We start from the raw sequence: 144,179 nt of genomic DNA, 5'->3' as shown, positions 1-144,179 counted from the left end.
AATTGGCTTTTCCCCAATTGAGAACTTTTATTCCTGGTCTATCCTTGTCCTTTTTCATAACTATCCTAAATCTAACTGAATTATGATCACTAGCACTAAAATGCTCTCCCACTGATACCCCTTCCACCTGCCCCTCTTCATTCCCTAAAACTAAGTCCAGAACCGCTCTCTCCCTTGTTGGGCTTGTTGCATACTGGCTAAAAAAGTTCTCCTGCATGCATTTTAGGAATTCTGCACCCTCTAAAACTTTCACATTAATTCTATCCCAGTTAATATTAGGGTAGTTGAAATCCCCTACTATTACTGCCCGATAGTTTTGACACTTCTCAGAAATGTGCCTACATATTTGCTCTTCCATCTCCCTCTGACTGTTTGGGGGTCTATAGTACACTCCCAGCAGTGTGATCACCCCTTTTTTGTTCTTCAATTCAACCCATATGGCCTCATTTGATGATCCTTCTAACATATCATCCCTCCTCACAGCTGTAATAGTTTCTTTAATCAATACTGCGACCCCCCCCTCCTTTTTTACCCCCCCCCGCCTATCCCATCTGAAAACCCTGTAACCAGGAATGTTGAGCTGCCATACCTGCCCCTCTTTCAGCCATGTCTCAGTAATAGCTATACTATCGTACTCCTAAGTGGCTATCTGTACTCTTAGCTCATCTGCCTTATTCCCACGACTTTTTGCATTGAAGCATAGAAACATAGAAAATAGGTGCAGGAATAGGCCATTCGGCCCTTCGAGCCTGCACCACCCTTCAATATGATCATGGCTGATCATGCCACTTTAGTACCCCATTCCTACTTTCTCTCCATACCCCTTGATCCCTTTAGCCGTAAGGGCCACATCCAACTCTCTTTTGAATATATCTAACGAACTGGCCTCAACAACTTTCTGTGATAGAGAATTCCACAGGTTCACAACTCTGAGTGAAGAAGTTTCTCCTCACCCATTTGGCATTGCCAAACTCCCTTGTTGGTCACCTGGGTGATACATCGGTGGACGGCCAACTGCAAGATCCTGGAAGTGTCTGTTGCAGATCCCTGGAAGGATCCTTAAGTGAAGATGTTGAGGGCGGTGGTCCCTTTGACAGCCACTGGCATGGATTGTCCACCAGGACCTCTGGGTAGCAAGTCTTGTTCTGCGATGACCTGGCGCGATAGCCTGAGCCTCCTGACACTCTGCTGCTCAATCATGCTGAGGAAGCTCAGGAGCCTTTCCCTAAGTCAACTGATGAGGTTGTGCCGAGACTTGACTTCTCCAATGCACTCTTGGTTGGCCTCCCACATTCTACCCTATGTAAACTAGAGGTGATCCAAAACTCGGCTGCCCCGTGTCCTAACTCGCACCAAGTCCCGCTCACCCATCACCCCCTGTGCTCGCTGACCTACGTTGGCTCCCGGTTAAGCAACGCCTCGATTTCAAAATTCTCATCCTTATTTTCAAATCCCTCCATGGCCTCGTCCCTCCCTATCTCTGTAATCTCCTCCAGCCTCACAACCCCCCTGCACCCCCCCCCGTCCCTCCACGAGATATCTGCGCTCCTTTAAATCTGTCCTCTTGAGCATCCCTCATTATAACTGCTCCACCATCGGTGGCCGTACCTTCAGCTGTCTGGGCCCCAAGCTCTGGAATTCCCTCCCTAAACCTCTCCATCTCTCTTTCCTCCTTTAAGACGCTCTTTAAAACCTACCTCTTTAACCAAGCACCTGCGCTAATTTCTACTTATGCGGCTTGGTGTCAAATTTTTATCTCGTCATACCCCTGTGAAGCGCCTTGGGACGTTTCACGACGTTAAAGGCGCTATATAAATGCCACTTTTGTTGTTGTTGAGGTGTAAGGTGTGTGTAGTTGTCTGGTTTTCCCAGCTGTCAATGAATGCCCTTGCGCCATGACCGCCCCTTCACAGGGCGAGGCTCCCAAGCTGTGTGCTCATGCCGTTAAATTCAGAAGCTGCGGTTAAAAACCCTGCTCAGAGTCTGAAAACGAGGATTTATGGAGTTGAGTTCGGCCGCCCGCCTCTCCTGTTCGGGTCGCGGCTGCGCTGGCAAGCGTGCCCGAGTTAAAAGCGCCAGGAGGCGGCATGACAGCGGGTTCCCGACGCGTTGCCCGTTTCCGCAATGTTTACCGCCGACCTGCCTCCAAACCCGCACGCATGGCAACGGCACAATTCCGGCCACGGTGTGTCTTGCCATACCATGTCTGTGATTTGAGATGTGGTGACTTTTGGTTATTTTAGCACAAAAGTACTGTTTGTTGACCTCTTGTTAGTTTCATGTCGGTCACCGGCAATAATATTTCTAATTGTGCCACTCAAATAAATAAATAAATAAATAGAATTAACAACCCACAGCAGTGGAATATTAACAAGCTAGTGGCATCAAGAAAAGAAAGCAAGACTTGCATTTCTATAGCGCCTTTCACGACCACCGGACGTCTCAAAGCGCTTTACAGCCAATAAAGTACTTTTGGAGTGTAGTCACTGTTGTAATGTGGGACAAACCACATAACCGATTGAGAATTCCTTGTATTTATGTTAGAATGAATAATGGTGTACTTGGAAGTGATTACAAATTTGTAATCTCATATCAGTAGGGTACATTAAAAACCTAGTTTTATTCTTCACATTAAGGTATCCGTTACCCTTCAGGAAATCATTTATGAGTTACCTGTTACTCTGTATAATCAATCCCAGGTATACATTAATACAACAGCAAAATACTGCGGATGCTGGAAATCTGAAGTATAAACAGAAAATGCTGGAAATACTCAGCAGGTCAGGCAGCATCTGTGGAGACAAAAACAGAGTTAACGTTTCAGGTCGATGACTCTGTCAGAGCTCTCTCTCTCTCTCTCTCTACAGATGCTGCCTGACCTGCTGAGTATTTCCCGCATTTTCTGTTTTTATTTCAGGAATACATTACTGTCTATATACTCACTTCCAGGTATCTGTTACTCTCTGTATAATCAACCCCAGGTATACATTACTCATCATCATCAAAGCCAGTCCCTCGGAGTCGAGGAAGAGTTACTTCCACTCTAAAAGTGAGTTCTCAGGTGACTGAACAGTCCAATATGGGAATTACAGTTCCTGTCACAGGTGGGACAGACAGTGGTTGAGGGAAAGGGTGGGTGAGGAGTCTGGTTTGACGCACGCTCCTTCCGCTGCCTGCGCTTGATTTCTGCATGCTCTCGGCGATCGACGAGACTCGAGGTGCTCAGCGCCCTCCCAGATGCTCTTCCTCCACTTTGGGCGTTCTTGGGCCAGAGATTCACAGGTGTCAGTGGGGATGCTGCACTTTGTCAAGGAGGTTTTGAGGGTGTCCTTGAAGCGTTTCCTCTGCCCACCTGGGGCTCGCTTGACGTGTCGAAGCTCCGCGCAGCGCGCTTGCTTTGGGAGTCTCATGTCGGGCATATGGACGATGTGGCCTGCCCAATGGAGCTAATCGAGTGTGGTCAGTGCTTCGATGGTGGGGATGTTGGCCTGAGCGAGAACACTGACGTTGGTGCGTCTGTCCTGCTAATAGATTTGCAGGATCTTGCGGAAGCAGCGCTGGTGGTATTTCTCCAGCATTTTGAGGTGCCTGCTGTATATCATCCACGTCTCTGTCATCGAACTACAGTACGTGGACGACGCTTGCGTCTGCGCATACTCGGAGGCCGAACTCCAAGCCATCGTCAACACCTTCATCAAGGTGCACGAGAGCATGGGCCTTACACTAAACATCCGTAAGACAAAGGTCCTCTACCAACCTGACCCCACCACACAGCACTGCCCCACCAGTTATCAAAATCCACGACGAGACCTTGGACAACGTGGACCATTTTCAATACTTCGGGAGCCTACTATCAGCAAGGGCAGACATTGACGACGAGGTCCAACACCGCCTCCAGTGTGTCAGTGCAGCCTTTGGCCGCCTGAGGAAGAGAGTGTTCGAAGACCAGGATTTCAAACCCGGCACCAAGCTCATGGTCTACAGAGCAGTAGTGATACCCGCCCTCCTGTATGGCTTAGAGATGTGGACTATATGCATTACTGTCTATGTACTCACTCCCAGGTATCTGTTGTTCTCTGTATGATCAATCCCAGGTATACATTACTGTTTATATACTCACTCCCAGGTATCTGTTGTTCTCTGTATGATCAATCCCAGGTATACATTACTGTTTATATACTCACTCCCAGGTATCTGTTGTTCTCTGTATAAGCAACCTGTGTTCACAAATCTACGCAGACATTTTCCCATCGAAGAACGACCACACGGGACCTAGATTTGCAAAATGCAGCACATTCCTATCCCTTTCATTCCCCAAACTAAAGTCTGAGCACGCGCCTTGCCGACACGTGCAGAAACAACTGGGGCAACAGTTCTCCGGTCACTGCTGGTGATGTCATCACCCCCACTGAAAATAACATGCTCTATATTTTGACAGCGTTTAAAGAGCCACAATTGGCTCGTGTTAACTGATAAATTCGAACACTGAAAAATTGCTTCGAATCTCTTCACGATGTAAGCACAAACCCTCGGGACTCCTGACAGGGGCCTTTTTTTCTTCCTAAAGTATGTCATTCCTGTCTCACCTTAGGCTATTTGTTCTTTCATATGGTCTTCCCAAGAGAAAGAAATGGCACTGCATAATCACTCAAGGAAATAGTGGGCAAGAATCCTTCAACATAACAATAAGACATGTAGGATGGAGGCCAGACAGCCGGCAGACTTACAAGGCAATAACTGACTCCGAGGGTATAAGCCATAGGAGTGCAACTTAAGGACAATCTCGGGAGAGTACAATACTCCCACTGTCTCTTTAAAACATTTTTTAGCAAGAGTATCCTTTGATATTTATAAAACCATTTTAAATTTCATACCCTTTTAAGTTTCCTTGCAACCAAACAATGCCATTGATATCATTGACGGCAAGGAAATGCAAGCATCTCAGAAAGGTTCCACTTATGTTAACAGGGGCCACGACTTTACATAAGAACATAAGAAATAGGAGCAGGAGTAGACCATACGGCCCCTCGAGCCTGCTCCGCCATTCAATACGATCATGGCCGATCCGATCATGGACTCAGCTCCACTTCCCTGCCCACTCCCCATAACCCCTTATTCCCTTATCGCTTAAGAAACTGTCTATTTCTGTCTTAAATTTATTCAATGACCCAGCTTCCACAGCTCTCTGAGGCAGTGAATTCCACAGATTTACAACCGTCAGGGAGAAGAAATTCCTCCTCGTCTCAGTTTTAAATGGGCAGCCCCTTATTCTAAGATCGTGTCCTCTAGTTCTAGTCTCCCCTATCAGTGGAAACATCCTCTCTGCATCCACCTCGTCAAGCCTCCTCATAATCTGATACGTTTCGATAAGATCAGCTCTCATTCTTACTTTGGACTTGGAGCCAATCTAGAGCTGTCTAATATATAAACAGAAAATGCTAGAAATACTCAGCAGGTCAGGCAACATCTGTGGAAAGAGAAACAGTTCATGTTTTCAGGTCGATGACCCTTCAGGTCGACCTGAAACATGAACTCTGTTTCTGCCTGACCTGCTGAGTATTTCATAAGAACATAAGAAATAGGAGCAGGAGAAGGCCATTCGGAGTAGGCTATTTGGCCCCTTGAGCCTGCTCCGCCATTCAAGGCTGATCTGATCATGGACTCAGCTCCACTTCCCTGCCCGCTCCCCATAACCCTTTACTCCCTTGTAATTCAAAAATCTGTCGATCTCCGCCTTGAATACATTCAATGACCCAGCCTCCACAGCACTCTTGGGTAGAGAATTCCATAGATTTACGTCCCTCTGGGAGAAGAAATTCCTCCTCATCTCAGTTTTAAATGGGTGACCCCTTATTCTGAAACTATGCCCCCTAGTTCTGGATTCCCCCACGAGGGGAAACATCCTCCCTGTCAAGCCCCCTCAGAATCTTATACGTTTCAATAAGATCACCTCTCAGTCTTCTAAACTCCAATGGGTACAGGCCCAACCTGCTCAACCTTTCCTCATAAGACAACCCCTTCATCCAGCATTTCCTGTTTTAGAACATAGAAGAACATAGAAATTTACAGCGCAGAAGGAGGCCATTTCGGCCCCAAGTGTCCGCGCCGGCCGACAAAGAGCCGCACGGCCCTTGGTCAGCAGCCCTAAAGGTTACATATAAACCTATGAACAATGAACAATGGCGGAAAGGTAAAGAGCACCCGGCCCAACCAGACACCCCTTACACTGAAACATTCTACACTCCACCCCATCAGAGTTGTATCAGAGTTGTTTAATGCTGGATGAACAAACTGGTGGTGGAGTACGCTACATACTCAGTTGGTGGCATGCGTTCCATGGGGAATGGGCAGCTGTAGCGAGGCTGTCAGGCCAGTCCAAAGTGACAGTCCCTGTTAAAATGAAGAGGGCAATTCTGGAATGGATGCGGCTCCTCCCTGTAAGTGACCTCACCAGAGCAGCCTGGCGGCAAGGAGATCTGAGATGGCAATGAGGATAATTTGCTCACATGTCGGGTGAATGCCAACACAGACTGGTTGGGTTGAATGACCTGTTTCCATGTTGTAATTCTATCTATTTCTATGCAAGTGTCTCTCATCTTCCGGCCGTTAACTCTTGGGATGGACCTGGAGCACTTCTTGAGGACCTTGAGAAGGTGGGGGTGAGCCAACTAAATGGCTTGCTTGACCACTTCAGAGGGGCAGATAAGTGTGGGTCTGGAGTCACATATAGGCCAGACCAGGTAAGGATGGCAGATTTCCTTCCCTAAAGGACATTAGTGAACCAGTTGGGTTTTATTGAGTTACATGGGCAGCCTTAGCCCTGCCTTCTCTCTGCAACATGTGCAGACATAGGAGGGGGTTGGTGGGAGGGTGTACAATTGCTGCTTTCCTGAGAGACAACAACATAATCCGTGCTCACTCCTGCCACGCCACTACCACGGACACCAGCTCTGCATGGCCAGAAAGCAGACCTAATGGTACCAATGAGATCAGGGAAGTCCTATATCAAGGTTGTCTGTATGCCAGTCCCAATCACTTGGAGACTGGTGTAGACAGCAACAAGTGGAAAATCTAGGCTGAAGTTTCTGGAGGAGGGCTTCATAATGTGGTCCCTTAAAGTACGATAGGAAGCATTTAAAAAGGAAATTTGCGTTATTATTGAGGCCAACATTCACTTGAAATGTTTTTGAACGTGAGCTGATGTTTTTCTCCCAGAATGAATTGGTAAGCCTCTTACAACTGTAACGTGCTTTTAGATGCTGAATAATGTGTGTGTGAATAACTAATTATCCAGACTCAACTATTCCAATGCTCTCCTTGATTTCAAATCCCTCCTTGGCCTCACCCCTCCCTATCTCTAGAACCTCCTCCAGACCTACAATCCTCTGAGATGTCTGCGCCTCTTGCACATCCCTGATTTTATTCACTCCTTGTAGAAAAAAATTAAGTAGAGGGAACCTAATTAATCAAAGGGGACCTAATTAAGTAAAGTTAGATGAGGTCCTTACTACTAGGGGGATCAAGGGGTATGGCGAGAAAGCAGGAATGGGGTACTGAAGTTGAATGTTCAGCCATGAACTCATTGAATGGCGGTGCAGGCTCGAAGGGCCGAATGGCCTACTCCTGCACCTATTTTCTATGTTTCTATGTTTCTAAAAGCAAAGGCTGCAAGAAAAAAAAGAAATACGTGCTATGAAACACAGGGAAATTGTTAAAACTACAACTCTCAGGAAGATAAATCACCTTATCACAGTATAAACCAGACAGTTGGGCCAAGGCTAGGTCACATGGGGTGGTAAGAGATTACAGGAAACAACGGAGGATTGAGAAAAATCTCAACTGGTTGTGAGCCGATCAGCCAAGAGGAGAAGAGTTCACAGACTTGTAGCACGTAACTTATCAGATAAAAGGCACACAGGGGAGGTAATGAAGCTTGCTGTCAATATAATTGTATTAACCAATTCATATTTGTAATCATAATAGTTAGGCGAAACTTTGACGCGGCAGGGAAACAACAAATGGAAAGCTTCCGCGCGGAACTTCATGATTATGTATGTATTCTGACTGTATAAAAATAGCAGCCCCGAAGTTGCTCGGGGAGAATGGCTGGTTTGGGTCACCAAGTTACTGAACTCGTGTAGAAGCTATCTCTCCCTCGATCGAGTACAATAAACGATTCTTTTCTCCAAAACAGACTTGTGTTGAGTATCTTTGTAATACTCCACAACACTCCTCAATTGGCGGATGCGCCTTCAGTTGCCTGGGCCCTAAGCTCTGAAATTCCCTCCCTAAACCTCTCCGCCTCTCCACCTCTCCTCCTTTAAGGTGCTCCTTAAAACCGACCTCTTTGACCAAATTTTTGGTCACCTGTCCTAATTTCACCTTATGTGGCTCGGTGGCAAATTTTGTTTGATAACGCTCCTGTGAAGCGCCTTGGGTCGTTTATTGTGTTAAAGGTGCTATATAAATGCAAGTTGTCGTTGTTGAGCTTACAGTTCAGGATTTAACTTTTTTTTACAGAAGGAAGTGTCCACGTGAAGTGCTAAATTTAATTAGTGCAACTGTGTTCTCCATCATTGACTCGCTGAACTCTTTTCTCCCCACTGTGACCCACGAAGTGACCTTCATGCACAATATTCCGAAGCAGTTGCGGTTTGCAAAAACATGGAGTAATTTAAAAATACCAACAGATCTCACGTGGCATTGAACACAGTGAGTTGGAGGATTTGCTGTTTTTAAACAATTAGGGTGTTTATACCATGTAAAGCGATAAAATCAAGGTCACTGTGTTACAGTGACTGAATAAATCAAATTCTGTTTTTATTCAACGGTGTGCTGGGATTTTTACGGGTGCTTTGGGGATTGCATTCCACAACGCTGCTCATTATTCTGTGAAATCATAAACGATCTTTAATAACATAAAGATATTTGTATATGTACAAGGTCAGAAATGTTCCAGGAATGTTGTTTTAAAACAAACCCAGCAAGACCATTAATCCTTCATTCCAAAATTATGAATCTCCTGTCGTGTGGTATTGCTGTGATTTTCGATTGTACCAGAAAACCTAATCCACACTCTGATAGAAAACCATTCTTCTATGACTTGTTCCCCACGTTTGTCCCTTCCTCTCATGTCGAGAACCAGAGGACACAGATTTAAGGTGATTGGCAAAGAACCAAAGGTGACATGAGGTAAAATCTTTTTACGCAGCGAGTGGTGAGTGTTATGTATGTAACCCTAGGCAACCTGCATCATACCGCCACCAGAGGACCTACCTGTTGGAGTCCGAAGGGATCCCAGCATCCCTTGGGAGCACTGTATATAAGCAGGCCTCCTATGCTGTACTCTAGAGTTTGAATAAAAGAGCTAAGGTCACACTTACTGACTGTTCACAGTACTCAGTTGCATTACTTTATTATGAGCATAACAACTGGCGATGAGATAACGAACAACCGCGCGAAAATGCAAAGAACTGTTGGTATCCTGGAGAAATTCTCAGAAGGTGATAATTGGGAGGCCTTCGTGGAGCGACTCGACCAATACTTCGTGGCCAACGAGCTGGAAGGGGATGAGAATGCTGCCAAACGAAGGGCGATCCTCCTCACCGTCTGTGGGGCAACAACCTATGACCTCATGAAGAATCTTCTAGCTCCGGTGAAACCAACAACCAAATCCTATGAAGAACTGTGTACGCTGGTCCGGGAGCACCTAAATCCGAAGGGAAGCGTTTTGGTGTCAAGGTATCGATTCTACACGTGTCAACAGTCTGAAGGCCAGTAAGTGGCGAGCTACATCGCCGAACTGAGGCGCCTTGCAGGACATTGCGAATTCAATGGATTCCTTCAGCAAATGCTAAGAGACTTCTTTGTGCTTGGCATTGCCATCCTTAGCAAACTATTGACTGTTGAAACACCGAATCTGAGCAAAGCCATAACGATAGCCCAGACATTTATGTCCACCAGCGATAATACCAAATAAATTTCGCAGCATGAAGATGTTTCAGCTAGTACTGTGCACAAAGTAACGTCGTTTTCAGGCAGGAATGCATATGGCAGAATGTACACGCTGGCAGCTGCATGACCTCAGATGACTCAGAGTCCGCCATCAATCGTTAATGGGAGGCAGTTAACACCTTGTTGGCGCTGCGGAGGTGATCATCAAGCCCATCAATGCCGCTTCAAACACTATGCGTGCAAAGGCTGTGGAACAATGGGATACCTCCAGCGAATGTGCAGATGAGCTACAAACCCTGTAAACCACCACGTTGCAGAGAAAGATCGATCCATAGTGGATCAGGCTCAAACCGAGGAGACAGAAGTGTATGGGGTACACACCTTCACCACGGAATGTCCACCAATCATCTTAAAAGTTGAACTGAACAGAATTCCAGTATCCATGGAATTGGACACGGGTCAGTCTATCATGAGCAAAAAGGCCTTCGATAGGCTGTGGTGCCACAAGGCACACAGGCCCAAGCTTAGCCCCATTCATACCAAGCTAACAACTTACACTAAAGAGCTGATCCCTGTTATTGGCAGCGCACAAGTGAAAGTCTCCTATGATGGAGCAGTGCACGAACTCCCACTATGGATTGTACCAGGAGATGGCCCCACAGTGTTCGGCAGAAGCTGGCTGGGAAAAATCCGCTGGAACTGGACGACATCCGAGTGCTCTCATCCGTCGACAACACCATGTGCCCAGGTTCTGAGCCCAGGTTCACGTCGTGGTTTGAGCCAGGCATTGGAAGTTTCTCTGGGGCGAAGGTGCAGATCCACTTGGTTCCCGGTACACGACCCATCCACCACAAGGCACGGGCGGTGCCATATATGATGTGAGAGAAAGTGGAAATTGAACTGGACAGGCTGCAGCGAGAGGGCATCATTGCACTGGTGGAATTCAACGAGTGGGCCAGTCCGATTGTTCCGGTTCTCAAAGGCAATGGCACGGTCAGAATTTGTGGGGACTATAAAGTAACGATTAAACGTTTTTCGCTACAGGACCAGTACCCGCTACCCAAGGCAGACGACCTATTTGCGACGCTGGCTGGAGGAAAGACATTCACCAAGTTGGACGTGACCTCGTCCTACATGATGCAGGAGCTGGCGGAATCTTCGAAAGGCCTCACCTGCATCAACACACACAAAGGTCTGTTCATCTACAATAGATGCCCGTTTGGGATTTGATCGGCCGCGGCAATTTTCCAAAGGAACACGGAGAGCCTGCTAAAGTCGGTTCACGCATCATGGTTTTCCAGGACGACATACTGGTCACAGGTCGGGACACCATCGAACATTTGAAGAACCCGGAAGAGGTTCTAAATCAGCTCGATCGCGTGGGACTCAGGTTGAAACCCCTGAAGTGTGTTTTCCTGGCGCCAGAGGTCGAGTTCTTAGGGAGAAGAATCGCGGCAGATGGCATCAGACCCACCGACACCAAGACGGAGGCCATCAAGTACGCATCGAGACCACAGAATGTGACGGAGCTGCGGTCGTTCCTGGGACTACTCAACTATTTCGGTAATTTCCTACCCGGGTTAAGCACCTTGCTAGAATCCCTACATGTGCTGCTACGCAAGGGAGATGACTGGGTGTGGGGGCAATCACAAGAGGCTGCTTTTGAGAAAGCCAGAAATCTGTTATGTTCCAACAAACTGCTTGTTCGGTATAACCCATGTAAACGTTTAGTGCTAGCTTGCGATGCATCTTCATATGGGGTCGGATGTGTGTTACAACAAGCTAACGAATCGGGAACATTGCAACCGGTCGCCTATGTGTCCAGGAGTTTGTCCAAGGCCGAAAAGGCCTACAGCATGATTGAAAAAGAAGCTCTGGCATGCATTTACAGGGTATAAAAAAAGCACCAGTATCTGTTTGGTCTCAAGTTTAAGCTAGAAACTGACCATAAGCCACTCATATTGCTATTGTCAGAGAGCAAAGGGATTAACACCAATGCCTCTGCCCGCATCCAAAGATGGGCGCTCACGCTGTCTGCATACAACTATGTAATCCGCCACAGGCCAGGCACAGAGAACTGCGCTGATGCTCTCAGTCGGCTACCATTGCCCACCACCGGGGTGGAAATGGCACAGCCTGCAGATTTACTCTTGATGATGGATGCATTCGAAAATGAAAAGTCACCCGTTACGGCCCGCCAGATCAGGACCTGGACCAGCCAGGATCCTTTACTGTCCCTTGTAAAAAAAACTGTGTCCTCCATGGGAGCTGATCCAGCGTCCCAGTGGAGATGCATGAAGAGATCAAGCCGTTCCAGCGGCGCAAAGACGAAATGTCCATACAGGCAGACTGTCTTTTGTGGGATAATCGCGTGGTTTTGCCTAAGAAAGGCAGGGAAACGTTCATACGCGATCTACACTGTACCCACCCAGGCATAGTAATGATGAAAGCTATAGCCAGATCCCATGTGTGATAGCCCAGCATCGACTCAGACTTAGAGTCATGCGTACGCCAATGCAACACTTGCTCTCAACTGAGCAATGCACCCAGAGAGGCACCACTAAGTTTGTGGTCATGGCCCTCCAAACCGTGGTCTAGGATCCACGTTGACTTTGCAGACCCATTTCTAGGCAAAATATTTTTGGTTGATGTGGATGCTTATTCAAAATGGATTGAATGTGTAATAATGTCTGTAAGCACGTCCACTGCCACCATCGAAAGCCTACGAGCCATGTTTGCCACGCACGGCTTACCTGATGTCCTTGTCAACGATAATGGGCCGTGCTTCACCAGTGCTGAATTCAAAGAATTCATGACCCGCAATGGGATCAAGCACGTTGCATCTGCCCCGTTCAAGCCCGCATCCAACGGCCAGGCAGAACGGGGCAGTCCAAGCCATCAAGCAAAGCTTGAAACGTGAGTCGGAAGGCTCCCTGCAGACCCGCCTGTCCCGAGTCCTGCTCAGCTACCGCACCAGACCCCACTCGCTCACCGGGGTTCCCCCAGCCGAGCTGCTCATGAAAAGGGCGCTCAAAACAAGGCTCTCTCTTGTTCACCCTGATCTCCATAATCACGTCGAGGGCAGGCGGCATCAACAAAGCATGTATCATGATCGCGCAAACTTGTCACGCAATATTGAAGTCAATGACCCTGTATTTGTACTTAACTATGGACGTGGTTCCAAATGGCTTGCTGGCACTGTCAGAAGGGAGTAGGGTGTTTCAGGTCAAACTTGCCAATGGATTAACTTGCAGAAAGCATTTGGACCAAACCAAACTGCGATTCACAAATAGCCACGAGCAACCTGAAGAGGACACCACCAACTTCGACCCTCCAACACATACACAAGTGGCAACCGACATCACGGTTGACCATGAAGCTGAACTCACCATCCCCAGCAGCCTGGCAAGACCGGCTGCCCAGCAGCCCAGCAAAGAACAAACCAACTCACCCACATCCGGATGTGTACCGAGACGATCGACTAGGGAGTGAGAAGCCCCAGATCGTCTCACCCTGTAAATAAGTGTACTATTGACTTTGGGAGGGAAGGGAGTGATGTTATGTATGTAACTCCAGGCAACCTGTATCATACCACCACCAGAGGGCCTACCTGTTGGAGTCCCAAGGGATCCCAGCATCCCTTGGGAGCATTGTATATAAGCAGGCATCCCATGCTGTACCAGCATTCTGGAGTTTGAATAAAGGAGCTAAGGTCACACTTACTCATTGTCTACAGTACTCAGTTGCATTACTTTATTATGAGCAAAGCAGTTAGGATCTGGAATGCACTGCCTGAGAGAGTGTCTCCAGATCCCGGTCTGCGCACGTCCCCACGTGCATGCGCTACAACGCGCAGTCACCTCTCGGAAGTTACAACGCCAGGCTCGGAAGTTCCAACGGGCGCAGCAGCAACAGGTAAGTACGCATCTTTTTTCTCTTTTTCTGTCGTTTGCCAGCGGGAAGAGCTCGACCGGAATTTCAGGCCAGACGACTGAAAGCTTGGTCAAAGAGGTCGGTTTTAAAGAGCGTCTTAAAGAATGAAAAAGAGTTGGAGAAGTTTAGATAGGGAATTCCAGAGCTTAGAGCCGAGACAGCTGAAGGCACGGCCACCAGTGGTGGAGCGATGGAAATCGGGGATGCTCACGAGGCCAGAATTAGAAGAGTGCCGAGATCGCGAAGGGTTGTATAGGTTGGAGGAGGTTACAGAGATAGGGAGGGGTGTAGGGTTGGAGGAGGTTACAGAGATAGAGAGGGGTGTAGGGGCTGGAGGAGGTTACAGAGATAGGGAGGGGTGTAGGCGCTGGAGGAGGTTACAGAGATAGGGAGGGGTGTAGGGCTGGAGGTGGTTACAGAGATAGGGAGAGGTGTAGGGGCTGGAGGAGATTACAGAGATCGGGAGGGGTGTAGGGGCTGGAGGAGGGTACAGAGATAGGGAGGGTTGTAGAGCTGGAGGAGGTTACAGAGATAGGGAGGGTTGTAGGTGCTGGAGGAGGTTCCAGAGATAAGGAGGGGTGTAGAGCTGGAGGTGGTTACAGAGATAGGGAGGGGTGTAGGGGCTGGAGGAGGTTAAGAGATAGGGAGGGTTGGAGTGTTGGAGGAGGTTACAGTGATAGGGAGGGGTGTAAAGGCTGGAGGAGGTTACAGAGATAGGGAGAGGTGTAGGGGCTGGAGGAGATTACAGAGATCGGGAGGGGTGTAGGGGCTGGAGGAGGTTACAGAGATAGGGAGGGTTGTAGAGCTGGAGGAGGTTACAGAGATAGGGAGGGGTGTAGAGCTGGAGAAGGTTACAGAGATAGCGAGGGTTGTAGGGGCTGTTAGATGTTACCGAGATAGTGAGGATTGTAGAACTGGAGGAGGTTACAGAGATAGGGAGAGGTGTAGAGTTGGAGGAGGTTGCAGAGATAATGAGGGCTGTACGGACTGGAGGAGGTTATAGAGATAGGGAGGGGTGTAGGACTGGAGGAGTGTACAAAGATAATGAGGGCTGTACGGCTGGAGGAGGTTGCAGAGATAGGGAGGTTGTGAGGCTTAAGGGTATTACAGAGATAGGGAGGGTCGAGGCTGTGAAGTGATTTGAACACCAGGAAGAGGATTTTAAAATTGAGGTTTTACCAGACCAGGAGTTAATGTAGCTGAGCGAGCATCGAACATTTTGGTCGGTTATTGACATTTTTAGTCCGGAATTATGCAAAGCAAATTGTCCATCCCCCCTCCCCCCACCACAAGTCCTAAAACTCAAAGCTGACTAAAGATGATCCGTATAAAATATAAAACAAAAAGCAAAATAATGCGGATCCTGGAATCTGAAATATAAACAGAAAATGCTGGAAATACTCAGCGGGTCAGGCAGCATCTGTGGAGAGAGAAACAGTTAACGTTTTCAGGTGGATGACCTTTTTATATTCATTCGTGGCATTTAGGCGTCGCTGGCAAGGCCACCCCTAATTGCCCTTGAGAAGGTGGTGGTGAGCCGCCTTCTTGAACCGCTGCAGTCCGTGTGGTGAAGGTGCTCCCACAGTGCTGTTAGGGAGGGAGTTCCAGGATTGTGACCCAGCGACGATGAAGGAACGGCAAAATATCTCCTTTTTCTAGTTCTGACTCAGGGTCATCTACCTGAAACGTCAACTCTATTTCTCTCTGCACAGATTCTGCCTGACCTGCTGAATGTTTCCGACATTTAAAAAACATTTCCATTGTATTATAACGTTGGGTAAACTGTGGAATGAGTAAAGTTCGAGGAGTGCATTAAAGCCCCCTCCTTCTTACTTCAGTTTTTGCTGATGACTTACCTCAACCCATTTCATTGCCTGAGCAAGCTGAATAAGTAAACATAGAAACATCAAAAATAGGTGCAGGGGTAGGCCATTCGGCCCTTTGAGCCTGCACCGCCATTCAATGAGTTCATGGCTGAACATGCAACTTCAGTACCCCATTCCCGCTTTCTCGCCATACCCCTTGATCCCCCTAGTAGTAAGGACTACATCTAACTCCTTTTTGAATATATTTAGTGAATTGGCCTCAACAACTTTCTGTGGTAGAGAATTCCACAGGTTCATCACTCTCTGAGTGAAGAAGTTTCTCCTTATCTCGGTCCTAAATGGTTTACCCCTTATCCTTAGACTGTGTCCCCTGGTTCTGGACTTCCCCAACATTGGGAACATTCTTCCTGTATCTAACCTGTCTAAACCTGTCAGAATTTTAAACGTTTCTATGAGATCCCCTCTCATTCTTCTGAACTCCAGTGAATACAAGCCCAGTTGATCCAGTCTTTCTTGATATAGGTCAGTCTCGCCATCCCGGAAATCAGTCTGGTGAACCTTCGCTGCACTCCCTCAATAGCAAGAATGTCCTTCCAGATCAAACTGTTGAGAAGAAGAGAAAGCTCTTGTGAAATGACTCCACAACACCTGAAAGCGATCAGATAAAACCTGTCGGATATTAATTCATAGCATAGAGTGAGGCTATTCCACTCACCGTGCCTCTTTCTAAGAGCTGTCCAATTAGTCCCACTCCCTTTGCTCTTCCCCCACAGCCCTGCCAAATATTTGCTTTTCAAGTATTCCCCCCTTTTTGAAAGTTACTGTTGAATCTGCTTCCACCGCCCTTTCAAGCAATGAATTCCAGATCGTTAGCAACTGGCTGCGTAAAAATAATTCTCCTCATCTTTCCCCTGCTTCTTTTGCCAAATATCTTAAAATCTGACATTGCAATCAATACTTAACGCTGAGAGGGATTGGAGATATTTCTCCGCTGATGATGATGATCATCATAGGCGGTCCCTCGAAGCGAGGATGACTTGCTTCCACGCCAAAAAGGGATGAGTTTCAATGAAGGACCTAATATTCCAGTCCCGAACTACATCCTGAAGGATGGAAGATGCCTGTGCGTGGATTTTTTTTAACGTGGGGTGACCGTTGCACACCAGCCACCACACGGACTTGACAGAGCTAGGTTAACCAGGACGACTGGAGACCTGCTCTGCTGCACGGACCTAGTGCGCGCACATATCGCAGTGTGGGCTGGCCCGTCCTGCCCCTGGGCCCTCGCCTCTCCTGGGCCCGATGAACATATCAGTGGACAGGTCACGTGACTTGATGCGGCTGATCTGTCGTGAATGTCTATGGTTACTGTTTGGAGTGCCTATTGCTGTCCAAGTGCCACAATTGAAAAGGTCCTGCAGGGAATGACAAATGCCAGTATCTGAGCGATCACAAATCACTTGCTCTACCAATGATTCTTTGTGTCATCTTCGACATTGTCTTGAAAACCCTTTTATCTGAGATGAAGGGTGAGATACTTGAGATCTTTGTGGCCCCATAATGGGCACCACTTGGTATAGATATTATTGCAGGAGCAGTCTCAGCTGTTACAGCCTCCTGTCTTGACAGGTAGATGCAGGGAGGATGTTTCTCCTGGCTGGGGAGTCTAGAACCAGGGGTCACAGTCTCAGAAAAATGGGTTGGCCATTTAGGACTGAGAGGAGGAGAAACTTCTTCACTCAGAGAGTGGTGAATCTTTGGAATTCTCTACCCCAGAGGGCTGTGGAGGCTCAGTCGTTGAGTATATTCAAGACAGAGATCGATAGATTTTTGGATATTAAGGGTATCAAGGGATATGGGGACAGTGCGGGAAGGTGGAGTTGAGGGAGAAGATCAGCCATGATCTTATTGAATGGTGGAGCAGGCTCGAGGGGCCGAATGGCCTCCTCCTGCTCCTAATTCTTATGTTCTCATGTCTCCGTAAAACAAGTTTCATGTTTAATGAAAATGAGAGCACAGATGGACCACAATGGAGCAATATTATGTAGGCACTCACATACACGGACACTCGTAGAAGGCTAAAAGAGCTGAAGGTCTTCTACCTTTCAGAGATGTTTAATTGATTGATTCCTGCTGTGATGCTCACAAGTTTGTCATGTTATCAGCTGGGTTATGCTGCTCCACGGGAAATGCAACGTTCAGTCAAATCGGTTGTCCCAGATTGGTTTTATTGCAGGCTGAGACTATCATGAAGGGTAAAACATGGTATTCAAAAATATCAATGACCCCTTGATCAAATAATATTTGACCCATTATTACTTCCTTGCGGAGACAAGGATTCTATTAAGGTAAAGTGGCTGATTTATGGCCCTCATTTAAAGCACACATTTGGCACAGCTTTATGGTGTTTCACAATGTCATTGCCTCGAGAGCTGATGACATTAGATTTTTTATTTTTAATTGCAAAATCTACTTGAAAGGCCATGACCCTCATGTAAGATGCCATCTGGGTTGAAAAGTGTAGGAAAGAAGAGACGGTAAATCAAGAATTCGATACTAGGTGAAGCCAAGTTTAAGTTTTCAAAGCTCTTAGATTGTGGAGGAAGACAAGACTATGGGCATTGAGCAATTTCATCGTTTTGAGACTCTGCAAAGGAATGAGGGGTGTAATAGGTGAGCATTGATTTCAATGTAATCAGGATGCAGGGCAGAGGAAGTAGATGTAGGGCAGCCTATTTTCAGTTTGGGAAGAACAAAAGAGGAACGACCAGAGGGATAGAGGGATCAGAGGGCGAGCAGCGGCCTGGGAGCAGCACGAGCTGCGACGGCAGCGAAGAGTGACGTCATCAAGGTCCAGCTCGGTGATTGGAGCGTGGGCAGATACAGCAGGAGCGGCGAGTGACTGTGGAGGGACGTGATCGGGGCACTGGGGAGGCGTGAGTTCGGGGCCAGGGGCCCAGGGGCAGCACGGGCCCAGCCCACACTGCGATATGTGTGCGCACTAGGTCCATGCAGCAGAGCCGGTCTCCAGTCGTCCTGGTTAACCCTTGCCACTGGACCAAGACCTAGCTCTGTCAAGCCCTGTCGAAATCGCGACCTCCGATAAATGACTCCGACACCTTCAGCTCCGGCAGAAGTTTCTTTAATTTACTTGCTAGCAAGGGAAAGGTCACACTCAGTCAATGGCTAAGTGAACACCTCCGAAATGGTACAGTTTCACAAGATATTTATACAGTAAAATCCAAGTTATGGCCTCTCCCTGTGTATTGGCTCTGTCTCGCAGTCAGTGAATACAGATAAAGAGTTAATTACTACATCCTTGTCCTGACATGGTTTCCAGATATTTCCTTTTGTCAGGGTTATTAGTTGGCCAGCCGGCCATTACTCCATGAGAGTGTGGTAATGATCTATTACCTGCCTTGCATTGTGTCAGGATTGTCCAGTTTCCTGGTCAGTTATCTTTTTGCATCAAATGGATGAGGTCTCTACAAGAGATAATGACTGGTGGTTTGAGTACTTCGAAAAGGGTGGGGTGGCATGGAACTGGTCTCGTATAGACAATAGGAGAGCACCATGGAGGGGGGGGGGGGGTTAACTTGTCGCAGCAGGACTTGTCTCCTAGCTGTCTGGTGGCTATCAGCCATTTCAAGCCAGGTTTAGCTGTTTATGCAAGCCGACTGCTTTATGCAGAAATTTCTGGAAGGACCAGGACTCCATTTTGTTATATATTAAAAAGGGCACAAAAATACCGTGTGGTATCAGCTTAGATAAAAATACATTTCCACAGCCCGTGTGGTGGCTGGTGTGCAACGGCCACCCCACGTTAAATAAATCCATGCACAGGCATCTTCCATCCTTCAGGATGTAGTTCAGGACCTGAAATTTTAGGTCCTTCATTGCAACACCTGTGAACTTATCCTTTTTTCGCGTGGAAGCAAGTCATCCTCATTTCGAGGGACTGCCTATGATGATGATGAGTGATCATTGTGGTATACGGACCGCATATCCTCTCCACCACCAAGATCGCCTACTTCCACCTCTGTAGCATTGCCTGTCTCCGCCCCTGCCTCAGCTTATCTGCTGCTGAAACCCTCATGCAGGCCTTCATTTCCTCCCAATCCCACTAATCCTCCTGCTCTCCTAGCCCGCTTCCTAACTGCACTCTCCCTAAACTTGAGCTCTTCTGAAACTCGGCTACCCATGTCCTAACTCGCGCTAAGTCCTGTTCACCCATCACCTCTGTACACCTTGACCTGCATTGGCTCCCGGTCCGGCAACACCTTGATTTTAAAATTTGCATCCCTGTTTTCAAATCCCTCCATGGCCTCGCCCCTCCCTATCTCTATAACCTCCTCCAGCCCCACAACCCCTCGAGATCTCTGCCCTCCTCCAATTCTGCCCTCTTGAGCATCCCCGATTTTAATCGCTCCACCATTGGCGGCTGTAGCTTCAGCTGCCTGGGCCCCAAGCTCTGGAACACCGTCCTGAAATGTCTCCGCCTCTCCATCTCTTTTTCCTCCTTTAAGACGCTCCTTAAAACCTACATCTTTGACCAAGCTTTTGGTCATCTGTCCTAATATCTCCTTATGTAGCTCAGTACCAAATTTTGTTTGATAAAGCCCCTGTGAAGTGCCTTGGGTTGTTTTACTACATTAAAGGCGCTATATAAATGCATGTTGTTGTTCTGTGAGCAATTGCACAGACTCTGGCAGCTCAAAAATGCTCCTGTGGTCCCCTCCGCAGACTTCACACCACTGCCCTCCGAGGCCTAATGAGCTGTGCATGCAGCCAGGGTTCAAAAGACACAAAATAAATAGAAGTACATTGGAGGATGCATTTCCCTCATTTGCGTAGATTTAGCATCTGCCCAGTCTACAGTTTCCATCTCTGGTTAGACGTATTCCTGGAGGTTTCATCACATAACCTCTCACCCCCAACCACCTCGCACAATCAAACAAGCCGCTTTTCCCCATCTCCAATATTTTTTATCGAATCATAGAATGGTTACAGCACAGATGGAGGCCATTCGGCCCGTCGAGCCCGTGCCGGCTCTCTGCAAGAGCACTTCAGCTAGTCCCACTCACCCGCCCTTTCCCCGTAGCCCTGCAATTGTTTTTCCTTCAGGTTCTTAACCAATTCCCATTTGAAAGCCACAATCAAGTCTGCCTCCACCACCCTCTCAGGCCGTGCATTCCAGATCATAACCACTCGCTGCATAAAAAAAGTTTTTCCTCATGTCATCTTTGGTTCTTCTGCCAATCACCTTAAATCTGTGTCCTCTGGTTCTCGACCCTTCCACCAATGGGAACAGTTTCTCTCTATCTACTCTGTCCAGACCCCTCATGGTTTTGAACACCTCGATCAAATCTCCTCTCAACCTTTTCTGCTCCAAGGAGAACAACCCCAACTTCATAGAACCCTGCAAGTTATGGCACTTCAAGTGCACATCCAAGTACTTTTTAAATGTGGTGAGGGTTTCTGCCTCTACCACCCTTTCAGGCAGTGAGTTCCAGACCCCCACCCACCTCTGGGTGAAGAAATCTCCCCTCAAATCCCCTCTAAACCTTCTACCAATTACTTTAAATGTATGCCCCCTGGTTGTTGACCCCTCTGCTAAGGAAAATAGGCCTTTTCTATCCATAATATCTAGGCCCCTCATAATTTTATACACCTCAATGAGGTCTCCCCTCAGCCTCCTCTGTTCCAAGGAAAACAAACCCAACCTATCCAATCTGTCCTCATAGTTAAGATTCTCCACTCCCGGCAACATCCTCGTAAATCTCCTCTGCATCCTCTCCAGTGCAATCACGTCCTTCCTGTAATGCGGTGACCAGAACTGTACGCAGCATTCCAGCTGTGGCCTAACTAGTATTTTATACAGTTCAAGCGTAACCCCCCTGCTCTTATATTCTATGCCTCGGCTAATAAAGGCAAGCATTTTGTATGCCTTCTTATCCACCTTATCTACCTGGGCTGCTACCTTCAGGGATCTGTGGACATGCACTCCAAGATTCCTATGTTCCTCTACACTTCTCAATGTCCTACCATTTAATGTGTATTCCCTTTTTCTTGTTAGCCCTCCCCAAATGCATTACGTCACACTTCTCCAGATTGAATTCCATTTGCCACTGTTCTGTCCACCTGACCAGTTGATTGATATCTTCCTGCAGTCCGCAGCTTTCTTCTTCATTATAGGATAATCCTGGAGGGTTGGTAACCCAATCCCCTCACATATTGGTATGATGTCTTCCTCACCATCGGGCCTGACCACCAGGAAATGTTCAGCGAGCGCGCTTGGTGGTGGCGCGGAAGTCGGGACAATGGCGGAGCATATTCCTGAGCAATATTTCACCCCTGATCTGTTGACAAATCTTGGTTCCTGTACATATTATCCGGATGTATGGCTCCTGTATGGCTCAGAGACATGTACCATGTACAGTAGACACCTCAAGTCGCTGGAGAGATACCACCAACAATGTCTCTGCAAGATCCTGCAAATCCCCTGGGAGGACAGACGCACCAACATCAGCATCATCGACCAGGCCAAAATCCCCAGCATTGAAGCATTGACCATACTCGACCAGCTCCATTGGGCAGGCCACATTGTTCGCATGCCAGGCACGAGACTCCCAAAGCAAGCGCTCTACTCGGAACTCATTCACGGTAAATGAGCCAAAGGTGGGCAGAGGAAACGTTTCAAGGACACCCTCAAAGCCTCCCTGATAAACTGCAACATCCCCACTGACACCTGGGAGTCTCTGGCCAAAGACCGCCCTAAGTGGAGGAAGAGCATCTGGGAGGGTGCTGAACACATCGAGTCTCATCGCCGAGAGCGTGCAGAAATCAAGCACAGGCAGCGAAAAGAGCGTGCGGCAAACCAGTCCCACCCACCCTTACCCTCAACAACTATCTGTTCCACCTATGACAGGGACTGCGGCTCTCGTATTGGACTGTTCAGCCACCTAAGGACTCATTTTTAGAGTGGAAGCAAGTCTTCCTCGATTCCGAGGGACTGCCTATGATGATGATGATATACAGAAGAACAGACCCTATAGGGAACAACTTCAAGTATCATTTTTAAGGAATTGTGTGTTGCAATTACGTCTAATGGGACTATTACAATTTCCGAGCATGCTATAAACAGGTGGACCTTCTGCGTACCTACCAACTCTCCAGCAGAGTTCAGCAATGATGGATAATGACAATCATTTGGCCCAAACTGTGATTCTACTTCACGTGGGCAATTGGGACGTCTCACATGATTTGTATTGTTGCAGGCTTGTGGCCAATGCAGTCCTTGCACGCTCCTCCTGAATATATTTTTTCTTCCCAGATACAAATGGAACACAACATACCAGCTGCAAAATATTTTTCTAACGCTCCAGAGACAGGAGGAACGGTTCCACTGCTGTGACTCATTATATAGGATGTCGTGCAAATCAGGATGGTGAATCTAATTAAACACAGTGGGCCAGCTGGAGAAGGAAGAGGCAGCTGTCTTTGAAGCTTTCTTACCTTCTTTTATAAACGTTTTTTTGTGTGTGTGCATTCGACGCTCATCAAGGCAAGGGATATTACTGCCAGGGGTACTGTCCTGTTTCAAGCACCCATTGTCAGCATCAAGCATTTTCAGGTCAGGTATAACAGGGTTAGATACATAGAATCATAGAATGGTTACCGCACAGAAGGAGGCCATTCGGCACCTCAGCCAGCCCCGCTCCCCCCGCCCTTTCCCCCCAGCCCTGCAATTGTTTCCCTTCAGGTACTTATCCAATTCCCTTTTGAAAGCCACGATTGAGTCTGCCTCCACCACCCTCTCAGGCCGTGCATTCCAGATCCGAACCACTCGCTGCGTAAAAAACATTTTCCCTCATGTGGCCTTTGGTTCTTCTGCCAATCGCCTTAAATCTGTGTCCCCTGGTTCTCGACCCTTCCACCAATGGGAACAGTTTCTCTCTCTATCTACTCTGTCCAGACCCCTCATGATTTTGAACACCTCGATCAAATCTCCTCTCAACCTTCTCTGCTCCAAGGAGAACAACCCCAGCTTCTCCAGTCTATCCCACGTAACTGAAGCCCCTCCTCCCTGGAACCGTTCTCGTAAATCTTTTCTGCTCCCTCTCTAAGGCCTTCACATCCTTCCTAAAGTGCGGTGCCCGGAATTGGATACAGTACTCCAGTTGAGGCCGAGCCAGCGTTTTATAACGGCTCATCGTAACTTCCACACTTTTGTACTCTATGGGGCCGAAATTGGCCTCCGTCCGAAATGGGGTGCACGCACCCTGTTTCTACTGTTATTACCGCCACGGTGGTTGAGGTGGCCTCTTGAGCGATATTATGCTCTTTGGCCTTTTTTTTCAGCAGGATCGGAAGTCGGTTATATTGGGGGCGGAAGTGGGGCGGTGAGCGCACTAGAGGGGCGGAAGTTGGGGGGTTGTGGAGTGTTCGCCGCTGTCACTCATCAGCGTAGCGCTGATGATGTCATCACAGCGCTGCGTCACCATGGCTCTGCCTTTCACTTAAAGGGGAGAGCCTGCGAGATTTTTTCAGGTTTTGGCATCGCCTGGTGGGCCGAAGATTTTCACGGCGGAATTTCGCCATCTGGTGGGGGGGGGGGGGTAACATCGGCAGTGTGCGCTCTGATGACGCACTTAGGATGGATTGGCAGCAGCTGAGTGGTGGGGTGGGGGGGGGGGCGCGGGTCACCCCTGGGATACCGCAGGAGCGGCTGTTACACGAAAAGTCGCCGGCCATTGCACTCCGCAGCGTGGCGTCGATTTCAGGTGTTAACAGGCCTTCAGGAAAGGGGCAATTTCGGCCCATGTGCCTCTATTTATGAATGCCCAGGATCCCGTATGCTTTTTTAAACGCTTGCTCAACCTGCCACCTTCAAAAAAAATTCCCCCTACTCTTCCCCAACAATCTGCCTCAGTCCTAAGCTAAGAAGAGGCAAGACTGACAGACAGATAGATTGAGAGATAGATCGATCAATTTTGCATTTATACAATGCATTTCACAAACTCAGGACGTCCCAAAGCACTTTGCAGCCAATGAAGTACTTTTGAAGTGTAGTCACTGTTGTAATGTAGTGTGACATTTTTCCACTCCCCAAACCAACCATCCAGAGAGAGATTGGCAATTAGTGTTGAATGGGAGTCAGTTGCTGGGCCTTGCCCAGTCCGAACTGGATTGGCAGTGCCCATATAGGACCTTCACAGTTAACAGACAGAGGAGACTTCAATACCTTAGGGTTCCTGGTGCTTCTCAAGTTTCTCAAGAATTTTTGTCTTTCATTTAATATTTTGTGCTATTTACTTTGCATTAGTATTTCCTTAAATTCCTGCAGCATTATTTATCCATTGGAAAGTGAAAATTCTCTCATTCCTTAAAATCTCAGAACCAGCTCAATATCTGGTCTACTCACCAAATGCTGCAAACAGACACATGCAGTAATTCATTCCTTAAAGGTGCCTAGAACTCTCATTTCATCTCTTAATAAGTACGTCTTCCTCAATAGGATCTTGGTTCTGTAGCAAAAACTGGAATCCAATGCCTGACAGTGAAGGAATTGCTGTTAATTCGCAGGAGATGTTATGCAGATGGGACTTGAATCACTTCTTTCAAAAGCAACAAAAGTGCATGTCTTCAGGGCAGATTCCAGGAACACGTAGAGCAGAGTCAATTGGGAGCAGGGAGATGTGGAATTTGTTCTGCGATTGACAAAGACCTCATACCTTGAAATCACCAGTGATTTATCTTGCATCGAGCCAATTCTACATTCCTGCGTTGTCCACAGAGTGCTCCTTCTTTGCAGCATATGATTAATGTTCAAAAAAATATCTCTCAGGTGTAGCTATCATGTGAACTATGGAGGTCCTGTTTTAAAAATAACGCAGTTTGGCTGTGGAGTTTAATCAACATGCACCATATTTCCTGTGTTTTTGTTGTCAAGAAAATGATTCCTGGTGTCCATGGTGTAGAACTGTTCCGAAGCCACCAGAAATGGCAGTGCACTATTATCCGATGACCCATCACAGAATGGCGCAGCAATGTAATGTGCATCATAGGAATACATCGGATATACAGCACAGAAACAGGCCATTTGGCTCAACCAGTCCATGCCGGCATTTATGCTCCACTCGAGCCTCCTCCCGTCTTTCCTCATCTAAATCTATCAGCATAACCCTCTATTCCCTTCTCCCTCATATACTTGTCCAGCCTCTCCTCAAATCCATCGATACTATTCGCTTCAACCACTCCCTGTGGCAGCGAGTTCCACATTCTCACCACTCTCTGGGTAAAGAAGTTTCTTCTGAATTCCCCGTTTGATTTCTTGGTGACGATGTTATATTGATGGCCTCTAGTTTTGCTCTTCCCTACAAGTAGAAACATTCTCTCTGTATCCACTCTATCAAAACCTTTCATAATTTTAAAGACCTCTATTAGATCACCCCTCAGCCTTTTTTCAAGAGAAAAGAGACCCAGCCTGTTCATCCTTTCCTGATAGGTGTACCCTCGCATTTCTGGTATCATCCTTGTAAATCTTCTCTGCACCCTCTCCAGTGCCTCTGTATCCTTTTTATAATATGACGACCAGAAATGTATGCAGTACTCCAAGTGCGGTCTAACTAAGGTTCGATACAGGTTTACCAGAACTTCCCTACTTTTCTATTCTATACCTCTAGAAATAAACCCTAGTTCTTGTTTTGCATTTTTTATGGCCTCGCTAACCTGTGTCGCTACTTTTGGTGATGTGTGTATTTGGTACTCCGAGATCCCTTTGTTCCTCTACCCCACCCAGACTCAGACCCTCCAAGTAATAAGTATCCTCCCTATTCTTCTTACCAAAATGTAATACCTCACATTTATGTGTGTTGAACTTCATTTGCCAATTATATGCCCATTCTGCAAGTTCATTAATGTCCTCCTGTAATTTGTTGCAGTCCTGCTCAGTATTGACTATCGCCCCCCCCGCCCGCCCCCGATTTTGCATCATCCACAAATTTAGAAATCGTGTGATTCCAAAGTCTAAATCGTTAATGTAAATTGTGAACAGCAGTGGTCCCAGCACTGATCCTGTGGAACACCACGATCCAACTTCTGCCACTGTGAATCATCCATGTAGAGTTGCATTTTAATGCGGAAGCACTGCGGTTCATTACTATAAGGATAGAATTGAAAAGTAGAGAAGTTGTGTTAAATTTATATCGAACCTTAGTTAGGCCACACTTGGAGTATTGTGAACAATTCTGGTCTCCATGTTATAAAAGGTATATAGAGGCACTGGAGAAGATGCAGTTCGATAGGGTAGATGTAGAGAAGATGTTTCCACTTGTGGGGCAGTTCAAAACTAGGGGCCATAAATATAAGATAGTCACTAATAAATTCAGTTAGGAAATTCAGGAGAAACTTGTTTATCCAGAGAGTGGTGAGAATGTGGAACGTGCTACCACAGGGAATGGTTGAGGTGAATAGTATAGATGCATTTAAGGGGAAGTCGATAAACACATGAGGGAGAAAGGAGTAGAAGGATACCCTCGGGACCTTGCCTGTTCTGGATAAGGGATTTTTCTGGACAAGGGGTTAAATTGGATGGTACAGGTATTGAGCAAGATGATATCGGGGCTGGCTGGCTTGGGGCTGGGAGTGTGGCAGAGAGAACATAGCCCCCCCCCATAATCTCTCTGGGGGGGGCGGGGGGGGAGCGGTGGATCGCGGGGTCAGGCCAGCGATTGTGGGAATCGGCAGCGAGGAAGGACTTCAATTTGTTCAATTTATTCATGTCGGAATTCTGCGCATGCGCCACCTGGTGGTCGGGAATGGTTCCGGACGAGGGGTGGTTCTGGATAAGGGAGTTCTGGATAAGGGGGGTTCAACCTGTATTTGTTAGGGTGAGATGAAGTAAGGTTGGAGGAGGTCCATGTGGAGCATAAACACTAGCACGGACCTGTTGGACTGATTGGCCTGTTTCTGTGCTGTAAATACTATGTAATACTTTGTAACTACGCAAGTGGCTGTACTGACCTTTGTTTGGCACTTGCTCTTGGAAGCCATGTTGAGAATGGTATCTTGCCCTGAGGAGAATCATGGATCCAAACCATGTCCGACAACAAGTGAGATGCCCAACTTGATGTGCTACATTCTCTCTGGGTGCTTGTTTTAATTTGGTCCAAGAATTATCCTCAGTGGCTTTCAGGTGCCTCATCTGCACTGTGGCTGTTCGCAAAGACACAGCCCAATAACCACACAACACTGTTGTTGGCCAATCCTCCCACTTTTGCCTGCTGCAAGGTGATTGGAGTGTTGGGTGGGAGCTTGCACTGAATGGGCCTCCAGGAACAGGCCTCCAGTTCCAGGCGAGCATCACTCAGGCACAGGAACAATGGGCCGAATGGCCTCCTTCAGTCCTGTATGATTCTACACTGATATGACCTCATCTTTAGCACCATTACTTTCTGAGTGTCTGAAAAACTGTGAAATTCCAGGACTGCAGCGATTGGCTTGCAGACGGAGAACAAGGGTGACGGAGGTTGGGGATCGAGGTTGTTTCTGTAAATCTCGAGGCTCTTTGAAGTTACGCTGTAAGACATTAGCGTCTGAATGGGTTTTTAAACTGAGTAACGCCTCTGTTACAATTACGTTCTTAAGGGTTTTGTACAAACACGTTAACCGGTCCGACACTGGTCCTGCACAGTGTGATTTCAAGGCCTATGAATTGTTTTAAAAATTCACACTCTTACTTGATGTACAGAATTAATTTGATGTTTTCAAAGAAGTCATTTTGCCATTTCCTGTCTGTGTGTAACTACATTATTCTTCAGACTGGAAGGAAGGGTGAAATGGCCTGAGGTATAAATTGATGTGATTAGCTGGAGTCTTTGCTCCAATTGTGTTCTAAGGACATAAAATAATACAGTATAGCAACCTCCCGCCGCCCCCCTCCCACCTGAGAAAAAGTTAGTTTAGTGCAAAAAAGAACAAAGTCATTCAATTGCACTTATTTCCATTTGCTTCCTTCAGAATTTGATAAAGGATAATTGATCTCTGGAGCAGAATCCTAGGACACTGTATCCCAGTATTTCCCAGCCTGTGATACTCTATCCCAGTATTTCCCAGCCTGTGATACTCTATCCCAGTATTTCCCAGCCTGTGATATTCTATCCCAGTATTTCCCAGCCTGTGATACTCTATCCCAGTATTTCCCAGCCTGTGATACTCTATCCCAGTATATCCCAGCCTGTGATATTCTATCCCAGTATTTCCCAGCCTGTGATATTCTATCCCAGTATATCCCAGCCTGTGATACTCTAGCTGAGCACCTCGAGTCTCATCGCCGAGAACATGCAGAAACCAAGCCCAGGCAGCGGAAAGAGCGTGCGGCAAACCTGTCCCACCCACCCCTTCCCTCAACGACTATCTGTCCCACCTGTGACAGGGATTGTGGTTCTCGAATTGGACTGTTCAGCCACCTAAGGACTCATTTTAAGAGTAGAAGCAAGTCTTCCTCGATCCCAAGAGACTGCCTATGATGATGATCCCTGTAAAGTCCATACTCTACAGTATGAAACCACATGAGGCACATTCTGGGGATAAGGTCACTCTGTGACCTTAACTCTTTATTCACAGGATTCCCAAGACGATGACCCTGCGTGGGACCTCCCTTTTTATACCTGTGTGATCAGGTAAGGAGTGTCTCCCACAAGTTCACCCCTTGTGGTCAAGGTGTGCATCTAGGTTGAGTGTATACAGTAATACAGTGGTGTTCCATTGTGGTTACATACATGACATCACCTACCCACCCCCCAAAGTCTTATTGGGATCATAGGTTTAGTCTTTCAGGTGGTCTACGCTCCCTCGTGGAGCGCCGCAGTTGGAGCTCTGGTTGTTAGACACTCACGTCAGTGTCTGTCACCTGTAGTGATTCCGGCCTGTCCGGGCTGACCGCAGGGACTGTGCATTCTTCTGATTGCTCTTGTTGCACGTTTACTGGCGGTAGTGTGAGCTCCATCTCATGGTCTTCTTCAGGTTCCTCCGTGTCGATGCTGAACCTTTTTTTTTTTTACTTGGTCCAGATGCTTACGGCATATCTGACCATTGTTGAGTTTAACCACGATGACCCTATTCCCCTCTTTGTCAATTACAGTGCCCTCAAGCCATTTGGGCCCCACGGCGTGATTGAGGACGAATACAGGATCATTTATTTCTATACATCTCCCCCTCGAATTACGGTCATGGTACTCGTTTTGTGACTTGCGCTTGCCCTCAACTATGTCGGTCAGGACTGGGTGAATGAGGGACAACCGAGTTTTGAGTGTCCGTTTCATTAGTAGCTCTGCGGGTGGGACCCCCGTGAGCAAGTGCGGTCGGGATCTATAGGCCAGCAGGAGACGCGATAGGCGGCATTGTAGGGAGGGTCCTTGAATCCTGAGCATACCTTGCTGAATGATTTGGTTTGCATGTTCCGCCTGGCCATTGGAGGCCGGCTTGAACGGCGCAGTCCTGACGTGGTTGATGCCATTGCCCAACATAAACTCTCGGAATTCGTATCTTGTGAAACATGGGCCATTATCACTAACCAGGATGTCCGGCAAGACATGGGTTGCAAAGATCGCACGTAGGCTTTCCACGGTGGTGGATGACATGCATGAATTCAGAATGATGCACTCGATCCATTTCGAGTACGCATCTACCACAATAAGGAACATCTTATCCATGAACGGGCCCGCGTAGTCAACATGAATGCGTGACCATGGCCTGGTGGGCCAGGGCCACGTGCTGAGTGGGGCCTCCCTGGGGGCATTACCCAGCTGGGCACACGTCGTGCACCTGCGAACACAGTGTTCCAGGTCTGAATCAATTCCAGGTCACCAAACGTGTGACCGGGCAATGGCCTTCATCAGCACAATGCCTGGGTGCTCGCTGTGGAGTTCCCGGATGAATGCCTCCCTGCCCTTTGGGGGCATAACTACCCAGCTGCCCCATAGTAGGCAGTCGGCTTGGATGGAGAGCTCATCCATCCGTCTGTGGAACGGTCTGACCTCCTCAGGGCATGCTCCGTGTGCGGGCGCCCAATCCCCAGTCAGGACACATTTCTTAATCAGGGATAGGAGGGGATCTCTGTTTGTCCAGATTTTGATCTGGCAGGCTGTGATGGGGGAGCCTGCGCTGTCAAAGGCATCGACAGCCATGACCATCTCGGCTCTTTGCTCTGCTGCCGCAAGGTCACTCTGTGACCTTAACTCTTTATTCACAGGACTCCCAAGGCGATGACCCTGCGTGGGACCTCCCTTTTTATACCTGTGTGATCAGGTAAGGAGTGTCTCCCACAAGTTCACCCCTTGTGGTCAAGGTGTGCATCTAGGTTGAGTGTATACAGTAATACAGTGGTGTTACATTGTGGTTATATACATGACAATCCCAGTATAGCCCAGCCTGTGATACTCTATCCCAGTATATCCGAGCCTATGTTGCCCTTTTAAAAAGTTAAAAGAGGGATGATGACAGGGTGCTGTTTTCCTACAGTGTGCCAGGAGCATCCGAATTGGAAGATCTCCCTTTGAAACTCAAACCGCACAGGTTTCATGGTTTATGACATTAAATGATAGCAGGGATGTTCGACAAAGGAATAGAGTGCGGTCTGTGCTGTGTACAGAAAATATGTGTCATTGCGTATCCTGGGATACGCTTGTGCCGTTTTCAGGCAGCACAATGGCACGACTGATAGGATCAGTATTCTGTTGTCGTGCTGCAATAGGGCCCTGCCAATAATCTGATGTAAAGCGAACAGCCTGCGGTTCTTGGGGGGGTAAGATTCTGGGGGAATGCTGTGACTACCATCTATATGTGTTTACCCCAGAGCTGTCAATGTTGGAAAAGTATCAGCCGTGAGATTTTCGGACGCTGTAGTCACTGCATCAACACATCGGGGTCGCCCCCTGCACACAGGTCACACTCCAAACTTAAGCAAGACCCACACCCCCCAAAAAGATTAACCTGTATGTAAGTCACGCCCCCACCGCAAACACATTTCTGCTCCAAAAGCCCAGCGTATGGCCGATCAATATGGGACTGAGCTTCCAAGCCTGTGTGCCAAGCGGTGTCATCATCATAGGCAATCCCTCGAAACGAGGATGACACGCTTCCACGCCGAAAGCGGATGAGTTCACGGGTGTTTCAATTATATTCCGGATCCCGAACTACATCCTGAAGGGTGGAAGATGCCTGGGCGTGGATTTTTTTAACGTGGGGTGGCCGTTGCACACCAGCCACTACACGGGCTTGACAGAGCTAGGCCTTGGTTCAGTGACAAGGGTTAACCAGGACAACTGGAGACCAGCTCTGCTGCATGGACCAAGTGTGCACACATATCGCAGTGTGGGCTGGCCCATGCTGCCCCTGGGCCCTAGCCTCTTCAGGGCCCCAAACTCTCGCCTGGTGTGGAAGGCATGGATAGGCAGGGTGAGGGAGGGTGGGCAACGGCCTTGTGCCCAACTTGCACTTAAAAGGCACTGTCGTGGATTTTCTGCTGGATATAAGAACATAAGAAATAGGAGCAGGAGTAGGCCATACGGCCCCTCGAGCCTGCTCCGCCATTTAATAAGCCCATGGCTGATCTGATCATGGACTCAGGTCCACTTTCCTGCCTGCTCCCTATAACCCCTTATCCCCCTATCTTTTAAGAAACTGTCTATTTCTGTCTTAAATGTATTCAATGTTCCAGTAGCATTGGGGTCAAAGGTGGCTACATGGCACAATCTTAATTTGGGGATTGAATGTTTTCCTGCACTGCAGACAGGTCCTCTGGAGAGTATTGCAAGTGTTAATCCTTTTCACCACAACCCTGAAATGCTTTTATGCCCACGAGATTGGACACGTCTGGGTAAGAGGACATCTGTCCTTTGCTCCACTTTCTGTGGAAGTTGTTCTAATCACTCATCACTGTTTTGGGATGAGGTACTATGCTGGTGACCAGTGCTGGTAGATCAGAACCTCAACAAGGGTCAGGTACTGGACAATGACCAGTGCTGGTAGATCAGAACCTCAGCCGGAATCAGCACCTTCAGGAGCAGAGCTGCGAGAACTGGAGTTACAATAGAAAAGTTTCAAATATTAGCAATAACAATTATGAGTGACGTTTCATTTTCTCTGGTCAATGTGTTTATGCACAATTCATTTTTGCACTATTTTAACATAGCCATGAACCCGTTTTAGGTTGACAATGGCATTAAATAGTTGTTCACGGAAATTTTGTGCAAATGCGAGATGAAATTGGGATCTTTTGAAAATGCACAGCCCCAAAACAGACACACTGAAAAAGTCAGTGAGATGCAGCACAGTTGTTTTACTTGTTTAACATGAGCATCAGAGGACCAGGAAAGATCTGAGACCAGCGTGTCGCCTAACCAAGGATGCAGATAAACATCTGAAGCACCTATTCTGGTGTTGTGCTTCAACTTCACGTCTCTCGATGCCCCACAGGGTCACTGCTGTGTCACAGAAATGTTAACAAGTGAGCTGGGTACCTGTCAGGATGCCCTCCTCCTTTAACTAAAGCTGGGCACCTTATATTTGACTCCATCTGACTGACTGTCTCCAGTGACAACACTTCACGGAAGAAATTTCTTTCCTCATTCGCCAGATGCTCGAATATGTTTCATCTGGGATGCTTGGCTGGTCTGGGGATTTTAACCCTCACACTGCTGGAAAGGCAGCACAAGGCTCGAGTAGAAAAATCCAGTGAGATACCCTTTACATTTTTGTTAGTAAAATTAAATTTATATTCCACACACCTACTGGCACTGTCTTGGATACTAGCAGGTACCATGTCGAGTGTCTAACATTTGACATTTTGGTAACTTAGCTGATATTTTGATGGCACATGACTACAGTAAATGTTTACCTCTCTCCCTTAAGCTAATCGTATTGATGTTGGTAGTTGAGACCTATCTGATTCGCTAAGGAGTCTGTTGTTATTAATTGCTTCCTTGCAAGCAGGAAACTAGGTGACAATGGAGGAACACAAGAATTAGGAACAGGAGTAGGCCATTCGGCCCCTCAAGTCTGCTCCGCCATTCAACAAGATCTTCTCCCTCAACTCCACTTTCCTGCACTGTCCCCATATCCCTTGATTCCCTTAATATTCAAAAATCTATCGATCTCTGTCTTGAATATACTCAATGATTCAGCCTCCACATCCCTCTGGGGTAGAGAATTCCAAAGATTCACCACCCTCTGAGTGAAGAAGTTTCTCCTCATCTCAGTCCTAAATGGCTGACCCCTTATTCTGAGACTGTGACCCCTGGTTCTAGACTCCCCAGGCAGGGGGAAACATCCTCCCTGCATCTACCCCGTCAAGCCTTGTAAGAATTTTGTATGTTTCAATGAGATCACCTCTCATTCTTCTAAACTCTAGAGAATATAGGCCTAGTCCACTCAATCTCTCCTCATAGGACAATTCCCCCATCCCAGGAATCAGTCTGGTGAACCTTCGTTGCACTCCCTCAATGGCAAGTATATCCTTCCTTAGGGAAGGAGACGGTTATGTCTGTAATGCACTTATGAATGACTCCACGAGGCAATGTGTTGTACTCAAACTGTAGTGACCTTGGTCCTTTATTCGTAACTCCAGAATGAGGCACAAGCAGGGTGAGCAGCCTTTTATACTGGGCTCTGCACACCTATGCAGGTGACCCTCAGGTCTCCCACCGCAGTGCCCTCTGGTGGACAGCCTCTGCCACAGGGGCAGGAAACCCCAGTCTCCACAAGTTGCACCCTCTCGTGGTGCCAGTGTAGTATATACACAGTGTAAACCTTATTGAAAGTATATCAGGTTAACAAGTCTCCATCTTATGCAACTACACAGTGACTACACAGAGAGTATATCTATAGTCTGCATATATAACATCACTCTCCCCCAAGTCCTTTGTGCCGATTACCTTTGCACTGTGTGCTCTGGCTTAGCTCGCCCCAGACTTAAGTGCCGATAGCCCTTACACCTTGGCTGTGCTTTTGCTTGGCTCTCTCCCTGCTAACCCCCAAGTCCTTTTACCACAACGTTGGGTAGTGGTTACCAGTTTGGATGTTTCGATGATGCAGTGGAGGTTTCAGTGGGTTCTGGGTGTGATCCAAGTGTGTGTCCATGGCTGCATACATCCATTCCCCCACCCCCACAGCGAGATCATGCAGCAGGCCCATTACATTAACATACAGGATCAGACACAGTGCAAGTACAAAGAAAGGAAGTTACAGTTTGTATCGCGACACCTTGGTTCAGTGACTTACATTTGTTACGTTTTGTGGTCGTGTGCCAGGATTGGGTAGATTGCATTCATGGTTCAGTCATGGTCAGTACTGAGGTAGCAGTACAGGTACGCGAGGACGCAGGTTCCAGAGCAACCGAATTGGGTCCTAGTTGTCTGAGAGCGGCTCTGCGCCCCCTGCTAGCGGGGTGGGCTTGATTCGCTCAACTAGCCAGGACTCGGGGCCTTTGCTGTTGCCTAATTGTGGGCAGAGCCACAAATGTGTGTGGCCTCCCTGTCCTCCTTTGAGGGCTGCAGAATCTTCTGCCTGCTCTCTAACGGTGTTGGGAACCTGGCTGTTCCAGGTCCAGTTTGGGGAACTCATTGGTTCTGACCTTTCGCTCCTGGACATGGCCGAGGTAACGACTGGGTCTGGGGGCTGCACCGTCTCCACCCGGGTGCTGGGTAACGGCGGCCGACTACGTGTATTGGCGCAGTTTTCATTTCCAGGTCCATGCCGAATAGTGCCATCGGGTGCCTGCAGCGTGGGATAGACCTGGGGCAGGGTATCAGGATCAGTGCCTTCACCCTTCTGAGGTCGCTGGCCTATAACTTGTGGGGACACCTGGGGCAGGGCATCAGGATCAGCGCTTTTACCCTCCCGAATTCGCTCGCTTGCTACTTTTGGGGACACTCTATTCCCGACATCTCGCAACAACATTTTGTTCACAATCTTAATCGGTTCGTTACATTGATTGCCATGCATGCAATGTCTCTTTAAGTTCAGTTGGTTGCAGGTCTCCTTTAAGAGAACCCTGCTGGCTTTACCCCAATCAAATCCTTTGTTAGACACCACGTGTTGGTCCCTCAGCGTTGCACCTCGTGTTATGGCCATGGCCATCTTTTTTTTCAGCCATGCTGCACCTCGCTGCAGCAGGGACGCCATCTTGCCTCTGTCCTCGAGGTCGACTGCCTTGATCCTTCTCTCCCGCGATTCTGTCACAAAAGTTGGAAGAGTGTCTGTGAATTTGATCTTCCTCCCCAAGAGTCCTGCCACTGGAGCCGGGAAGGTACTTTTAGGTCGTTCCGGTTGTATCATTGCCACGCAGTCATGATGGACGGTCTGTGACTCAGGTGCTGCACTGGTCTGTTCTCTGGTGCCTGGCCCAAGCGAAGGTGAGGTTTTGCTCTGCCTCTGAGCACGGGGGACATCGATTGCTGGAGTGAAGAGGTCTTCCTATTTCCACTGGATCTTCTCCATCCACCTTCTTCCGAGTAGTGTTGGACCATCACCTGCAACAATCCACAGAGGTAACTTGTGCACCATGCCATTATGGATTACACTTATATCCGCACTACCAAGGACTGGGATCAGCTTCTTGGTGTAGGTGCGCAACTTTTACTGTACTGGAACCAGCTCGGGTTGTTTTTCGTTCCATAGCCTCTCAAAGGCATCCTGGCTCATCACTGACTGGCTCTCTCCCATGTCCATTTCCATGAAGACTGGAACTTGTTTATCTCGACTTCCATCTTCACTGGAGGACAATCGGTGGTGCAGGTATACACTCCATACACTTCTTCTTGGGGCTGAGCTACCTCTCTGGCCAAATCATCATACTCCCTGCTGGATTCAAAGTCATCTACCAACTCCTCTGCTAGACGGTGAGTCGTATTTCTTTTACACATATGCTGGAGATGGCCCTTTGTGTTGCAGGCTTTGCATACGTACTCAGCAAACCCACACTGGTGAGCCCTATGGTTTCCTCCACAACACCAGCATGGTGCTACTCGATTAGCACCCCTCGGCAGACTCTGAGTTCTGGAACCCTGAGGTCTGTGCTCTCTGCCCTGGGCAAAGCCACGTTCTGCAGTCTTGCCTGTGAAAGGCACCATTCTGTGTATAGTACTTGCCGGGTTTGAGTCCACAGGGTGAATAATTTGCTTGGTGCTGCAGGTCGAGGTCATGAATGCCTGACTGATGCTGATGGCCTTCTGCAGGTTGACTGTGGTGTCGGCAGATAATTGCTTGTGAAGGAGGCCCTCGTGGCCAATTCCTATAACGAAGATGTCTCGCAATGCTTCGTTGAGGTGCGTGCCGAAATCACACGGTGCCGCAAGTCTCCTGAGGTCGGCAACATATTTTGCAATCTCTTGGCCCTCAGGTCTGCGGTGAGTGTAGAATCTGTGCCTGGCCATGAGGATGCTCTGTTTTGGTTTTAGTTGGTCGTGAATTAGTTCAGTCAGCTCATCGTATGTCTTATCCTTGGCCTTCGTGAGTACCAGCAAGTCCCTGACGAGGTGGTAGACCTCGGGCCCACAACTGGTCAGCAGTATAACCTGTGCTTCTCCGCCAATGTGTCCGTCTCCCCTGCCAGATCGTTTGTCACGAAATATTCATCGAACCTTTCCGTGAAAGCATCCCAATCATCACTCTCTGCGAAGTCTTTTAGTGTGCCAAAGGTAGCCATAATCGCGTGAAAGTCTGTATTCACGTCGCCAGTTTTTATGTCTGTAATGCACTTATGAATGACTCCACAAGGCAATGTGTTGTACTCAAACTGTAGTGATCTTGGTCCTTTATTCGTAACTCCAGAGTGAGGCACAAGCATGGCAAGCAGCCTTTTATACCCTGGGCAAAGCCACGTTCTGCACACCTATGCAGGTGACCCTCAGGTCTCCCACCACAGTGCCCTCTGGTGGACAGCCTCTGCCACAGGGGCAGGAAACCCCGGTCTCCACCAGTTGCACCCTCTAGTGGTGCCAGTATAGCATATACACAGTATCAACCTTATTGATAGGACATCAGGTAAAAGTCTCCATCTTATGCAACTATATAGTGACTACACAGAGAGTATATCTGCAGTCTGCATATATAACAGAGACCAAAACTGCACATAATATTCCAGATGTGGTCTCACCTGTATAATTGCAATAAGATGTCTTTACTCTTATACTCAAGTCCTATTGTAATAAAGGCCAACATACCATTTGCTTTCTTAATTGTTTGCTGTACCTGCATGTTAATTTTCAGTGATTCGTGTACAAGGACACCCAGATCCCTGAGGGCTGTGAAGGCTCAGGGGCCAAAATTGGTGAAGGGCAAGGGCCGCCCAAAGGACCACCGATGGCCGCCGACATATCTGACGGTACTCTGGGCGGGGTTTTCGGCAAAAGGGTCCTCGAAAGGGTAGCTGGTGGCGAAAGAGGGGCTTACGCCGTCAATCTGGGCAGATGCGAGCAGGAGCTCTCATTTTCAGCGGCAAAGGCGCTTGCCGCCCAAGTGCCGCCGAGGATGGAGTCGGGCCCACGGAGGGTCGAAGAGCTAAAAATAAAAAGCATAAAAAAAAAACACCATCGGGAGACCTTCAGGGGACCGCATCCAGGTAAGTCACTGTAAAGAAAAAAATGATCAAATGTTTACTGACCTTTTCTTTCAGATCTTCAAACTTACTGTCGGGGACAGGCCAGCCTCCAGCCAGCGGGCCATCCCCGTTCTGGGGCCGACTCGCGCCCGCACCGATCTGGCATCTCGGCGGGCGGGTGTCCACTTACACTACTCAGCCGTCCGCTGTTGTCAGCGGGGCAGTTCCCGGTGGCTCTCCCCTCCTCCCGCTCCAGACCAGATCGAAACTGGCACTGGGCGGAACCCGAGGAGGAATGTCAGCGGCCCCCCAGTCTTTGAGTATATTCAAGACAGAGATCGATAGATTTTTGGATATTAAGGGAATCAAGGGATATGGGGATAGTGCGGGAAAGGCACCAAGCATTACCTGAGTGCAGGGCATGGAGGACAACCGACCAAGGAGGATCACAGCTACGTGACGAACCCGCCCAATTTCCCATCCGTCTACATTGATGACGAGAAGGTCAGGCGGACTCCGTTATGGCAGACAATCCTCCCCACCCAGTTTTCCTCTTTGCTCTGTGCAATGCTTTACACCCGAGTGCCAAAGCGGAAAGTCTGCCCAGATGTCCCCTGTCAGCAGCCCAACTTGGATTTAAACCCTGTGGGGGCAGTCGACCCTCTGGTCACAACGTGCAGTCACTTTGTGAACACATCCGAAAAGAAACCCATTTATGGTCTCACCAGACACACCAGCCGGAGGAAATCTTCGCAAATACATTCACAATAGGGCTACACAAAGCACCGAGAGGAATTCTTGTCGTCCCCCTCGACAATTTAAATTGCTGTGAATTCACGCAAAACGTGCTCCTTGGCTCAGGTTCAGGTCCAATAACGGCGAAACTGTGTCTGTCTGCATCGATCTTGCTCCAATTTAATCTGCGTGTTTTACTTTGTAGGTCAATTGTTTGTTACAAGGACACCCTCAAAGCCTCCCTGATAAAGTGCAACATCCCCACTGACACCTGGGAATCCCTGGCCAAAGACCGCCCGAGGTGGAGGAAGTGCATCCGGGAGGGCGCCGAGCACCTCGAGTCTCGTCGCCGAGAGCGTGCAGAAACCAAGCGCAGGCAGCGGAAGGAGCGTGCGGCAAACCAGTCCCACCCTCCCTTTCCTTCAACGACTGTCTGTCCCACCTGTGACAGGGACTGTGGCTCTCGTATTGGACTGTTCAGCCACCTAAGGACTCACTTTAAGAGTGGAAGCAAGTCTTCCTCGATTCCGAGGGACTGCCTATGATGATGATGCTAACTCCTGAGCAAATTAGCCTGAGCCTCTATCAAACCAATATCCTGTCAAATGAGCAGCCGTCAGTGTGAATCAGTAATGACAGCAATCTGCCAATTATCTCCAGCCATTGGCTGATGCTCTGTGCTGACATGGTTTTCTCCCCTATTCTCCTGAAGGTGCTGACTCCTGCCAGGACATGGTCCCTTGGATACCGACAGCCCTCTGGACCCATTCTTTGTGTGCGAGCGTAAACAGTGAGCGCTGGCAGGCAATTCGATTCTGGAGGGCATCATAGCCATATCCAATCCTGTTCTCAGCGCTTTCCAGCACCCGATGCCGATTGGGAATGGGAGTCCTGACTGATTTTTCCCATCCCAGGCGCTCTGAGCCTAACTGCAGCATTTGCCACCCCAACTGAAAAGACAGAACTTGGATTTATATAGTGCCTTTCACGACATCATGATGTCCCAAAGCGCTTAACAGCCAATGAAGTACTTTTGGAGTGCAGTCACTGTTGTCAGTCATAGGCAGTCCCTCGAGCGAGGATGACTTGCTTCCACAAGAGTTCACAGATGTTTCAATGAAGGACCCGATGTTCCAGTCCTGAATTCAAATTGTGGGGGTGGAAGATGCCTGTGCGTGGATTTATTTAACGTGTGGTGACCGTTGCACACCAGCCACCACAGTCACTGCTGTAATGTAGGAAACGCGGCAGCCAATTTGCACACAGCAAACTCCCACAAGCAATAACTGGATAATGACCCAAATAACCACAGGGACTGCAGCGGTTCAAGAAGGCGGCTCACCACAACCTTCTCAAGGGCAATTAAGGATGGGCAATAAATGCCGGCCTTGCCAGCGACGCCCACATCTCATGAATGAACATTAATAAAATCTGAGGAATAAATATTGGCCCAGGACACTTGGGGAAAACTCCCTTGCCCTTCTTTGAAATAATGTTGTGGGATCTTTTACATCCACCTGAGAGAGAAGACGGTGTCTCGGTTAAATAAAAGATGGCAGCTCTGGCAGTGCAGCATTCTCTGGGCACCGCACTATGAGTGTCAGCCCAGATTATGTGCTCAAGTCTCTGGAGTGGGACTTGAACCCACAACCTTCTGACTCAGAGGCAAGAGTCACTGAGCCACGGCTGAGACTGATGTCAGCTAACTGAGCACAGACCAGGGAGTGAAGCTGGGACCTTACTGGTCTGCACAGTTCAGTTTTGCACTGGGCAGTGCATGAAATATAATCTGCTGGTGACAAGATCCCTATCAGTCCAGCAGAGATAAGCGTATGTGGTGGCCCATCCTTCATAGAATCATGAATGATATAGCACGGCCCGAGGCCATTCGGCCCATCAAGGATGTGTCGGCTCTTTGAAAGAGCTACTGAATTAATCCCACTCCCCTGAACTTTCACCATCACCTGCAATTTTTCCTTTACAAGTATTTATCCACTTCCCGTTTGAAAGTTACTATTGAATCTGCTCCCACCGCCCTTTCAGGCAGTGCGTTCCCGATCACAACAACTCGCTGCATGAAAACATTTCTCCTCATCTCGCCTCTGGTTCTTTTGGCAATTACCTTGAATCTGTGTCCTCTGGTTACCGAGCCTTCTGCCAGTAGAAACAGTTTCTCCTTATTTACTGGATCAAAACCCCTACATCATTTTGAACACCTCTTTTATATCTCCCCTTAATCTTCTCTGCTGTAAAGAGAACAATTTCAGTGCTGGATTTTCTGTCGCCCCTGTTAGCGCCCCGGAGGGGCAGCAATGGTGGCGGTAAGCACTTCCAGGCGGGAGGTCAGCTTCCAGCACCCCGCCGGGACATTCGGTGCCGGTTTCGGCGGGGACGCGGAGCATTACCGCCCGGAAGAGGCGAGCCGGTGTGCAACGCCCCTGGTTACGACACCGGTTCGATTTTGGCTGCCGTCCAATCTGTAGCGCCCCGCAGCACCCTCTAGTGGGACCGCCTGTGAAAACGGGTGCTCCGAGTGAGGGAAGGATTGTCGGCCTCGGGTAAGTGTGTGTTTTTTTTTTCTCGCAATTTATCTTGTGGCGGCGCGAGATGTGTATTGGGAATGATTTGGGTGTTTTTTTCATGTTCCCCCGCCCCGCCCAAGCCTCTCAGAGCGCTCCGAGGCCGGCTGTTTAGCTCGGGATTTTCACTTGCTCAGCCGGCCTAGTGCCCTCCGAGAGGTGTGTATCGCCTCCCTTAGTGCTCCGCCCCGCACTCAGGGCCCAGCTGCCCAATTTTGCTGACTGAGGCGCAAACTGTTCCCGGGCGCAAACTTTACCGCCCCGCCGCCATTACCGCCCCGAAATGACCAGAACCGAAAATTCAGCCCTTAGACTTTGCAAAGTCCCAGCGCCTGAACAAGATAAACTGCAACACTCATATTTGCTTCCTTCCAGCCCTGTAAGAAGACTGTTGCAGTAACACTGGTCACTTACTGTGATCCACGTGCTAAATGCATCAGCTTAAGTGTAAGTCAGTGTGCAGTGTATGAGATACATGTGTGGATGTATTTGGCTTAATTAAGATAATCCCGATAGATTTAGCGATTGTTTTCAGATTGATGAAGAGGAACTTTTCATTCCTATCTGGGTCATTTTATTTGAATCTGATTATTGCTCACATGCCGTGACAGCAGTCACAAAGATTATGCTTGTGCAGGGCTTCACATGGAAATGAATTGAAACATACTCTAGCATTTCACCTGTCGGGCTCCAGCTTAAGGGCTGCAACTTCATCACTGTCCATCGAAGCAATTCGAATGGAGTTCTTCCCTTCCCCAACCCCTCCACCTCAATCACGGACGTGCACCCCCTACTGCTTCAGGAGCTTGGGCTCGTAACAAAATCCAGTGCAAACTCTGAACAACCTGCCATGTTTAATGAGATATTGCGGATATAATCAGCATGTGCCCCTTCTGATTCTCCCCCCTCCCACCCCGCCACCGCACAGGACTCAGGCGACCTAATAGTCAGATGTCAGTAGTTTGTGGCTGACGTCATATTTTCCATTGTTAAGATCTAATCAAATTGACAAGGATTTAAAACAAAAATTTAAATCCAAGCCAGTTAAATACGAAAGTCCGTTGCTGGGTCTACCGATCAAGGCACCCAATGGGGTGGAGGCAATGATTTGTATTTTCTCCCCCCACCTCCCTCCTTGTTTAATTTGCTTGCCTGTCGATGCATCTCTCCACAAATCTTCAGTGTAACGCTACGACTTGGAGGTCCAGTCCCGTTCCCCCCCCCCCCCAAAATCCAGGCGCGCCAGAAACGCCTTCAAGTTCACGCCGGCTCCAGTATGACTCCGGCCTCGGGTTGCCAACTCTGCTTGGACATATTCCTGGAGGTGTCGTCACATGATCTCCCGCCTGCCCCCAAACGCCCCACCCCCACACTCACGCCATTGGTCGCCCGACACGCCCATCCTCGCAGCGCACCAATTGGACACACTCTTTGTTATCTAATTGGATGATTCCTGATTGGTCAAACAGCTTCCCCCCTGCTGCCCGCAACTCCCCCACCACCCCCCCACACCATAGAATCATAGAAATTTACAGCACGGAAGGAGGCCATTTCAGCCCATCGTGTCCACGCCATCTCCAATATTTTCAGAACTAATAAACAAAAGTGCGCAAACGAAATTAATAAGTACACCGTGTTTTTTGAATGCCCCGATGATGTTTCTTCTGGGTGTGCTGGGAGATTAATCTTTCATTCCTGGAGACTCCAGGCCAATCCTGGAGGGTTGGCAACCCTACTCCAGCTCACTGCATTTGCCAGGTGACCAGGCTGCCTCTTGGGCCTCCAGGCAACTTGGGACAATTAGAATTGTTTCTTTTTTTTGTTTTAACAGCCACCCACACGCTCCTAAGATTGGGGATTAGCACACGCGCACATTCACAGAGCTCTGACACCACACCCTGGGTGCTGATCGGACTCAGGCCTAGCGTGCACGGATAATGAGGCTCTGCCGACTGCCCATTGAAGCTTGGCATACACTGATGCTGGTTGTTAGCTGTGGTGGAACTGCAGCTTCCACCTCCTTGGGCCACGTCCCCTTTCCCCAATCTTCTTGGTCTCATTCTCTGTTGCTCAGTAAGCATCCAAGTGTGTGATTGTGCTCAATGGCACCCCCTCACCCCCCACTGCCCCCCTGCACCTACTCCAAACAGCAAGGCCAAGATCAGGGACTCACTTTTGCAGGGAGGACATCAACCAAAAAGTTCCGTTGCCATTGGATATCTTGCCCCTGGATGCGAGACTCAGGCAATCAGCCTGTAAGTCTTTAGACTCCTCTCGAGCTTGACTAATCAATAGTTCAATGTGCACACACTGTGCCTCTATACCACTCACTCTATATTTAGCAACACTGAAAGATTCAATCTGGCCTGTCTGATTTAGTAACAGTTAAAGGGACTATTGCATTCAATGTGACCAAATCCATTAATTAAAAGACATGTGACCGTGCTTTAGGCGAAAATTCACTGACCATCATTGTCATTTTCTATTTCTGTCCAACTTAGCGGTGGTAATTGCTTCACAAATTGTTGGCGCTCACTCCAATATATTTAAACAAGGTTATTGCCACTGTGTCCTGTGGAGAGGTGATGATGTCACTGAGAAGTTCCTGGTGCAAAGAGACTTCGTGCGTTGGCAACATGGAATTATGGGGCGACACCCGGTTGCCATGTCCCGTGCTCCTCGCGATGGAAAAAAAATCACGAGCATCATCGACCTTCCCATTCACGAGGACTTGAAAAACCTTGCCACGGAAGCGCTCAAAATGGTGCCGGCCATTCCAGGAAGCAGCAGCCAATATTCGCGCCGCTGGTATCGATCCACTGTCCAAATGGACGGAATTGTGGGGCGTATGCAACATAAAGACGCAACGCCTCATCACTGAGCCAACAGCAGAGGCCCCTGGCTTCGACCTCCCTCGAAGACAGAGGACAGCGCCCGACCCAATCCGCACGAGGCACGGCCGATACGGCCACACGTGGAAGATGAGGGATGGCCCGAAGTGCGACTGTGGCCGTGAGTCCCAGATCACGGAGCACATCACATCAACCTGCCCACTGAGATCTGTGGCGGGAGGCACCTCATTTCTCCACTCGGCATCTCAGGGGGCCATCACGTGGAGAGCCAAACTAGACATCCCATGATAGGCTTTTCCCGTCATAGGAAACAACAACCCCCATACCCAAGCTGCTTTTTCCACCCATCAGAAATTCCGTCCCAGCACTGGATTCCTGAGATCCAGTGCTTGGGGAGGACGTAAAAGGCTAGTTTCCTGAAAACCATCGATTGTGCTCCTGTCTTCACATAAGACCATAAGAACATAAGAAATAGGAGCAGGAGTAGGCCATTCGGCCCCTCGAGCCTGCTCCACCATTCACTAAGATCATGGCTGATCTACGACCTCAACTCCACTTTCCTGCACTGCCCCATATTCCTTGATTCCCTTAATACCCCAAAATCTATCAATCTCTGTCTTGAATATACTCAAATACTAACCCTCCACAGCCCTCTGGGGTAGTGAATTGCAAAGATTCACCACCCTCTGAGTCAAGAAGTTTCTCCTCATCTCAGTCCTAAATGGCCGACCTCTTATCCTGAGACTGTGAACCCTGGTTCTAGACTCCCCAGCCTGGGGGAAACATCCTCCCTGCATCTACCCTGTCAAGCCCTGGAAGAATTTTGTAAACACTGTAAGATGTATCTATAAACCTCCCTCAGAGAGGCACAAGATGGTTGGTGTGGGGTGTGGTCCAGTAGGATGACCGCCCTCTGAGTTGAGGGCTGGAGTATATATATGTAGCAGCAGAGCAGAGGGAACTTTACCCCTAACTAATGGTGCTACACTCTGACCTGGGGTGTGATCGATGCTGACACCAGGAGGTAGAAATGCGTCTTGGCTTCAAGTCTGTTGACTTCAAAGGGACTGAATATCAGGTGGGGCCTATAGCAGGCTGCCTGTGCAAGAACGCCCCTTTTGCGTGCTCATCCAAGGCGCATTTCTACCCCAACCCGCTTGATTGGCACCCCATCCACCACCTTAAACATTCACTCCCTCCACCACCGTGGCTGCAGTGTGTACCATCTACAAGATGCACTGCAGCAACTCGCCAAGGCTTCTTCGGCAGCACCTCCCAAACCCGCGACCTCGACCACCTCGAAGGACAAGGGCAGCAGGTGCATGGGAACACCATCACCTCCACGTTCCTCTCCCAGTCACACACCATCCTGACTTGGAAATATATCGCTGTTCCTTCATCGTCGCTGGGTCACAATCCTGGAACTCCCTCCCTAACAGCACTGTGGGAGCACCTTCACCACACGGACTGCAGCGGTTCAAGAAGGAGGCTCACCACCACCTTCTCAAGGGCAGTTAGGGATGGGCAATAAATGCTGGCCTTGCCAGCGATGCCCACATCCCAATGAATTTTAAAAAATGTTTTAAATGAGAAAGTGTCACGTCACATTCCCTATCACCAACAACCCTCACCTTGACCACCAGCAAATTCATTTAGAAAAACGTTTAAAAAAATGAAAACAGATTTGCCACGATCTTCAGTCCTCAGTCGCATCACGAGTCTCTCGACAGCCTGCTTTGAAGCTATCTGTTAATTCCTGCGCTTCACACAGCTGGATACCAAACTATATTGGGCAATGACGTTTCAACTCACATAAAGATCGAGTTTGAGTTCAGTTGACCTTTAAGATAGACGCGCACTGTCAACAAGAAATAAAGATCTCTCAGTGTATGTCCACGTCTATGGAGGGTTGAGTTATCCAGTGCCATCTTGTAGATATGCTTGTATTTTCTTTCTGTCAAAGGCAACACATTCTCTGCAAACTAACAGTAAAGAGTGATTGGTTAGCGGTGATGGCAGGCATCTTGATATTCTTCTGCAGTGTAAGTGCTTGATGGGGCAGAAACACTTCTCACAAATCTGGACCTAAGCTGTTTACAATTTCCCGTCTAGCTCTGAGCTGCCTTTGGGGCTGCAGGACAGCGTCTGCAATTTGCGTAAAGGTGGCCATGGGGAACATAAGAACATAAGAAATAGGAACAGGAGTAGGCCATACGGCCCCTCGAGCCTGCTCCGCCATTTAATAAGCTCATGGTCCACTTCCCTGCCCGCTCCCCATAACCCCTTATCCCTTTATCATTTAACAAAATGTCTATCTCTATCTTAAATTTATTCAATGTCCCGACTTCCACAGCTCTCTGAGGCAGTCTCACAGCTCTCTGTCTGAGGCAGTCCCACAGCTCTCTGAGGCAGTCCCACAGCTCTCTGTCTGAGGCAGTCCCACAGCTCTCTGTCTGAGGCAGTCCCACAGCTCTCTGTCTGAGGCAGTCCCACAGCTCTCTGTCTGAGGCAGTCCCACAGCTCTCTGTCTGAGGCAGTCCCACAGCTCTCTGTCTGAGGCAGTCCCACAGCTCTCTGACTGAGGCAGTCCCACAGCTCTCTGTCTGAGGCAGTCCCACAGCTCTCTGTCTGAGGCAGTTCCACAGCTCTCTGACTGAGGCAGTCCCACAGCTCTCTGACTGAGGCAGTCCCATAGCTCTCTGTCTGAGGCAGTCTCACAGCTCTCTGTCTGAGGCAGTCCCACAGCTCTCTGTCTGAGGCAGTTCCACAGCTCTGTGTCTGAGGCAGTCCCACAGCTCTCTGACTGAGGCAGTCCCACAGCTCTCTGACTGAGGCAGTCCCATAGCTCTCTGTCTGAGGCAGTCTCACAGCTCTCTTTCTGAGGCAGTCCCACAGCTCTCTGTCTGAGGCAGTCCCACAGCTCTCTGTCTGAGGCAGTCCCACAGCTCTCTGTCTGAGGCAGTCCCACAGCTCTCTTTCTGAGGCAGTTCCACAGCTCTCTGTCTGAGGCAGTCCCACAGCTCTCTGTCTGAGGCAGTCCCACAGCTCTCTGACTGAGGCAGTCCCACAGCTCTCTGTCTGCGGCAGTTCCACAGCTCTCTGTCTGAGGCAGTCCCACAGCTCTCTGTCTGAGGCAGTCCCACAGCTCTCTGTCTGAGGCAGTCCCACAGCTCTGTCTGAGGCAGTCCCACAGCTCTCTGTCTGAAGCAGTCCCACAGCTCTCTGTCTGAGGCAGTCCCACAGCTCTCTGTCTGAGGCAGTCCCACAGCTCTCTCTCTGAGGCAGTCCCACAGCTCTCTGTCTGAAGCAGTCCCACAGCTCTCTGTCTGAGGCAGTCCCACAGCTCTCTGTCTGAGGCAGTTCCACAGCTCTCTGTCTGAGGCAGTCCCACAGCTCTCTGTCTGAGGCAGTTCCACAGCTCTCTGACTGAGGCAGTCCCACAGCTCTCTGTCTGCGGCAGTCCCACAGCTCTCTGTCTGAGGCAGTCCCACAGCTCTCTGTCTGAGGCAGTCCCACAGCTCTCTGTCTGCGGCAGTCCCACAGCTCTCTGTCTGAGGCAGTCCCACAGCTCTCTGTCTGAGGCAGTTCCACAGCTCTCTGTCTGAGGCACTCCCACAGCTCTCTGACTGAGGCAGTCCCACAGCTCTCTGTCTGAGGCAGTCCCACAGCTCTCTGTCTGAGGCAGTCCCACAGCTCTCTGTCTGAAGCAGTCCCACAGCTCTCTGTCTGAGGCAGTCCCACAGCTCTCTGTCTGAGGCAGTCCCACAGCTCTCTCTCTGAGGCAGTCCCACAGCTCTCTGTCTGAAGCAGTCCCACAGCTCTCTGTCTGAGGCAGTCCCACAGCTCTCTGTCTGAGGCAGTTCCACAGCTCTCTGTCTGAGGCAGTCCCACAGCTCTCTGTCTGAGGCAGTTCCACAGCTCTCTGACTGAGGCAGTCCCACAGCTCTCTGTCTGCGGCAGTCCCACAGCTCTCTGTCTGAGGCAGTCCCACAGCTCTCTGTCTGAGGCAGTCCCACAGCTCTCTGTCTGCGGCAGTCCCACAGCTCTCTGTCTGAGGCAGTCCCACAGCTCTCTGTCTGAGGCAGTTCCACAGCTCTCTGTCTGAGGCACTCCCACAGCTCTCTGACTGAGGCAGTCCCACAGCTCTCTGTCTGAGGCAGTCCCACAGCTCTCTGTCTGAGGCAGTCCCACAGCTCTCTGTCTGAGGCAGTCCCATAGCTCTCTGTCTGAGGCAGTCCCACAGCTCTTTGTCTGAGGCAGTCCCACAGCTCTCTGTCTGAGGCAGTCCCACAGCTCTCTGTCTGAGGCAGTTCCACAGCTCTCTGACTGAGGCAGTCCCATAGCTCTCTGTCTGAGGCAGTCTCACAGCTCTCTGTCTGAGGCAGTTCCACAGCTCTCTGTCTGAGGCAGTCTCACAGCTCTCTGTCTGAGGCAGTTCCACAGCTCTCTGTCTGAGGCAGTCCCACAGCTCTCTGTCTGAGGCAGTCCCACAGCTCTCTGACTGAGGCAGTTCCACAGCTCTCTGACTGAGGCAGTCCCACAGCTCTCTGTCTGAGGCAGTTCCACAGCTCTCTGACTGAGGCAGTCCCACAGCTCTCTGACTAAAGCAGTCCCACAGCTCTCTGACTGAGGCAGTCCCACAGCTCTCTGTCTGAGGCAGTCCCACAGCTCTCTGTCTGAGGCAGTCCCACAGCTCTCTGTCTGAGGCAGTCCCACAGCTCTCTGTCTGAGGCAGTTCCACAGCTTTGTGTCTGAGGCAATCCCACAGCTCTCTGACTGAGGCAGTCCCACAGCTCTCTGTCTGAGGCAGTCCCACAGCTCTCTGTCTGAGGCAGTCCCACAGCTCTCTGTCTGAGGCAGTCCCACAGCTCTCTGTCTGAGGCAGTCCCACAGCTCTCTGTCTGAGGCAGTCCCACAGCTCTCTGACTGAGGCAGTCCCACAGCTCTCTGTCTGAGGCAGTCCCACAGCTCTCTGTCTGAGGCAGTCCCACAGCTCTCTGACTGAGGCAGTCCCACAGCTCTCTGTCTGAGGCAGTCCCACAGCTCTCTGACTGAGGCAGTCCCACAGCTCTCTGTCTGAAGCAGTTCCACAGCTCTGTGTCTGAGGCAGTCCCACAGCTCTCTGACTGAGGCAGTCCCACAGCTCTCTGTCTGAGGCAGTTCCACAGCTCTGTGTCTGAGGCAGTCCCACAGCTCTCTGACTGAGGCAGTCCCACAGCTCTCTGTCTGAGGCAGTTCCACAGCTCTCTGACTGAGGCAGTCCCACAGCTCTCTGTCTGAGGCAGTCGCCCACCTCTCTGTCTGAGGCAGTTCCACAGCTCTCTGTCTGAGGCAGTCCCACAGCTCTATGAGGCAGAGGACAGCCTTCAGCCCCAATGCATTGGAGGTCCTGATTATTGAGCTGCAGCAAAAGGAGGGTGGTCTCTCTTCAGGGCAGAAGGCTCAGCTACCTGGGGGGAGATTGCCCAGTGAGGGAATGCTGTGTCTCAGCTTTGGTGCACTTATAGGAGCATCATGAAGAAGCACAGGCTTAGAGTAGGTGAGGAGCCATCAATACGTCCATGTGCTTTAATGTCCCGGATTCGTGTGGTGTGGTTATGTTGTAGGGTTCAAAGTGATAGTATGGGAACATTAAGACGGATTGCAAAACTTTCTATAGATATGTAAAGGGAAAAAGGTTAGTAAAGACAAACGTAGGTCCCCTGCAGTCAGAATCAGGGGAAGTCATAACGGGGAACAAAGAAATGGCGGACCAATTGAACAAGTACTTTGGTTCGGTATTCACGAAGGAGGACACAAACAACCTTCCGGTTATAAAAGGGGTCGGGGGGTCTAGTAAGGAGGAGGAACTGAGGGAAATCCTTATTAGCCGGGAAATTGTGTTGGGGAAATTGATGGGATTGAAGGCCGATAAATCCCCAGGGCCTGATGGACTGCATCCCAGAGTACTTAAGGAGGTGGCCTTGGAAATAGTGGATGCATTGACAGTCATTTTCCAACATTCCATTGACTCTGGATCAGTTCCTATAGAGTGGAGGGTAGCCAATGTAACCCCACTTTTTAAAAAAGGAGGGAGAGAGAAAACAGGGAATTATAGACCGGTCAGCCTGACATCGGTAGTGGGTAAAATGATGGAATCAATTATTAAGGATGTCATAGCAGTGCATTTGGAAAGAGGTGACATGATAGGTCCAAGTCAGCATGGATTTGTGAAAGGGAAATCATGCTTGACAAATCTTCTGGAATTTTTTGACGATGTTTCCAGTAGAGTGGACAAGGGAGAACCAGTTGATGTGGAATATTTGGACTTTCAGAAGGCGTTCGACAAGGTCCCACACAAGAGATTGATGTGCAAAGTTAAAGCACATGGGATTGGGGGTAGTGTGCTGACGTGGATTGAGAACTGGTTGTCAGACAGGAAGCAAAGAGTAGGAGTAAATGGGTACTTTTCAGAATGGCAGGCAGTGACTAGTGGGGTACCGCAAGGTTCTGTGCTGGGGCCCCAGCTGTTTACACTGTACATTAATGATTTAGATGAGGGGATTAAATGTAGTATCTCCAAATTTGCGGATGACACTAAGTTGGGTGGCAGTGTGAGCTGCGAGGAGGATGCTGTGAGGCTGCAGAGCGACTTGGATAGGTTAGGTGAGTGGGCAAATGCATGGCAGATGAAGTATAATGTGGATAAATGTGAGGTTATCCACTTTGGTGGTAAAAACAGAGAGACAGACTATTATCTGAATGGTGACAGATTAGGAAAAGGGGAGGTGCAAAGAGACCTGGGTGTCATGGTACATCAGTCATTGAAGGTTGGCATGCAGGTGCAGCAGGCGGTTAAGAAAGCAAATGGCATGTTGGCCTTCATAGCAAGGGGATTTGAGTACAGGGGCAGGGAGGTGTTGCTACAGTTGTACAGGGCATTGGTGAGGCCACACCTGGAGTATTGTGTACAGTTTTGGTCTCCTAACCTGAGGAAGGACATTCTTGCTATTGAGGGAGTGCAGCGAAGGTTCACCAGACTGATTCCCGGGATGGCGGGACTGACCTATCAAGAAAGACTGGATCAACTGGGCTTGTATTCACTGGAGTTCAGAAGAATGAGAGGGGATCTCATAGAAACGTTTAAAATTCTGATGGATTTAGACAGGTTCGATGCAGGAAGAATGTTCCCAGTGTTGGGGAAGTCCAGAACCAGGGGTCACAGTCTAAGGATAAGGGGTAAGCCATTTAGGACCGAGATGAGGAGAAACTTCTTCACCCAGAGAGTGGTGAACCTGTGGAATTCTCTACCACAGAAAGTTGTTGAGGCCAATTCACTAAATATATTCAAAAAGGAGTTAGATGAGGTCCTTACTACTAGGGGGATCAAGGGGTATGGCGAGAAAGCAGGAATGGGGTACTGAAGTTGAATGTTCAGCCATGAACTCATTGAATGGCGGTGCAGGCTAGAAGGGCCGAATGGCCTACTCCTGCACCTATTTTCTATGTTTCTATGTTTCTATGGGGTGGGACCAGGTTAAGTCAGATTGAGCGAACGGAATGCATGCCGTCTTCATTGGGATTATTAAACCTGAGATTCAGCAACGCCTCGATTTTAAACTTCTCTCATCTTTGTTTACATACCAACCATAGCGTCGCCCATCCCTGCCTCTGTAATCTCCTCTAGCCCCACAATTCTCCCAGTGTTATGTATATAATAACTCGATAGACTGAATACTGTAAACTCACTCAGGTGCAAACCTGGCTCAACTTTATTCGGGCCAAAAGTGCCCACATTACATGGTGGCTTCCTTTATATACCTGGCCCACACACACGTGCGTACAGCCTAATGACCTCCGACAGTGGTGTCCCCTGGTGGCTAGTAACCCCAAGCATACATACCAATATCCCCCTTCAAGATCTTAGTATCAGTCTTTTTACAAGTTAAGACGGTCCGGGGCTTTCCGCTCACGAATTGATCGTCTCAGTTCAACTCCAGTTCTGGGCGAGCATTCTGAGTCAGATATGACTGGAGGCTGGGTAGCCGATCTGATGGCAATGGCAATGACCATGTCAGAGATTGAAAGTCAGATTCATTGATGACGGCAGAGTTCTCACTGATCGTATCTTCCTCAACTTGTTCCGGTTTATCCGTGTGCCGCAGCTTTATCTGATCAACATGTTTCCTGCATGTTTGCCCATTCTTGAGCATGACAATGAACACTCTGTTACCCTCCTTGGCCGTAACAGTGGCGACGATTCGCTTGGGACCTTGACCATAACTTAGCACTTACACAGGATCGTTAACAGAGAGGTCACGTGACACAGCAGCACGATCATGATACCACTGCTGATTTTGATGTCTGTTTTCAACATGATCATTCAAGTCAGGATGGACGAGAGAGAGCCTGGTCTTGAGACCTCTCTTCATCAATAGTTCAGCAGGGGAGACCCCGGTAAACGTGTGGGGTCTTGTCCTGTAACCAAGCAATATGCGTGATAAGCGAGTCTGCAGTGAACCTTGAGTTACACATTTCATACTCTGCTTGATTGTTTGGACAGCACTCTCTGCTTGACCATTAGAAGCAGGTTTGAATGGTGCTGACCTCACATGTTTAATACCATTGAGTTTCATGAACTCTTGAAACTCCAGACTTGTGAAGCAAGATCCGTTGTTGCTCACAACGATGTCAGGCAGTCCATGAGTAGCAAACATGACACGAAGGCTCTCAATGGTAGCTGTGGATATACTGGATGACATGATTATACACCCTATCCACTTGGAATATGCATCCACCACAATAAAAAACCACTTACCCAGGAAGGGTCCTGCAAAGTCGATGTGGATCCTGGACCATGGTTTATATGGCTACAACCACATACTCAGCGGAGATTCCGCTGGTACTTTGCTTAGCTGCATGCAAGTGTTGCACTGATGCACACATGATTCCAGATCAGAGTCAATTCTAGGCCACCATACGTGAGACCTGGCGATGGCTTTCATCATGACAATACTGGGATGAGTGCTGTGTAGATCACGTACAAATTTCTCTCTGCCTTTCTTAGGCATAACAACATGATTACCCCACAGTAAACAATCTGACTGAATGGATAGTTCGTCTTTGCGACGGTTATAAGGTTTGGTCTCATCACACATTTTCATAGGTATGGCAGACCAATCACCACTAAGGACACAACGTTTTACAACCGATAAAATCGGGTCCTGTCTGGTCCAGGTCCTAACTTGTTGAGCAGTGACAAGGGTTCCTTCACTCTCAAAAGCATCCATAACTAACAGTAGATCTGCAGGTTGTGGCATCTCCGCTTCTGGTGTGGGCAAAGGCAGACGGCTCAGTGCATCGGCACAATTCTCAGTGCCAGGTCTATGGCGGATGATATAATCATAGGCAGATAATGGCAGCACCCACCTCTTGATGTGGGATGATGCATTGGTATTGATACCTTTGTTTTCCGAAAACAATGAAATGAGTGGCTTGTGATCCGTTTCGAGTTCAAACCGAAGACCAACAGATACTGGTGCATCTTTTTAACCCCATACACGCAGGCTAAAGCTTCTTTGTCTACCATGCTGTAGGCTCTTTCCGCCTTTGACAAACTTTTTGAAGCACACGCAACAGGTTCTAGTTTACCCGACTCATTAACTTGTTGGAGCACGCAGCCAACCCCATATGATGAAGCATCATAGGGCAATACTAGACGCTTACACGGATCATAATGGACCAGCAACTTGTTAGAGCAAAGCAGATTTGTAGCTTTCTCAAAATCTCTATCTTGAGATACACCCCAAACCCAGCTGTCGCACAGCATGTGCAGTGGCTCTAATAAAGTGCTCAATCTAGGTAAGAAATTACCGAAATAGTTGAGTAGACCAAGGAATGAACGCAGCTCCGTCACATTCTGAGGCCTGGGTGCATTTTTGATGGCCGTGGTTTTTGAGTACGTAGGCCTGATGCCATCAGCAGCAACCTCCTCCCCAGAAATTCGACTTCCGGTGCCATGAAGATGCACTTTGAATGTTTCAGCCTGAGTCCCACTTTTGACGATGTAGAACCTCTTCAAGGTTGTTCAGGTGTTCAGCAGTGTCACAACCTGTGACCAGAATGTCATCTTGGAACAGGACGATTCTAGGGACGGTCTTCAGTAAACACTTCATGTTCCTCTGAAATTTGGCTGCAGCCGAGCGAATTCCAAAAGGACACCTGTTGTAGATAAACAGTCCTTTATGAATGTTGATGCACGTAAGTTTCTTCGATGTGTCAATGAGCTGCTGTGTCATATAGGCCGACGTCAGATCCAGTTTAGTGAACGACTTCCCACCGGCTAGCGTTGCAAACAGGTCATCAACCTTCGGTAACGGGTACTGATCCTGTTTTGAAAATCGGTTGATCGTGACCTTGTAGTCTCCACAAATTCTGACGGTGCCATCACTCTTCAACACAGGAACAATGGGACTGGCCCATTCGTTAAATTCGACCGGTGATATGACCCCTTCACGTTGGAGTCTGTCCAGCTCAATTTTGACTTTCTCCCTCATCATGAACAGAACATCCCGAGCTTTGTGATGGACAGGTCTTGCACCCGAGTCCAGGTGAATCTGCACCTTGGCTCCCGTGAAATTGCCGATGCCCGGTTCAAACAGCGAGGGAAACTTGCTCAGCACTTGAGCACACGAAGTGTCATCCACTGATGACAACACTTTGATATCATTCAAAATCCATTTGATTTTTTCGAGCCAATTCCTGCTGAACAGTGTTGGACCATTTCCTGGAACGATCCATAACAGTAAATCATACGACACCTTGACTATTGCACTGCCAATCATCGGTATGAGTTCTTTGGTGTAAGTACGCAACTTGGCATTGACTGGACTCAGCTTAGGCTTCACAGCCTTAGTCCCACAGCTTGTCGAATGCCCTTTGGTTCATTATCGACTGACTCTCACCCGTGTCCAATTCCATCGATACCAGCATACCATTTAGTTTCACATTAACCATTATCGGTTGGCTCTTTGTCAGAAACATAGAAACATAGAAACATAGAAAATAGGTGCAGGAGCTGGCCATTCAGCCCTTCTAGCCTGCACCGCCATTCAATGAGTTCATGGCTGAACATGAAACTTCAGTACCCCCTTCCTGCTTTCTCGCCATAACCCTTGATCCCCCGAGTAGTAAGGACTTCATCTAACTCCCTTTTGAATATATTTAGTGAATTGGCCTCAACTACTTTCTGTGGTAGAGAATTCCACAGGTTCACCACTCTCTGGGTGAAGAAGTTTCTCCTCATCTCGGTCCTAAATGGCTTACCCCTTATCCTCAGACTGTGACCCCTGGTTCTGGACTTCCCCAACATTGGGAACATTCTTTCTGCATCTAACCTGTCTAAACCCGTCAGAATTTTAAATGTTTCTATGAGGTCCCCTCTCATTCTTCTGAACTCCAGTGAATACAAGCCCAGTTGATCCAATCTTTCTTGATAGGTCAGTCCCGCCATCCCGGGAATCAGTCTGGTGAACCTTCGCTGCACTCCCTCAATAGCAAGAATGTCCTTCCTCAAGTTAGGAGACCAAAACTGTACACAATACTCCAGGTGTGGCCTCACCAAGGCCCTGTACAACTGTAGCAACACCTCCCTGCCCCTGTATTCAAATCCCCTCGCTATGAAGGCCAACATGCCATTTGCTTTCTTAACCGCCTGCTGTACCTGCATGCCAACCTTCAATGACTGATGTACCATGACACCCAGGTCTCGTTGCACCTTCCCTTTTCCTAATCTGTCACCATTCAGATAATAGTCTGTCTCTCTGTTTTTACCACCAAAGTGGATAACCTCACATTTATCCACATTATATTTCATCTGCCATGCATTTGGCCACTCACCTAACCTATCCAAGTCACTCTGCAGCCTAATAGCATCCTCCTCGCAGCTCACACTGCCACCCAACTTAGTATCATCCGCAAATTTGGAGATACTGCATTTAATCCCCTCGTCTAAATCATTAATGTACAGTGTAAACAGCTGGGGCCCCAGCACAGAACCTTGCGGCACTCCACTAGTCACTGCCTGCCATTCTGAAAAGTACCCGTTTACTCCTACTCTTTGCTTCCTGTCTGACAACCAGTTCTCAATCCACGTCAGCACACTACCCCCAATCCCATGTGCTTTAACTTTGCACATTAATCTCTTGTGTGGGACCTTGTCGAAAGCCTTCTGAAAGTCCAAATATACCACATCAACTGGTTCTCCTTTGTCCACTTTACTGGAAACATCCTCAAAAAATTCCAGAAGATTTGTCAAGCATGATTTCCCTTTCACAAATCCATGCTGACTTGGACCTATCATGTCACCATTTTCCAGATGCACTGCTATGACATCCTTAATAATTGATTCCATCATTTTACCCACTACTGAGGTCAGGCTGACCGGTCTATAATTCCCTGTTTTCTCTCTCCCTCCTTTTTTAAAAAGTGGGGTTACATTGGCTACCCTCCACTCCATAGGAATGAATACAGTCCATAGACTTCCTCCTCGGGTATCTCAGGTTGCATATCCAGGTCCGCGCTGGACTGGTCGTCACCATCCACGTGGTGAGTCGCAGCACGCTTGCTCAGTTGTGGACACCTTCGCTGAAGATGCCCCACTTTCGAACAGCCTTTACAGATGTACTGTTTAAAATGCCACTGATGATGCCGATGATTGCCCCCACAATGCCAACAGGGTGAAATTGGATTCATACCCATTGGAGGACTATGAACAGCTACAGGTTTCGCATACGCAGTCGAGTAGGCCCTGCCATAAGCAGCTCTGCCATACGGCGACACAATCTTGTTTACAGTACTTGCTGTGGAGCTCCGACTCTTTGATGATATGTGCCTTAAATTATCATCCGTCGTCATGCGTGCTTGGGCAATCGCGATGGCCTTGCTCAAATCTAGCGTCTCCGCAGCCAATAACTTCTGGAGGATCACCTCGTGGTTGATTCCTATTTTACGAAGAAATCTCGCAGCATGTGTCTCAACACTTCTTCAAACTTACATGGCCCAGCAAGACGTCTTAGATCGGCGCTGAATTCCGACACATCCTGGCCCTCAGAACGAATATGTGTATAGAATTGATAGCATGAGATGATGATGCCTTCTTTCAGTTTGAGATGGTCACGTATCAGAACACACAATTCCTCATAGTTCTTGCCCGTTGGACGTGCAGGCGAGAGGAGATTCTTTATGAGGCCATAGATTTTTGGACCGCAAACACTGAGGAAAACCACCCTGCGCCTAACTGCGTCAGTAGCTTCCTCCATTTTGTTGGCCACGAAGTACTGGTCCAGGCGATTGATAAAATCCGACCAGTCCTCTCCCTCCACGAAACTCTCCAGAATTCCAATGGTGCTCATTTTGCATGTGAAGGTTCTTGAGTTACCTCGTCGCCAAATGTTATGTATATAATAACTCGATAGACTGAATACTGTAAACTCATTCTGGTGCAAACCTGGCTCAACTTTATTCGGGCCCAAAGTGCACACACTACATGGTGGCTTGCTTTATATACCTGGCCGGCACACACGTGCGTACAGCCCAATGACCTCCGACAGTGGCGCCCCCTGGTGGCTAGTAACCCCAAGCATACATACGTGACACCCACATCTCTGTGTTCCTACAATTCTGGCCTCCTGATTTCCATCGCTCCACCATTGGCAGCCGTGCCTTCAGCTCCTTGGGCCCCAAGTCCTGGAATTCTCTTCCTAAACCTTTCCACCTCTTTACCTCTCTCTCCTGCTTTAGAACACTCCTTAAAACCTATCTCTTTGACCGAGCTTTTGGTCACCTGTCCTAATATCCCCTTTTGTGGCTCAGTGTCAAATTTTGTTTTATAACCCTCCTGTGAAGCGCCCTGGAACGTCTTACTAAATTCAAAGCACTATATAAATGCACGTGGTTGTTGTTGTTAGTGTCCATACTTTTATTTCTGACCCACAATCTCAGCAGGTGTGCTTGCATTCCTTTAGGGTTTTTCAGGTCTGCAGCCCAGCCAACCTGCCCGAACCCACTGGACACCTACAGTGGAAAGTCTCCCTTACTTTGTCAGGCTGGGCTCTTAACACAAAGGTCATGCTCGAGCTAGGTAGAACTTAGTGTATAGATGTCGCTGATGAAAACCAGATGATCATTAAACCAGCAGTGCATCAAGCCTGCTCCTTCCACAGACCATGTACAATCCACTTGATCCAACCTCTTTAATCTCCTGAGGAAAGGATCAGCAAAGTATCTCCCTGCTTCTTAAAGGTAAAGGAAATAAAAAATTTTATCAACTGCCCATCTTTCTGGCCTATGTTATTCCCCTTTGACCAGTTGAGTGGCTCAGTGGGTAGCACACTTGCCTCTGAGTCAGAATGTTGTGGGTTCAAATCCCACTCCAAAGACTTGAGCCCATAATCTAGGCTGACACTCCAGTGGAGTACTGAAGGAGTGCTGTACTGTCACAGGTGCTGTCTTTCTGATGGGACATTAAACCAAGGTCCTCTCAGGTGGATATAAAAGATTCCACGGCACTATTGCGAAGAAGAGCTGGTTCCCCCGGTATCTAAGATAGTTTCTTAAGGGAATAAGGGGTTATGGGGAGCAGGCAGGGAAGTAGACCTGAGTCCATGATCATATTAAGTGGCGGAGCAGGCTCAAGGGGCCGTATGGCCGACTCTTGCTCCTATTTCTTATGTTCTTAATATTTATCTCTCAATCAACATCACGAAAACAGATGATCTGGTCATTATCACATTGTTGTTCGTGGGAGCTTGCTGTGCGCAAATTGGCTGCTGCATTTCCTACAATACAACAGCGACAACACTTCATTGTCTGTAAAGTGCTTTGAGATGTCCTGAGGTCGTGAAAGGTGCCGTGGAAATGCAAGTCCTTCTTGACACGTACACAGTCTTAGCAGCTCAGAAACCATCATGTTCCACACAACACCTTGTCATCTCCATTTGTAACCCTTAGTCCCATTCTAAAAAATATATTCTTCCGCTCTTTTTAAAGGTAGTAGTTCACACAGCATCAACAACAACAACAACTTGTATTTATATAGCACCTTTAACGTAGTAAAACATCCCAAGGCGCTTCACAAGAGTGTTATAAGACAAAAAATAACATTAAACTGTTAGCTGTGAGTTCACAAAATCTGCTGCTCATGGGAGAAGAATCTCTGTTTCTCAGGCCTTTCTCGAAGCTGGTTCATTCTTGCTTCACATCCTCCAGCTAGTGGGAGAGCGATAGGGGACTCTATTGTAAGGGGAATAGATAGAAGTTTCTGCGGCCGCAACTGAGACTCCAGGATGGTATGTTGCCTCCCTGGTGCAAGGGTCAAGGATGTCTCAGAACGGCTGCAGAGCATTCTGGAGAGGAAGGGTGAACAGCCAGTTGTCGTGGTACATGTAGGTACCAACGATATAGGTAAGAAGCGGGAAGAGGTCCGACAAGCTGAGTTTAGGGAGCTAGGAGTTAAATTAAAAAGTAGGTACTACCTCAAAGGTAGTAATCTCTGGATTACTACCAGTGCCACGTGCTAATCAGAGTAGAGGGAGCAGGATAGTTAGAATAAATACGTGGCTTGCGCAGTGGTGCAAGAGGGAGGGATTCAAATTCCTGGGACATTGGAACCAGTTCTGGGGGAAGTGGGACCTGTACAAAAGGGACGATCTGCACTTGGGCAGGACTGGAACTGATGTCCTGGGGATAAAATTTGCTAATGCAGTTCGAGAGTGTTTAAACTAATATGGCAGGGGAATGGGAACCTATGCAGCGAGACAGGACAAAGTAATATGGAGTCAGAAACAGATGGTCGAAAGGTAAAAAGCAATAGTGGAAGGCCGAGTAAACAAAGGCAAGAAACAACAAGGGCCACACTACATCATAATTCTAAAAGGACAAAAAACAAGCCTGAAGGCTTTGTGTCTTAATGCAAGGAGTATCCGTAATAAGGTGGATGAATTAACTGTGCAAATAGATGTTAACAGATATGATGTGATTAGGATTACAGAGACGTGGCTCCAGGAAGATCAGGGCTGGGAACTCAACATCCAAGAGTATTCAACATTCAGGAAGGATAGAATAAAAGGAAAAGGAGGTGGGGTTGCATTGCTGGTTAAAGAGGAGATTAATGCAATAGTTAGGAAGGACATTAGCTTGGATGATGTGGAATCTATATGGGTAGAGCTGCAGAACACCAAAGGGCAAAAACCGTTAGTGGGAGTTGTGTACAGACCTCCAAACAGTAGTAGTGATGTTGGGGAGGGCATCAAACAGGAAACTAGGGGTGCATGCAATAAAGGTGCAGCAGTTATCATGGGTGACTTTAATATGCATATAGATTGGGCTAACCAAACTGGAAGCAATACGGTGAAGGAGGATTTCCTGGAGTGCATAAGGGATGGTTTTCGAGACCAATATGTCGAGGAACCAACTAGGGGGGAGGCCATCTTAGACTGGGTGTTGTGTAATGAGAGAGGATTAATTAGCAATCTCGTTGTGCGAGGCCCCTTGGGGAAGAGTGACCATAATATGGTGGAATTCTGCATTAGGATGGAGAATGAAACAGTTAATTCAGAGACCATGGTCCAGAACTTAAAGAACGGTAACTTTGAAGGTATGAGGTGTGAATTGGCGAGGATAGATTGGCGAATGATACTTAAGGGGTTGACAGTGGTTGGGCAATGGCAGACATTTAGAGACCGCATGGATGAACTACAACAATTGTACATCCCTGTCTGGTGTAAAAATAAAAAAGGAAAGGTGGCTCAACCGTGGCTATCAAGGGAAATCAGGGATAGTATTAAAGCCAAGGAAGTGGCATACAAATTGGCCAGAAATAGCAATGAACCCGGGGACTGGTAAAAATTTAGAACTCAGCAGAGGAGGACAAAGGGTTTGATTAGGGCAGGGAAAATAGAGTACGAGAGGAAGCTTGCAGGGAACATCAAAACGGACTGCAAAAGCTTCTATAAATATGTAAAGAGAAATAGGTTAGTAAAGACAAACGTAGGTCTCCTGCAGTCAGAATCAGGGGAAGTCATAACGGGGAACAAAGAAATGGCAGACCAATTGAACAAGTACTTTGGTTCGGTATTCACTAAGGAGGACACAAACAACCTTCCGAATATAAAAGGGGTCAGAGGGTCCAGTAAGAAGGAGGAACTGAGGGAAATCCTTATTAGTCGGAAATTGTGTTGGGGAAATTGATGGGATTGAAGGCCGATAAATCCCCAGGGCCTGATGGATTGCATCCCAGAGTACTTAAGGAGGTGGCCTTGGAAATAGCGGATGCATTGACAGTAATTTTCCAGCATTCCATAGGCTCTGGATCAGTTCCTATGGAGTGGAGGGTAGCCAATGGAACCCCACTTTTTAAAAGGAGGGAGAGAAAACAGGGAATTATAGACCGGTCAGCCTGACATCGGTAGTGGGTAAAATGATGGAATCAATTATTAAGGATGTCATAGCAGCGCATTTGGAAAGAGATGACATGATAGGTCCAAGTCAACATGGATTTTTGAAAGGGAACTCATGCTTGACAAATCTTCTGGAATTTTTTGAGGATGTTTCCAGTAGAGTGGACAGGGGAGAACCAGTTGATGTGGTGTATTTGGACTTTCAGAAGGCTTTCGACAAGGTCCCACACAAGAGATTAATGTGCAAAGTTAAAGCACATGGGATTGGGGGTAGTGTGCTGACGTGGATTGAGAACTGGTTGGCAGACAGGAAGCAAAGAGTAGGAGTAAATGGGTACTTTTCAGAATGGCAGGCAGTGATTAGTGGGGTACCAGCTGTTTACACTGTACATTAATGATTTAGATGAGGGGATTAAATGTAGTATCTCCAAATTTGCGGATGACACTAAGTTGGGTGGCAGTGTGAACTGCGAGGAGGATGCTATGAGGCTGCAGAGTGGCTTGGATAGGTTAGGTGAGTGGGCAAATGCATGGCAGATGAAATATAATGTGGATAAATGTGAGGTTGTCCACTTTGGTGGTAAAAACAGAGAGACAGACTATTATCTGAATGGTGACAGATTAGGAAAAGGGGCGGTGCAACGAGACCTGAATGTCATGGTACATCAGTCATTGAAGGTTGGCATACAGGTACAGCAGGCGGTTAAGAAAGCAAATGGCATGTTGGCCTTCATAGCGAGGGGATTTGAGTACATCGGCAGGGAGGTGTTACTACAGTTGTACAGGGCCTTGGTGAGGCCACACCTGGAGTATTGTGTACAGTTTTGGTCTCCTAATTTGAGGAAGGACATTCTTGCTATTGAGGGAGTGCAGCGAAGGTTCACCAGACTGATTCCCGGGATGGCGGGACTGACCTATCAAGAAAGACTGGATCAACTGGGCTTGTATTCACTGGAGTTCAGAAGAATGAGAGGGGATCTCATAGAAACATTTAAAATTCTGATGGATTTAGACAGGTTAGATGCAGGAAGAATGTTCCCAGTGTTGGGGAAGTCCAGAACCAGGGGTCACAGTCTAAGGATAAGGGATAAGCCATTTAGGACCGAGATGAGGAGAAACATCTTCACCCAGAGAGTGGTGAACCTGTGGAATTCTCTACCACAGAAAGTTGTTGAGGCCAATTCACTAAATATATTCAAAAAGGAGTTAGATGAAGTCCTTACTACTAGGGGGATCAAGGGGTATGGCGAGAAAGCAGGAATGGGGTACTGAAGTTGCATGTTCAGCCATGAACTCATTGAATGGCGGTGCAGGCTCGAAGGGCCGAATGGCATATTTCTGCACCTATTTTCTATGCTTCTATGTTTCTATCCAATGTAGTTAACATTACAGTACAGCCCAGTCACCCTGAAGAAAAGAGGGAGCAAAATTGGGCAGAGTGTAAAATGGGCATTGGACCTGAACCTGTCTCGTCCCCGTTGGGTGGGTTAGGTCAAAATTGGGGAATCATCCCCCCCAAAAAATCACCGTGCGAGTTTGCGGAACAGGCTCCAGGAGCTCAATGGCCTCGTTCTGTTCCTATGTTCCTTTGTGTAGCAGATCAATCTAGAAAACTGATACCTCAAGGATATCTTTTTTGGCTAAAAAATGACCTTGATGGTGCCTCCAATAGCCACATGTTTGCTGACGATACAAAGATGGGAGGAAAAGCAATGTGTGAGGAGGACATAAAAAATCTGCAAAAGGACATAGAGTGGCTAAGTGAGTGGGCAAAAATTTGGCAGATGGAGTATAATGTTGGAAAGTGTGAGGTTATGCACATTGGCAGAAAAAAAATCAAAGAGCAAGTTATTATTTAAATGGAGAAAGATTGCAAAGTGCCTCAGTACAGCGGGACCTGGGGGTACTTGTACATGAAACACAAAAGGATAGTATGCAGGTACAGCAAGTGATCAGGAAGGCCAATGGTATCTTGGCCTTTATTGCAAAGGGGATGGAGTATAAAAGCAGGGAAATCTTGCTACAGCTATATAAGGTATTGGTGAGGCCACACCTGGAATACTGCGTGCTGTTTTGGTTTTCATATTTACGAAAGCATATACTTGCTTTGGAGGCAGTTCAGAGAAGGTTCACTAGGTTGATTCCGGAGATGAGGGAGTTGACTTCTGAGGAAAGGTTGAGTAGGTTGGGCCTCTACTCATTGGAATTCAGAAGAATGAGAGGTGATCTTATCGAAACATATGAGATTATGAGGGGGCTTGACAAGGTGGATGCAGAGAGGATGTTTCCACTGATGGGGGAGACTACAACTAGAGGGCATGATCTTAGAATAAGGGGCCATCCATTTAAAACTGAGATGAGGAGAAATTTCTTCTCCCAGCAGGTTGTAAATCTGAGGAATTTGCTGCCTCAGAGAGCTGTGGAAGCTGGGACATTGAATATATTTAAGACAGAAATAGACAGTTTCTTAAACAATAAGGGGATAAGGGGTTATGGGGAGCGGGCAGGGAAGTGGAGCTGAGTCCATGATCAGATCAGCCATGATCGTATTGAATGGCAGAGTAGGCTCGAGGGGCCGTATGGCCTTCTCCTGTTCCTATTTCTTATGTTCTTATGTCATTGTCAATTCAGTACAAAATTGTACGTTGAATGTTTATTGGCTGGGAATGCAATTTTGTGAAATGGGCCCTATGTTTTGATGACATTTGTAACTTTATGATGGCCGTATCGATCTTCCCTTTGGCCACCTATGCCCACCATCTTTCTGTCACTGTTGCCCAGTGACACATTTGCTCCCTATGGCTAGCCTAGAGGTCATGTTTTGTCTCCTGCAGTAAGGTTTGGTGATTAGCCAGCAAAAAACCGTGAGGTGTCGCTCGTCTGCACAAACGGAATAGTATTATGTCGAAGGAACGTACACCAAACATCGCCAGGGTTTCAAGCAAGCTATTTATTTACAGTAACAGCACTGCTGGCTCACTCTGTTCCCCGGTCTCCGTGATGGTTGGTTCTGTACATGTATTTATTTATGTGCATGTGCTTAACCCTATTCTAGGTGGTACTGTATTTGGAGTCAGTGGGGCAGCTCATCCAAGTCCGTGATGGTGGCATGGTATTCTGCCCAGCGCCAAGACGCATTGGAAAATAATCTGTGATTTTCTGTCCATTTGGACGAACCAATGGAAATCCAATACGTGCTGACAATAGGTGAGCGACATCAATGCCAGTGTAGGTACAGGCAGTTAGACTAATGTCGACTGCAGCTCAGTAATCCACCTTGTTGCAAGTTGCATTCCTGAATCAAAGAAATGGTGACTTTAGAAATGACCTTGGACATTGTTGACTGCCTGAGGCCCACAGTAATGTAGATCATCCTCATCATCATAGGCAGTCCCTCGAAATCGAGGAAGACTTGCTTCCACTCTAAAAGTGAGTTCTCAAGTGACTGAACAGTCCAATGTGGGAATTACCCCCGATGTTGACCTCACCTGCCCAGTGGGAAATGGCCTGTTTTAGGCCCCGCCTGATTTTATGTTCCATTGAAGTCAACGGGGAGCAAAATCAGGCCGAGTGTGAAACAGGTCCGAACCTGTCTTGTTCCCACCGTGCGGTTTCGGTTAAAATCGGGGCTTAATCTCCCCAAAAAAATCATCGTGTGCCAGATCAATCTATAAAACTGGTGCCATGTCCACACATCATCAGGGATACCTCTCTGTCTAAGAGATGACCTTGTGAACCTCCAATAACCACGTGCCACTGTCAATTCAGTACCAAAGCGTACAATGAATGTAGAAGCAGTAGCCAATTCCAGCCTACATTGTTACTTATTTCTCTTCAGAATATATAAGTAGTCTTGATTGCCTCCACCTCAATGATCATTGTGATATGAGTTGTTGCGCAGTTCTGAAAATGGGCTTCAAAAAATGCCTCCAGATGCGGAGAAGTAAGTTAAAGAAAGAAAGACTTGGATTTATATAGCGCCTTTCACGAACACCAGACGTCCCAAAGCACTTTACAGCCAAAGAGTTATTTTTGGAGTGTAGACATTGTTGTAATGTGGGAAACGCGGCAGCCAATTTGCGCACAGGAAGCTCCCACAAACAACAATGTGATAATGACTGGATAATCTGTGATTGAGGCTTAAATATCAGCCAGGACCCCGGGGCTAATTCCCCTGCTCTTCTTCGAAATAGTGCCAACAGTATCTTTTACATCCACCTGAGAGAGCACAGTTTAACATCTCACCCAAAAGCTGGCAGTTCCAATAGTGCAGCACTCCACTGCAGTGTCCAACTAGATTATTGTATTCAAATCCCTGGAGTGGGATTTGAATCTACAACCTTCTGACTAAGAGGTGAGTGTGCTACCCACTGAGCCACAGCTGACACTCTCAAATTTCACACGTTATTCCACTTGTGACCCATATCTTCGTAAGCCATAAATGTGAAATCGAAATAGGAGGTGGGTGGGGTGGCTTGACCCATCCACCTCCACGGAGGTGTGTGGGGGGCCTGACCCATCCACCTCCATGGCACGAACCTGGTATTGCAGTACTTCCAGGAACGGTGCAGTGGCTCTCGGCCTTTTGGCTAAGAGCATTGGCGCAGAGTGATCCTTGATGTGTGCAAGGTGACCTCTGGCGTTTGTGATTTGACAAAGAATTGGAAAGATTGGCAACGAATAATAAAAATAAATAAATAAATAAATGACAGAAATCGTGGTCGCTGTCAAAGTACGATCCTCTCTGTATATAACCCCCTGAGAAACTGATTTGTCTTCAGTGATGCATTACTTTAGTTGCTGAAGAAATACCACCAATGATGTCTCCGCAAGATCCTACAAATCCCCTGGGAGGACAGACGCACCAACATTAGCGTCCTCGACCAGGCCAACATCCCCAGCATCGAAGCGCTGACCACACTCGATCAGCTCCGCTGGGCAGGCCACATCGTTCGCATGCCAGACACGAGACTCCCAAAGCAAGCGCTCTACTCGGAACTCCTTCACGGCAAACGAGCCAAAGGTGGGCATAGGAAACATTACAAGGACACCCTCAAAGCCTCCCTGATAAAGTGCAACATCCCCACTGATACCTGGGAGTCCCTGGCCAAAGACTGCCCTAAGTGGAGGAAGTGCATCCGGGAGGGCGCTGAGCACCTCGAGTCTCATTGCCGAGAACATGCAGAAATCAAGCGCAGGCAGTGGAAAGAGCGTGCGGCAAACCTGTCCCACCCTCCCCTTCCCTCAACCACTGTATGTCCCACCTGTGACAGGGACTGTGGCTCTCGTATTGGACTGTTCAGCCACCTAAGGACTCATGTTAAGAGTGGAAGCAAGTCTTCCTCGATTCCGAGGGATTGCCTATGATGATGACTTTAGAACGGACCGGACGTATTCAGTCCCACTGAGGTGTCTTTTATAATCCCGGCTGGAAGCAGGTAACATTGGCATTGCCTTGGCAACATTAAGATGCATCAGACGTTTCACAGTTGCAGTTCAAGGTCCTGATCTGTCCTTCACAGCTGCTCACACTGTATCTGAGCTGCCTTCTCGGCTGTGAGAAAATCTTTTCACTCTGAGTAAGCTTGGAGACTTCCACCCTTGAGGGGAGAGGGATCCTGGTTTTTGCCCCGCTGAAGTCCCGCTGTAAGGGTTTCTGATACTAGTCCCCCATTATACTTCTTGGACTTCAGGATTTATAGAAACATTGAAACATAGAAAAATAGGTGCAGGAGTAGGCCATTCGGCCCTTCGAGCCTGCACCGCCATTCAATAAGATCATGGCTGATCATTCACCTCAGTACCCTTTTTCTGCTTTCTCTCCATAACCCTTGATCCCTTTAGCCGAAAGGGCCACATCTAACTCCCTCTTGAATATATCCAGTGAACTGGCATCAACAACTCTCTGCGGCAGGGAATTTCACAGGTTAACAACTCTCTGAGTGAAGAAGTTTCTCCTCATCTCAGTCCTAAATGGCCGACCCCTTATCCTAAGATTATGTCCCCTGGTTCTGGACTTCCCCAACATCGGGAACATTCTTCCCATATCTAACCTGTCCAGTCCCGTCAGAATCTTATATGTTTCTATGAGATCCCCTCTCATCCTTCTAAACTCCAGCGAATAAAGGCCCAGTTGATCCAGTCTCTCCTCATATGATAGCCCAGCCATCCCTGGAATCAGTCTGGTGAACCTTCGCTGCACTCCCTCAATAGCAAGAAGGTCCTTCCTCAGACTAGGAGACCAAAACTGAAGACAATATTCCATGTGAGGCCTCACTAAGGCCCTGTACAACTGCAGTAAGACCTCCCTGCTTCTATGTTCAAATCCCCCAGCTATGAAGGCCAACATACCATTTGCCTTCTTCACTGCCTGCTGTACCTGCGTGCCCACTTTCAATGACTGATGAACCCATGACACCCAGGTCTCGTTGCACCTCCCCTTTTCCTAGTCTGCCGCCATTCAGATAATATTCTGCCTCCGTGTTTTTGCCCCCAAAATGGATAACCTCACATTTATCCACATTATACTGCATCTGCCATGCATTTGCCCACTCACCTAACCTGTCCAAATCATCCTGCAGCCTCTTAGCATCCTCCTCACAGCTCACACCACCACCCAGTTTAGTGTCATCTGCAAACTTGGAGATATTACACTCTATTCCTTCATCCAAATCGTTAATGTATATTGCAAAGAGCTGGGGTCCCAGCACTGAGCCTTGCGGCACTCCACTAGTTACTGCCTGCCATTCTGAACAGGACCCGTTTATCCCGACTCTCTGCTTCCTGTCTGCCAACCAGTTCCCTATCCACGTCAGTATATTACCCCCAATACCATGTGCTTTGACTTTGCACAATAACCTCTTGTGCGGGACCTTGTCAAAAGCCTGCTGAAAGTCCAAATACACCACATCCACTGGTTCTCCCTTGTCCACTCTGCTAGTTACATCCTCAAAAAATTCCAGAAGATTTGTCAAGCATGATTTCCCTTTCATAAATCCATGCTGACTTGATCCGATCCTGTCACCGCTTTCCAAATGCGCTGCTATTTCGTCCTTCATGATCGATTCCAACATTTTCTCCACTATTGATGTCAAGCTAATTACCCGTTTTCTCTCTCCCTCCTTTTTAAAAAAGTGGTGTTACATTAGCTACCCTCCAGTCCATGGGAACTGATCCAGAGTCGATAGACTGTTGGAAAATGATCACCAATGCATCCACTATTTCTCGGGTCACTTCCTTGAGCACTGTGGGATGCAGACTATCAGGCCCTGGGGATTTATCGGCCTCAATCCCATCAATTTCCCGCCTAATAAGGATATCCTTCAGTTCCTCCTTCTCACTAGACCCACTGTCCCCTAGTACCTTCGGAAGGTTATTTGTACCTTCCTTCATGAAGACAGAACCGAAGTATTGGTTCAATTGGTCTGCCATTTCTTTGTTCTCCATTATAATTTCACCCGAATCTGACTGCAAGGCACCTATGTTTGTCTTTACTAATATTTTTCTCTTCACATATTAATAGAAGCTTTTGTAGTCAGTTTTTATATTCCCTGCAAGCTTCCTCTCGTACTCTATTTCCCCCCTCTTAATTAAACCCTTAGTCCTCCTCTGTTGAATTCTAAATTTCTCCCAGTCCTCAGATTTGTTGCTTTTTCTAACCAATTTATATGCCTCTTCCTTGGCTTTAACACTATCCTTAATATCCCTTGTTAGCCACAGTTGAACCACCTTCCCAGTTTTATATTTACTCCAGACAGGGATGTACAACTGCTGAAGTTCATCCATGTGAACTTTAAATGTTTGCCATTGCTTATCTACCATCAACCCTTGCAGTATCGTTTGCCAGTCTATTCTAGCCAATTCACGCCTCATACCGTTGAAGTTACCTTTCCTTAAGTTCAGGACCCTAGTTTCCGAATTAACTTTGTCACTCTCCATCTTAATAAGGAAATCTACCATATTATGGTCACTTTTCCCCAAGGGGCCTCGCACTGGTTTGGTGATGATTATAAGAATCTTGGCTCAACCAGGATTCATTTGTTTATTGAACATACACACAATTACCTCCTCTGTATAAATACTTCAGGATTTATATTGGACTACAAACCCCAAAACACAAACCCCTACGAAAGGGTAATTTGCATCGCACAATTACCTCCCCTGTATAAATCACTACGATCTACGTGGGACTACCAAATCCCAGAATACAAACCCTTACGAAAGAGACATTTGCATCGGCTCTACTTGACACAGTTAAATCCGTCCGCGATTTGACTGCTACACATAAAGTGACCCAGACTAAATCACAAAACCCTTTCTGTGATCTGACTGAAATTAAAATACACACACTCCCGATCGGCTGTCTCCTGAGGTGCATTGTTGGCCCGGATATTAGTTGCAGCTTGCGTCCTGAAGACACACCGCTGTTATTGCTGCCTTTCTGTTGCTGTTTCGATACTGTCGTTCCCTTCGAAAATGGCTCTTTATACCAAAAACCAACTTGCAATCTTGAAACAGATTTCCTGTTCCCTCCTGTGAACACGATGGCAGCAGCAAATGTGTGAATGTTTCTGGCAGAGAACTCTTGATGGCTAATTGTCCCTCGTTTAGGGCCATTGTCCATGATTACTTTGGCCACCGCCTGTCTGTAGGGCGAGGTACTTTCTGACAATGCAACCTTCCCAAGGTGACAGCATATGCTCATTGTTGGTTTCTAGTAGCATTCGTATTCAAATGGCTCGGGGTCCGGCCCATTGTCTAGGCCTACACTGATACCAGCCTTTCTGGAGCCATGGTCCAGGGTACGCTTCTTTAACAATGTAACCCCTTAAGGTAAATGAATATGCATCTTCCCTAGACAGAAAACATTTGTATAGCAATCTGTGCAAGTCTCCAGTCGTCCTGGTTAACCCTTGCCACTGGACCAAGACCTAGCTCTGTCAAGCCCGTGCGGTGGCTGGTGTGCAACGGCCACCCCACGTTAAAAAAATCCACGCACAGGCATCGTCCACCCTTCGAGATTTAGTTCTGGACCTGGAATATGAGGTCCTTCACTAAAACACCTGTGAACTTTCTGGCGTGGAAGCAAGTCATCCTCGACTCGAGGGACTGCCTATGATGATGATGATGATGTGGATTGTCCTGTGAGTTCGTGGTCTTCGGCTGCAATGTATGAACTAACCCTTTCTTGACAGCTCTTTTCATAGAATCGTAGAATCATAGAAGTTTACAGCACGGAAGGAGGCCATTTCGGCCCATCGTGTCCGCGCCGGCCAACAAGAGGCTATCCAGCCTAATCCCACTTTCCAGCTCTAGGTCCGTAACCCTGCAGGTTACGGCACTTCAAGTGCACATCCAAGTACTTTTTAAACATGGTGAGGGTTTCTGCCTCTACCACCCTTTCAGGCCGTGAGTTCCAGACCCCCACCACCCTCTGGGTGAAAAGAATTCCCCTTAAATCCCCTCTAAACCTTAAATTTGTTGACCTCTCTGCTAAGAGAAATAGGCCCTTTCTATCCACTATATCCAGGCCCCTCATAATTTTACACAACTCAATGAGGTCTCCCCTCAGCCTCCTCTGTTCCAAGGAAAACAAACCCAGCCTATCCAATATGTCCTCGTAGCTAAGATTCTCCACTCCCGGCAACATCCTCGTAAATGTTCTCTGTATCCCCTCCAGTGCAATCACGTCCTTACTGTAATGCAGTGACCAGAACTGCACGCAGCACTCCAGCTGTGGCCTAACCAGTGTTTTATACAGTTCAAGCATAACCTCCCTGCTCTTATATTCTATGCCTTGGCTAATAAAGGCAAGCATTCTGTATGACTTCTTAACCACCTTATCCACCTGGCCTGCTACCTTCAGGGATCTGTGGACATGCACTCCAAGATTCCTATGTTCCTCTACACTTCTCAATGTCCTACCATTTAATGTGTATTCCCTTGCCTTGTTAGCCCTCCCCAAATGCATTACCTCACACTTCTCCGGATTGAATTCCATTTGCCACTGTTCTGCCCACCTGACCAGTTCATTGATATCTTCCTGCAGTCTGCAGCTTTCTTCTTCATTATCAACCACTTGAATGTAGGGGGTATGATTAAGAAGTTTGCAGATGATACAAAAATAGGCCTATTTTTGTATCATCTGCAAACTTCTTAATCATACCCCCTATATTCAAGTCTAGATCTTTGATGTATAATTACAAAAAGCAAGGGACCTAGTACTGAGTCCTGCGGAACCACACTGGAAACAGCCTTCCAGTCACAAAAACACTGGATTACCCTTTGCTTCCTGCCTCTGAGCCAATTTTGGATCCAACTTGCCACTTTGCCCTGGATCCCATGGGCTTTTACTTTCATGACTAGTCTGCCATGTGGGACCTTATCAAAAGCTTTGCTAAAATCCATATACACTACATCAAACGCACTACCCTCATCGACCCTCCTGGTTACCTCCTCGAAAAATTCAATTAAGTTAGTCAGACACGACCTTCCCTTGACAAATCTGTGCTGACTGTCGCTGATTAACCCGTGTCTTTCTATATGTAGGTTTATCCTGTCCGTCAGGATTTTTTCCAATAATTTTCCCACAACCGAGGTTAAGCTGACTGGCCTGTAATTACTCGGTCTATCCTTTTCTCCCTTCTTAAACAAAGGCATCGCATTAACAGTCCTCCAGTCCTCTGGCACCACACCTGTAGCCAGAGAGGATTGGGAAATGATGGTCAAAGCCTCTGCTATTTCCTCTTTTGCTTCGCTGAACATTTCATCCGGTCCTGGGGACTTATCTACTTTCAAAGCTGCTAAACCCCTTAATATCTCCTCTCTCAGTATGTTTATTTCATCTAATATTTCACACTCCTCCTCCTCGATAGCAGTATCTGCATTGCCCCTTTCTTTTGTGAAAACAAAGTATTCATTAAGAACCATACCCACATCTTCTGCCTCCACACACAGATTACCCTCATGGTCTCTAATAGGCCCTACCCTTTCTTTAGTTATCCTCTTGCTCTTAATATATTTATAGAACATCTTTGGCGGGCTGCAATGCAGTTCTGGATTTTTTATATTTCATAGTTTTTACCGTTGGTGGGGGGGAAATGGATCCTACACCACTGACCGTCCGATGAGCATTTCCTGGGTAGTCGAACAACATTTTCTTGGCATTTGCTGCTGTTTCTCAAAAGGATGGAAGCCATCTTCATTTATTTTCCTTCTTAGCCTCTACTGGATAAGGGGTCGGCCATTTAAAACTGAGATGAGGAGAAATTTCTTCACTCAGAGGGTTGTGAGTCTTTGGAATTCTCTGCCCCAGAGGGCTGTGGATGCTGAGTCTCTGAATATATTCAAGGCTGAGATCGATGGATTTTTGGAGTCTAGGGGGATCAAGAGATATGGGGGCCGGGCGGGAAAGTGGAGGTGAGGTCGATGATCAGCCATTGGGGCTCGAGGGGCCATATGGCCGACTCCTGCTCCTATTTCTTTTGTCTTATGATCATATTTTCTTCCTCCTCAGCAAAGACTTTCAACTGAAGAACACGCAAGCAAAGCCCTTGATAATTGGTTTCATACTGGTTCCTTCAAAGGGGTCCATGTACAGTTGAACTTTTTCATAGTGAAGTCTTGTTTGCCATGACAACATTCTTTGAGCAGTACAAATTAATTTGCAATATGATTGAATGTTCCTGACTGACATTTTGATGAATAAGCAAAGAGGTCAAGTTCAGTAACAGTATACACTCATCTCAACCTCATATTGCTGCACTCTCGACACTGATTCAAAGAATGATGGAAGACTCTAATCTAAAGAAAGGCCCTAACTACTGTCCCTCCTCCCTGTATCCTCACTGTGTTGAAATCATGACCCATTGCACTCACTCTAAAAAGCCGGGAGATACTTTGCATAACCTTTCCTCAGGAGATTAAATAGGTTGGGTCAAGTTTATGATAGAGCGGATTGTACATGGCCTGTGGAAAGAGGAGGGGAGGGTATGGGGGAGACTGAAGGCTTCCTTGAGGGGCCTGGGGGCTGGGCACCCCTCCTGGCCCAAAAGGAGTGCTACAAGAGCCAATTACCTTGGGGAACTGGTAGCTCCTGCCTTGTCTCCTACTTGTCCAGGACTCCCTCACCTCCGTTAGTCATCTTTTCCTCCTACAATCTACAGGTTTTTAAAACCTAGTGTCGCCTACTTCTTCTACTCTTTTCAATTTCCGTGGTTTCCTGCATTATTGTGCCCTGGTGTCACTGGCAAGGCCAGCATTTATTGGCCATCCCTAATTGCCCTTGAGAAGGTGGTGGGTGAGCTGCCTTCTTGAACCACTGCAAGATCTTATGGTGAAGGTCTTATTATAATTTTTTGTAACGGTTTGATACAACTGAGTGGCTTGCTAGGCCATTTCAGAGGGTATTTAAGGGTCTGGAGTCACATATAGGCCAGACCAGGTAAGGACAGTAGATTTCCTCCCCTAAAGGACATTAGGGAACCAGTTGGGTTTTACAACAATCCAGTAGTTTCATACTAGCTTTATATTCCAAATTTGTTCAATTAACTGAATTTAAATTCACCAGCTGTCATGGTGGGATATGAACTTGTGTTCATTAGTCGAGTGTCCCCCTCCCCTTTTATAGGGGGCACTTGTAAATTATGGTTTTAGTGCCCCCCCAAAAAAACACAAAAAAAACCTACAAAAATACAAAAAAAAAAGGGCCTTGTAAAATGTTTGGAGTGTCCCCCAGATTGCGGGGCACTTAACTTAACTGGTTAATTTTGTTTCCAATGAAAAGAGTTGTGTTCATTAGTCAATGCCTCTGGATTACTAGCCCAGTAACATAACCACTAATAATCATAATACTTTTTTTTTAAGCACTCCCTATTTCTTCAGGGTTTGAAGTCCATTTGAAAGTAACTACAATGTGTGGCTCGGTGTCAAATTTGTGTTTGATAACGATCCTGTGAAGTGCCTTGGGATGTTTTACTACATTAAAGGTGCTATGATATAAGAACATAAGAACATAAGAATTAGGAACAGGAGTCGGCGATGGCCCTCGAGCCTGCTCCTACATTCAACAAGATCATGGCTAACCTGGCCGTGGACTCAGCTCCACTTACCCGCCCGCTCCCCATAACCCTTAATTCCCTTATTGGTTAAAAATCTATCTATCTGTGATTTGAATACATTCAATGAGCTAGCCTCAATTGCTTCCTTGGGCAGAGAATTCCACAGATTCACAACCCTCTGGGAGAAGAAATCTTCTCAACTCGGTTTTAAATTGGCTCCCCCGTATTTTGAGGCTGTGCCCCCTAGTTCTAGTCTCCCTGACCAGTGGAAACAACCTCTCTGCCTCTATCTTGTCTATCCCTTTCATTATTTTAAATGTTTCTATAAGATCACCCCTCATCCTTCTGAACTCCGAGTAAAGACTCAGTCTACTCAATCTATCTTCATAAGGTAACCCCCTCATCTCCGGAATCAGCCGAGTGAATCATCTCTGTACCCCCTCCAAAGCTAGTATATCCTTCCTTAAGTCAGGTGACCAAAACTGCACGCAGTACTCCAGGTGCGGCCTCACCGATACCCTACAAAGTTGCAGCAGGACCTCCCTGCTTTTGTACTCCATCCCTCTCGCAATGAAGGCCAACATTCCATTCGCCTTCCTGATTACCTGCTGCAGCTGCAAACTAACTTTTTGGGATTCATGCACAAGGACCCCCAGGTCCCTCGGCACTGCAGCATGTTGTAATTTCTCCCCAATCAAATAATATTCCCTTTTACTGTTTTTTTTTCCAAGGTGGATGACCTCACATTTTCCGACATTGTATTCCATCTGCCAAACCTTAGCCCATTCGCTTGACCTATCTATATCTCTTTGCAGCCTCTCTGTGTCCTCGACACAACCTGCTTTCCCACTAATCTTTGTGTCATCTGCAAATTTTGTTACAATACACTCTGTCCCCTCTTCCAGGTCATCTATGTATATTGTAAACAGTTGTGGTCCCAGCACCGATCCCTGTGGCACACCACTAACCACTGATTTCCAACCCGAAAAGGACCCATTTATCCCGACTCTCTGCTTTCTGTGAGCCAGCCAATTCTCGATCCATGCTAATACATTTCCTCTGACTCCGCGTACCTTTATCTTCTGCAGTAACCTTTTGTGTGGCACCTTATCGAATGCCTTTTGGAAATCTAAATATACCACATCCATCGGTACACCTCTATCCACCATGCTCATTATATCCTCAAAGAATTCCAGTAAATTAGTTAAACATGATTTCCCCTTCATGAATCCATGTTACGTCTGCTTGATTGCACTATTCCGATCCAGATGTCCCGCTATTTCTTCCTTAATGATAGCTTCAAGCATTTTCCCCACTACAGATGCTAAACTAACCGGCCTATAGTTACCTGCCTTTTGTCTGCCCCCTTTTTTAAACAGAGGCATTACATTAGCTGCTTTCCAATCCGATGGTACCTCCCCAGAGTCCAGAGAATTTTGGTAGATTATAACGCATGCATCTGCTATAACTTCCGCCATCTCTTTTAATACCCTGGGATGCATTTCATCACGACCAGGGAACTTGTTTACCTTGAGTCCCATTAGCCTATCCAGCACTACCCCCCTAGTGATAGTGATTGTCTCAAGGTCCTCCCTTCCCACATTCCCATGACCAGCAATTGTTGGCATGGTTTTTGTGTCTTCCACTGTGAAGACCGAAGCAAAATAATTGTTTAAGGTCTGAGTATTTCCACATTTCCCATTATTAAATCCCCCTTCTCATCTTCTAAGGGACCAACATTTACTTTAGTCGCTCTTTTCCGTTTTATATATCGGTAAAAGCTTTTACTATCTGTTTTTATGTTTTGCGCAAGTTTACTTTCGTAATCTATCTTTCCTTTCTTTATTGCTTTCTTAGCCATTCTTTGCTGTCGTTTAAAATGTTCCCAATCTTCTAGTTTCCCACTAACCTTGGCCACCTTATACGCATTGGTTTTTAATTTGATACTCTCCTTTATTTCCTTGGTTATCCACAGCTGATTATCCCTTCTCTTACCGCCCTTCTTTTTCACTGGAATATATTTTTGTTGAGCACTATGAAAGAGCTCCTTAAAAGTACTCCACTGTTCCTCAATTGTGCCACCGTTTAGTCTGTGTTTCCAGTCTACTTTAGCCAACTCTGCCCTCATCCCACTGTAGTCCCCTTTGTTTAAGCATAGTACACTCACCCTCACCCTCAATCTGTATTACAAATTCAACCATACTGTGATCACTCATTCCGAGAAGATCTTTTACTAGGAGATCGTTTATTATTCCTGTCTCATTACACAGGACCAGATCTAAGATAGCTTGCTCCCTTGTAGGTTCTGTAACATACTGTTCTAAGAAACAATCCTGTATGCATTCTATGAATTCCTCCTCCAGGCTACCCCGTGCGATTTGATTTGACCAATCGATATGTAGGTTAAAATCCCCCATGATTACTGCCATTCCTTTTTCACATGCCTCCATTATTCCCTTGATTATTGCCCGCCCCACCGTGAAGTTATTATTTGGGGGCCTATATACTACGCCCACCAGTGGCTTTTTCCCCTTACTATCTCTAATCTTCACCCACAATGATTCAACATTTTGTTCATTAGAGCTAATATCGTCTCTCACAACTGCACTGATATCATCCTTTATTAACAGAGCTACCCCACCCCCTTTCCCTTCTTGTCTATCTTTCCGAATTGTCAGATACCCCTGTATGTTTAATTCCCAGTCTTGGCCCCCCTGCAACCACGTTTCTGTAATGGCCACCAAATCATACCCATTTGTAATGATTTGTGCCGTCAACTCATTTACTTTATTTCGAATGCTGCGTGCGTTTAGGTAGAGTGTTTTAATACTAGTTTTTAAACCATGATTTTTAGTTTTGACCCCTCCTGCAGTCCCTTTATATTCATACATATTGTCCCTTCCTATCACCTTGTGCTACTCTGCTCTGTTGCCTCCTGCCTTTTGCATTCTTTCTTGGGGTCCTGTTCATCTGAGCTCTCACCCACTCTCACTAGCTCAGAGCCCTCTCCTGGGTTCTGAATACTCCTCGCATTGAGGCACCGAGCTTTCAGGCTTGCCTTTTTATTACACTTTGACCCTTTAGAATTTTGCTGTACAGTGGCCCTTTTTGTTTTTTGCCTTGAGTTTCTCTGCCCTCCACTTTTACTCATCTCCTTTCTGTCTTTTGCTTTTGTCTCTATTTTGTTTCCCTCTGTCTCCCTGCATTGGTTCCCATCCCCCTGCCATATTAGTTTAACTCCTCCCCAACAGCACGAGCAAACACTCCCCCTAGGACATTGGTTCCGGTCATGCCCAGGTGCAGACCGTCCGGTTTGTACTGGTCCCACCTCCCCCAGAACCGGTTCCAATGCCCCAGGAATTTGAATCCCTCCCTTCTGCACCACTGCTCAAACCACGTATTCATCTGAGCTATCCTGCAATTCCTACTCTGACTAGCTCGTGGCACTGGTAGCAATCCCGAGAATACTACTTTTGGGGTCCTACATTTTAATTTAGCTCCTAGCTTCTTAAATTCGTCTCATAGGACCTCATCCTTTTTTTTTACCTATATCGTTGGTACCAATGTGCACCATGACAACTGGCTGTTCACCCTCCCTTTTCAGAATGTTCTGCACCCGCTCCGAGACATCCTTGACCCTTGCACCAGGGAGGCAACAAACCATCCTGGAGTCTCGGATGCGGCTGCAGAAACGCCTATCTATTCCCCTTGCCATTGAATCCCCTATCACTATCGCTCTCCCACTCTTTTTCCTGCCCTCCTGTGCAGCAGAGCCAGCCACGGTGCCTTGAACTTGGCTGCTGCTGCCCTCCCCTGATGAGTCATCCCCCTCAACAGTACTCAAAGCGGTGTATCTGTTTTGCAGGGGGATGACCGCAGGGGATCCCTGCACTACCTTCCTTGCACTGCTCTTCCTGCTGGTCTTCCATTCCCTAGCTGGCTGTGGACCCTTCACCTGCGGTAAGACCAACTCACTACACATGCTACTCACGTCATTCTCAGCATCGTGGATGCTCCAGAGTAAACCCACCCTCAGCTCCAATTCCGCAATGCGGACCATCAGGAGCTGGAGGCGGATACACTTCCCGCACACGTACTCGTCAGGGACACCGGAAGTGTCCCTGAGTTCCCACATGGTACAGGAGGACCATATCACGTGACCGAGCTCTCCTGCCATGACTTATCCCTTAGATACACTTAAATTGGCAACAACAATGCTAACGTTTACTCACTGTTATAGAAGAGAAAAAAGAAAAACTACTCACCAATCACCAGCCAATCACTTACCCACTTGGCTGTGACAATGTTGATTTCTGAGTTCTTTTCTCTCAATCTGGTTCAGTGAAATTACTGAGTTGAATACCGATTGTGCTTTCAACAAAGCAGTCTTTATTCACCGGCCGGCGAGACTTATCAGACAGAAGGTATACTCTCTCGATAGAGCATACACACTTCCTACGGATAAGCGAAGTTACATCGTAAAGCGACGGCAGTTATACATTTTTGAAAATAGATAACAAGATACAATTAGGTTGACATTCTAGTTCAGCTTATCCCTTTTGATCCTTCCTTTCCTTTGTCCACTCATTAGCCGACATCTATATGGGCTGTTTTTACGAAAGCTCAGGCATTGCCTCTAAATGTTACAATTTTACTGGCGTGACTACTAACTGAAACCTTGCAATTCTGCTAATTGTGTTGATGTTGTATTTTCATTTATCCATATATCCATTTCATGTTACAATTTATATTGGCATGATTAGTAACTTAAAACCTTGAGAAAGCCTGTTAATTGTGCTGATGTTGTATTATTTGCAATCTGACATTCTCTTAGTTATTTTTCCATGGCTTATACATTTTCATATATCCAGTTCACTTTACTGTCTTTAATTCCATATATCCCGTTCACAAAATCACATTCCCTCCTTTTATCATTCTATGATAACATTTCGGATCATTCTAAGAGTATTGCATTCATCCGTTCACACTCCATTTCCAGAATCATATTAGTTTGTTGGATCATAACCCGGGAGCCCTTGACCACAAGAGGGTTTGCTAACCTTGCCATCATTACTTTACAGCAGAGGTTAAGGCAACCAACAATCAGACAACAGGTAATTATTACTACGATGAGAATAATTGCCCCATGCATTAGATAGGATGTGATAGTCTGGCTCTGAATCCATCTGACAGTCTCAGTTAGGGTCAGTGGAACAGGGCGCAAAGGAATTCCCCCTTTGGAATGTTTAGGGATATGGGAACACACCCAGCATCTAGAAAAGTGCCCATTTTGCGCATAAACATAAGACATATACAAAAAGGTGTTTACATGGAGCTCTCGCCTCTGTTTCCTTTCCCATGCGCCGAAACTGTCATATATCAATATAGACTGTGTCAAACAGACATGGTTTCATCTTACGGCTCAGGATTCAGATAAATAGTCCAATTATTTTGCTGATTAAAAGAGTTCAGTTTTCCCGTCTCTCTTCTTAGGTCACCGTCGGTGTAGCTGGCTGTCTATCACTACGGGTAAAAGTTCAAACTGGTCTCCTCGGGACCCACTCTTTTAATCAGGACGCCGCTAGAGATAGCCTTGTTCAGCTATGGAGAAGAGGAAATCTGGAACAGAAACAGGAATTAGAATAACCAGTAAAATAGGTTTGTTAGAGGGTGGTGAGCTTGCAGTGGTGCAGGTGAACTCAGGCACTTTTCCCCTCAACCTTGGCTGTAGTGGGGGTAGTGAGTAACACCTGAAAAGGCCCCTCCCATCGTGGCTCTAATCCCTTCCGAATCCATTTCTTAATCAGGACATACTTCCCTGGTGCCACGAGGGACATTTCGGGTAAAACTGGGAGGTCGAGGTGAGCCTCTCGAAACTGGTTGTGAGCTAGTCGCAGAGCCTATGTCATAGAAAGAACATAGGTGGTCATCAGTCGAGCTGGGATACCATATCTAGGAACAATTTCCCTCATTAATACCTTAACAACAGTTTGAGCCTTATTGTCCAGGGTAGGGTAGGCTTCAATCCATTTGCTAAACACATCTACTATTACTAACACATATTGTAACACTGAACCCTTTGCAACTCAATGTAGTCCAACTGCAAGGTCTCAAAGGGACCTTCTGGTAGGGGCGTCTTACCCCAATCACAGGGGACTCCCTTCCCTGGATTATACTGTTGGCAAACAAGGCAAAGACTACTGATGTTCTGGGTCAACGCCTGGAGTCTAAAGTGCCACCAAGTAGCCAAAAGCTTATCACTTGTTGCCCTTGCTCCACAATGAGTAGCAAAGTGCATACATTCAATAACCCATGAGGCCAACTCATCAGACATGCAAGTCTGTTCCACGGGAGTGGTCCAGAGTTTAGAGACATCTTTCCACAACAGTTTATCTTTTTCAGGAGCGTCCTCCTGTGTTTTAATAACATCTTGGATGGTTGGCATTGGTTTTTCCGAGGCTAACTTATCCTTTGCAGGGTTTTTAGTTTGACTCATCATTCTAGGCACTACCATTCATTGTCCACGAGAGGCCTGTTTGGCCTCTTGGTCAGCACAGCGGTTCCCTATATCAACCAGAGAATTTCCGGTAGTGTGGGCGGTACATTTGACAATGGCAATGCGCTTGGGGAACATGAGGGCTTGCAACAAATCAGATACTAGCTGCTTATGAGATATCTCATTCCCATTTGAAGTTAGGAATCCCCTATTCTTCCGTAATTGTCCGAAATCATGGGCTACTCCAAAGGCATACCCAGAGTCGGTATAGATATTGACCTTGAGGTTTTTAGCCAAGATACAGGCTCGGGTGAGGGCAAATAGTTCAGCTTGTTGGGCGGAATAGGCGGTCTCAAAGGCGGCAGATTCCACGACCTGATTCTCCTGGTTTACTATGGCGTATCCAGAATTTCGTCTGCCTTCTGGGTCAATGGAAGAGCTTCCGTCTACATACATAATACAGTCAGGGTCCTCCATTGGTGCATCAACTAGATCCTCCCTGACCGAGTTAGCTTCTTGAATTAAAGATAAACAGTCATGACCCGGTTTTTCCTCATCTTGGGGTGGCTTGGTCAGAAAACAGGCCGGATTAATGGCAGTACAGTGCCGAAGGGTCAACCTTGGATTATTTAGTAGGTAGATCTCATATCTACTTTGCCTGGCCATGGTAAGATGTTGAGTCTGCAGTTGGCCCAGGAGGGTAGCTTCGGAGTGAGAGGTGTACAGAACAATATCCTGCTGGAGGGTGATGTTGGCAGTGGATTGGAGGCTATTGTAGATGGCGGTTAATGCTTATCCCCGTGTTTCTGAGTTAAGACAGCAGTAGCACAGTCCTTCAGGATTGTACAATACAGTTGAAAGGGCCGGTCATAGAGGGGCCGGCCCAAAGTCGGAGCTTGCAGCAGGGCTGTCTTTAATTCCTTAAAGGCTTGGACGTCTTGGTTTCTATTTCAAAGCTGCCTTACTTATTTGTATACGGGGTGAGGTGCTTAGTCATCAGGGCAACATTAGGGATCCAGGATCTGCAGTAATTGATCATTCCCAACCACTGTCGCATTTGTTTAGCCGTGCTAGTGACTGGAAACTGGCAAATTGGTTCGTCATCCGGGGAGGTTCTCTGTACAATCAAGCTACGTAGTCAATACGAATCATCAGGGGACGGTTGGCCAAAGGGGTTGTTCTGGGAGAAGTTAGTGTAAGATCCTTGTCCTCTCCCCCCTTGCCCCCTCCTCTTCCTCTTCCTTTTTCATGCTGACGGTAGGGGCAATTTTTATTCCAATGTCCTTCTTGCCCACAAATAAAACATTCATTTCCTCTTACCCAGCCCCGACCTCTTCCCATACCAGGCCGGGGACAATAGGGCGGTCTGTGATTAGCAGGGCCCGGGCCGTTTGGGTGTTTAGTATAACCGTATCCTTGCTTATCCACCCAATCCTGCATGCAACACTGCGGTTCCATCTGGTATCCCCTTGGGTCGGGTTTTGGTCCTTCCACCCGAGATGGCTTTTCCTTTCTAGTCACGTATTCAGTCTTGACCCGGGTTGGGGGCCCACCTCCCCCCTCTCCTTTCTTTTCCTGCCAATAATATTTAACCGCCCTTTCCATCTGGGCTTTACTGTTATCTGCCCAATTCATATTATTTGTCCGGATAGCGTGAGCAATCGAATAGGGCAGGCACTGAAGTAGAATAGCGCAGAATTGAGGAGAATCCTCTCCCTCCCTGAAGGCATTATCTCCTGATTGACTCCCGTATATTTCAATAAATCTTTCCATAAATTCATCGGCAGTTTCTTCTCGCTTGGGTTTAGTGTCTAATACTGTGACCATACTGATGGGCTTCTGAAGGGTCGTGGTGAGAGCATTGAAGATAGCGTTTAGGCGATCCTGGACATCGTTAGGGTGAGCAACCAACAATGCATCATGAGTAGCACGTCCTAGGTGAGTTAGAAATCGGGTATGTTCAGTTGGGCTCAAGGTTTGCTTTACCAAGGCCCACAGGTCCCTTGATTCTGCATTATAAACTGAAATAGTAGTTCGAAGATGATCTATAAATTTGATAGGTTCTTTTTTTCGATCTGGTATGCTGGCCATAAGGGCCATAATTTTGTTCGGTTTCCAGGGCACATAGACATCTATGGTGGGGTGGTTTGCAGCTTGTTGTGCATCAGGGTTTGGCATTGGTCGGACTGGAAATTGGTGTCGGGACTTTGGGATCTTGGAAATCATTTCTAGGTCGGAGGATGTTTCGGAGCTGTCTGACTGCTTGACAATTCCGCGTCTCGATCGGCGGGGGTGTTTGCTATGTCTTTCACAACTTGGACTGGTAGATTGACTAGAAGATTTACGGGACTGTCTGTGATATCGAGATATAGTTCTGCCCTTTCGAGTGTGAGATCTGGTCCTTTTGGCTATATTGCTTGTGAACTGGGGATCCGAATCGCTATCAGAGGATGAGGAGTCAGTTTGGGTTTGTTGCTTTGGTGGTATGGGGTTATTTTTAACTCCTTTCGCCGGAGTGTAAGGTGGAGGGTGTTGGGAAGAGGACTGGAGCAAGGGGCTAGGGGGTGCGGGAGGCGCCGTTGGGCGCTGAGTCAGTGACCATTCATCAATTTCATCATCAGCCTCGGTCAACACAAAGCTAGCCATTTGACTACGTAGTCGGTCAATACCTTTCTCAGAGGTCCCAGAGGATCTCTTAGTAAGTTTCTCGTGCGCGCATTCTTTTTTTAAGACGTCTACAGTTTTAACATGTCTTCCCTCTGTCAATGAGAGTCCTAATTTAATAGCATTTATTTGCCAACTTGACAGAAGTGATGCATCTTTTAATTTTTGATAATAGTGTCGCCATGTTGCAATTAAGTTTTTGTCCCCTTTTCCTCATCCCCTTCTCCAAATTAATCCCTGTGCTTTTTTTGCTACCTCTACGCTTCTAGTGCCACCTAGAGGCCACTGGTCATCTCCTAATAATTTGTTCAGGGCTCCTGATAATTTTCTAAATTCTTTAGCTCTTTCAGGGAATTCCTCACGTAACTTTTGTAGCGGACTATCCACATCCGTTGTTTTATCCAACTGATTACCCATTTTCACGCCGCCCCTCGTATTTACTAACTTTAAACTAACACTGACTTCCGCGTCGCCCCGCGGTTCATGTCGCCGCGCGATTTACTAACTTTAAACTAACACTGACTTTCACAGTGCCCCGTGGTTCGCGTCGCTGCGCGATTTACTAACTTTAAACTAACACTGACTTCCATGTCGTCCGCGGTTCGCGTCGCGGCGCGATTTACTAACTTTAAACTAACTTTAACTTCCGCGTCGCTCCGCGGTTTACGTCGCTGCGCGTTCACATCAGCCCGCGGTTCACGTTACCTCGCAATCGCGTCGGCCCGCGGTTCACGTCGCTGCGTGTTCGCGTCGGCCCACGGTTCACGTTACCTCGCAATCGCGTCGGCCGGCGGTTCACGTTGCTGCGCGTTCGCATCGGCCCGGGGTTCACGTTACCTTGCAATCGCGTCGGCCCGCGGTTCACGTTGCTGCGTATTTGCGTCGGCCCGCGGTTCACGTTGCTGCGCGTTTTATCTAGTCCTATCTAGCCCTACCTTTCGCGTTGCCGCGTGATTTAAATCCAATCAGTGCCTAGACGGGCCAAGTGATATACAAGGTCGATGTCACACCTGACTTGGATACTTATCCTCTATGAACCTTATTTAATTCCCCATAAGCCTTACTTAATTCCCTGTGAGCCTAATTTAATTCCTTATGAGCCTTATTTAATTTCTTTTAGTCTCCAGATTTCCCTATCCTTTCGCGTCACTGCGCAATTTAAATCCAATCAGTGCCTAGACGAGCCAAGTGATATACAAGGTCGACGTCATACCTGACTCGGACACTTATTTCCTAAATTTAGAAGGTATTCGCCAGATTGTTATGGATCTCGTTCAGACACTACCCGAGAACCAGCGAGTGGCCAAACTTTCCTCAGACTTTTGAAACCGGGGGAAACTGGAGCAGTATTGAAATCATACTCACTCCAGTGGCCACGTTCCCCTCGTCTCGTCCAAGGCTAGTCCGGCTCTTAATTCGCAAGTTTTCGGCAGTCGTCCGCTGAGATCCCACTTCTGACACCAAATGTTGATTTATGAGTTCTTTTCTCTCAATCTGGTTCAGTGAAATTACTGAGTCGAATACCGATTGTGCTTTCAACAAAGCAGTCTTTATTCACCGGCCGGCGAGACTTATCAGACAGAAGGTATACTCTCTCGATAGAGCATACACACTTCCTACGGATAAGCGAAGTTACATCGTAAAGCGACGACAGTTATACATTTTTGAAAATAGATAACAAGATACAATTAGATTGACATTCTAGTTCAGCTTATCCCTTTTGATCCTTCCTTTCCTTTGTCCACTCATTAGCCGACATCTATATGGGCTGTTTTTACGAAAGCTCAGGCATTGCCTCTAAATGTTACAATTTTACTGGCGTGACTACTAACTGAAACCTTGCAATTCTGCTAATTGTGCTGATGTTGTATTTTCATTTATCCATATATCCATTTCATGTTACAATTTATATTGGCATGATTAGTAACTTAAAACCTTGAGAAAGCCTGTTAATTGTGCTGATGTTGTATTATTTGCAATCTGACATTCTCTTAGTTATTTTTCCATGGCTTATACATTTTCATATATCCAGTTCACTTTACTGTCTTTAATTCCATATATCCCGTTCACATATCCACAATGTTTCTGTTTCTTTCTACTTCTTTTTTGCCTTCTCCCTGTAGCTGCACAAGCTGGGCCTTTCTAGGCCTCTCGCCGACCCTGGACTCTCGCCTCAGCGACACACCTCCCGACTGCTGATCTCACGGCCTTTATAGGCCTCTCGCCTATACAAGTTGTTGTTATGGTTGCAACTTACTGACTTGCATTTTGTGTAATGACAAGTGTATTAGATTATCAGATGTAAAAATGAAAAGCATAATCATGGCTAAGTATTCAGGTTTTGGTGTACTCTGAATACAATCCTCCAAAATGCCTTGGGATGTGAATCTTTCTGGACCACCACAAGACCAGCCTAGTAAATCACTGGACAATGGTACGTAATGAGCCACTCTCCACTCATTGGATCATGAGAGGCCTAAACCCCAAGAGAACTCAAACTAATAGACCACCAGAGAACTTTCCCACTCCAGAGACTTGAGCACAAAAATCTCGGCTGAGGGAGTGCTGCACAGTTGGAGATGCCGTCTTTCGGATGAATGGAAAACCGAGGCCTCGTCTGTCCTCTCAGGTGGACAGAAAAGATCCCACGTCACTATTTCGAAGACAAGCAGGGGAGTTCTCCCTGGTGTCCTGGCCAATATTTATCCCTCAACCAACACCTTAAAAAAATAGATGATTTGGTCATTATCACATTGCTGATAGTGCGATCTTGCTGTGCGCAGATTGGCTGCCCTGTTTCCTACGTTACAACAGTGACTACACTCCAAAAAGTACTTCATGGGCTATAAAGTGCTTTGGGACATCCTGCGGTCTTGAAAAGCGCTGTAGAAATACAAGTCTTTCTTTCTTTTGCTGCCTCTCGACCATGAAGCTAGTATTAGTGGCCATGAAACTACTGCTGACAATACAAAGATGGGAGGAAAAGCAATGTGTGAGGAGGACACAAACAATCTGCAAAAGGACATAGACAGGCTAAGTGAGTGGGCAAAAATTTGGCAGATTGAGTACAATGTTGGAAAGTATGAGGTCATGCACTTTGGCAGAAAAAAATCAAAGAGCAAGTTATTATTTAAATGGAGAAAGATTGCAAAGTGCTACAGTACAGAGGGACCTGGGGGTACTTGTGCATGAAACACAAAAGGATAGTATGCAGGTACAGCAAGTGATCAAGAAGGTCAATGGTATCTTGGCCTTTATTGCTAAGGGGATGGAATATAAAAGCAGGGAAATCTTGCTACAACTATATAAGGTATTGGTGAGGCCACACCTGGAATACTGCATGCGGTTTTGGTTTCCATATTTATGAAAGCATATACTTGCTTTGGAGGCAGTTCAGAGAAGGTTCACTAGGTTGATTCCGGAGATGAGGAGGTTGACTTATGAGGAAAGGTTGAGTAGGTTGGGCCTCTACTCATTGGAATTCAGAAGAATGAGAGGTGATTCACTCTGGAGCATCCACAATGCTAAGAATGACGTGAGTAGCAAGTGTAGCGAGTTGATCGTACCGCAGGTAAAGGGTCCACAGCCAGATAGGGAATGGAAGACCAGCAGGAAGAGCAGTGCAAGGAAGGTAGTGCAGGGGTCCCCTGTGGTCATCCCCCTGCAAAACAGATACACTGCTTTGGGTACTGTTGAGGGGGATGACTCATCAGGGGAGGGCAGCAGCAGCCAAGTTCATGGCACCATGGCTGGCTCTGTTGCACAGGAGGGCAGGAAAAAGAGTGGGAGAGCGATAGTGATAGGGGATTCAATTGTAAGTGGAATAGATAGGCATTTCTGCGGCCGCAACTGAGACTTCAGGATGGTATGTTGCCTCCCTGGTGCAAAGGTCAAGGATGTCTCGGAGCGGGTGCAGGACATTCTAAAAATGGAGGGAGAACAGGCAATTGTCGTGGTGCACATTGCTACCAACGACATAGGTAAAAAAAAGGATGAAGTCCTACGAAACGAATTTAAGGAGTTAGGAGCTAAATTAAAAAGTAGGACCTCAAAGGTAGTAATCTCGGGATTGCTACCAGTGCCACGTGCTAGTCAGAGTAGGAATCGCAGGATAGCGCAGATGAATATGTGGCTTGAGCAGTGATGCAGCAGGGAGGGATTCAAATTCCTGGGGCATTGGAACCAGTTCTGGGGGAGGTGGGACCAGTACAAACCGGACGGTCTGCACCTGGGCAGGACCGGAACCAATGTCCTAGGGGGAGTGTTTGCTAGTGCTGTTGGGGAGGAGTTAAACTAATATGGCAGGGGGATGGGAACCAATGCAGGGAGACAGAGGGAAACAAAAAGGAGACAAAAGCAAAGTACAGAAAGGAGATGAGTAAAAGTGGAGGGCAGAGAAACCCAAGGCAAAGAACAAAAAGGGCCACTGTACAGCAAAATTCTAAAAGGACAAAGAGTGTTAAAAAAACAAGCCTGAAGGCTTTGTGTCTTAATGCAAGGAGTATCCGTAATAAGGTGGATAAATTAACTGTGCAAATAGATGTTAACAAATATGATGTGATTGGGATTACAGAGACGTGGCTCCAGGATGATCAGGGCTGGGAACTCAACATCCAGGGGTATTCAACATTCAGGAAGGATAGAATAAAAGGAAAAGGAGTGGGGTAGCATTGCTGGTTAAGGAGGAGATTAATGCAATAGTTAGGAAGGACATTAGCTTGGATGATGTGGAATCTATATGAGTAGAGCTGCAGAACACCAAAGGGCAAAAAACATTAGTGGGAGTTGTGTACAGACCTCCAAACAGTAGTAGTGATGTTGGGGAGGGCATCAAACAGGAAATTAGGGGTGCATGCAATAAAGGTGCAGCAGTTATAGTGGGTGACTTTAATATGCACATAGATTGGGCTAACCAAACTGGAAGCAATACGGTGGAGGAGGATTTCCTGGAGTGCATAAGGGATGGTTTTCGAGACCAATATGTCAAGGAACCAACTAGGGGGGAGGCCATCTTAGACTGGGTGTTGTGTAATGAGAGAGGATTAATTAGCAATCTCGTTGTGCGAGGCCCCTTGGGGAAGAGTGACCATAATATGGTGGAATTCTGCATTAGGATGGAGAATGAAACAGTTAATTCAGAGACCATGGTCCAGAACTTAAAGAAGGCTAACTTTGAAGGTATGAGGCGTGAATTGGGTAGGATAGATTGGCGAATGATACTTAAGGGGTTGACTGTGGATGGGCAATGGCAGACATTTAGAGACCGCATGGATGAACTACAACAATTGTACTTTCCTGTCTGGCGTAAAAATAAAAAAGGGAAGGTGGCTCAACTGTGGCTATCAAGGGAAATCAGGGATAGTATTAAAGCCAAGGAAGTGGCATACAAATTGGCCAGAAATAGCAGCGAACCCGGGGACTGGGAGAAATTTAGAACTCAGCAGAGGAGGACAAAGAGTTTGATTAGGGCAGGGAAAATGGAGTACGAGAAGAAGCTTGCAGGGAACATTAAGACGGATTGCAAAAGTTTCTATAGATATGTAAAGAGAAAAAGGTTAGTAGAGACAAACGTAGGTGCCCTGCAGTCAGAATCAGGGGAAGTCATAACGGGGAACAAAGAAATGCGGACAAATTGAACAAGTACTTTGGTTCGGTATTCACTAAGGAGGACACAAACAACCTTCCGGATATAAAAGGGGTCAGAGGGTCTAGTAAGGAGGAGGAACTGAGGGAAATCCTTATTAGTCGGGAAATTGTGTTGGGGAAATTGATGGGATTGAAGGCCGATAAATCCCCAGGGCCTGATGGACTGCATCCCAGAGTACTTAAGGAGGTGGCCTTGGAAATAGCGGATGCATTGACAATCATTTTCCAACATTCCATTGACTCTGGATCAGTTCCTATCGAGCGGAGGGTAGCCAATGTAACCCCACTTTTTAAAAAAGGAGGGAGAGAGAAAACAGGGAATTATAGACCGGTCAGCCTGACATCGGTAGTGGGTAAAATGATGGAATCAATTATTAAGGATGTCATAGCAGCGCATTTGGAAAGAGGTGACATGATAGGTCCAAGTCATCATGGATTTGTGAAAGGGAAATCATGCTTGACAAATCTTCTGGAATTTTTTGAGGATGTTTCCAGTAGAGTGGACAAGGGAGAACCATTTGATGTGGTATATTTGGACTTTCAGAAGGCTTTCGACAAGGTCCCACACAAGAGATTAATGTGCAAAGTTAAAGCACATGGGAGTGGGGGTAGTGTGCTGACATGGATTGAGAGCTGGTTGTCAGACAGGAAGCAAAGAGTAGGAGTAAATGGGGACTTTTCAGAATGGCAGGCAGTGACTAGTGGGGTACCGCAAGGTTCTGTGCTGGGGCCCCAGCTGTTTACACTGTACATTAATGATTTAGACGAGGGGATTAAATGTAGTATCTCCAAATTTGCGGATGATACTAAGTTGGGTGGCAGTGTGAGCTGCGAGGAGGATGTTATGAGGCTGCAGAGCGACTTGGATAGGTTAGGTGAGTGGGCAAATGCATGGCAGATGAAGTATAATGTGGATAAATTTGAGGTTATCCACTTTGGTGGTAAAAACAGAGAGACAGACTATTATCTGAATGGTGACAGATTAGGAAAAGGGGAGGTGCAACGAGACCTGGGTGTCATGGTACATCAGTCATTGAAGGTTGGCATGCAGGTACAGCAGGCGGTTAAGAAAGCAAATGGCAATATGGCCTTCATAGCGAGGGGATTTGAGTACAGGGGCAGGGAGGTGTTGCTACAGTTGTACAGGGCATTGGTGAGGCCACACCTGGAGTATTGTGTACAGTTTTGGTCTCCTAACCTGAGGAAGGACATTTTTGCTATTGAGGGAGTACAGCGAAGGTTCACCAGAATGATTCCCGGGATGGCGGGACTGACCTATCAAGAAAGACTGGATCAACTGGGCTTGTATTCACTGGAGTTCAGAAGAATGAGAGGGGACCTCATAGAAACATTTAAAATTCTGATGGATTTAGAAAGATTAGATGCAGGAAGATTGTTCCCAATGTTGGGGAAGTCCAGAACCAGGGGTCACAGTCTAAGGATAAGGGGTAAGCCATTTAGGACCGAGATGAGGAGAAACTTCTTCACCCAGAGAGTGGTGAACCTGTGGAATTCTCTACCACAGAAAGTTGTTGAGGCCAATTCACTAAATATATTCAAAAAGGAGTTAGATGAAGTCCTTACTACTAGGGGGATCAAGGGGTATGGCGAGAAAGCAGGAATGGGGTACTGAAGTTGCATGTTCAGCCATGAACTCATTGAATGGCGGTGCAGGCTAGAAGGGCCGAATGGCCTACTCCTGCACCTATTTTCTATGTTTCTATGTTTCTATGATCTTATCGAAACGTATAAGAGTATGAGGGGGCTTGACAAGGTGGATGCAGAGATGATGTTTCCACTGATGGGGGAGACTAGAACTAGAGGGCATGATCTTAGAATAAGGGGCCGTCCATTTAAAACAGAGATGAGGAGAAATTTCTTCTCCCAGAGGGTTGTAAATCTGTGGAAGTCGCTGCCTCGGAGAGCTGTGGAAGCTGGAACATTGAATAAATGTAAGAATTTCTTAAAAGACAAGGGGATAAGGTGTTCTGGAGAGCGGGCAGGGAAGTGGAGCTGAGTCCATGATCAGATCAGCCATGATCTTATTGAATGGCGGAGCAGGCTCGAAGAGCCGTATGGCTTACTCCTGTTCCTATTTCTTATGTTCTTATGTCCTTATGAAATGCCCACCTCCAATAAGGAATTAGACATAATAGCCTAGATTTTCCACTGGTCACCGTCCGATTTTGTCGTGTTCATCGAGTGGGTGACAGTGGAAAGTGGGCTCGAGATCTGCGATGCTGGATTTGTGCCTCGTTTAGCGTCCTTCCAATTTTCCACCATAATTTCCAGCGTCCAGAAAATCAGGCAGTTAGGATATGGCACTGCCATATGTCCCATTGCCCGTCATTCTGCCTCATTTGTGCTCGTTCATATTCGTGCCCGCATAAAACGAGCTTCATGGGTTGCTAGGCAGAAGCGAATTCTAACGGCCAAGGATCAACACGTACAGGTGTAATTAAAGACTCATTTTTGCGATTTTGTTGGGCTGTTGCCAAGTACTCTGTCGTCCGCCTTTGTGCTGTTGTGGGGCCGTCCCTCCCCACTCCATTTCTGACAACAACAACTTTTATTTATACAGCGCCTTTAATTTAGCAAAACGTCCCAAGGCGCCTCACAGCAGTGTTATAAGACAAAACAAATAAATTTGACACCGAACCACAGAAGAAGAAATTACGGCGACCAAAAGCTTGGTTAAAGAGGTAGGTTTTAAGGATCGTCTTAAACAAGGAAAGAAAGGTAGAGAGGCAGAGAGGTTTAGGGAGGGAATTCTAGAGCTTAGGGCCCAGGCAGCTGAAGGTACGGCCACCAATGGTTGAGCAATTCTAATCAGGGATGCTCAAGAGAATTTGAGGAGCGCAGATATCTCGTAGGGTTGTGAGGAGTTCCATTGCTACATGGGCACACCAATATTGGGCAACAAAGTGTGCGGTAAACCGCGAGTACCAATAACATTGCATGACCTTTCATGCCATGAGCGTGGCTCACACTGGAGATTAGTATAACCTTACCATGCTGCAGCACCGGATCTGCATCAACCGTTGTGGTTGCACGGCGGCGGTTACCCACCAATGCCAACACGCTCCTCCAACCTGCTCAATTCGACCACCACTGCTGGGTCCCCCTCCCATCCCACGCAGGCTTGCTGCCTTGGATGAGTTGCAGCCTTTAGCCCCTTTACTGATGCCCTCCCTCCCGCCCACGCACTCCCACACAGATACACATCTGGCGCACAACACTTTTGGCGTTGGACAGGATGGGGCGAATACATTTTTACTCACTCTTGCTGCCACCACCAAATCGTTCCAACGTTTCCAGCATTGGTCCCCATCCCGCTCAACGTTGCCCATTGCGGACACGATCTCAGCGATCTCCCTCCAAACGCATCGGTATTGGGGTGGTGTAGGCTTGCCACGACCATCCCTGGTGAGGTCCACACCTGGAATACTGCATGCAGTTTTGGTTTCCATATTTACGAAAGGATATACTTGCTTTGGAGGCAGTTCAGAGAAGGTTCACAAGGTTGATTCCAGAGATAAGGGGGTTGACTTATGAGGAAAGGTTGAGTAGGTTGGGTCTCTACTCATTGGAATTCAGAAGAATGAGAGGTGATCTTATCGAAACGTATAAGATTATAAGGGGGCTTGACAAGGTGGGTGCAGAGAGAATATTTCCACTGATGGGGGAGACTAGAACTAGGGGGCATAATCTAAGAATAAGTGAGATGAGGAGAAATTTGTTCTCTCAGAGGGTTGTGGATCTGTGGAATTCGCTGCTTCAGAGAGTTGTGGAAGCTGGGACATTGAATAAATTTAAGACAGAAATAGACAGTTTGTTAAACGAGAAGGGAATAAGGGGTTATGGGGAGCAGGCGGGGAAGTGGATCTGAGTCCATGATCGCATCAGCCATGATCTTATTAAATGACGGAGCGGGCTTGAGGGGCCCTGTGGCCGACTCCTGTTAGTATTTCTTATGTTCTTATGTACCTGCGCTCCACCTCCATTACTTGCTCCTCCAAATCTTGCTCATTAAACCAGGGAGATCTGGGCCTGGTTTTGCCAGTCTCCATTGCTGGTTTCTGGCCACTCATCGTCAATGATGAAACGAATGGCCGCTCAACAGTTTTTGTGATTCAATTTCTCCGACTGCTCGCTCTGCAACCTCCAACTCTCTCCTCTCCAACCTCCAACTCGCTCCTCTCCAACCTCCAACTCTCTCCTCTCCAACCTCCAACTCTCCGCTCTCTAACCTCCAACACTCTCCCCTCTGCAACCTCCAACTCTCTCCTCTCCAACCTCCAACTCTCCCCTCTCCAACCTCCAGCTCTCCCCGCTCCAACCTCCAGCTCTCCCCTCTCCAACCTCCAACTCTCTCCTCTCCAACCTCCAACTTGCTCCTCTCCAACCTCCAACTCTCTCCTCTCCAACCTCCAACTCTCCGCTCTCCAACCTCCAACACTCTCCCCTCTCCAACCTCCAACTCTCTCCTCTCCAACCTCCAACTCTCTCCTCTCCAACCTCCAACACTCTCCCCTCTCCAACCTCCAACTCTCCCCTCTCCAACCTCCAACTCTCTCCTCTCCAACCTCCAACTTGCTCCTCTCCAACCTCCAACTCTCTCCTCTCCAACCTCCAACTCTCCGCTCTCCAACCTCCAACACTCTCCCCTCTCCAACCTCCAACTCTCTCCTCTCCAACCTCCAACTCTCCGCTCTCCAACCTCCAACACTCTCCCCTCTCCAACCTCCAACTCTCTCCTCTCCAACCTCCAACTCTCTCCTCTCCAACCTCCAACTCTCCGCTCTCCAACCTCCAAAACTCTCCCCTCTCCAACCTCAACTCTCTCCTCTCCAACCTCCAAATCTCTCCTCTCCAACCTCCAACTCTCCCCTCTCCAACCTCCAACTCTCCCCTCTCCAACCTCCAAAACTCTCCCCTCTCCAACCTCAACTCTCTCCTCTCCAACCTCCAACTCTCTCCTCTCCAACCTCCAACTCTCTCCTCTCCAACCTCCAACTCTCCCCTCTCCAACCTCCAGCTCTCCCCTCTCCAACCTCCAGCTCTCCCCTCTCCAACCTCAAGCTCTCTCCTCTCCAACCTCCAACTCTCCCCTCTCCAACCTCCAGCTCTCCCCTCTCCAACCTCCAGCTCTCCCCTCTCCAACCTCCAGCTCTCCCCTCTCCAAACTACAAATCTCCCCTCTCCAACCTCCAGCTCACTCCGCTCCAACCTCCAACTCTCTCCTCTCCAACCTCCAACTCTCTCCTCTCCAAGAGCATGGATTGATACCGTGGGTGAGAGCATGGAGTGATAATGTGGGTTAGAGCATGGAGTGATACTGTGGGTTAGAGCATGGATTGATACCGTGGGTGAGAGCATGGAGTGATAATGTGGGTTAGAGCATGGAATGATACTGTGGGTTAGAGTATGGAGTGATACTTTAGGTTAGAGTATGGAGTGATACTGCGGGTTAGAGCATGGAGTAATACTGTGGGTTAGAGCATGGAGTGATACTGTGGGTTACAGCATGGAGTGATACTGTGGGTTAGAGTATGGAGTGATACTGTGGTTTAGAGCATGGAGTGATATTGTGGGTTAGAGTATGGAGTGATACTGTGGGTTAGAGAATGGGGTGATACTCTGGGTGAGAGCATGGAGTGATACTGTGGGTTAGAGCATGGAGTGATACTGTGGGTTTGAGTATGGAGTGATACTGTAGGTTAGAGCATGGAGCAAAACTGTGGGTTAGAGCACGGAGTGATAATGTGGGTTAGAGCATGGAGCAAAACTGTGTGTTAGAGTATGGAGTGATACTGTGGGTTAGAGCATGGAGTGATACTGTGGGTTAGAGCATGGAGTGATACTGTGGGTTAGAGCATGGAGTGATACTGTGGGTTGGAGCATGGAGTGATACTGTGGGTTAGAGCATGGAGTGATACTGTGGGTTAGAGCATGGAGTCATATTGTGGGTTCGTGTATGGAGTGATACTGTGGGTTAGAGCATGGAGTGATACTGTGGGTTAGAGCATGGAGTGATACTGTGGGTTGGAGCATGGAGTGATACTGTGGGTTAGAGCATGGAGTGATACTGTGGGTTAGAGCATGGAGTCATACTGTGGGTTCGTGTATGGAGTGATACTGTGGGTAAGAACATGGAGTGATAATGTGGGTGAGAGCATGGAGTGATAATGTGGGTTAGAGGATGGAGTGATAATGTGGGTTAGAGCATGGAGTGATACTGTGGGTTAGTGTATGGAGTGATACTGTGGGTTAGAGCATGGAGCAAAATTGTGAGTTAGAACATGGAGTGATAATGTGGGTTAGAGCATGGAGTGATACTGTGGGTTAGAGTATAAAGTGATACTGTGGGTTAGTGTATGGAGTGATACTGTGGGTTAGTGCATGGAGTGATACTGTGGGTTAGAGTATGGAGTGATACTGTGGGTTAGTATATGGAGTGATACTGTGGGTTAGTGTACGGAGTGATACTGTGGGTTAGAGTATGGAGTGATACTATCGGTTAGAGGATGGAGTGATACTGTGAGTTAGAGCATGGAGTGATACTGTGGGTTAGTGTATGGAGTGATACTGTGGGTTTGAGCATGGAGCAAAATTGTGAGTTAGAACATGGAGTGATAATATGGGTTAGAGCAGAGAGTGATACTGTGGGTTAGAGTATAGAGTGATACTGTGGGTTCGAGCATGGAGCAAAACTGTGAGTTAGATCATGGAGTGATAATGTAAGTTAAAGCATGGAGTGATAATGTGGGTTAGAGCATGGAGTGCAAATGTGGGTTAGAGTATGGAGTGATACTGTGGGTGAGAGCATGGAGTGATACTGTGGGTGAGAGCATGGAGTGATGATGTGGGTTAGAGCATGGATTGATACTGTGGGTGAGAGCATGGAGTGATACTGTGCGTGAGAGCATGGAGTGATAATGTGGGTTAGAGCATCGATTGATACCGTGGGTGAGAGCATGGAGTGATACTGTGGGTTAGAGCATGGAGTGATACTGTGGGTTAGAGCATGGAGTGAAAATGTGGGTTAGAGTATGCAGTGATACTGTGGGCTAGAGCATGGAGTGATAATGTGTGTTAGAGCATGTAAGGATACTGTGGGTTAGAGTATGGAGTGATACTGTGGGTTAGATTATGTAGTGATATTGTGGGTTAGAGCATGGAGTAATAATGTGTGTTAGAGTATGGAGTGATAGTGTGCTTTAGAGTATGGAGTGATACTGTGGGTTAGTGCATGGAGTGATACTGTGGGTTAGTGCATGGAGTGGTACTGTGGGTTAGAACATGGAGTGATGTTGTGGGTTTGAGCAAGGAGTGATAACGTGGGATAGAGTATGGAGTGATACTGTGGGTTAGAGTATGGAGTGATAATGTGGGTTAGAGCATGGAGTGATACTGAGGGTTACAGCATGGAGTGATAATGTGGGTTAGAGTATGAAGTGATACCGTGGGTTTGAGCATGGAGTGATATTGTGGGTTAGTGCATGGAGTGATACTGTGGGTTAGTGTATGGAGTGATACTGTGGGTTAGAGCATGGAGTGATGCTGTGGGTGAGAGCATGGAGTGATAATGTGGGTTGGAGGATGGAGTGATAATGTGGGTTAGAGCATGGAGTGATACTGTGGGTTCGTGTATGGAGTGATACTGTGGGTTAGAGCATGGAGCAAAATTGTGAGTTAGAACATGGAGTGATAATGTGGGTTAGAGTATGGAGTGATACTGTGGGTTAGTGTATGGAGTGATACTGTGGGTTAGTGTACGGAGTGATACTGTGGGTTAGAGTATGGAGTGATACTGTGGGTTAGAGGATGGAGTGATACTGTGAGTTAGAGCATGGAGTGATACTGTGGGTTAGTGTATGGAGTGATACTGTGGGTTAGAGCATGGAGCAAAATTGTGAGTTAGAACATGGAGTGATAATGTGGGTTAGAGTATAGAGTGATACTGTGGGTTAGAGTATAGAGTGATACTCTGGGTTAGAGCATGGAGCAAAACTGTGAGTTAGATCATGGAGTGATACTGTAAGTTAAAGCATGGAGTGATAATGTGGGTTAGAGCATGGAGTGATAATGTGGGTTAGAGTATGGAGTGATACTGTGGGTGAGAGCATGGAGTGATATTGTGGGTGAGAGCATGGAGTGATGATGTGGGTTAGAGTATGGAGTGATACTCTGGGTGAGAGCATGGAGTGATACTGTGGGTGAGAGCATGGAGTGATAATGTGGGTTAGAGGATCGATTGATACCGTGGGTGAGAGCATGGAGTGATACTGTGGGTCAGAGCATGGAGTGATACTGTGGGTTAGAGCATGGAGTGAAAATGTGGGTTAGAGTATGCAGTGATACTGTGGGCTAGAGCATGGAGTGATACTGTAGGTTCGAGTATGGGGTGATACTGTGGGTTAGAGCATGGAGTGATACTTTGGGTTAGAGCATGGAGTGATAATGTGTGTTAGAGCATGGAGTAATAATGTGTGTTAGAATATGGAGTGATACTGTGCTTTAGAGTATGGAGTGATGCTGTGGGTTAGTGCATGGAGTGATACTGTGGGATAGTGCATGGAGTGAAACTGTGGGTTAGAACATGGAGTGATGTTGTGGGTTCGAGCACGGAGTGATAACGTGGGATAGAGTATGGAGTGATAATGTGGGTTAGAGTATGGAGTGATAATGCGGGTTAGAGCATGGAGCGATACTGAGGGTTACAGCATGGAGTGATAATGTGGGTTAGAGTATGGAGTGATACCGTGGGTTAGAGCATGGAGTGATACTGTGGGTTAGTGCATGGAGTGATACTGTGGGTTAGTGCATGGAGTGATACTCTGGGTTAGAGCATGGAGTGATGTTGTGGGTTCGAGCACGGAGTGATAACGTGGGATAGAGTATGGAGTGATACTGTGGGTTAGAGTATGAAGTGATACTGTGGGTTAGAGCATGGAGTGATACTGCGGCTTAGAGTATGGAGTGATACTGTGGGTTAGTGTATGGAGTGATACTGTGGGTTAGAGCATGGAGTGATACTGTGGGTGAGAGTATGGAGTGATACTGTGGGTTAGTGTATGGAGTGATACTGTGGGTTAGAGCATGGAGTGATACTGTGGGTGAGAGCATGGAGTGATAATGTGGGTTAGAGGATGGAGTGATAATGTGGGTTCGAGCATGGAGTGATACTGTGGGTTAGTGTATGGAGTGATACTGTGGGTTAGAGCATGGAGCAAAATTGTGAGTTAGAACATGGAGTGATAATGTGGGTTAGAGTATGGAGTGATACTGTGGGTTAGTGTATGGAGTGATACTGTGGGTTAGTGTACGGAGTGATACTGTGGGTTAGAGTATGGAGTGATACTGTGGGTTAGAGGATGGAGTGATACTGTGAGTTAGAGCATGGAGTGATACTGTGGGTTCGTGTATGGAGTGATACTGTGGGTTAGAGCATGGAGCAAATTTGTGAGTTAGAACATGGAGTGATAATGTGGGTTAGAGTATAGAGTGATACTGTGGGTTAGAGTATAGAGTGATACTGTGGGTTAGAGCATGGAGCAAAACTGTGAGTTAGATCATGGAGTGATACTGTAAGTTAAAGCATGGAGTGATAATGTGGGTTAGAGCATGGAGTGATAATGTGGGTTAGAGTATGGAGTGATACTGTGGGTGAGAGCATGGAGTGATACTGTGGGTGAGAGCATGGAGTGATAATGTGGGTTAGAGCATCATTTGATACCGTAGGTGAGAGCATGGAGTGATATTATGGGTTAGAGTATGCAGTGATATTGTGGGTTAGAGCATGGAGTAATAATGTGTGTTCGAGTATGGAGTGATACTGTGCTTTAGAGTATAGAGTGATACTGTGGGTTAGTGCATGGAGTGATACTGTGGGTTAGGGCATGGAGTGATACTGTGGGTTAGAGCTTGGAGTGATACTGTGGGTGAGAGCATGGAGTGATAATGTGGGTTAGAGGATGGAGTGATAATGTGGGTTAGAGCATGGAGTGATACTGTGGGTTAGTGTATGGAGTGATACTGTGGGTTAGAGCATGGAGCAAAATTGTGAGTTAGAACATGGAGTGATAATGTGGGTTAGAGTATGGAGTGATACTGTGGGTTAGTGTATGGAATGATACTGTGGGTTAGTGTACGGAGTGATACTGTGGGTTAGAGTATGGAGTGATACTGTGGGTTAGAGGATGGTGTGATACTGTGAGTTAGAGCATGGAGTGATACTGTGGGTTCGTGTATGGAGTGATATTGTGGGTTAGAGCATGGAGCAAAATTGTGAGTTAGAACATGGAGTGATAATGTGGGTTAGAGTATAGAGTGATACTGTGGGTTAAAGTATAGAGTGATACTGTGGGTTAGAGTATGGAGTGATACTGTGGGTGAAAGCATGGAGTAATACTGTAAGTTAAAGCATGGAGTGATAATGTGGGTTAGAGCATGGAGTGATAATGTGGGTTAGAGTATGGAGTGATACTGTGGGTTAGAGTATGGAGTGATACTGTGGGTGAAAGCATGGAGTAATACTGTAAGTTAAAGCATGGAGTGATAATGTGGGTTAGAGCATGGAGTGATAATGTGGGTTAGAGTATGGAGTGATACTGTGGGTGAAAGCATGGAGTAATACTGTGGGTGAGAGCATGGAGTGATGATGTGGGTTAGAGCATGGATTGATACTGTGGGTGAGAGCATGGAGTGATACTGTGGGTGAGAGCATGGAGTGATAATGTGGGTTAGAGCATCGATTGATACCGTGGGTGAGAGCATGGAGTGATATTGTGGGTTAGAGTATGCAGTGATATTGTGGGTTAGAGCATGGAGTAATAATGTGTGTTCGAGTATGGAGTGATACTGTGCTTTAGAGTATGGAGTGATACTGTGGGTTAGTGCATGGAGTGATACTGTGGGTTAGTGCATGGAGTGATACTGTGGGTTAGAGCATGGAGTGATGTTGTGGGTTCGAGCATGGAGTGATAACGTGGGATAGAGTATGGAGTGATACTGTGGGTTAGAGTATGGAGTGATAATGTGGGTTAGAGCATGGAGTGATACTGAGGGTTACAGCATGGAGTGATAATGTGGGTTAGAGTATGGAGTGATACCGTGGGTTGGAGCATGGAGTGATATTGTGGGTTAGTGTATGGAGTGATACTGTGGGTTAGAACATGGAGTGATAATGTGGGTTAGAGTATGGAGTGATACTGTGGGTTAGAGTATGGAGTGATACTGTGGGTTAGAGCATGGAGTGATACTGCGGGTTAGAATATGGAGTGATACTGTGGGTTAGTGTATGGAGTGATACTGTGGGTTAGTGTATGGAGTGATACTGTGGGTTAGAGTATGGAGTGATACTGTGGGTTAGAGTATGGAGTGATACTGTGGGCTAGAGGATGGAGTGATACTCTGGGTTAGAGCATGGAGTGATACTGTGGGTTAGTGTCTGGAGTGATACTGTGGGTTAGAGCATGGAGCAAAATTGTGAGTTAGAACATGGAGTGATAATGTGGGTTAGAGTATGGAGTGATACTGTGGGTTAGTGTATGGAGTGATACTGTGGGTTAGTGTATGGAGTGATACTGTGGGTTAGTGAATGGAGTGATACTGTGGGTTAGAGTATGGAGTGATACTGTGGGTTAGAGTATGGAGTGATACTGTGGGTTAGAGGATGGAGTGATACTGTGAGTTAGAGCATGGAGTGATACTGTGGGTTAGTGTATGGAGTGATACTGTGGGTTAGAGCATGGAGCAAAATTGTGAGTTAGAACATGGAGTGATAATGTGGGTTAGAGCATGGAGTGATAATGTGGGTTAGAGTATGGAGTGATACTGTGGGTGAGAGCATGGAGTGATACTGTGGGTGAGAGCATGGAGTGATGATGTGGGTTAGAGCATGGAGTGATACTGTGGGTGAGAGCATGGAGTGATACTGTGGGTGAGAGCATGGAGTGATAATGTGGGTTAGAGCATCGATTGATACCGTGGGTGAGAGCATGGAGTGATACTGTGGGTTGGAGCATGGAGTGATACTGTGGGTTAGAGCATGGAGTGAAACTGTGGGTTAGAGTATGCAGTGATACTGTGGGCTAGAGAATGGAGTGATACTGTAGGTTCGAGTATGGGGTGATACTGTGGGTTAGAGCATTGAGTGATACTGTGGGTTAGAGCATGGCGTGATAATGTGTGTTAGAGCATGTAATGATACTGTGGGGTAGAGTATGGAGTGATACTGTGGGTTAGAGTATGCAGTGATACTGTGGGTTAGAGCATGGAGTGATACTGTGGGTTAGTGCATGGAGTGATACTGTGGGTTAGAGCATGGAGTGATGTTGTGGGTTCGAGCACGGAGTGATAACGTGGGAAAGAGTATGGAGTGATACTGTGGGTTAGAGTATGGAGTGATAATGTGGGTTAGAGCATGGAGTGATACTGTGGGTTAGAGCATGAAGTGATACTGTGGGTTAGAGCATGGAGTGATACTGCGGGTTAGAGTATGGAGTGATACTGTGGGTTAGTGTATGGAGTGATACTATGGTTTAGTGTATGGAGTGATACTGTGGGTTAGAGCATGGAGTGATACTGTGGGTGAGAGCATGGAGTGATAATGTGGGTTAGAACATGGAGTGATAATGTGGGTTAGAGCATGGAGTGATACTGTGGGTTAGTGTATGGAGTGATACTGTGGGTTAGAGCATGGAGTGATACTGTGGGTTAGTGTATGGAGTGATACTGTGGGTTAGAGTATGGAGTGATACTGTGGGTTTAGTGTATGGAGTGATACTGTGGATTAGTGTACGGAGTGATACTGTGGGTTAGTGTATGGAGTGATACTGTGGGCTAGAGGATGGAGTGATACTCTGGGTTAGAGCATGGAGTGATACTGTGGGTTAGTGTCTGGAGTGATACTGTGGGTTAGAGCATGGAGCAAAATTGTGAGTTAGAACATGGAGTGATAATGTGGGTTAGAGTATGGAGTGATACTGTGGGTTAGTGTATGGAGTGATACTGTGGGTTAGTGTATGGAGTGATACTGTGGGTTAGTGAATGGAGTGATACTGTGGGTTAGAGTATGGAGTGATACTGTGGGTTAGAGTATGGAGTGATACTGTGGGTTAGAGGATGGAGTGATACTGTGAGTTAGAGCATGGAGTGATACTGTGGGTTAGTGTATGGAGTGATACTGTGGGTTAGAGCATGGAGCAAAATTGTGAGTTAGAACATGGAGTGATAATGTGGGTTAGAGCATGGAGTGATAATGTGGGTTAGAGTATGGAGTGATACTGTGGGTGAGAGCATGGAGTGATACTGTGGGTGAGAGCATGGAGTGATGATGTGGGTTAGAGCATGGATTGATACTGTGGGTGAGAGCATGGAGTGATACTGTGGGTGAGAGCATGGAGTGATAATGTGGGTTAGAGCATCGATTGATACCGTGGGTGAGAGCATGGAGTGATACTGTGGGTTAGAGCATGGAGTGATACTGTGGGTTAGAGCATGGAGTGAAACTGTGGGTTAGAGTATGCAGTGATACTGTGGGCTAGAGAATGGAGTGATACTGTAGGTTCGAGTATGGGGTGATACTGTGGGTTAGAGCATTGAGTGATACTGTGGGTTAGAGCATGGCGTGATAATGTGTGTTAGAGCATGTAATGATACTGTGGGGTAGAGTATGGAGTGATACTGTGGGTTAGAGTATGTAGTGATATTGTGGGTTAGAGCATGGAGTAATAATGTGTGTTAGAGTATGGAGTGATACTGTGCTTTAGAGTATGGAGTGATACTGTGGGTTAGAGCATGGAGTGATACTGTGGGTTAGTGCATGGAGTGATACTGTGGGTTAGAGCATGGAGTGATGTTGTGGGTTCGAGCACGGAGTGATAACGTGGGAAAGAGTATGGAGTGATACTGTGGGTTAGAGTATGGAGTGATAATGTGGGTTAGAGCATGGAGTGATACTGTGGGTTAGAGCATGAAGTGATACTGTGGGTTCGAGCATGGAGTGATACTGCGGGTTAGAGTATGGAGTGATACTGTGGGTTAGTGTATGGAGTGATACTGTGGGTTAGAGCATGGAGTGATACTGTGGGTGAGAGCATGGAGTGATAATGTGGGTTAGAGGATGGAGTGATAATGTGGGTTAGAGCATGGAGTGATACTGTGGGTTAGTGTATGGAGTGATACTGTGGGTTAGAGCATGGAGCAAAATTGTGAGTTAGAACATGGAGTGATAATGTGGGTTAGAGCATGGAGTGATACTGTGGGTTAGAGTATGAAGTGATATTGTGGGTTAGTGTATGGAGTGATACTGTGGGTTAGTGTATGGAGTGATACTGTGGGTTAGAGTATGGAGTGATACTGTGGGTTAGTATATTGAGTGATACTGTGGGTTAGTGTACGGAGTGATACTGTGGGTTAGAGTATGGAGTGATACTATCGGTTAGAGGATGGAGTGATACTGTGAGTTAGAGCATGGAGTGGTACTGTGGGTTAGTGTATGGAGTGATACTGTGGGTTAGAGCATGGAGCAAAATTGTGAGTTAGAACATGGAGTGATAATATGGGTTAGAGCAGAGAGTGATACTGTGGGTTATAGTATAGAGTGATACTGTGGGTTCGAGCATGGAGCAAAACTGTGAGTTAGATCATGGAGTGATACTGTAAGTTAAAGCATGGAGTGATAATGTGGGTTAGAGCATGGAGTGAAAAGTTGGGTTAGAGTATGGAGTGATACTGTGGGTGAGAGCATGGAGTGATACTGTGGGTGAGAGCATGGAGTGATGATGTGGGTTAGAGCATGGATTGATACTGTGGGTGAGAGCATGGAGTGAGACTGTGCGTGAGAGCATGGAGTGATAATGTGGGTTAGAGCATCGATTGATACCGTGGGTGAGAGCATGGAGTGATACTGTGGGTTAGAGCATGGAGTGATACTGTGGGTTAGAGCATGGAGTGAAAATGTGGGTTAGAGTATGCAGTGATACTGTGGGCTAGAGCATGGAGTGATACTGCAGGTTCGAGTATGGGGTGATACTGTGGGTTAGGGCATGGAGTGATACTGTGGGTTAGAGCATTGAGTGATAATGTGTGTTAGAGCATGTAAGGATACTGTGGGTTAGAGTATGGAGTGATACTGTGGGTTAGAGTATGTAGTGATATTGTGGGTTAGAGCATGGAGTAATAATGTGTGTTAGAGTATGGAGTGATACTGTGCTTTAGAGTATGGAGTTATACTGTGGGTTAGTGCATGGAGTGATACTGTGGGTTAGTGCATGGAGTGGTACTGTGGGTTAGAACATGGAGTGATGTTGTGGGTTCGAGCAAGGAGTGATAACGTGGGATAGAGTATGGAGTGATACTGTGGGTTAGAGTATGGAGTGATAATGTGGGTTAGAGCATGGAGTGATACTGAGGGTTACAGCATGGAGTGATAATGTGGGTTAGAGTATGAAGTGATACCGTGGGTTAGAGCATGGAGTGATACTGTGGGTTAGTGCATGGAGTGATACTGTGGGTTAGTGCATGGAGTGATACTGTGGCTTAGAGCATGGAGTGATGTTGTGGGTTCGAGCACGGAGTGATAACGTGGGATAGAGTATGGAGTGATACTGTGGGTTAGAGTATGGAGTGATAATGTGGGTTAGAGCATGGAGTGATACTGTGGGTTAGAGCATGAAGTGATACTGTGGGTTAGAGCATGGAGTGATACTGCGGGTTAGAGTATGGAGTGATACTGTGGGTTAGTGTATGGAGTGATACTGTGGGTTAGTGTATGGAGTGCTACTGTGGGTTAGAGCATGGAGTGATACTATGGGTGAGAGCATGGAGTGATAATGTGAGTTAGAGGATGGAGTGATACTGTGGGTTCGTGTATGGAGTGATACTGTGGGTTAGAGCATGGAGCAAAATTGTGAGTTAGAACATGGAGTGATAATGTGGGTTAGAGTATGGAGTGATACTGTGGGTTAGTGTATGGAGTGATACTGTGGGTTAGTGCATGGAGTGATACTGTGGGTTAGTGCATGGAGTGATACTGTGGGTTAGAGCATGGAGTGATATTGTGGGTTCGAGCACGGAGTGATACTGTGGGTTAGAGCATGGAGTGATACTGCGGGTTAGAGTATGGAGTGATACTGTGGGTTAGTGTATGGAGTGATACTGTGGGTTAGTGTATGGAGTGATACTGTGGGTTAGAGCATGGAGTGATACTGTGGGTGAGAGCATGGAGTGATAATGTGGGTTAGAGGATGGAGTGATAATGTGGGTTAGAGCATGGAGTGATACTGTGGGTTCGTGTATGGAGTGATACTGTGTGTTAGAGCATGGAGCAAAATTGTGAGTTAGAACATGGAGTGATAATGTGGGTTAGAGTATGGAGTGATACTGTGGGTTAGTGTATGGAGTGATACTGTGGGTTAGTGTACGGAGTGATACTGTGGGTTAGAGTATGGAGTGATACTGTGGGTTAGAGGATGGAGTGATACTGTGAGTTAGAGCATGGAGTGATACTGTGGGTTAGTGTATGGAGTGATACTGTGGGTTAGAGCATGGAGCAAAATTGTGAGTTAGAACATGGAGTGATAATGTGGGTTAGAGCATGGAGTGATAATGTGGGTTAGAGTATGGAGTGATACTGTGGGTGAGAGCATGGAGTGATACTGTGGGTGAGAGCATGGAGTGATGATGTGGGTTAGAGCATGGATTGATACTGTGGGTGAGAGCATGGAGTGATACTGTGGGTGAGAGCATGGAGTGATAATGTGGGTTAGAGCATCGATTGATACCGTGGGTGAGAGCATGGAGTGATACTGTGGGTTAGAGCATGGAGTGATACTGTGGGTTAGAGCATGGAGTGAAACTGTGGGTTAGAGTATGCAGTGATACTGTGGGCTAGAGAATGGAGTGATACTGTAGGTTCGAGTATGGGGTGATACTGTGGGTTAGAGCATTGAGTGATACTGTGGGTTAGAGCATGGCGTGATAATGTGTGTTAGAGCATGTAATGATACTGTGGGGTAGAGTATGGAGTGATACTGTGGGTTAGAGTATGTAGTGATATTGTGGGTTAGAGCATGGAGTAATAATGTGTGTTAGAGTATGGAGTGATACTGTGCTTTAGAGTATGGAGTGATACTGTGGGTTAGAGCATGGAGTGATACTGTGGGTTAGTGCATGGAGTGATACTGTGGGTTAGAGCATGGAGTGATGTTGTGGGTTCGAGCACGGAGTGATAACGTGGGAAAGAGTATGGAGTGATACTGTGGGTTAGAGTATGGAGTGATAATGTGGGTTAGAGCATGGAGTGATACTGTGGGTTAGAGCATGAAGTGATACTGTGGGTTCGAGCATGGAGTGATACTGCGGGTTAGAGTATGGAGTGATACTGTGGGTTAGTGTATGGAGTGATACTATGGGTTAGTGTATGGAGTGATACTGTGGGTTAGAGCATGGAGTGATACTGTGGGTGAGAGCATGGAGTGATAATGTGGGTTAGAGGATGGAGTGATAATGTGGGTTAGAGCATGGAGTGATACTGTGGGTTAGTGTATGGAGTGATACTGTGGGTTAGAGCATGGAGCAAAATTGTGAGTTAGAACATGGAGTGATAATGTGGGTTAGAGCATGGAGTAATACTGTGGGTTAGAGTATGAAGTGATACTGTGGGTTAGTGTATGGAGTGATACTGTGGGTTAGTGTATGGAGTGATACTGTGGGTTAGAGTATGGAGTGATACTGTGCGTTAGTATATTGAGTGATACTGTGGGTTAGTGTACGGAGTGATACTGTGGGTTAGAGTATGGAGTGATACTATCGGTTAGAGGATGGAGTGATACTGTGAGTTAGAGCATGGAGTGGTACTGTGGGTTAGTGCATGGAGTGATACTGTGGGTTAGAGCATGGAGCAAAATTGTGAGTTAGAACATGGAGTGATAATATGGGTTAGAGCAGAGAGTGATACTGTGGGTTAGAGTATAGAGTGATACTGTGGGTTCGAGCATGGAGCAAAACTGTGAGTTAGATCATGGAGTGATACTGTAAGTTAAAGCATGGAGTGATAATGTGGGTTAGAGCATGGAGTGAAAAGGTGGGTTAGAGTATGGAGTGATACTGTGGGTGAGAGCATGGAGTGATACTGTGGGTGAGAGCATGGAGAGATGATGTGGGTTAGAGCATGGATTGATACTGTGGGTGAGAGCATGGAGTGATACTGTGCGTGAGAGCATGGAGTGATAATGTGGGTTAGAGCATCGATTGATACCGTGGGTGAGAGCATGGAGTGATACTGTGGGTTAGAGCATGGAGTGATACTGTGGGTTAGAGCATGGAGTGAAAATGTGGGTTAGAGTATGCAGTGATACTGTGGGCTAGAGCATGGAGTGATACTGTAGGTTCGAGTATGGGGTGATACTGTGGGTTTGGGCATGGAGTGATACTGTGGGTTAGAGCATTGAGTGATAATGTGTGTTAGAGCATGTAAGGATACTGTGGGTTAGAGTATGGAGTGATACTGTGGGTTAGAGTATGTAGTGATATTGTGGGTTAGAGCATGGAGTAATAATGTGTGTTAGAGTATGGAGTGATACTGTGCTTTAGAGTATGGAGTGATACTGTGGGTTAGTGCATGGAGTGATACTGTGGGTTAGTGCATGGAGTGGTACTGTGGGTTAGAACATGGAGTGATGTTGTGGGTTCGAGCAAGGAGTGATAACGTGGGATAGAGTATGGAGTGATACTGTGGGTTAGAGTATGGAGTGATAATGTGGGTTAGAGCATGGAGTGATACTGAGGGTTACAGCATGGAGTGATAATGTGGGTTAGAGTATGAAGTGATACCGTGGATTAGAGCATGGAGTGATACTGTGGGTTAGTGCATGGAGTGATACTGTGGGTTAGTGCATGGAGTGATACTGTGGCTTAGAGCATGGAGTGATGTTGTGGGTTCGAGCACGGAGTGATAACGTGGGATAGAGTATGGAGTGATACTGTGGGTTAGAGTATGGAGTGATAATGTGGGTTAGAGCATGGAGTGATACTGTGGGTTAGAGCATGAAGTGATACTGTGGGTTAGAGCATGGAGTGATACTGCGGGTTAGAGTATTAAGTGATACTGTGGGTTAGTGTATGGAGTGATACTGTGGGTTAGTGTATGGAGTGATACTGTGGGTTAGAGCATGGAGTGATACTATGGGTGAGAGCATGGAGTGATAATGTAGGTTTGAGGATGGAGTGATACTGTGGGTTCGTGTATGGAGTGATACTGTGGGTTAGAGCATGGAGCAAAATTGTGAGTTAGAACATGGAGTGATAATGTGGGTTAGAGTATGGAGTGATACTGTGGGTTAGTGTATGGAGTGATACTGTGGGTTAGTGCATGGAGTGATACTGTGGGTTAATGCATGGAGTGATACTGTGGGTTAGAGCATGGAGTGATATTGTGGGTTCGAGCACGGAGTGATACTGTGGGTTAGAGCATGGAGTGATACTGCGGGTTAGAGTATGGAGTGATACTGTGGGTTAGTGTATGGAGTGATACTGTGGGTTAGTGTATGGAGTGATACTGTGGGTTAGAGCATGGAGTGATACTGTGGGTGAGAGCATGGAGTGATAATGTGGGTTAGAGGATGGAGTTATAATGTGGGTTAGAGCATGGAGTGATACTGTGGGTTCGTGTATGGAGTGATACTGTGGGTTAGAGCATGGAGCAAAATTGTGAGTTAGAACATGGAGTGATAATGTGGGTTAGAGTATGGAGTGATACTGTGGGTTAGTGTATGGAGTGATACTGTGGGTTAGAGGATGGAGTGATACTGTGAGTTAGAGCATGGAGTGATACTGTGGGTTAGTGTATGGAGTGATACTGGGGGTTAGAGCATGGAGCAAAATTGTGAGTTAGAACATGGAGTGATAATGTGGGTTAGAGTATAGAGTGATACTGTGGGTTAGAGTATAGAGTGATACTCTGGGTTAGAGCATGGAGCAAAACTGTGAGTTAGATCATGGAGTGATACTGTAAGTTAAAGCATGGAGTGATAATGTGGGTTAGAGCATGGAGTGATAATGTGGGTTAGAGTATGGAGTGATACTGTGGGTGAGAGCATGGAGTGATACTGTGGGTGAGAGCATGGAGTGATGATGTGGGTTAGAGTATGGAGTGATACTGTGGGTGAGAGCATGGAGTGATACTGTGGGTGAGAGCATGGAGTGATAATGTGGGTTAGAGGATCGATTGATACCGTGGGTGAGAGCATGGAGTGATACTGTGGGTTAGAGCATGGAGTGATACTGTGGGTTAGAGCATGGAGTGAAAATGTGGGTTAGAGTATGCAGTGATACTGTGGGCTAGAGCATGGAGTGATACTGCAGGTTCGAATATGGGGTGATACTGTGGGTTAGAGCATGGAGTGATACTTTGGGTTAGAGCATGGAGTGATAATGTGTGTTAGAGCATGTAAGGATACTGTGGGTTAGAGTATGGAGTGATACTGTGGGTTAGAGTATGTTGTGATATTGTGGGTTAGAGTATGGAGTAATAATGTGTGTTAGAGTATGGAGTGATACTGTGCTTTAGAGTATGGAGTGATACTGTGGGTTAGTGCATGGAGTGATACTGTGGGTTAGTGCATGGAGTGATACTGTGGGTTAGAACATGGAGTGATGTTGTGGGTTCGAGCACGGAGTGATAACGTGGGATAGAGTATGGAGTGATAATGTGGGTTAGAGTATGGAGTGATAATGCGGGTTAGAGCATGGAGTGATACTGAGGGTTACAGCATGGAGTGATAATGTGGGTTAGAGTATGGAGTGATACCGTGGGTTAGAGCATGGAGTGATACTGTGGGTTAGTGCATGGAGTGATACTGTGTGTTAGTGCATGGAGTGATACTCTGGGTTAGAGCATGGAGTGATGTTGTGGGTTCCAGCACGGAGTGATAACGTGGGATAGAGTATGAAGTGATACTGTGGGTTAGAGCATGGAGTGATACTGCGGCTTAGATCATGGAGTGATACTGTGGGTTAGTGTATGGAGTGATACTGTGGGTTAGAGCATGGAGTGATACTGTGGGTGAGAGCATGGAGTGATAATGTGGGTTAGAGGATGGAGTGATAATGTGGGTTCGAGCATGGAGTGATACTGTGGGTTAGTGTATGGAGTGATACTGTGGGTTAGAGCATGGAGCAAAATTGTGAGTTAGAACATGGAGTGATAATGTGGGTTAGAGTATGGAGTGATACTGTGGGTTAGTGTATGGAGTGATACTGTGGGTTAGAGGATGGAGTGATACTGTGAGTTAGAGCATGGAGTGATACTGTGGGTTAGTGTATGGAGTGATACTGTGGGTTAGAGCATGGAGCAAAATTGTGAGTTAGAACATGGAGTGATAATGTGGGTTAGAGTATAGAGTGATACTGTGGGTTAGAGTATAGAGTGATACTCTGGGTTAGAGCATGGAGCAAAACTGTGAGTTAGATCATGGAGTGATACTGTAAGTTAAAGCATGGAGTGATAATGTGGGTTAGAGCATGGAGTGATAATGTGGGTTAGAGTATGGAGTGATACTGTGGGTGAGAGCATGGAGTGATACTGTGGGTGAGAGCATGGAGTGATGATGTGGGTTAGAGTATGGAGTGATACTGTGGGTGAGAGCATGGAGTGATACTGTGGGTGAGAGCATGGAGTGATAATGTGGGTTAGAGGATCGATTGATACCGTGGGTGAGAGCATGGAGTGATACTGTGGGTTAGAGCATGGAGTGATACTGTGGGTTAGAGCATGGAGTGAAAATGTGGGTTAGAGTATGCAGTGATACTGTGGGCTAGAGCATGGAGTGATACTGCAGGTTCGAATATGGGGTGATACTGTGGGTTAGAGCATGGAGTGATACTTTGGGTTAGAGCATGGAGTGATAATGTGTGTTAGAGCATGTAAGGATACTGTGGGTTAGAGTATGGAGTGATACTGTGGGTTAGAGTATGTTGTGATATTGTGGGTTAGAGTATGGAGTAATAATGTGTGTTAGAGTATGGAGTGATACTGTGCTTTAGAGTATGGAGTGATACTGTGGGTTAGTGCATGGAGTGATACTGTGGGTTAGTGCATGGAGTGATACTGTGGGTTAGAACATGGAGTGATGTTGTGGGTTCGAGCACGGAGTGATAACGTGGGATAGAGTATGGAGTGATAATGTGGGTTAGAGTATGGAGTGATAATGCGGGTTAGAGCATGGAGTGATACTGAGGGTTACAGCATGGAGTGATAATGTGGGTTAGAGTATGGAGTGATACCGTGGGTTAGAGCATGGAGTGATACTGTGGGTTAGTGCATGGAGTGATACTGTGTGTTAGTGCATGGAGTGATACTCTGGGTTAGAGCATGGAGTTATGTTGTGGGTTCCAGCACGGAGTGATAACGTGGGATAGAGTATGGAGTGATACTGTGGGTTAGAGTATGAAGTGATACTGTGGGTTAGAGCATGGAGTGATACTGCGGATTAGATCATGGAGTGATACTGTGGGTTAGTGTATGGAGTGATACTGTGGGTTAGAGCATGGAGTGATACTGTGGGTGAGAGCATGGAGTGATAATGTGGGTTAGAGGATGGAGTGATAATGTGGGTTCGAGCATGGAGTGATACTGTGGGTTAGTGTATGGAGTGATACTGTGGGTTAGAGCATGGAGCAAAATTGTGAGTTAGAACATGGAGTGATAATGTGGGTTAGAGTATGGAGTGATACTGTGGGTTAGTGTATGGAGTGATACTGTGGGTTAGTGTACGGAGTGATACTGTGGGTTAGAGTATGGAGTGATACTGTGGGTTAGAGGATGGAGTGATACTGTGAGTTAGAGCATGGAGTGATACTGTGGGTTCGTGTATGGAGTGATACTGTGGGTTAGAGCATGGAGCAAATTTGTGAGTTAGAACATGGAGTGATAATGTGGGTTAGAGTATAGAGTGATACTGTGGGTTAGACTATCGAGTGATACTGTGGGTTAGAGCATGAAGCAAAACTGTGAGTTAGATCATGGAGTGATACTGTAAGTTAAAGCATGGAGTGATAATGTGGGTTAGAGCATGGAGTGATAATGTGGGTTAGAGTATGGAGTGATACTGTGGGTGAGAGCATGGAGTGATACTGTGGGTGAGAGCATGGAGTAATACTGTGGGTGAGAGCATGGAGTGATAATGTGGGTTAGAGCATCGATTGATACCGTAGGTGAGAGCATGGAGTGATATTATGGGTTAGAGTATGCAGTGATATTGTGGGTTAGAGCATGGAGTAATAATATGTGTTCGAGTATGGAGTGATACTGTGCTTTAGAGTATGGAGTGATACTGTGGGTTAGTGCATGGAGTGATACTGTGGGTTAGGGCATGGAGTGATACTGTGGGTTAGAGCTTGGAGTGATACTGTGGGTGAGAGCATGGAGTGATAATGTGGGTTAGAGGATGGAGTGATAATGTGGGTTAGAGCATGGAGTGATACTGTGGGTTAGTGTATGGAGTGATACTGTGGGTTAGAGCATGGAGCAAAATTGTGAGTTAGAACATGGAGTGATAATGTGGGTTAGAGTATGGAGTGATACTGTGGGTTAGTGTATGGAGTGATACTGTGGGTTAGTGTATGGAGTGATACTGTGGGTTAGAGTATGGAGTGATACTGTGGGTTAGAGGATGGAGTGATACTGTGAGTTAGAGCATGGAGTGATACTGTGGGTTCGTGTATGGAGTGATACTGTGGGTTAGAGCATGGAGCAAAATTGTGAGTTAGAACATGGAGTGATAATGTGGGTTAGAGTATAGAGTGATACTGTGGGTTAGAGTATAGAGTGATACTGTGGGTTAGAGCATGGAGCAAAACTGTGAGTTAGATCATGGAGTGATACTGTAAGTTTAAGCATGGAGTGATAATGTGGGTTGGAGCATGGAGTGATAATGTGGGTTAGAGTCTGGAGTGATACTGTGGGTGAAAGCATGGAGTAATACTGTGGGTGAGAGCATGGAGTGATGATGTGGGTTAGAGCATGGATTGATACTGTGGGTGAGAGCATGGAGTGATACTGTGGGTGAGAGCATGGAGTGATAATGTGGGTTAGAGCATCGATTGATACCGTGGGTGAGAGCATGGAGTGATATTGTGGGTTAGAGTATGCAGTGATATTGTGGGTTAGAGCATGGAGTAATAATGTGTGTTCGAGTATGGAGTGATACTGTGCTTTAGAGTATGAAGTGATACTGTGGGTTAGTGCATGGAGTGATACTGTGGGCTAGAGTATGGAGTGATAATGTGGGTTAGAGCATGGAGTGATACTGAGGGTTACAGCATGGAGTGATAATGTGGGTTAGAGTACGGAGTGATACCGTGGGTTGGAGCATGGAGTGATATTGTGGGTTCGTGTATGGAGTGATACTGTGGGTTAGAACATGGAGTGATAATGTGGGTTAGAGTATGGAGTGATACTGTGGGTTAGAGTATGGAGTGATACTGTGGGTTAGAGCATGGAGTGATACTGCGGGTTAGAATATGGAGTGATACTGTGGGTTAGTATATGGAGTGATACTGTGGGTTATTGTATGGAGTGATACTGTGGGTTAGAGTATGGAGTGATACTGTGGGTTAGAGTATGGAGTGAAACTGTGGGCTAGAGGATGGAGTGATACTCTGGGTTAGAGCATGGAGTGATACTGTGGGTTAGTGTCTGGAGTGATACTGTGGGTTAGAGCATGGAGCAAAATTGTGAGTTAGAACATGGAGTGATAATGTGGGTTAGAGTATAGAGTGATACTGTGGGTTAGAGTATAGAGTGATACTGTGGGTTAGAGCATGGAGCAAAACTGTGAGTTAGATCATGGAGTGTTACTGTAAGTTAAAGCATGGAGTGATAATGTGGGTTAGAGCATGGAGTGAAAATGTGGGTTAGAGTATGGAGTGATACTGTGGGTGTGAGCATGGAGTGATACTGTGGGTGAGAGCATGGAGTGATGATGTGGGTTAGAGCATGGATTGATACTGTGGGTGAGAGCATGGAGTGATACTGTGCGTGAGAGCATGGAGTGATAATGTGGGTTAGAGCATCGATTGATACCGTGGGTGAGAGCATGGAGTGATACTGTGGGTTAGAGCATGGAGTGATACTGTGGGTTAGAGCATGGAGTGAAAATGTGGGTTAGAGTATGCAGTGATACTGTGGGCTAGAGCATGGAGTGATACTGTAGGTTCGAGTATGGGGTGATACTGTGGGTTAGGGCATGGAGTGATACTGTGGGTTAGAGCATTGAGTGATAATGTGTGTTAGAGCATGTAAGGATACTGTGGGTTAGAGTATGGAGTGATACTGTGGGTTAGAGTATGTAGTGATATTGTGGGTTAGAGCATGGAGTAATAATGTGTGTTAGAGTATGGAGTGATACTGTGCTTTAGAGTATGGAGTGATACTGTGGGTTCGTGCATGGAGCGGTACTGTGGGTTAGAACATGGAGTGATGTTGTGGGTTCGAGCAAGGAGTGATAACGTGGGATAGAGTATGGAGTGATACTGTGGGTTAGAGTCTGGAGTGATAATGTGGGTTAGAGCATGGAGTGATACTGAGGGTTACAGCATGGAGTGATAATGTGGGTTAGAGTATGAAGTGATACCGTGGGTTAGAGCATGGAGTGATACTGTGGGTTAGTGCATGGAGTGATACTGTGGGTTAGTGCATGGAGTGATACTGTGGGTTAGAGCATGGAGTGATGTTGTGGGTTCGAGCACGGAGTGATAACGTGGGATAGAGTATGGAGTGATACTGTGGGTTAGAGTATGGAGTGATAATGTGGGTTAGAGCATGGAGTGATACTGTGGGTTAGAGCATGAAGTGATACTGTGGGTTAGAGCATGGAGTGATACTGCGGGTTAGAATATGGAGTGATACTGTGGGTTAGTATATGGAGTGATACTGTGGGTTATTGTATGGAGTGATACTGTGGGTTAGAGTATGGAGTGATACTGTGGGTTAGAGTATGGAGTGATACTGTGGGCTAGAGGATGGAGTGATACTCTGGGTTAGAGCATGGAGTGATACTGTGGGTTAGTGTCTGGAGTGATACTGTGGGTTAGAGCATGGAGCAAAATTGTGAGTTAGAACATGGAGTGATAATGTGGGTTAGAGTATGGAGTGATACTGTGGGTTAGTGTATGGAGTGATACTGTGGGTTAGTGTATGGAGTGATACTGTGGGTTAGTGAATGGAGTGATACTGTGGGTTAGAGTATGGAGTGATACTGTGGGTTAGAGTATGGAGTGATACTGTGGGTTAGAGGATGGAGTGATACTGTGAGTTAGAGCATGGAGTGATACTGTGGGTTAGTGTGTGGAGTGATACTGTGGGTTAGAGCATGGAGCAAAATTGTGAGTTAGAACATGGAGTGATAATGTGGGTTAGAGCATGGAGTGTTAATGTGGGTTAGAGTATGGAGTGATACTGTGGGTGAGAGCATGGAGTGATACTGTGGGTGAGAGCATGGAGTGATGATGTGGGTTAGAGCATGGATTGATACTGTGGCTGAGAGCATGGAGTGATACTGTGGGTGTGAGCATGGAGTGATAATGTGGGTTAGAGCATCGATTGATACCGTGGGTGAGAGCATGGAGTGATACTGTGGGTTGGAGCATGGAGTGATACTGTGGGTTAGAGCATGGAGTGAAACTGTGGGTTAGAGTATGCAGTGATACTGTGGGCTAGAGAATGGAGTGATACTGTAGGTTCGAGTATGGGGTGATACTGTGGGTTAGAGCATTGAGTGATAGTGTGGGTTAGAGCATGGCGTGATAATGTGTGTTGGAGCATGTAATGATACTGTGGGGTAGAGTATGGAGTGATACTGTGGGTTAGAGTATGTAGTGATATTGTGGGTTAGAGCATGGAGTAATAATGTGTGTTAGAGTATGGAGTGATACTGTGCTTTAGAGTATGGAGTGATACTGTGGGTTAGAGCATGGAGTGATACTGTGGGTTAGTGCATGGAGTGATACTGTGGGTCAGAGCATGGAGTGATGTTGTGGGTTCGAGCACGGAGTGATAACGTGGGAAAGAGTATGGAGTGATACTGTGGGTTAGAGTATGGAGTGATAATGTGGGTTAGAGCATGGAGTGATACTGTGGGTTAGAGCATGAAGTGATACTGTGTGTTAGAGCATGGAGTGATACTGCGGGTTAGAGTATGGAGTGATACTGTGGGTTAGTGTATGGAGTGATACTATGGGTTAGTGTATGGAGTGATACTGTGGGTTAGAGTATGGAGTGATACTGTGGGTGAGAGCATGGAGTGATAATGTGGGTTAGAGGATGGAGTGATAATGTGGGTTAGAGCATGGAGTGATACTGTGGGTTAGTGTATGGAGTGATACTGTGGGTTAGAGCATGGAGCAAAATTGTGAGTTAGAACATGGAGTGATAATGTGGGTTAGATCATGGAGTGATACTGTGGGTTAGAGTATGAAGTGATACTATGGGTTAGTGTATGGAGTGATACTGTGGGTTAGTGTATGGAGTGATACTGTGGGTTAGAGTATGGAGTGATACTGTGGGTTAGTGTATGGAGTGATACTGTGGGTTAGTGTACGGAGTGATACTGTGGGTTAGAGTATGGAGTGATACTATCGGTTAGAGGATGGAGTGATACTGTGAGTTAGAGCATGGAGTGATACTGTGGGTTAGTGTATGGAGTGATACTGTGGGTTAGAGCATGGAGCAAAACTGTGAGTTAGATCATGGAGTGATACTGTAAGTTAAAGCATGGAGTGATAATGTGGGTTAGAGCATGGAGTGAAAATGTGGGTTAGAGTATGGAGTGATACTGTGGGTGAGAGCAGGGAGTGATACTGTGGGTGAGAGCATGGAGTGATGATGTGGGTTAGAGCACGGATTGATACTGTGGGTGAGAGCATGGAGTGATACTGTGCGTGAGAGCATGGAGTGATAATGTGGGTTAGAGCATCGATTGATACCGTGGGTGAGAGCATGGAGTGATACTGTGGGTTAGAGCATGGAGTGATACTGTGGGGTAGAGCATGGAGTGAAAATGTGGGTTAGAGTATGCAGTGATACTGTGGGCTAGAGCATGGAGTGATACTGTAGGTTCGAGTATGGAGTGATACTGTGGGTTCGTGCATGGAGTGATACTGTGGGTTAGTGCATGGAGCGGTACTGTGGGTTAGAACATGGAGTGATGTTGTGGGTTCGAGCAAGGAGTGATAACGTGGGATAGAGTATGGAGTGATACTGTGGGTTAGAGTCTGGAGTGATAATGTGGGTTAGAGCATGGAGTGATACTGAGGGTTACAGCATGGAGTGATAATGTGGGTTAGAGTATGAAGTGATACCGTGGGTTAGAGCATGGAGTGATACTGTGGGTTAGTGCATGGAGTGATACTGTGGGTTAGTGCATGGAGTGATACTGTGGGTTAGAGCATGGAGTGATGTTGTGGGTTCGAGCACGGAGTGATAACGTGGGATAGAGTATGGAGTGATACTGTGGGTTAGAGTATGGAGTGATAATGTGGGTTAGAGCATGGAGTGATACTGTGGGTTAGGGCATGAAATGATACTGTGGGTTAGAGCATGGAGTGATACTGCGGGTTAGAGTATGGAGTGATACTGTGGGTTAGTGTATGGAGTGATACTGTGGGTTAGTGTATGGAGTGATACTGTGGGTTAGAGCATGGAGTGATACTGTGGGTGAGAGCATGGAGTGATAATGTGGGTTAGAGGATGGAGTGATAATGTGGGTTAGAGCATGGAGTGATACTGTGGGTTCGTGTATGGAGTGATACTGTGGGTTAGAGCATGGAGCAAAATTGTGAGTTAGAACATGGAGTGATAATGTGGGTTAGAGTATGGAGTGATACTGTGGGTTAGTGTATGGAGTGATACTGTGGGTTAGTGTACGGAGTGATACTCTGGGTTAGAGTATGGAGTGATACTGTGGGTTAGAGGATGGAGTGATACTGTGAGTTAGAGCATGGAGTGATACTGTGGGTTAGTGTATGGAGTGATACTGTGGGTTAGAGCATGGAGCAAAATTGTGAGTTAGAACATGGAGTGATAATGTGGGTTAGAGTATAGAGTGATACTGTGGGTTAGAGTATAGAGTGATACTCTGGGTTAGAGCATGGAGCAAAACTGTGAGTTAGATCATGTAGTGATACTGTAAGTTAAAGCATGGAGTGATAATGTGGGTTAGAGCATGGAGTGATAATGTGGGTTAGAGTATGGAGTGATACTGTGGGTGAGAGCATGGAGTGATACTGTGGGTGAGAGCATGGAGTGATGATGTGGGTTAGAGTATGGAGTGATACTGTGGGTGAGAGCATGGAGTGATACTGTGGGTGAGAGCATGGAGTGATAATGTGGGTTAGAGCATCGATTGATACCGTAGGTGAGAGCATGGAGTGATATTATGGGTTAGAGTATGCAGTGATATTGTGGGTTAGAGCATGGAGTAATAATGTGTGTTCGAGTATGGAGTGATACTGTGCTTTAGAGTATGGAGTGATACTGTGGGTTCGTGCATGGAGTGATACTGTGGGTTAGTGTATGGAGTGATACTGTGGGTTAGAGCATGGAGTGATGTTGTGGGTTCGAGCACGGAGTGATAACGTGGGATAGAGTATGGAGTGATACTGTGGGTTAGAGTATGGAGTGATAATGTGGGTTAGAGCATGGAGTGATACTGTGGGTTAGAGCATGGAGTGATACTTTGGGTTAGAGCATGGAGTGATAACGTGGGATAGAGTATGGAGTGATACTGTGGGTTAGAGTCTGGAGTGATAATGTGGGTTAGAGCATGGAGTGATACTGAGGGTTACAGCATGGAGTGATAATGTGGGTTAGAGTATGAAGTGATACCGTGGGTTAGAGCATGGAGTGATACTGTGGGTTAGTGCATGGAGTGATACTGTGGGTTAGTGCATGGAGTGATACTGTGGGTTAGAGCATGGAGTGATGTTGTGGGTTCGAGCACGGAGTGATAACGTGGGATAGAGTATGGAGTGATACTGTGGGTTAGAGTATGGAGTGATAATGTGGGTTAGAGCATGGAGTGATACTGTGGGTTAGGGCATGAAATGATACTGTGGGTTAGAGCATGGAGTGATACTGCGGGTTAGAGTATGGAGTGATACTGTGGGTTAGTGTATGGAGTGATACTGTGGGTTAGTGTATGGAGTGATACTGTGGGTTAGAGCATGGAGTGATACTGTGGGTGAGAGCATGGAGTGATAATGTGGGTTAGAGGATGGAGTGATAATGTGGGTTAGAGCATGGAGTGATACTGTGGGTTCGTGTATGGAGTGATACTGTGGGTTGGAGCATGGAGCAAAATTGTGAGTTAGAACATGGAGTGATAATGTGGGTTAGAGTATGGAGTGATACTGTGGGTTAGTGTATGGAGTGATACTGTGGGTTAGTGTACGGAGTGATACTCTGGGTTAGAGTATGGAGTGATACTGTGGGTTAGAGGATGGAGTGATACTGTGAGTTAGAGCATGGAGTGATACTGTGGGTTAGTGTATGGAGTGATACTGTGGGTTAGAGCATGGAGCAAAATTGTGAGTTAGAACATGGAGTGATAATGTGGGTTAGAGTATAGAGTGATACTGTGGGTTAGAGTATAGAGTGATACTCTGGGTTAGAGCATGGAGCAAAACTGTGAGTTAGATCATGTAGTGATACTGTAAGTTAAAGCATGGAGTGATAATGTGGGTTAGAGCATGGAGTGATAATGTGGGTTAGAGTATGGAGTGATACTGTGGGTGAGAGCATGGAGTGATACTGTGGGTGAGAGCATGGAGTGATGATGTGGGTTAGAGTATGGAGTGATACTGTGGGTGAGAGCATGGAGTGATACTGTGGGTGAGAGCATGGAGTGATAATGTGGGTTAGAGCATCGATTGATACCGTAGGTGAGAGCATGGAGTGATATTATGGGTTAGAGTATGCAGTGATATTGTGGGTTAGAGCATGGAGTAATAATGTGTGTTCGAGTATGGAGTGATACTGTGCTTTAGAGTATGGAGTGATACTGTGGGTTCGTGCATGGAGTGATACTGTGGGTTAGTGTATGGAGTGATACTGTGGGTTAGAGCATGGAGTGATGTTGTGGGTTCGAGCACGGAGTGATAACGTGGGATAGAGTATGGAGTGATACTGTGGGTTAGAGTATGGAGTGATAATGTGGGTTAGAGCATGGAGTGATACTGTGGGTTAGAGCATGGAGTGATACTTTGGGTTAGAGCATGGAGTGATAATGTGTGTTAGAGCATGTAAGGATACTGTGGGTTAGAGCATGGAGTGATACTGTGGGTTAGAGTATCTTGTGATATTGTGGGTTAGAGCATGGAGTAATAATGTGTGTTAGAGTATGGAGTGATACTGTGCTTTAGAGTATGGAGTGATACTGTGGGTTAGTGCTTGGAGTGATACTCTGGGTTGGAGCATGGAGTGATGTTGTGGGTTCGAGCACGGAGTGATAACGTGGGATAGAGTATGGAGTGATAATGTGGGTTAGAGTATGGAGTGAAAATGCGGGTTAGAGCATGGAGTGATACTGAGGGTTACAGCATGGAGTGATAATGTGGGTTAGAGTATGGAGTGACACCGTGGGTTAGAGCATGGAGTGATACTGTGGGTTAGTGCATGGAGTGATACTGTGGGTTAGTGCTTGGAGTGATACTCTGGGTTAGAGCATGGAGTGGTGTTGTGGGTTCGAGCACGGAGTGATAACGTGGGATAGAGTATGGAGTGATACTGTGGGTTAGAGTTTGAAGTGATACTGTGGGTTAGAGCATGGAGTGATACTGCGGCTTAGAGTATGGAGTGATACTGTGGGTTAGTGTATGGAGTGATACTGTGGGTTAGAGCATGGAGCAAAATTGTGAGTTAGAACATGGAGTGATAATGTGGGTTAGAGTATGGAGTGATACTGTGGGTTAGTGTATGGAGTGATACTGTGGGTTAGTGTACGGAGTGATACTGTGGGTTAGAGTATGGAGTGATACTGTGGGTTAGAGGATGGAGTGATACTGTGAGTTCGAGCATGGAGTGATACTGTGGGTTCGTGTATGGAGTGATACTGTGGGTTAGAGCATGGAGCAAAATTGTGAGTTAGAACATGGAGTGATAATGTGGGTTAGAGTATGGAGTGATACTGTGGGTGAGAGCATGGAGTAATACTGTGGGTGAGAGCATGGAGTGATGATGTGGGTTAGAGCATGGATTGATACTGTGGGTGAGAGCATGGAGTGATACTGTGGTGAGAGCATGGAGTGATAATGTGGATTAGAGCATCGATTGATACCGTGGGTGAGAGCATGGAGTGATATTGTGGGTTAGAGTATGCAGTGATATTGTGGGTTAGAGCATGGAGTGATACTGTGGGTTAGTGCATGGAGTGATACTGTGGGTTAGAGCATGGAGTGATGTTGTGGGTTCGAGTACGGAGTGATAACGTGGGATAGAGTATGGACTGATACTGTGGGTTAGAGTATGGAGTGATAATGTGGGTTAGAGCATGGAGTGATACTGAGGGTTACAGCATGGAGTGATAATGTGGGTTAGAGTATGGAGTGATACCATGGGTTGGAGCATGGAGTGATATTGTGGGTTAGTGTATGGAGTGATACTGTGGGTTAGAACATGGAGTGATAATGTGGGTTAGAGTATGGAGTGATACTGTGGGTTAGAGTATGGAGTGATGCTGTGGGTTAGAGCATGGAGTGATACTGCGGGTTAGAATATGGAGTGATACTGTGGGTTAGTGCATGGAGAGATACTGTGGGTTAGTGTATGGAGTGATACTGTGGGTTAGAGTATAGAGTGATACTGTGGGTTAGAGTATGGAGTGATACTGTGGGCTAGAGGATGGAGTGATACTCTGGGTTAGAGCATGGAGTGATACTGTGGGTTAGTGTCTGGAGTGATACTGTGGGTTAGAGCATGGAGTGATACTGTGGGTTAGTGTATGGAGTGATACTGTGGGTTAGTGAATGGAGTGATACTGTGGGTTAGAGTATGGAGTGATACTGTGGGTTAGAGTATGGAGTGATACTGTGGGTTAGAGGATGGAGTGATACTGTGAGTTAGAGCATTGAGTGATACTGTGGGTTAGAGCATGGAGCAAAATTGTGAGTTAGAACATGGAGTGATAATGTGGGTTAGAGCATGGAGTGATAATGTGGGTTAGAGTATGGAGTGATACTGCAGGTGAGAGCATGGAGTGATACTGTGGGTGAGAGCATGGAGTGATGATGTGGGTTAGAGCATGGATTGATACTGTGGGTGAGAGCATGGAGTGATACTGTGGGTGAGAGCATGGAGTGATAATGTGGGTTAGAGCATCGATTGATACCGTGGGTGAGAGCATGGAGTGATACTGTGGGTTAGAGCATGGAGTGATACTGTGGGTTAGAGCATGGAGTGAAACTGTGGGTTAGAGTATGCAGTGATACTGTGGGCTTGAGAATGGAGTGATACTGTAGTTTCGAGTATGGGGTGATACTGTGGGTTAGAGCATTGAGTGATACTGTGGGTTAGAGCATGGCGTGATAATGTGTGTTAGAGCATGTAATGATACTGTGGGGTAGAGTATGGAGTGATACTGTGGGTTAGAGTATGTAGTGATATTGTGGGTTAGAGCATGGAGTAATAATGTGTGTTAGAGTATGGAGTGATACTGTGCTTTAGAGTATGGAGTGATACTGTGGGTTAGAGCATGGAGTGATACTGTGGGTTAGTGCATGGAGTGATACTGTGGGTTAGAGCATGGAGTGATGTTGTGGGTTCGAGCACGGAGTGATAACGTGGGAAAGAGTATGGAGTGATACTGTGGGTTTGAGTCTGGAGTGATAATGTGGGTTAGAGCATGGAGTGATACTGTGGGTTAGAGTATGAAGTGATACTGTGGGTTAGAGCATGGAGTGATACTGCGGGTTAGAGTATGGAGTGATACTGTGGGTTAGTGTATGGAGTGATACTATGGGTTAGTGTATGGAGTGATACTGTGGGTTAGAGCATGGAGTGATACTGTGGGTGAGAGCATGGAGTGATAATGTGGGTTAGAGGATGGAGTGATAATGTGGGTTAGAGCATGGAGTGATACTGTGGGTTCGTGTATGGAGTGATACTGTGGGTTAGAGCATGGAGCAAAATTGTGAGTTAGAACATGGAGTGATAATGTGGGTTAGAGTATGGAGTGATACTGTGGGTTAGTGTATGGAGTGATACTGTGGGTTAGTGTACGGAGTGATACTGTGGGTTAGAGTATGGAGTGATACTATCGGTTAGAGGATGGAGTGATACTGTGAGTTAGAGCATGGAGTGATACTGTGGGTTAGTGTATGGAGTGATACTATGGGTTAGAGCATGGAGCAAAATTGTGAGTTAGAACATGGAGTGTTAATATGGGTTAGAGCAGAGAGTGATACTGTGGGTTAGAGTATAGAGTGATACCGTGGGTTCGAGCATGGAGCAAAACTGTGAGTTAGATCATGGAGTGATACTGTAAGTTAAAGCATGGAGTAATAATGTGGGTTAGAGCATGGAGTGAAAATGTGGGTTAGAGTATGGAGTGATACTGTGGGTGAGAGCATGGAGTGATACTGTGGGTGAGAGCATGGAGTGATGATGTGGGTTAGAGCATGGATTGATACTGTGGGTGAGAGCATGGAGTGAAACTGTGCGTGAGAGCATGGGGTGATAATGTGGGTTAGAGCATCGATTGATACCGTGGGTGAGAGCATGGAGTGATACTGTGGGTGAGAGCATGGAGTGATACTGTGGGTTAGAGCATGGAGTGAAAATGTGGGTTAGAGTATGCAGTGATACTGTGGGCTAGAGCATGGAGTGATACTGTAGGTTCGAGTATGGGGTGATACTGTGGGTTAGAGCATGGAGTGATACTGTGGGTTAGAGCATGGAGTGATAATGTGTGTTAGAGCATGTAAGGATACTGTGGGTTAGAGTATGGAGTGATACTGTGGGTTAGAGAATGTAGTGATATTGTGGTTTAGAGCATGGAGTAATAATGTGTGTTAGAGTATGGAGTGATACTGTGCTTTAGATTATGGAGTGATACTGTGGGTTAGTGCATGGAGTGATACTGTGGGTTCGTGCATGGAGTGGTACTGTGGGTTAGAACATGGAGTGATGTTGTGGGTTCGAGCAAGGAGTGATAATGTGGGATAGAGTATGGAGTGATACTGTGGGTTAGAGTATGGAGTGATAATGTGGGTTAGTGCATGGAGTGATACTGAGGGTTACAGCATGGAGTGATAATGTGGGTTCGAGCACGGAGTGATAACGTGGGATAGAGTATGGAGTGATACTGTGGGTTAGAGTATGGAGTGATAACGTGGGTTAGAGCATGGAGTGATACTGTGGGTAAGAGCATGAAGTGATACTGTGGGTTAGAGCATGGAGTGATACTGCGGGTTAGAGTATGGAGTGATACTGTGGGTTAGTGTATGGAGTGATACTGTGGGTTAGTGTATGGAGTGATACTGTGGGTTAGAGCATGGAGTGATACTGTGGGTGAGAGCATGGAGTGATAATGTGGGTTAGAGGATGGAGTGATAATGTGGGTTAGAGCATGGAGTGATACTGTGGGTTCGTGTATGGAGTGATACTGTGGGTTAGAGCATGGAGCAAAATTGTGAGTTAGAACATGGAGTGATAATGTGGGTTAGAGTATGGAGTGATATTGTGGGTTAGTGTATGGAGTGATACTGTGGGTTAGAGCATGGAGCAAAATTGTGAGTTAGAACATGGAGTGATAATGTGGGTTAGAGTATAGAGTAATAATGTGTGTTAGAGTATGGAGTGATACTGTGCTTTAGAGTATGGAGTGATACTGTGGGTTAGAGCATGGAGTGATACTGTAAGTTAAAGCATGGAGTGATAATGTGGGTTAGAGCATGGAGTGATAATGTGGGTTAGAATATGGAGTGATACTGTGGGTGAGAGCATGGAGTGATACTGTGGGTGAGAGCATGGAGTGATATTGTGGGTTAGTGTATGGAGTGATACTGTGGGTTAGAGTATGGAGTGATACTGTGGGTTAGAGTATGGAGTGATACTGTGGGTTAGAGTATGGAGTGATACTGTGGGTTAGAGTATGGAGTGATACTGCGGGTTAGAGTATGGAGTGATACTGTGGGCTAGAGGATGGAGTGATACTCTGGGTTAGAGCATGGAGTGATACTGTGGGTTAGTGTCTGGAGGGATACTGTGGGTTAGAGCATGGAGCAAAATTGTGAGTTAGAACATGGAGTGATAATGTGGGTTAGAGTATGGAGTGATACTGAGGGTTAGTGTATGGAGTGATACTGTGGGTTAGTGTATGGAGTGATACTGTGGGTTAGTGAATGGAGTGATACTGTGGGTTAGTGTATGGTGTGATACTGTGGGTTAGAGCATGGAGCAAAACTGTGAGTTAGATCATGGAGTGATACTGTAAGTAAAAGCATGGAGTGATAATGTGGGTTAGAGCATGGAGTGATAATGTGGGTTAGAGTATGGAGTGATACTGTGGTTTAGAGTATGGAGTGATACTGTGGGTTCGAGCATGGAGTGATACTGTGGGTTAGAGCATGGAGTGATAATGTGGGTTAGAGCATGGAGTGATACTGTGGGTTAGTGTATGGAGTGATACTGTGGGTTAGAGTATGGAGTGATACTGTGGGTTAGAGGATGGAGTGATACTGTGAGTTCGAGCATGGAGTGATACTGTGGGTTAGTGTATGGAGTGATACTGTGGGTTAGAGCATGGTGCAAAATTGTGAGTTAGAACATGGAGTGATAATGTGGGTTAGAGTATTTAGTGATACTGTGGGTTAGAGTATAGAGTGATACTGTGGGTTCGAGCATGGAGTGATACTGTGGTTTAGAGTATGGAGTGATACTGTGGGTTCGAGCATGGAGTGATACTGTGGGTTAGAGCATGGAGTGATACTGTGGGTGAGAGCATGGAGTGATACTGTGGGTGAGAGCATGGAGTGATAATGTGGGTTAGAGCATGGAGTGAGACTGTGGGTGAGAACATGGAGCAAAACTGTGGGTTAGTGCATGGAGCAAAATTGTGAGTTAGAACATGGAGTGATAATGTGGGTTAGAGTATAGAGTGACACTGTGGGTTAGAGTATAGAGTGATACTGTGGGTTAGAGCATGGAGCAAAACTGTGAGTTAGATCATGGAGTGATACTGTAAGTTAAAGCATGGAGTGATACTGTGGGTTAGAGCATGGAGTGAAACTGTGGGTTAGAGTATGCAGTGATACTGTCGGCTAGAGCATGGAGTGATACTGTGGGTTCGAGTATGGGGTGATACTGTGGGTTAGAGCATGGAGTGATACTGTGGGTTAGAGCATGGAGTGATAAAGTGTGTTAGAGCATGGAGTGATACTGTGGGTTGGAGTATGGAGTGATACTGTGGGTTAGAGTATGTAGTGATATTGTGGGTTAGAGCATGGAGTAATAATGTGTGTTAGAGTATGGAGTGATACTGTGCGTTAGAGTATGGAGTGATACTGTGGGTTAGTGCATGGAGTGATACTGTGGGTTAGTGCATGGAGTGATACCGTGGGTTAGAGCATGGAGTGATGTTGTGGGTTCGAGCACGGAGTGATAATGTGGGTTAGAGTATGGAGTGATACTGTGGGTTAGAGTATGGAGTGATACTGTGGGTTAGTGTATGGAGTGATACTGTGGGTTAGAGTATGGAGTGATACTGTGGGTTAGAGTATGGAGTGATACTGTGGGTTAGAGGATGGAGTGATACTGTGGGTTAGAGCATGGAGTGATACTGTGGGTTAGTGTATGGAGTGATACTGTGGGTTAGAGCATGGACCTAAATTGTGAGTTAGAACATGGAGTGATAATGTGGGTTAGAGTATGGAGTGATACTGTGGGTTAGTGTATGGAGTGATACTGTGGGTTAGTGTATGGAGTGATACTGTGGGTTAGTGTATGGAGTGATACTGTGGGTTAGAGTATGGAGTGATACTGTGGGTTAGTGTATGGAGTGATACTGTGGGTTAGAGCATGGAGCAAAATTGTGAGTCAGAACATGGAGTGATAATGTGGGTTAGAGTATAGAGTGATACTGTGGGTTAGAGTTTAGAGTGATACTGTGGGTTAGAGCATGGAGCAAAACTGTGAGTTAGATCATGGAGTGATACTGCAAGTAAAAGCATGGAGTGATAATGTGGGTTAGAGCATGGAGTGATACTGTGGGTTCGTGTATGGAGTGATACTGTGAGTTAGAGCATGGAGTGATACTGTGGGTTAGTGTATGGAGTGATACTGTGGGTTCGAGCATGGAGCAAAATTGTGAGTTAGAACATGGAGTGATAAAGTGGGTTAGAGTATAGAGTTATACTGTTGGTTAGAGTATAGAGTGATACTGTGGGTTAGAGCATGGAGCAAAACTGTGAGTTCGATCATGGAGTGATACTGTAAGTTAAAGCATGGAGTGATAATGTGGGTTAGAGCATGGAGTGATAATGTGGGTTAGAGTATGGAGTGATACTGTGGTTTAGAGTATGGAGTGATACTGTGGGTTCGAGCATGGAGTGATACTGTGGGTTAGAGCATGGAGTGATACTGTGGGTTAGAGCATGGAGTGATACTGTGGGTGAGAGCATGGAGTGATAATGTGGGTTAGAGCATGGAGTGAGACTGTGGATGAGAGCATGGAGCAAAACTGTGGGTTAGAGCATGGAGTGATACTGTGGGTTCGAGTATGGAGTGATAATGTGGGATAGAGTATTGAGTGATACTGTGGGTTAGAGTATGGAGTGATACTGTGGGTGAGAGCATGGAGTGATACTATGGGTGAGAGCATGGAGTGATAATGTGGGTTAGAGCATGAATTGATACTGTGGGTGAGAGCATGGAGTGATACTGTGGGTGAGAGCATGGAGTGATACTGTGGGTTAGAGCATGGAGTGATACTGTGTGTTAGAGCATGGAGTGAAACTGTGGCTTGGAGTATGGAGTGATACTGTGGGCTAGAGCATGGAGTGATACTGTGGGTTCGACTATGGAGTGATACTGTGCGTTAGAGTATAGAGTGATACTGTGGGTTAGAGCATGGAGTGACTCTGTGGGTTAGAGCATGGAGTGATACTGTGGGTTAGTGTATGGAGTGATACTGTGGGTTTGAGTATGGAGTGATACTGTGGGTTAGAGCATGGAGTGATACTGTGGGTTAGTGTATGGAGTGATAATGTGTGTTAGAGTATGGAGTGATACTGTGGGTTAGAGTATGGAGTGATACTGTGGGTTAGAGTCTGGAGTGATACTGTGGGTTAGAGCATGGAGTGATAATGTGGGTTAGAGCATGGAGTGATACTGTGGGTTAGAGCATGGAGTGATACTGTGGGTTAGAGTATGGAGTGATACTGTGCGTTAGAGCATGGAGTGATAATGTGGGTTTGAGTATGGAGTGATACTGTGGGTTAGTGTATGGAGTGATACTGTGGGTTAGAGTATGGAGTGATAATGTGGGTTAGAGCATGGAGTGATAATGTGGGTTAGAGCATGGAGTGATACTGTGGTTTAGAGCATGGAGTGATACTGTGGGTTAGAGCATGGAGTGATACTGTGGGTTAGAGCATGGAGTGATATTGTGGGTTAGTGTATGGAGTGATACTGTGGGTTAGAACATGGAGTGATAATGTGGGTTAGAGTATGGAGTGATACTGTGGGTTAGAGTATGGAGTGATACTGTGGGTTAGTGTATGGAGTGATACTGTGGGTTAGAATATGGAGTGATACTGTGGGTTAGAGTATGGAGTGATACTGTGGGTTAGAGGATGGAGTGATACTGTGGGTTAGAGCATGGAGTGATACTGTGGGTTAGTGTATGGAGTGATACTGTGGGTTAGAGCATGGACCAAAATTGTGAGTTAGAACATGGAGTGATAATGTGGGTTAGAGTATGGAGTGATACTGTGGGTTAGTGTATGGAGTGATACTGTGGGTGAGTGTATGGAGTGATACTGTGGGTTAGTGTATGGAGTGATACTGTGGGTTAGAGTATGGAGTGATACTGTGGGTTAGTGTATGGAGTGATACTGTGGGTTAGAGCATGGAGCAAAATTGTGAGTCAGAACATGGAGTGATAATGTGGGTTAGAGTATAGAGTGATACTGTGGGTTAGAGTTTAGAGTGATACTGTGGGTTAGAGCATGGAGCAAAACTGTGAGTTAGATCATGGAGTGATACTGCAAGTAAAAGCATGGAGTGATAATGTGGGTTAGAGCATGGAGTGATACTGTGGGTTAGTGTATGGAGTGATACTGTGGGTTCGAGTATGGAGTGATACTGTGGGTTAGAGGATGGAGTGATACTGTGGGTTCGAGCATGTAGCAAAATTGTGAGTTAGAACATGGAGTGATAATGTGGGTTAGAGTATAGAGTTATACTGTTGGTTAGAGTATAGAGTGATACTGTGGGTTAGAGCATGGAGCAAAACTGTGAGTTCGATCATGGAGTGATACTGTAAGTTAAAGCATGGAGTGATAATGTGGGTTAGAGCATGGAGTGATAATGTGGGTAAGAGTATGGAGTGATACTGTGGTTTAGAGTATGGAGTGATACTGTGGGTTCGAGCATGGAGTGATACTGTGGGTTAGAGCATGGAGTGATACTGTGGGTAAGAGCATGGAGTGATACTGTGGGTGAGAGCATGGAGTGATAATGTGGGTTAGAGCATGGAGTGATAATGTGGGATAGAGTATTGAGTGATACTGTGGGTTAGAGTATGGAGTGATACTGTGGGTGAGAGCATGGAGTGATACTGTGGGTGAGAGCATGGAGTGATAATGTGGGTTAGAGCATGAATTGATACTGTGGGTGAGAGCATGGAGTGATACTGTGGGTGAGAGCATGGAGTGATACTGTGGGTTAGAGCATGGAGTGATACTGTGTGTTAGAGCATGGAGTGAAACTGTGGGTTGGAGTATGGAGTGATACTGTGGGCTAGAGCATGGAGTGATACTGTGGGTTCGACTATGGAGTGATACTGTGCGTTAGAGTATAGAGTGATACTGTGGGTTAGAGCATGGAGTGACTCTGTGGGTTAGAGCATGGAGTGATACTGTGGGTTAGTGTATGGAGTGATACTGTGGGTTTGAGTATGGAGTGATACTGTGGGTTAGAGCATGGAGTGATACTGTGGGTTAGTGTATGGAGTGATAATGTGGGTTAGAGTATGGAGTGATACTGTGGGTTAGAGTATGGAGTGATACTGTGGGTTAGAGTATGGAGTGATAATGTGGGTTAGAGCATGGAGTGATACTGTGGGTTAGAGCATGGAGTGATACTGTGGGTTAGAGTATGGAGTGATACTGTGCGTTAGAGCATGGAGCGATAATGTGGGTTTGAGTATGGAGTGATACTGTGGGTTAGTGTATGGAGTGATAATGTGGGTTAGAGCATGGAGTGATACTGTGGGTTAGAGCATGGAGTGATAATGTGGGTTAGAGTATGGAGTGATAATGTGGGTTAGAGCATGGAGTGATACTGTGGGTTAGAGCATGGAGTGATACTGTGGGTTAGAGTATGGAGTGATACTGTGGGTTAGTGTATAGAGTGATACTGTGGGTTAGAGTATAGAGTGATACTGTGGGTTAGAGCATGGAGCAAAACTGTGAGTTAGATCATGGAGTGATACTGTAAGTTAAAGCATGGAGTGATAATGTGGGTTAGAGCATGGAGTGATAATGTGGGTTAGAGTATGGAGTGATACTGTGGGTGAGAGCATGGAGTAATACTGTGGGTGAGAGCATGGAGTGATGATGTGGGTTAGAGCATGGATTGATACTGTGGGTGAGAGCATGGAGTGATACTGTGCGTGAGAGCATGGAGTGATAATGTGGGTTAGAGCATCGATTGATACCGTAGGTGAGAGCATGGAGTGATATTATGGGTTAGAGTATGCAGTGATATTGTGGGTTAGAGCATGGAGTAATAATGTGTGTTCGAGTATGGAGTGATACTGTGCTTTAGAGTATGGAGTGATACTGTGGGTTAGTGCATGGAGTGATACTGTGGGTTAGGGCATGGAGTGATACTGTGGGTTAGAGCTTGGAGTGATACTGTGGGTGAGAGCATGGAGTGATAATGTGGGTTAGAGGATGGAGTGATAATGTGGGTTAGAGCATGGAGTGATACTGTGGGTTAGTGTATAGATTGATACTGTGGGTTAGAGCATGGAGCAAAATTGTGAGTTAGAACATGGAGTGATAATGTGGGTTAGAGTATGGAGTGATACTGTGGGTTAGTGTATGGAGTTATACTGTGGGTTAGTGTACGGAGTGATACTGTGGGTTAGAGTATGGAGTGATACTGTGGGTTAGAGGATGGTGTGATACTGTAAGTTAGAGCATGGAGTGATACTGTGGGTTCGTGTATGGAGTGATACTGTGGGTTAGAGCATGGAGCAAAATTGTGAGTTAGAACATGGAGTGATAATGTGGGTTAGAGTATAGAGTGATACTGTGGGTTAAAGTATGGAGTGATACTGTGGGTTAGAGCATGGAGCAAAACTGTGAGTTAGATCATGGAGTGATACTGTAAGTTAAAGCATGGAGTGATAATGTGGGTTAGAGCATGGAGTGATAATGTGGGTTAGAGTGTGGAGTGATACTGTGGGTGAAAGCATGGAGTAATACTGTGGGTGAGAGCATGGAGTGATGATGTGGGTTAGAGCATGGATTGATACTGTGGGTGAGAGCATGGAGTGATACTGTGGGTGAGAGCATGGAGTGATAATGTGGGTTAGAGCATCGATTGATACCGTGGGTGAGAGCATGGAGTGATATTGTGGGTTAGAGTATGCAGTGATATTGTGGGTTAGAGCATGGAGTAATAATGTGTGTTCGAGTATGGAGTGATACTGTGCTTTAGAGTATGGAGTGATACTGTGGGTTAGTGCATGGAGTGATACTGTGGGTTAGTGCATGGAGTGATACTGTGGGTTAGAGCATGGAGTGATGTTGTGGGTTCGAGCATGGAGTGATAACGTGGGATAGAGTATTGAGTGATACTGTGGGTTAGAGTATGGAGTGATAATGTGGGTTAGAGCATGGAGTGATACTGAGGGTTACAGCATGGAGTGATAATGTGGGTTAGAGTATGGAGTGATACCGTGGGTTGGAGCATGGAGTGATATTGTGGGTTAGTGTATGGAGTGATACTGTGGGTTAGAACATGGAGTGATAATGTGGGTTAGAGTATGGAGTGATACTGTGGGTTAGAGTATGGAGTGATACTGTGGGTTAGAGCATGGAGTGATACTGCGGGTTAGAATATGGAGTGATACTGTGGGTTAGTGTATGGAGTGATACTGTGGGTTAGTGTATGGAGTGATACTGTGGGTTAGAGTATGGAGTGATACTGTGGGTTAGGGTATGGAGTGATACTGTGGGCTAGAGGATGGAGTGATACTCTGGGTTAGAGCATGGAGTGATACTGTGGGTTAGTGTCTGGAGTGATACTGTGGGTTAGAGCATGGAGCAAAATTGTGAGTTAGAACATGGAGTGATAATGTGGGTTAGAGTATGGAGTGATACTGTGGGTTAGTGTATGGAGTGATACTGTGGGTTAGTGTATGGAGTGATACTGTGGGTTAGTGAATGGAGTGATACTGTGGGTTAGAGTATGGAGTGATACTGTGGGTTAGAGTATGGAGTGATACTGTGGGTTAGAGGATGGAGTGATACTGTGAGTTAGAGCATGGAGTGATACTGTGGGTTAGTGTATGGAGTGATACTGTGGGTTAGAGCATGGAGCAAAATTGTGAGTTAGAACATGGAGTGATAATGTGGGTTAGAGCATGGAGTGATAATGTGGGTTAGAGTATGGAGTGATACTGTGGGTGAGAGCATGGAGTGATACTGTGGGTGAGAGCATGGAGTGATGATGTGGGTTAGAGCATGGATTGATACTGTGGGTGAGAGCATGGAGTGATACTGTGGGTGAGAGCATGGAGTGATAATGTGGGTTAGAGCATCGATTGATGCCGTGGGTGAGAGCATGGAGTGATACTGTGGGTTGGAGCATGGAGTGATACTGTGGGTTAGAGCATGGAGTGAAACTGTGGGTTAGAGTATGCAGTGATACTGTGGGCTAGAGAATGGAGTGATACTGTAGGTTCGAGTATGGGGTGATACTGTGGGTTAGAGCATTGAGTGATACTGTGGGTTAGAGCATGGCGTGATAATGTGTGTTAGAGCATTTAATGATACTGTGGGGTAGAGTATGGAGTGATACTGTGGGTTAGAGTATGTAGTGATATTGTGGGTTAGAGCATGGAGTAATAATGTGTGTTAGAGTATGGAGTGATACTGTGCTTTAGAGTATGGAGTGATACTGTGGGTTAGAGCATGGAGTGATACTGTGGGTTAGTGCATGGAGTGATACTGTGTGTTAGAGCATGGAGTGATGTTGTGGGTTCGAGCACGGAGTGATAACGTGGGATAGAGTATGGAGTGATACTGTGGGTTAGAGTATGGAGTGATAATGTGGGTTAGAGCATGGAGTGATACTGAGGGTTACAGCATGGAGTGATAATGTGGGTTAGAGTATGGAGTGATACCGTGGGTTGGAGCATGGAGTGATACTGTGGGTTAGAGCATGGAGTGATATTGTGGGTTAGTGTATGGAGTGATATTGTGGGTTAGAACATGGAGTGATAATGTGGGTTAGAGTATGGAGTGATACTGTGGGTTAGAGTATGGAGTGATACTGTGGGTTAGAGCATGGAGTGATACTGCGGGTTAGAATATGGAGTGATACTGTGGGTTAGAGTATGGAGTGATACTGTGGGTTAGAGTATGGAGTGATACTGTGGGCTAGAGGATGGAGTGATACTCTGGGTTAGAGCATGGAGTGATACTGTGGGTTAGTGTCTGGAGGGATACTGTGGGTTAGAGCATGGAGAAAAATTGTGAGTTAGAACATGGAGTGATAATGTGGGTTAGAGTATGGAGTGATACTGAGGGTTAGTGTATGGAGTGATACTGTGGGTTAGTGTATGGAGTGATACTGTGGGTTAGTGAATGGAGTGATACTGTGGGTTAGTGTATGGTGTGATACTGTGGGTTAGAGCATGGAGCAAAACTGTGAGTTAGATCATGGAGTGATACTGTAAGTAAAAGCATGGAGTGATAATGTGGGTTAGAGCATGGAGTGATAATGTGGGTTAGAGTATGGAGTGATACTGTGGTTTAGAGTATGGAGTGATACTGTGGGTTCGAGCATGGAGTGATACTGTGGGTTAGAGCATGGAGTGATAATGTTGGTTAGAGCATGGAGTGATACTGTGGGTTAGTGTATGGAGTGATACTGTGGGTTAGAGTATGGAGTGATACTGTGGGTTAGAGGATGGAGTGATACTGTGAGTTCGAGCATGGAGTGATACTGTGGGTTAGTGTATGGAGTGATACTGTGGGTTAGAGCATGGTGCAAAATTGTGAGTTAGAACATGGAGTGATAATGTGGGTTAGAGTATTTAGTGATACTGTGGGTTAGAGTATAGAGTGATACTGTGGGTTCGAGCATGGAGTGATACTGTGGTTTAGAGTATGGAGAGATACTGTGGGTTCGAGCATGGAGTGATACTGTGGGTTAGAGCATGGAGTGATACTGTGGGTTAGTGTATGGAGTAATACTGTGGGTTAGTGCATGGAGCAAAATTGTGAGTTAGAACATGGAGTGATAATGTGGGTTAGAGTATAGAGTGACACTGTGGGTTAGAGTATAGAGTGATACTGTGGGTTAGAGCATGGAGCAAAACTGTGAGTTCGATCATGGAGTGATACTGTAAGTTAAAGCATGGAGTGATAATGTGGGTTAGAGCATGGAGTGATAATGTGGGTTAGAGTATGGAGTGATACTGTGGTTTAGAGTATGGAGTGATACTGTGGGTTCGAGCATGGAGTGATACTGTGGGTTAGAGCATGGAGTGATACTGTGGGTTAGAGCATGGAGTGATACTGTGGGTGAGAGCATGGAGTGATAATGTGGGTTAGAGCTTGGAGTGAGACTGTGGATGAGAGCATGGAGCAAAACTGTGGGTTAGAGCATGGAGTGATACTGTGGGTTCGAGTATGGAGTGATACTGTGGGCTAGAGCATGGAGTGATACTGTGGGTTCGACTATGGAGTGATACTGTGCGTTAGAGTATAGAGTGATACTGTGGGTTAGAGCATGGAGTGACTCTGTGGGTTAGAGCATGGAGTGATACTGTGGGTTAGTGTATGGAGTGATACTGTGGGTTTGAGTATGGAGTGATACTGTGGGTTAGAGCATGGAGTGATACTGTGGGTTAGTGTATGGAGTGATAATGTGGGTTAGAGTATGGAGTGATACAGTGGGTTAGAGTATGGAGTGATACTGTGGGTTAGAGTCTGGAGTGATACTGTGGGTTAGAGCATGGAGTGATAATGTGGGTTAGAGCATGGAGTGATACTGTGGGTTAGAGCATGGAGTGATACTGTGGGTTAGAGTATGGAGTGATACTGTGCGTTAGAGCATGGAGTGATAATGTGGGTTTGAGTATGGAGTGATACTGTGGGTTAGTGTATGGAGTGATACTGTGGGTTAGAGTATGGAGTGATAATGTGGGTTAGAGCATGGAGTGATAATGTGGGTTAGAGCATGGAGTGATACTGTGGTTTAGAGCATGGAGTGATACTGTGGGTTAGAGCATGGAGTGATACTGTGGGTTAGAGCATGGAGTGATATTGTGGGTTAGTGTATGGAGTGATACTGTGGGTTAGAACATGGAGTGATAATGTGGGTTAGAGTATGGAGTGATACTGTGGGTTAGAGTATGGAGTGATACTGTGGGTTAGTGTATGGAGTGATACTGTGGGTTAGAATATGGAGTGATACTGTGGGTTAGAGTATGGAGTGATACTGTGGGTTAGAGGATGGAGTGATACTGTGGGTTAGAGCATGGAGTGATACTGTGGGTTAGTGTATGGAGTGATACTGTGGGTTAGAGCATGGACCAAAATTGTGAGTTAGAACATGGAGTGATAATGTGGGTTAGAGTATGGAGTGATACTGTGGGTTAGTGTATGGAGTGATACTGTGGGTGAGTGTATGGAGTGATACTGTGGGTTAGTGTATGGAGTGATACTGTGGGTTAGAGTATGGAGTGATACTGTGGGTTAGTGTATGGAGTGATACTGTGGGTTAGAGCATGGAGCAAAATTGTGAGTCAGAACATGGAGTGATAATGTGGGTTAGAGTATAGAGTGATACTGTGGGTTAGAGTTTAGAGTGATACTGTGGGTTAGAGCATGGAGCAAAACTGTGAGTTAGATCATGGAGTGATACTGCAAGTAAAAGCATGGAGTGATAATGTGGGTTAGAGCATGGAGTGATACTGTGGGTTAGTGTATGGAGTGATACTGTGGGTTCGAGTATGGAGTGATACTGTGGGTTAGAGGATGGAGTGATACTGTGAGTTAGAGCATGGAGTGATACTGTGGGCTAGTGTATGGAGTGATACTGTGGGTTCGAGCATGTAGCAAAATTGTGAGTTAGAACATGGAGTGATAATGTGGGTTAGAGTATAGAGTTATACTGTTGGTTAGAGTATAGAGTGATACTGTGGGTTAGAGCATGGAGCAAAACTGTGAGTTCGATCATGGAGTGATACTGTAAGTTAAAGCATGGAGTGATAATGTGGGTTAGAGCATGGAGTGATAATGTGGGTTAGAGTATGGAGTGATACTGTGGTTTAGAGTATGGAGTGATACTGTGGGTTCGAGCATGGAGTGATACTGTGGGTTAGAGCATGGAGTGATACTGTGGGTAAGAGCATGGAGTGATACTGTGGGTGAGAGCATGGAGTGATAATGTGGGTTAGAGCATGGAGTGATAATGTGGGATAGAGTATTGAGTGATACTGTGGGTTAGAGTATGGAGTGATACTGTGGGTGAGAGCATGGAGTGATACTGTGGGTGAGAGCATGGAGTGATAATGTGGGTTAGAGCATGAATTGATACTGTGGGTGAGAGCATGGAGTGATACTGTGGGTGAGAGCATGGAGTGATACTGTGGGTTAGAGCATGGAGTGATACTGTGTGTTGGAGCATGGAGTGAAACTGTGGGTTGGAGTATGGAGTGATACTGTGGGCGAGAGCATGGAGTGATACTGTGGGTTCGACTATGGAGTGATACTGTGCGTTAGAGTGATACTGTGGGTTAGAGCATGGAGTGACTCTGTGGGTTAGAGCATGGAGTGATACTGTGTGTTAGTGTATGGAGTGATACTGTGGGTTTGAGTATGGAGTGATACTGTGGGTTAGAGCATGGAGTGATACTGTGGGTTAGTGTATGGAGTGATAATGTGGGTTAGAGTATGGAGTGATACTGTGGGTTAGAGTATGGAGTGATACTGTGGGTTAGAGTATGGAGTGATAATGTGGGTTAGAGCATGGAGTGATACTGTGGGTTAGAGCATGGAGTGATACTGTGGGTTAGAGTATGGAGTGATACTGTGCGTTAGAGCATGGAGCGATAATGTGGGTTTGAGTATGGAGTGATACTGTGGGTTAGTGTATGGAGTGATAATGTGGGTTAGAGCATGGAGTGATACTGTGGGTTAGAGCATGGAGTGATAATGTGGGTTAGAGTATGAAGTGATAATGTGGGTTAGAGCATGGAGTGATACTGTGGGTTAGAGCATGGAGTGATACTGTGGGTTAGAGTATGGAGTGATACTGTGCGTTAGAGCATGGAGTGATAATGTGGGTTTGAGTATGGAGTGATACTGTGGGTTAGTGTATGGAGTGATAATGTGGGTTAGAGCATGGAGTGATACTGTGGGTTAGAGCATGGAGTGATAATGTGGGTTAGAGCATGGAGTGAAAATGTGGGTTAGAGTATGCAGTGATACTGTGGGCTAGAGCATGGAGTGATACTGTAGGTTCGAGTATGGGGTGATACTGTGGGTTAGAGCATGGAGTGATACTTTGGGTTCGAGCATGGAGTGATAATGTGTGTTAGAGCATGTAAGGATACTGTGGGTTAGAGTATGGAGTGATACTGTGGGTTAGAGTATGTTGTGATATTGTGGGTTAGAGCATGGAGTAATAATGTGTGTTAGAGTATGGAGTGATACTGTGCTTTAGAGTATGGAGTGATACTGTGGGTTAGTGCATGGAGTGATACTGTGGGTTAGTGCATGGAGTGATACTGTGGGTTAGAACATGGAGTGATGTTGTGGGTTCGAGCACGGAGTGATAACGTGGGATAGAGTATGGAGTGATAATGTGGGTTAGAGTATGGAGTGATAATGCGGGTTAGAGCATGGAGTGATACTGAGGGTTACAGCATGGAGTGATAATGTGGGTTAGAGTATGGAGTGATACCGTGGGTTAGAGCATGGAGTGATACTGTGGGTTAGTGCATGGAGTGATACTGTGGGTTAGTGCATGGAGTGATACTCTGGGTTAGAGCATGGAGTGATGTTGTGGGTTCGAGCACGGAGTGATAACGTGGGATAGAGTATGGAGTGATACTGTGGGTTAGAGTATGAAGTGATACTGTGGGTTCGAGCATGGAGTGATACTGCGGCTTAGAGTATGGAGTGATACTGTGGGTTAGTGTATGGAGTGATACTGTGGGTTAGAGCATGGAGTGATACTGTGGGTGAGAGCATGGAGTGATAATGTGGGTTAGAGGATGGAGTGATAATGTGGGTTCGAGCATGGAGTGATACTGTGGGTTAGTGTATGGAGTGATACTGTGGGTTAGAGCATGGAGCAAAATTGTGAGTTAGAACATGGAGTGATAATGTGGGTTAGAGTATGGAGTGATACTGTGGGTTAGTGTATGGAGTGATACTGTGGGTTAGTGTACGGAGTGATACAGTGGGTTAGAGTATGGAGTGATACTGTGGGTTAGAGGATGGAGTGATACTGTGAGTTAGAGCATGGAGTGATACTGTGGGTTCGTGTGTGGAGTGATACTGTGGGTTGGAGCATGGAGCAAATTTGTGAGTTAGAACATGGAGTGATAATGTGGGTTAGAGTATAGAGTGATACTGTGGGTTAGAGTATAGAGTGATACTGTGGGTTAGAGCATGGAGCAAAACTGTGAGTTAGATCATGGAGTGATACTGTAAGTTAAAGCATGGAGTGATAATGTGGGTTAGAGCATGGAGTGATAATGTGGGTTAGAGTATGGAGTGATACTGTGGGTGAGAGCATGGAGTAATACTGTGGGTGAGAGCATGGAGTGATACTGTGCGTGAGAGCATGGAGTGATAATGTGGGTTAGAGCATCGATTGATACCGTAGGTGAGAGCATGGAGTGATATTATGGGTTAGAGTATGCAGTGATATTGTGGGTTAGAGCATGGAGTAATAATGTGTGTTCGAGTATGGAGTGATACTGTGCTTTAGAGTATGGAGTGATACTGTGGGTTAGTGCATGGAGTGATACTGTGGGTTAGGGCATGGAGTGATACTGTGGGTTAGAGCTTGGAATGATACTGTGGGTGAGAGCATGGAGTGATAATGTGGGTTAGAGGATGGAGTGATAATGTGGGTTAGAGCATGGAGTGATACTGTCGGTTAGTGTATGGAGTGATACTGTGGGTTAGAGCATGGAGCAAAATTGTGAGTTAGAACATGGAGTGATAATGTGGGTTAGAGTATGGAGTGATACTGTGGGTTAGTGTATGGAGTTATACTGTGGGTTAGTGTACGGAGTGATACTGTGGGTTAGAGTATGGAGTGATACTGTGGGTTAGAGGATGGTGTGATACTGTAAGTTAGAGCATGGAGTGATACTGTGGGTTCGTGTATGGAGTGATACTGTGGGTTAGAGCATGGAGCAAAATTGTGAGTTAGAACATGGAGTGATAATGTGGGTTAGAGTATAGAGTGATGCTGTGGGTTAAAGTATAGAGTGATACTGTGGGTTAGAGCATGGAGCAAAACTGTGAGTTAGATCATGGAGTGATACTGTAAGTTAAAGCATGGAGTGATAATGTGGGTTAGAGCATGGAGTGATAATGTGGGTTAGAGTATGGAGTGATACTGTGGGTGAGAGCATGGAGTGATACTGTGGGTGAGAGCATGGAGTGATGATGTGGGTTAGAGCATGGATTGATACTGTGGGTGAGAGCATGGAGTGATACTGTGGGTGAGAGCATGGAGTGATAATGTGGGTTAGAGCATCGATTGATACCGTGGGTGAGAGCATGGAGTGATATTGTGGGTTAGAGTATGCAGTGATATTGTGGGTTAGAGCATGGAGTAATAATGTGTGTTCGAGTATGGAGTGATACTGTGCTTTAGAGTATGGAGTGATACTGTGGGTTAGTGCATGGAGTGATACTGTGGGTTAGTGCATGGAGTGATACTGTGGGTTAGAGCATGGAGTGATGTTGTGGGTTCGAGCATGGAGTGATAACGTGGGATAGAGTATGGAGTGATACTCTGGGTTAGAGTATGGAGTGATAATGTGGGTTAGAGCATGGAGTGATACTGAGGGTTACAGCATGGAGTGATAATGTGGGTTAGAGTATGGAGTGATGCCGTGGGTTGGAGCATGGAGTGATATTGTGGGTTAGTGTATGGAGTGATACTGTGGGTTAGAACATGGAGTGATAATGTGGGTTAGAGTATGGAGTGATACTGTGGGTTCGAGTATGGAGTGATACTGTGGGTTAGAGCATGGAGTGATACTGCGGGTTAGAATATGGAGTGATACTGTGGGTTAGTGTATGGAGTGATACTGTGGGTTAGTGTATGGAGTGATACTGTGGGTTAGAGTATGGAGTGATACTGTGGGTTAGAGTATGGAGTGATACTGTGGGCTAGAGGATGGAGTGATACTCTGGGTTAGAGCATGGAGTGATACTGTGGGTTAGAGTATGGAGTGATACTGTGGGTTAGTGTATGGAGTGATACTGTGGGTTAGTGTATGGAGTGATACTGTGGGTTAGTGAATGGAGTGATACTGTGGGTTAGAGTATGGAGTGATACTGTGGGTTAGAGTATGGAGTGATACTGTGGGTTAGAGGATGGAGTGATACTGTGAGTTAGAGCATGGAGTGATACTGTGGGTTAGTGTATGGAGTGATACTGTGGTTTAGAGCATGGAGCAAAATTGTGAGTTAGACCATGGAGTGATAATGTGGGTTAGAGCATGGAGTGATAATGTGGGTTAGAGTATGGAGTGATACTGTGGGTGAGAACATGGAGTGATACTGTGGGTGAGAGCATGGAGTGATGATGTGGGTTAGAGCATGGATTGATACTGTGGGTGAGAGCATGGAGTGATACTGTGGCTGAGAGCATGGAGTGATAATGTGGGTTAGAGCATCGATTGATACCGTGGGTGAGAGCATGGAGTGATACTGTGGGTTGGAGCATGGAGTGATACTGTGGGTTAGAGCATGGAGTGGAACTGTGGGTTAGAGTATGCAGTGAAACTGTGGGCCAGAGAATGGAGTGATACTGTAGGTTCGAGTATGGGGTGATACTGTGGGTTAGAGCATGGCGTGATAATGTGTGTTAGAGCATGTAATGATACTGTGGGGTAGAGTATGGAGTGATACTGTGGGTTAGTGTATGGAGTGATACTGTGGGTTAGTGTACGGAGTGATACTGTGGGTTAGAGTATGGAGTGATACTGTGGGTTAGAGGATGGTGTGATACTGTAAGTTAGAGCATGGAGTGATACTGTGGGTTGGTGTATGGAGTGATACTGTGGGTTAGAGCATGGAGCAAAATTGTGAGTTAGAACATGGAGTGATAATGTGGGTTAGAGTATAGAGTGATACTGTGGGTTAAAGTATAGAATGATACTGTGGGTTAGAGCATGGAGCAAAACTGTGAGTTAGATCATGGAGTGATACTGTAAGTTAAAGCATGGAGTGATAATGTGGGTTAGAGCATGGAGTGATAATGTGGGTTAGAGCATGGAGTGACTCTGTGGGTTAGAGCATGGAGTGATACTGTGGGTTAGTGTATGGAGTGATACTGTGGGTTTGAGTATGGAGTGATACTGTGGGTTAGAGCATGGAGTGATACTGTGGGTTAGAGCATGGAGTGATACTGTGGGTTAGAGTATGGAGTGATACTGTGGGTTAGAGTATGGAGTGATACTGTGGGTTAGAGTATGGAGTGATAATGTGGGTTAGAGCATGGAGTGATACTGTGGGTTAGAGCATGGAGTGATACTGTGGGTTAGAGTATGGAGTGATACTGTGCGTTAGAGCATGGAGCGATAATGTGGGTTTGAGTATGGAGTGATACTGTGGGTTAGTGTATGGAGTGATAATGTGGGTTAGAGCATGGAGTGATACTGTGGGTTAGAGCATGGAGTGATAATGTGGGTTAGAGTATGAAGTGATAATGTGGGTTAGAGCATGGAGTGATACTGTGGGTTAGAGCATGGAGTGATACTGTGGGTTAGAGTATGGAGTGATACTGTGCGTTAGAGCATGGAGTGATAATGTGGGTTTGAGTATGGAGTGATACTGTGGGTTAGTGTATGGAGTGATAATGTGGGTTAGAGCATGGAGTGATACTGTGGGTTAGAGCATGGAGTGATAATGTGGGTTAGAGCATGGAGTGAAAATGTGGGTTAGAGTATGCAGTGATACTGTGGGCTAGAGCATGGAGTGATACTGTAGGTTCGAGTATGGGGTGATACTGTGGGTTAGAGCATGGAGTGATACTTTGGGTTCGAGCATGGAGTGATAATGTGTGTTAGAGCATGTAAGGATACTGTGGGTTAGAGTATGGAGTGATACTGTGGGTTAGAGTATGTTGTGATATTGTGGGTTAGAGCATGGAGTAATAATGTGTGTTAGAGTATGGAGTGATACTGTGCTTTAGAGTATGGAGTGATACTGTGGGTTAGTGCATGGAGTGATACTGTGGGTTAGTGCATGGAGTGATACTGTGGGTTAGAACATGGAGTGATGTTGTGGGTTCGAGCACGGAGTGATAACGTGGGATAGAGTATGGAGTGATAATGTGGGTTAGAGTATGGAGTGATAATGCGGGTTAGAGCATGGAGTGATACTGAGGGTTACAGCATGGAGTGATAATGTGGGTTAGAGTATGGAGTGATACCGTGGGTTAGAGCATGGAGTGATACTGTGGGTTAGTGCATGGAGTGATACTGTGGGTTAGTGCATGGAGTGATACTCTGGGTTAGAGCATGGAGTGATGTTGTGGGTTCGAGCACGGAGTGATAACGTGGGATAGAGTATGGAGTGATACTGTGGGTTAGAGTATGAAGTGATACTGTGGGTTCGAGCATGGAGTGATACTGCGGCTTAGAGTATGGAGTGATACTGTGGGTTAGTGTATGGAG

Source organism: Pristiophorus japonicus, chromosome X (assembly GCF_044704955.1).
Source record: "Pristiophorus japonicus isolate sPriJap1 chromosome X, sPriJap1.hap1, whole genome shotgun sequence".
NCBI classification, from domain to species: Eukaryota; Metazoa; Chordata; class Chondrichthyes; family Pristiophoridae; genus Pristiophorus; species Pristiophorus japonicus.
The sequence above is the reverse complement of the archived record's forward strand: the minus strand, read 5'-3'. Positions refer to the sequence as shown.